Source organism: Podarcis tiliguerta, assembly GCF_965153285.1.
Source record: "Podarcis tiliguerta genome assembly, chromosome: 2".
Classification (NCBI taxonomy): Eukaryota; Metazoa; Chordata; class Lepidosauria; order Squamata; family Lacertidae; genus Podarcis; species Podarcis tiliguerta.
Window position 1 is genome coordinate 50,788,641 of NC_139535.1, and position 121,896 is coordinate 50,910,536.

The 121,896-nt window shown below is 45.4% G+C and overlaps 5 protein-coding genes and 1 long non-coding RNA gene across 10 annotated transcripts; 3 read left to right on the plus strand and 3 right to left on the minus strand.

Moving 5' to 3' along the window:
- Positions 1-13,998: 13,998 nt before the first annotated feature.
- On the minus strand, positions 13,999-42,485 carry ACY1 (aminoacylase 1). 2 transcript variants are annotated; one of them, XM_083429489.1, is made up of 15 exons: positions 42,222-42,485; positions 39,046-39,196; positions 32,548-32,612; positions 27,667-27,771; positions 26,111-26,205; positions 24,305-24,381; positions 22,745-22,834; positions 22,328-22,384; positions 20,355-20,428; positions 20,051-20,100; positions 19,173-19,317; positions 18,084-18,152; positions 17,673-17,752; positions 17,216-17,276; positions 13,999-17,111 (listed from the first exon to the last, which is right to left on the minus strand). In XM_083429489.1, exons 2-15 carry the CDS (start codon positions 39,161-39,163, stop codon positions 16,947-16,949), a joined length of 1,251 nt encoding a protein of 416 aa, XP_083285615.1. In that variant the 5' UTR covers positions 39,164-39,196; positions 42,222-42,485; the 3' UTR covers positions 13,999-16,946. The 2 variants fall into 2 exon arrangements, with proteins under 2 accessions (XP_083285615.1, XP_083285614.1); XM_083429488.1 differs by lacking the exon at positions 42,222-42,485 and adding an exon at positions 41,864-42,174.
- Positions 29,876-32,242, plus strand: LOC310672868 (uncharacterized protein; the record flags this gene model as incomplete). The annotated part of the gene is made up of 3 exons (XM_083430521.1): positions 29,876-30,272; positions 30,655-31,522; positions 32,232-32,242. Exons 1-3 carry the CDS (start codon positions 30,252-30,254, stop codon positions 32,240-32,242), a joined length of 900 nt encoding a protein of 299 aa, XP_083286647.1. The 5' UTR covers positions 29,876-30,251.
- Positions 42,486-50,202: 7,717 nt separating the features above from the next.
- LOC310672353 (uncharacterized protein) lies at positions 50,203-63,369 on the minus strand. The gene is made up of 5 exons (XM_083429447.1): positions 61,186-63,369; positions 58,204-58,480; positions 56,640-56,755; positions 53,910-54,145; positions 50,203-51,424 (listed from the first exon to the last, which is right to left on the minus strand). The coding sequence occupies exons 1-5, from the start codon at positions 62,000-62,002 to the stop codon at positions 51,242-51,244; spliced, it is 1,629 nt and encodes a 542-aa protein (XP_083285573.1). The 5' UTR covers positions 62,003-63,369; the 3' UTR covers positions 50,203-51,241.
- Positions 63,370-67,006: 3,637 nt separating this feature from the next.
- Positions 67,007-75,423, plus strand: ABHD14B (abhydrolase domain containing 14B). Of its 2 annotated transcripts, XM_083429562.1 has the most exons (5): positions 67,007-67,209; positions 67,864-68,023; positions 70,032-70,273; positions 71,379-71,620; positions 73,695-75,423. In XM_083429562.1, exons 3-5 carry the CDS (start codon positions 70,060-70,062, stop codon positions 73,875-73,877), a joined length of 639 nt encoding a protein of 212 aa, XP_083285688.1. In that variant the 5' UTR covers positions 67,007-67,209; positions 67,864-68,023; positions 70,032-70,059; the 3' UTR covers positions 73,878-75,423. The 2 variants fall into 2 exon arrangements, with proteins under 2 accessions (XP_083285688.1, XP_083285689.1); XM_083429563.1 differs by lacking the exon at positions 67,007-67,209 and having other exon boundaries at positions 67,860-68,023.
- A 5,344-nt stretch (positions 75,424-80,767) lies between these two features.
- Positions 80,768-120,319, plus strand: PCBP4 (poly(rC) binding protein 4). Of its 2 annotated transcripts, none has more exons than XM_083429491.1 (13): positions 80,768-81,397; positions 100,274-100,442; positions 101,142-101,165; positions 101,264-101,296; positions 102,187-102,303; positions 103,212-103,343; positions 105,165-105,293; positions 107,884-107,958; positions 110,220-110,264; positions 111,685-111,760; positions 112,945-112,997; positions 115,332-115,501; positions 117,003-120,319. In XM_083429491.1, exons 2-13 carry the CDS (start codon positions 100,332-100,334, stop codon positions 117,301-117,303), a joined length of 1,266 nt encoding a protein of 421 aa, XP_083285617.1. In that variant the 5' UTR covers positions 80,768-81,397; positions 100,274-100,331; the 3' UTR covers positions 117,304-120,319. The 2 variants fall into 2 exon arrangements, with proteins under 2 accessions (XP_083285617.1, XP_083285616.1); XM_083429490.1 differs by lacking the exon at positions 80,768-81,397 and adding an exon at positions 81,425-81,734.
- LOC310672414 lies at positions 88,958-105,965 on the minus strand. Of its 2 annotated transcripts, none has more exons than XR_014508549.1 (4): positions 105,504-105,965; positions 102,168-102,377; positions 99,931-99,974; positions 88,958-89,046 (listed from the first exon to the last, which is right to left on the minus strand). It is a non-coding gene; the product is annotated as an uncharacterized lncRNA (long non-coding RNA). The 2 variants fall into 2 exon arrangements; XR_014508550.1 differs by lacking the exon at positions 88,958-89,046 and adding an exon at positions 93,153-93,314.
- Positions 120,320-121,896: the final 1,577 nt, after the last annotated feature.

Consider the following 121,896-nt stretch of genomic DNA (forward strand, 5'->3'; position numbering starts at 1 on the left):
ATTCAAGTTTGAGGTAGTTGGGCTGGAGGTGTTCAAAGGAGGGAAACAGTTGCCCCTGACTTTTCTGGGGCTTTTAAAGGAGCCTGCATTCCATTAAGAGAACCATGGAACTAGAAAATCAAAAATCTTTCAGAGATTTACTGATACCTTAGGAATGGAGTTGTATGCTTGGCTAATAGCCATGAATGAAGCTATCCTCTACATATTTATTCAATAATTTGGAGATCTTGGTTAACCTAACAGGCATCACATAACTCTTTGAAGTTTCTCAGATCTGTTGGATGATGTATGAAAAAGCACTTCTCCAGTTGCAAACCTGTTTCCCGTTAATTTCATTACATGTCCCTTACCTCGTTTATAACAAGGACACGTGATTTATCCTTATTCGTTTCGTCCACAACACTCCTGACATCATCTTTCTCCATCAAACTATCCTGCAGGCAGCAATACCTAAAATATCTCTGTAAATCTAGAGGGGGGGAAATGGACCAGATTCCTAACCAACACTGGTATAACCTTTGATCGAGAAACTTAGCCCAGGGCTCACTGTCTGGGGCGCCAAAAGGGAAACTCCAAACAGAGGCAGCTTGAGTGAAGCTTTTGGGCATATATTGAGTATACATGCACACAGGCAGTCCTATTGAAAACCTAGCTGGGTCTGTAAAGTCCTCTGGGTTAGTAGAATTCTTATACGTGTCCTTTTGGGCATACATGCGATGGCTTCCAGCCTATAAAAGGGATACAGAAAAAGGTTCCATATTGATTACATCAGAGCTTTCCAAACTCTGTGTTGCGACACGTTAGTGTGTCAGCTGCAGTGTGTAGGTGTGTCACAAGAAAGCTCCCTGAGCTCCTCCCGGGGCTGAAAAGGGGTCAGCTTAACCTCCGTTTGGCTAGTAAAACTGAATTACTGTGCCGCAAAATGATGCATGTCTTAAGAGTGTGTCACCAACATGAAAAGTGTGGAACGCTGTGCATTACATCATACCCCCTCAACTGCCCCGATTAAATCAGGGCATCCGGGGGGGGGGGGCTGTGCTCTCTGCTCTCTGCCTCACTCCGTCTAATGGTAGGACAGCCCCACTAGTGACATCATAAACAAGTAGGAAAAGGCACTTTCTGGTATGCTAAGATGACTGGCTTCTAAGTCTGCTGTTGCCTATGCTCTCTGCAGAACAGACACCAAGTACAGCACAATCCTATGGGTGTTAGTTTGGACAGACAGCCATGCTCACTCTGTTAGGAGTGGACCTACTGCCATTTTGGCTTTTCCTCTTGCAGAACTGTCTCCTCATCTGTACGCTATAAGTTCAGTTATCAAGCTTTAAGGCTGCACACCTATTTTGCCTTCATTCCCCTTCACTCCCCATTCCCTTTTCATTTTACATTATGCATGTTCAATTGCATGCCAGCAGGCGGGATTATCTGTACAGTACTTACAAAAAATTAGGTGTTTTATGAATGAAGAATAAAAATCCCATTGATGCCAATGAAGCCTGCTCCCAAAGTAAGCATGCATAGGGTTGAAGCCTAAATGTTGCACAGAGCTAAATTTATCCCATGCAATGACCCTGACTGGGATGTCACCTTGGGATGCAGGAAGAGTGTGAATGAAGACATTACCCCTCCTAATGAGAACATTTCTGACGATTAAATAAGAGGGAGACCTCTAGCTTCAGAAAACTAATATTTTGACAGAGATTAATGGGTCTGGAAGCAATTGGATTTGCTGGTAACCTAAGAGAAAACATGTGTTCTGATTTATGTGGGGATAGCATGGGGGAAACAGACAAGAGGCTAGGAAGGAGGATTCCTAGGTGGTTGCCTAACTCTAGTTTGTAATACAACAAGATCCACTCCTTAGCAACACAAAACCTGGAGCATCTCCTAATTGCAAGTTAAGAAGCTCAAACCTATTGCAGCCAGTCCCTCTATAATATTGTGCAAGATGGTGACACACCCCATCTACCTTCTTTTACAAAGGCAGTCCTTTTCTCATCCTAGTTGTCTAGCATCCTCTACAAGATATTGTTTTCTCCTCCATTTGAGAGTAAGAAGAGGGTTCAAAGGTTATCACAGTAATAGCAAGTACTGCCTGGAAATCCTAACGTTACCTGGATTTATATTTTATACTGAAGTACTGCCTGACATGCTCTGGTCCATGGGGTCATGAAGAGTCGGACACGACTAAACAACTAAACAACTACTACTTACTCTGGTCTGTAGTCTAAGAATTTGCTTTTAAAGCCAGACACTGAAAGGATAAGAAATCTTTTGGGGAAACACATCTCTTCTCTGCCACCCACATGACCCCTATGCCTGGGGGGGGGCGGGGAATAGTGTCACGTGTCAATCCAGTGCTGTGCCAGACATGGATGAAGCCGGCACATACCATACTTGGATTATTTGAGGCAGCAGTTCCAGTCCAAGAAAAAGATCCTAATTTTGCCTACCCCAGGGGTTGTCAATGCGGTGCATCCCATAAGTTGTTGCTATCATCCCTGACTGTTAGCTATGCTGGTTCAGGTCAATGGAAGTTGGAGTTCAACAATATCTGGAAAGCACCACATTGGCTAGCCCCAGCCGAGACCCTACAATTCAGAACGTCCTCCGTGTCAGCTTTGTCTGTAGGACAAACAACACATTAATTTAAAATAAAATGGGTTATTACAATGAAAGTTCTTGGTTTAGTTAATTTCAAGGGGTTGTTTTCAATAAGCAAAAATATGTTTTCGGGGCAAATCTGAAAAGTTATTGGCAGCAGCTGCTAACACTTTTCCAATTATTGAATGCTTTTGGAAGAGAGTAGGCCGTCTCAGAAAAGTGCAAGTAAGATGCCCCTTGACTGTCTAGTGCACTAGAAGGTGGTCACACAGGCCAAATGCTTTGGCACTTCTTATGACTTTGGGCATGGGGCAAGGGTAAAAGAGTCAGATGTGCCTAGTGCATCAGGAACAACTGCAGTTCATAATCATAATCCCTGCAGCAGCATAAAGTCCCAAATCTGATGAGACTTTGAAGTGGGGTTCTTAGGAAGGCCCTTTGGTCTTTCCCCTGGTTTGTATCCCTTTGAGCTGGGATCACAGGAGCCTACCAAAAGATAAGCACACAGGAGGAAACCATCAAGCGCAGCAGGTCTTGCTTTTGGAGATATGGTTCCCCTCAAGGTATTTATGAAGAGTGCGATAAGACCCTATAAGTGCAGCGGGGGCAGAAGACTAGAGTGTAAAATGTCTGGACATGACCCAGAGCCAGGCCTTCTGAGTGCTGCTATAGATAAGCAAAGCATGACTATCTCAACCTGAAACGATTCATTTTTTAGACTTGAGATTGGGCAACAGTTTACTTGGCAACAGACCGATCCCAAGGGGACAAGTGGATTAGGCCTGGAGGAATAATCAGTACAGGTCACCCCACACCAGCAAGGAAATAACAACAACAATTTAATTTCCTACTTCTTAAATCATGGGTAGCCAAAGTGGTTCCCTCCAGATGTTTTGGGATACAACTCCCAATGTCTCTGTTGGCCATGCTGAGGGGAACTGATGAGGTTATCATACAAAACATCTGGAGGGCACCTGTTAAGTTCTTATTTAAGGCAAGATTACTCACTTTGTAGTAGTAGATAACAATAGGCATAGGGACATAAAGCAACTAAAAGAATCAGCTATCATGTAGAATCTTAGCTCTAACCCATAATAACAGGAGACAGAATTTCTCGTTTGCTATACTACAGCTCCACTTTGGCTACCTGTCTTAGATCTCAGAAAGACAGTTACTGCAGCAGAGCATTTCTAGCTAGAAGCCATTCTAGCAACAAAAAAACCCCACAGCAAACATTACATGAATAGTACAAGTTGGGCTCTACCATTAGGCAGAAGGAGGCAGTTGCCTTAGGCAGCTGATTTGGGGTGTCAGGAAAATGCAGCAAACTGCTAGTTACTTAATTAATTATGATGACTTTTTTTACAGCCCGCAATCAAGATGCTTATGGAATTTTCTGCCTCAGGTGCCAAAATAACTTGGGTCCAAAGCTCCTTTGACTTGGGAAGGAGCACCATTTGATGCTCTGCCTCAGGCAGCAAAATATCATGAAAGGCAAAGAGAAGATGAGCTGGTGATTTGTACTTCCTCTTTATGCTTCTAATGTAACATCTGAGTTACATTCATATATTTATGTAGTTTATATTATGAGGAGTTATATGGGGTTGTACTCAACGTTACCAGTAAGTGGCACTTTGCTGAGGTCAGGCTCAGGGGAAAGGGGAGAGGAGAAAGACCCATAGTGCAAAATAAAGTCACTCCACTCACACTTTTTTTTTTAGTTGAATACCGCCTGTTGGAAGAAAGTGAGACACCAGTTAAAGCCAGGAGAGTCTTGGCCTGCCTTCTGCTTTTGTGCATACAGAGTACAAAGTGCTAACTGATCATGAGCACATTACCAGGCATAAAGATAAGTAACTATATATGTTGTAAGTCTATATGCAGCATGAAACAAACCAGACTTTCACATTTCTTTGTTTTAGAAGCTGAACTTCAAATGTGCAGGCCTTATCCTTTTCCTGTGCAAAACTCATGCACCAGCCACCCATACTTTCCCAAGACTCTTGTCCCCAGCACCTAAGGATGGGCATCATGTGTGCTCCATCACCTACCCTGGGACTTATTCCCAGAGACCCTACGGAGTGGCAATGCATCTTGGGAGATGACTTCATTAAGTTCTTCTGGGGATAACTGTAGCCAACTCATTGCCGGCTAATTAAACACACATTATAGTCAGATAAAAGGCTGCTGGAGTTTGCAAGGAGTCATGCCAGCTTCACTCTCACTTCCTCAATTAAGCAGAAATGCAAATCCAAGGGAGCTGTAATTGGAGTCAGATGCTTTCATTAAGCAGCACACATTGGCTCTATTGTCTGAGCGCATATCTCCTCTGCGGGAGCACCATGGTCCCTACTGTTAGATTTAATGGGATGCGCTCTGCAGGGGCAAGGAGTCAGTCAAACGGCAGAGATGCTATTTGTTACAGTACAGACCAAGGATGCTGTCACCCAGGACCCTAAAGATGGGTGCCACTGTGCCAGGGCCACGCTGTGCAAAAGTATGGTGGCAGCTTCCAACCCCCTGCTGAAAAAAACATAAAACGGAAGGGTTGTTGTCACTCCCTAGTGATGCTTGACTGGTGCTTTGGCATAGAAGTGGTCCGTTCAGCCTCATGGCTATTAGAGGTAGTGAAAACTCTGCACTCTCCTTATACCCAAGGGTAGAAGAGCAATACTGCAAATAAAGTGTTGTGGAATTCTAAACTCTGACCAGCTTCTGTGCAACCAAATCCAGCCAAAGGTAGCCATGTACCTTGTTGTTGGGAGACGACACACAGTGATGCTTAGGTTCCACCATTATCATCTTCCTTATGCTGCTGCTTGGCTATTCTTAATAAGATTCTCTTCAGCAGTGTGTGCATGATTCTATTTCTGGTAGGTCTTTGAGGTGCATATTGCAAAGAGCACAATGCCTGTGCAAAGAGCACTGTGAACAATGTTCCACTTAATGCATTGTAAGAAAGTACAACTGTTATCTCTCAGGGTGCAAAATGAAATTTTAAACTCCGACTAGTCTTGCTCACTTTTAAAATGTCCTAATATCCATCAAGAACCTGAGCCTCAAGTTCATACCTATAGCCCTAGATACCATCTATGAATCCTACAGGACTGAATATGAAAAATCTCACCGCCTTAAAATGGCAAAGGAATTATGAGCTTATACATACCAGCCACATCTATTGACAGAGCAAGTTACTTTGAGGCAGATAAAGGGCAGCTTTGCACCTGCACGGATATCTCTTGTTATTTCGTGACTTGTGACTTGCAACTGAACATGTGACCTGCCTCAGCTGAGAAGTGTTGGGCTTGGATTCAGGTCACCCAAGTGATACGAAAGCTCTGTCTGTGGCATTTTAAAGTGTGATGTCTGTTTCACAAATCCAAGTCTTCACTTCTTGTGGGAGGAATATATATGTGTGTGTAAACTCTCAGGATGTGCAAACCCTCAGGATATATATGTAAACTCTTGGGGTCCACATGTGTTAACAAATCTGTCATCATTGCACAAACTATTAAGAAAAGAGTGAGACGAGCAAGAGCCAGTTACACAGCAAGAAAGGCCACATCCTGAAGACACTACAGATTGGACAAGCCAGCAGATGAGAGAGCAGGGGCAGCAGTTGCTGATCATAACTGAAAGGCCCCAGAAAAGTTGTGTAGATTAGAAAGGAGGGAGGGAGGGAATTGCAGTTTTAAGTCTGTACTGTGTTGGCAGAATGGTGTGGCAAGCAGTCACACCTCAGCACTGAACTGGGGGAGAAAGGGAGGTCACAGCTATGAAAGCAAAGCTTTGTTTGTCAAGGGGGTGCCTCGTTTCCTCTCACTGTCTGAAGGCACAAGCAAAGAAAGGGTCAGTTTCTGGTTACAATGAGAGAGCTTCAGCTCTTTGGAGGAGGGAAGGCGACTGACCATGTGCAGAGGCTCCCGCCCTTTCCATTAACATTCCTCACCCGCCAACGAAGCCTAAAATTGCCACTCAGTGATCCAGAGACAGCCCACCCCAATCCAAGCAATACTACCAATGGCCTTATTGTTCCAGGCACGTTGAGCTTGCCCAAAATGCCTTTGCCGCCACACACGCCTCAGGTCAGATCTCCCTCACCCACATCCACTCGCTCCCCATTCAGTGGCTTCCTTCGAGAAAGGAGATGAAAGTGGGAAGCAGATGCCAGGGCAGAATTTTCTGCTCCACTAAGAACCAGTGACCAAGGTTCGAGCTGAGGCTTTTAAAGGGAAAGGGGTTTTGGAGTTAGGCATCAGTCAGAGAGGACTGGTGTAGTTTAGTGATAGGAATGTCACTGAATCAAAAGCTGAAGTTTGCCAGGGAATAATAAAAACCCACTATTCGCAAGTCAGGCTTTGTTATTATACAGGGAGCTAAATTATTTTTGTTTGTTTCTGACTGGAATCTAGCCTAGGATGGTTGCAGCCAGATTAACTCTACATAGCTGGTGGTTCAAAAGTGTCATGCTCGCCCGAGATAACCTTCATTTCCTCACTTCTCCCCACCGCCCCTGGCTCTTGACCTTTCCCCCATTATCTAAGGATGAAGGAACTGAATGCTACTGAGCATTTCTCCAGAATAAAGTTGGGATATTTGTGTGGAGATCAGGAAACTTGCTCCTCAGATACCACTGCTCGGTCTCTTTCTGAGTAGCTGTAGAATTTCATTCCACAGATCTGTCAGCAAAAAAATCTAGTCCTGAGGGAAGGTACTATCTTCTCTTTCATGCCAAGCCATTGGTTTTTAACTCTTAATCCATCAAGCTGTCTTACTAGATGTCCACTATAGTAGCCCACCTAAAGGCAGTTTACCTCAGAATACCAGATGATGCAGAAGGCCATTGTGATAATGCCTTACTTGTGAACTCCCAGAAGCTGTTGACTATCTCAAAAGCAGAATGCTGGATGGACAAGATACATTTCACTCTGATCCATTCTTAAGTTCAATAAAAGGCAGCTTCCCTCTTGGAATTGAAAGCTGTCATTTTCAGTCATTCTTCCACAGTATCCCAGGATTAGTCAACTCTTCCCCAAGTACTCTTTATGTAACCTCTATGGCAATGCCTTATATTTCTTGGAAGTTCAAGACATGGGAGTTGTAAGCCTGCGGTACTTAAGATAGATGCTTCCATTCTGTGCCAAGAAGCAAAGGTCAACACAAAGACTCTCCTTAGCATCAAAGGCCTTGTTCCATACTCTCTGATCCCATTAAGCTCTGGGTTTTACTGAAACGCAGACTGGTTGGTGTTTTGCTTGGAACAGGCCTGACTAACATGGCAACTTAACATAGTATTTACAAAGCTCTTTAGGTAGGGGACGCTGACACAAAAGGTCTTTGTTTCTTCATTAGAACATCATGCTTTAAAGAGTAGTGAATGTTATGGTCACAAAGTGGATAATCTACCATCCCCACTTGAAGCAAGCTATGGGGACTATCACTATGTTAGGTTTCACACTTAACACTGCCTGTTTGACCCCATTTTTTAAAAGCTGCTCTTTCATCTACTCTATCTTTGGAAATTCCTTTCCCATTTGTTTTCACCTCAAGTTTTGCACTGATAGATTTGCAGGCAACTTTAAGGTCAGCTATGTTGTAGTCTAGATCTTAACATGCAACAGAATGAGGTGCTAAAATCCTGAAGTGGTAGAGTGGACTTTACCACTTCAGACTGCAAGGAGGGGGATTAGTTTCTGAATGCTCTCTTGTGTACAGAAATTAAATGCAAGTAGAAAACTAGCACAGTAATGAAAAAAGCTTTAGCTCAACCTTCTCCCTGCTGAGCTAATTTTCTACTTGAAGGTATTCCCATCCCTTCATATGTAGGGGATCATCTACTGCATATCTCCCACTTGCAGGTTAAAGTGGTACAATCCATTGTGGAACCTCATGTGTCTATTCACCCTGAGTCCCTACTACTAAAGATCAACTGAAGATGTCAAAGAACTGGACTTGGAATCTCTCCATGTAAAGCATGGGAGATTCTAATAGGCTATAATCTCTGTACAGTACTTCCAGAACAACCACTTACCTTTCAGCGTTTCAACACTCTCATCAGTCAGTCAGTCTCCTCATTCAAATCCAGTAGCCAGATCAGTCAGAACTCAGGTGGTGGAAAGGAGCAGCAATGTACTGCAGTGGGACATGGAGCAAGTAGGAAGGGTATGGCCTCTTGCAGGCCAGCCCACCCATGAGGCCAAGTAAGGCAACTGCCTCAGGGGGCAGGATCCACAGGGGCAGCACATCCCAATGTAGATCTTTATTCCCCAGTCCTTGTTTCTGATGTAGATCTTAACTCAACCCGTATTCACTTGCGGGGGGGGGGGCACACCATTTGGTGGTTCACCTCAGGTGCCAAAATGTATTGGGCCGGCCCTGGCCTCTTGAACCAGCTAGATGGTACTGTTGGAGAGCAGTCAGTGGTACCTCGGGTTACATACGCTTCAGGTTACAGACTTCACTAACCCAGAAATATTAACTTGGGTTAAGAACTTTGCTTCAGGATGAGAACAGAAATTGTGTTCCGGCGGCGCAGCAGCAGCAGGAGGCCCCATTAGCTAAAGTGGTGCTTCAGGTTAAGAACAGTTTCAGGTTAAGAACGGACCTCCGGAACAAATTAGGTACTTAACCTGAGGTACCACTGTAACTGGGATGTTAACGCCTCGGACAGAGGTTGCTTAAATTTCTTACTACATCTTTGTGAATTGTGTGTACTTTTTCCACATTAGGCATCATCGTTTACAAATGGCACAATAGCTTATCTTCCATGTATAGAGAGAGCAAACTCATTCAGTTCACAGAGATGAGCTACAGTTGCTTAACTACACACAACCATTATCTACATGCTTAATCTAGTTGCCACCTTCACAGCATGGAATCCCTCACGGTTAGTTTTAGCTAGGAGAGGTTAGCTTCCCAGTTGGTAAATTGTTATTCTTGGTGAATGCCCTTTTCACTGCTCAACAACTCTTTCTCAATGCTAGGCCTAGCTAATCACCAATGCTCTAAGCCAGCTGGTTCCTACCCCCAACTTTCTTCAGGTTTCTCTTCCCTGCTGAATCAATGAAATATTTCAAAATGTTTCCTGCTCCCAATCATCAGCCTTATACTCAGCTGTGATCCAAAAACAAGCTAATATGCAAAATATATACCAAAGAGATGGCTAAGCCACACTAGAAGCTCTTGCATTCAGAATTATTGCCTAGAGGCCTTATTTCAATAGGCTGAAGAAATAAGGTCTGAACTGGTCAATCAGTGAGGCTTATATTCACTACAGGGAAGCTTAAACAGAGCAGTCTGTGGTTAAGTACGGTGAAGGAACAGGGATGAGTCGTAACACTATAATGAGGCAAGAGAGCACAGAACAGCAGTATAAACAAACAAATCCTCATATGCAACAATGAGGCATTTAGTATTAAATGTAATGTGAGATGACCTTCCATTTTCACACACACTTCTGGAAGCGAGGCGGGGATGAAAAAGGGCTCAGCAATCACCGCTAGGTAGACCAGATGAAAAGGGTCCTTGTACTTTTAATCACTGCATAGAAGAGGGAATTTTATCAGGCAAGGGGTGGGGGAAGAAAGACTGCACCAGCTGAAATTTCCACTTTTACAAACTATTAAAGGTGTAAGGGCCTGACTTCCTTAGCATCCACGCAGTCACCATAAATTACATGGAATTAATGTACTTGCTGCAGTTCAAAAAGTTGTTTATTATTGGTCACCAAATGAAACAGGAGAAGCTAGAGGCATTGTAGTTAATGCTGTATTTTCAAAAACTTCTCTGGCTTTTTATGGCTAAAAAAACCTCACTAATTTCAGGGCAAGTGGGATAATGTCTGCCCCCTACCCACAGGGCTTGAATACTGCCCTGTTCCCTTGAAAAACAGACACATTTGCGTTTTTCTCTGGGCTCCTTAGGAGTCAGCTAGCCAGTCATGCTTGGAGAAGAGCCAACAACTAGTTGAGAAGCAGGATTGCAATTGAAGCTTGTAAGCCGCCACTCTATGCATGCCGTGCAGCTATTTTCAGCTGGTCACACCCACCTCTCACTTACCTGACATGATCTGACTAATCAGGTTCAGGAGAGGTAAAGCTGCATCTGCCAAGGAACCACTGTGACTGCACAGGTGCATTGATTGTTCCTTTGGCAACGAGGCTTCATTTGGTGCTACTTAAATCCAACTCCAACTGCAAATCCTACTGGGATCAGCTCCAGCTGGAGGCTCCCAAGCCAAGTTCACCAGTGGAGTCAATCCCTCTTGAAAGCGGAGCTTGTATTTGGTGCTAAATCAATCAATCAATAAATGCAAGCCCAACGTTCAGCAGGAATCTTCGCAGACGCAGCTTGGATTCAAACCAGGGTTGCAGAGGTATCACCTGACCTCGTATGACACCAGGTGATAGACAGGTAGGCAGCCTCACTCACATGTCAAAAGTGGGCTGTAGAGACTGAGCTGGATTCAGTCCCCACTCCCATGCATGCTTCCATAAGTACATCTGGTACCCTCCTTCTGCCATGCCTGGAACTAATACAGTATATGTAACAAATATAAATGAACATCTTTAATCTGAGAAAGACAAAATGGTGGTGTTTTAAGCTGGTAAACTGACTTGCTTTTAACTAATCATATGCAATATGATCCCATGGTTGTTTGCACAAAAGTCAGTGCCAAAGTGTTGGTGCAGCTTATTCCTTAGTAAATATGGTTGTATCCAGTTTTATTTATCCAGTTCCCAGTAACTCCAGACGCAGGTGCCATTTTTAAACTGCTGAATGAAAATAATTTCCTTTGTCAGTAATACAGATAAATAATTTCTTTTTGTGAAACCAACTTCAGCACATTGCCTGGATTAAGAAATGTTAATAGATGCTTTGTAATGAAATAAACCCCTCTATTCACTGGATACCACAATGTCACAAAATATAAATCTATTAATCAAATTAATGGTTGCTTTTGTCCCTGAGAATTGCACCACTGGCTCAACTTCAAATTATAGCATTCTTCTATATTGATATTCCATAACAGATTTGCCAATGTGAAAAAAGGAAGCTGAAACACTAAACTTTTCAGCTAGGATAGGCTTCTTTTGAGACAGGACTAATCCAGAATCCTCATCTCCAGTGCTATTTTTCGGGGGAAAGAGGTACCGGAACTCACCATGAATGCCTCCTTCTTTTAGAATGGCAATGGCTCCCACCTGAAAGGTGCCTGAATTGAGTTCTGGCGAATTCCCCTTGGAAATCTCTCATTTTGCCTCCTAAGACCCAGCAATAAGCAGGCAATGGGATTAGTTATTGGCCAACTGCATCTTTGGCATAGGAAGAAACAGACTGGAGATAGACCCTGTGCCATCTCCTTAAGGGGTTAAGATCTTGACTTCAAGAAACTGAACTATTGAGACCTGCCCCACTGCTAATCCATCTCACCCCATTGTGCCTGTCATCGCAATTGCTCACTCATCATTTTCTATCAGGTTGAGCAGGTTTGGGGCCCCCAAGAGAGAGCCCCTGCCTTGGGAGACGTGGATCTCATTTGTGAGGAGAGGGAAAGTTCAGACCCAAAGCATAATATTTTTGCATTTCATCTGATTTCAATTTTGACGGCTGCCTTTAAGTTATTCCGCTTGCTGTTGTGTTTTGAGTGGAGAGGAGACAGCAGGGCGGCAGAGTAAGGGGGCTTCGGCAAATATTTGCACGCAACCTCAACAGGCTGTTGTGGAAACAACTTTCCCTCCAAAGAGGGAAACCATGCTGTTCCCATGTGATGCCCTTCCCCAAACATCTCATTGCACCATGTGGATGTTTGCACTGTGGCGTAAGGAGCGCAAGTCAGAATTATGCCACTCCACACCTGGATTGATTTATCCGGCGGGAGAAAATGTCCAGCGTGACATACAAGCTTTGGGGCCCAACTTGATCCAGGTCAAATCCCAGATGTGACTGGGCTGTGTCTATTCCAGGAGGCTTTGATCACACCTGTGTTTCATATTCTTTGAACAACATCCCCCACCAGATATTATTGGGTTCTGAGCATGCCCTGTCTACCTGTACAGTGTATGGAGAAGCAGATTCAAATGAATATACAAGAACACCATTACCGAGTCAAACCAGCCGTCTCCCTAAGACACAGTTGTTTCTTTAGCCAGTACCAGATGCGTAGATCAGAGGAATTGTAACACAGCGCAGAGCAACAGCACAAGAGTACTGTGGTTTTCCACCAAGCCCTCCCTAGTGGTCTCCCAACATTTGGTTTTGCTTTTTTGACAGCTGCAGCAAATTGAGTGGATGTTTCCCACAAGCTGACCACAGTTATTCCAGGATCTTTCCCCCTTCCTCCAAGTGTTTTCAACTAATTCAGGTCTCAAGAATATTGTACGTGTATAGCGAGAAGTATTCCACCCCCTTGATATAATCGTAGTTGGAGTCTCTCCACTGCTACCAAAGTGACCAATGTGAAACGTCCACTGCCTGCTTCTTTCAGCCTTGCGAAGTTCTTTCCAGTTTGCTTTAGAGGGACCAGTGCTTAATGCTTCTGCCAACCTTCACATCCCTTTCCAGGTTCTTAATACAGATGCGGCAGAACATAGGGCATACTCTGCTGTGTACATTTCACACTGAAACCAGCCACTGGCAGCTTTTTTATTTTTTTGGAACCAATTTTTGTTACCAATTCAGCACACTCTTTTACGTCACGACTATCTCACAATGTGAACATTTCAGATGAAAGGTATTTCCTCTCTGCCCCCCCCATCCATTTGTCGGCCACTGATGTCCATTCAAGGACACACTGTTAGGGTTTTCTGCTTGTTTGTTTTGCAAACACGGGAATAATCAAACCAATCCTCTAGTCCAGCAGGCTGCATAGTCCCTGCATGGGCTTCTCAGCAGAAAAGTGGGAAGCGTAACAGATCATCCTCTGGCCTTCCCCCACACCCCTTACATATTTGCAGCACAGAGAAGGGCTTTATAACTGCCATGGGTGCATCCCTTTCTTCCTCAACCTCCTCCTTAATTAGTAAGCACACTACTAATCAGTTCAGTCATTTCATATTCATTCAAAATTGCTGGATAAATGCTATCTGTGCTTTGAAACTTGTGACATACTCTGAAAACTCTCTTCTTTGAGCATATTTGCCAACGTGATTCCTGAAACCAAAAAGTAATGGATAAAACAGCAGCAGCCAGCAGCCAAGTACTTAGGGATTTGCATTGCCCCTTTCTGCACCAAACTGCAGCAAACACTACAATGCAGATAGTGCCCTGTAAAGCGGGAATCAGCCTTTGCCAGAGGATAGTCAGGTGTAGGGCGCCATCTGGTGGAAAACAAATAAATTATGGTCTCACATCTTCCTCAAGGAACATTTTATCACATCAACAAAACTGAACACATTTTGAGTTTTTGAAATCTGAATATATTTTAATACCTTCGTCCTATTTTTGTTTTAAAATCATGTTTGTATATTTCTGGTCTTTTGACATGGAATACTGTAAGCAAATTTGAAGTTTTCTAACGTTTCTAAATCGGAACAAGCTTGTTATTATTTTCATTTAGCCAGCAAGCAGATTAGATAATTTAAGACTACAGAGGGCCAGGTGTCAAATCCTCAAAACCCCAAACAAATAAGCCCTTAGACATAATCCACAGGGGAATGTAGAACTCTCAGCATTCAATGATCATTTTAATTATCTCCATATTCATACCTTACACACCTTTACAATTTTTTGTTGGCCTGCAGTACTTAATCTTCTCAATGTGAATAAAAATATATATATGCCGAGATATGCATCTTATGGTGGAAGCTATGCACATTTAGGGTTTCTACCTGTGCGAAGGTGTGCTTACGAAGTGATAGGGAGATGTAGACACAATCAGCACAAACCACCAGGAAGTTTAATGGCACTTGCAGAGGAGAACTTACTGGTTGATTGCGCACTTTCAAGTTAAGCATTATTCAATGTGACATACTATATATGCTGTACTGCCAGGTTCCATATACCTTACTTGCTAACCTAAGAGAGGGAGGAGTGCAGGGACGGTCCATCTTGCAAGCAGCGCCTCCCTTTCCCCACCAGAGGAAGCAGCTTGTGCAATGCAGGGAGATCCATGCTCCCTGCACTTTTCTCAAATGAGAGCAAAAACATTGCAGGTGTGGAAGGCTCCTCCTCCTGTGCAATGCAGGCATTGCTGACTATGCAGTCTGTGCCACTATTAAGGCTTTTCGCTCTACAAGGAAGCCACGCTTAAAATTGTCAAATAAATTTACATGGGATGGGATGTGGCACCTTGAATCCCAGAGGCAACACCCCTTTGGGATTCAAACAACCACCTGCCGTTTTTTGCTTCTTCTTCACTAAACTTATTTGAGAGGAGGGGCAATATACCTCCATAAAGAGGTGATGTTATGGGGATGAAGATCAAGGCAGCTCTATAAACATAGGTTTACTGATGCAAATGTACACATAGTTCCCACTTGCCAAGAGGAGGATCGTATCACAATATTTACATTATGTATCCCTCTCCCTTGTAGTCATTCATTAACTTCTCATATTGCCATTCATAAAGGTAGCCATTCAACTCTTTGTCCAAGGCAGCAGTCTTGTGAACACGTACCAAAGAGTAAGCCTCACTGAAAACAGTGGGAGTTATTGCCAAACGTGCTTAGGATTGGGTTGTAAAACAAGCATCTTGCGGGTTTTTTGCTTTAGGGTTTGTAAAAGTATCCTGGTTTATAGGCCTACTCTGGCATCGGGGAATTTTGGGATATGAAACTTAAAGTGAAGCCCATTTTCTTCCTCATTATACTCCAGTGGATGATATTATACTGATACTAGCAAGGACATATGTCAGATTAAAGCATCATGCCGTTATCCAATCTATTGCTCAAGCCGCATGCTGGTAACAGGGAGATGAAGGGGCAGGTATTCCTCATTACTTAAGTACATGTTGATCTACAATGTCAGCGACTGTGAGAATAGTTTCTAGGGAATTTGCTGGCAATTCCAGATGATGTTATCAAATATCATGTAAACCTGAGGATGCGGAATTATATTGTAGCATAATGTGAAAAACGATCTTTCCAAGCAAGGGCAAGTTTTGCTAAAAGCATCATAAAGTAGTGTTGCTCCCTTGGAGCGTTCTGGGGCGGGGAGGAGATGGCTGTCCTTTATGGCTGAATCTTGTTCACCCAGCCCTTACCTGCATGGGAATGGCAAGTGTCAGCAGTAACTTGTTACAGTTCAGCAGAAAATTAAGGCACCATGCTGCAGCCAGCACCTCTGCTGTTAAGTCCCAAAGAGTGGATATCCAGAGAGACACCCATCCCCACGTCAATCCTCCTTTGGTGTGTGGGGAAGGCAGGTTCCAAGTAAGGCAATATTAATTACTCTCTCCCTCAGCAAACCTGCCTTTTCCTTCATCTTCACCAAGTTCTGTAGGAAGATCTCATGTGGCAAAGTGCCCGTGGCAACATTTCACGCCCTGCTACGAGTGAGGGGCACAGAGTGTGTAGATTTGCCCAACACCATACAGCATATAATGGTGGTAAAACAGAGGCTTTTCCATGGTGCCTGGACTCCCACTGAAAATATGAGATTGCTGGATCTTTGAGAACTAGGCATGCCTTGTAGCAGAGAAAACCAACTAGGTGTCAAGAGCATCAACCCGCAAAAGGAAAGAAGGAACCGGGGGGGGGGGGAGCTCGATTAATCCTGCAGCTTAGGACTTACCCTGCTTTTCCAGTTGCTTTGGCCTTGGGTTTGGTATGTGGAGAAGGGAATCACATGGCAGAAGGGTGCAGCATTGGTGTTAAGGGGAGAAGGCGGTGAAAGGAGCCAGTGACAAGGCAATAACGTTCTGCCACAAAACCCAAGGAACCTCAGTGGTGAGAACCTCAGTCCTACAAACCTGGTGCGTGAGGATTATCCTTTAAAACGCAACATGGGCAGCTGGTGATGATAAAGAGCTGGAGCTCTGGGACCTGATGCAGGAGCTGTGCAAACAAGGGTCTTGACTGTAAGTGCTTTGGTAAGGAGCAGAGAAACAGTTGCCGACGCCTACAGAGCCCCACTTTATATGTACTGGTGTAAGTGTACATTTCTGCTTCCAACATGCTTTGCCCCCCTTGTGTACCACTCAGGGATGCTGGAATGCAACAGTCTGCTTTGGGTGTGATCTCAGCAAGCCCTAGCCCTCAATCAAAACATCTAAGGCCTACGTCCCCTCTAGCAGGGTCCCGTCTCAAAATAGGAAGCAATGCAGGTTTTCAGCTTCTCTCTCTCTCTCGTTCTTTGGTTTCTCTCTCCCTTGGACTGCTGCCTTCTGCTCTGCCTGCCCCTATTCAGGCCTCTGCTTGCAGAGGAAGGACACTGGCCAGTGCAGAGATGAGATGGGCGTAGATCTCAATCCCACGAAGGAAGACCTGCTCATTCAGGAACTCGTTGTGGTCATGCAACAGCACAGGGGTGCGGTTCATTGGGGAGAAGCCGATAGCCGGGTGTCCTGCCTGCAACACAGTGGGGGGAGGAGGAGACAGGAGAAGCTCAACCAAAGTACTGGAAGAAATCAACTGACAAGATAAATGCACACAGGATATGCACTTGCACTCACCGCTCTGATATAGCGGCTGTCTGTGGCAGCAGGGAAGATCTCGCATTGCAGCTTCATGTTCCTGACAAAGACAGAGATACTATGACAGGGGAGCTCCCATTGCTAAGCTAGGCTTTTCTTTCTCCTGCCATGGAGGCTCCAAGCTGTCTGAAGGCGGGATTCAGATGGTGAGAATTTTTAAAAATGGAGCACAGGGGACCTCGGATGAACAGAATGGGAGACGTTGGGAAGGGTGAGGATAACTGGGCCACTCTCCTGTTCTCCATACTGATCCCTAGGGGAGTCTTTTTCTGAATGCCTTGAATGTTAGGTTTCCCCCCTCACACATCCCTCCCTCCAAAATGATGTCGTGTTTACAGTTCCTTCTGCATCCGGCAGGTGAAAACAGCCACCAGCCTCCGCAGGAGTCTTCAGAAGAGTGAGTGTGAGAATGGGGGGAATGAGGCGTCTTACTCACATGTCCCTGCAGGTGCCACTGAACGCCTTCCACCAGGGGTCAGATTCCTCTGTGGAGGTCACCGACTGATCCGTGTATTTCTAGCCCAAAGAAAAGGGTAGAGGGTGAAGCTTGGAGGAGGCAACAGGGCACCTACAGTGCAGGAGACTTGTGGCAAGGGCTCGGCAGAAGCGGCAGCAGGAGTGCGAGAGGTTGAGGGAGACAAGGCAGAACAGAAGGGCAGCCATATTGAGAGAGGAGAGGCCCAAGAGGGAGATGGAGGAGAGAGGGAGAGAGAGAGAGAGAGAGGTGGCAGCAGCAGCCGCAGCAGCACAGGCGGCCATGTAGCCATAAGCCAGGAACTGAGCTATGCGTCTAGATCTAAGGGGGTGGCAACAGGCTGCTGGAATATTCCCTCGTCTCCACAGTTACCTGGTGGAACTCATAGCTAACACCTTCCCCAGCCGCCCGGCACCAGGCTGTGAGCTGCTCCTCAAATGCCTGCAGAGCAGAAACAAAGCAACATGGTTATTTATTTCATCCAGGAATTGCTTCCTGTGAAACATCTTGAATCTGTTTAACAATAAAAACATCATCAGCAAAAACATATAAAAGTCATTTCAGATGTAATAACAGATAACAGACCGGATTTTTTTTTTTTTTTTTTTAAACCCAACTTATAAGGCTTGTTTAAGAAAGCACAGTCTTCAATAGGTGCTGGAAAAATAGAATCTCTCTGATCTGTACGTAGCAGAAAGGAGGCCAAGGGGTAAATACTGCCGCACTAAAGGCAATGTACATTGTACAGAAAGGACCTCCTGATGAAGCAGTATCTGGAGAGGGTTCTCTCCCGCAGAGTGATCAGCTGGGTGTAAAAGGGGTTGGTTGATCTCAGAATGATTATGATTTCAATTTATCCCACAGTCCTCCTAACTCATCCCAGAATCCTCTGCACTCCTTCCTGCCATTCTTACCCCCACAAATATAAAAAATCAAATGCTCCTTAAGCTTAACCACTGATCCAAGGATCCATGCTGGCTTAGAACCATGCCAGACCTCAGAGGCTTTCCTCAACTGCTTCCCCAACTGGCTCCTTCCTCTCTTGCAGCCTCTGAAGGCGGGTCCTGCAACTGGAGATGATCCTTCAGGGCAAGGAGGGAAAGTGGAATGGGAGAGTCAGCAGGGCTCTTGGATGTACCTTACAGACAAAGAAATCAGCCCCTTCAAATCCCCTAATCATAACCAGAAAGGGTTGCAAGGTGCTTTCATGTGATCAATGATAACCAATGCAAGACAAAAAAATTTATAACATTTCGTAATATTTTATAGGATGTCTCAAACAATTTTAATGTAAGAAGCTTAGGAACGGGAGCTCTAGGTGACACAGTCCAATGCAGGAAGACTAAACATACACTCCCCAGCCATTTCCCAGTAAGCATATTCCAGGCAACACCCCACAGCCTGAAAATTAGTCACCATTCCCCTACCTCTTTCCTTTCTGTCAGTAGCCAGATACTGTACCTTTAAATCTACTGTGGGAGGGATGCGGATGTCAAAGGCAGCAGACATCTCAGAAGGGACCACATTGAAGGAGATGCCCCCATTAAGCATGGTCAGGTTGAGGGAAGTGACGTCACCCAAGGTAAGGTGCTTCTCTGATTTCAACCTGCAATAAACAAGGGAGAAAGACTTTCACCCCACATCTTTGAAACTCTGCACTTAATTGCTCCCTAAGTCCCAAGGGTGAAGAAACAGGAGGCTAAAATCACTGTTCCAAGTATTGGCAGGAACAGTGGGCATTTTCAATCGTCAGAGCAGCTAACATTCCTGCCCAGAAGAAGCGGAGTCCAAATGACAGGTGACTCATACAGCAGCTTACAAGTGGTCTTGGAAACATAGACATGTTCCACTGCAAACCTCTTGTCTCAGGAACAATGAGTGCCACTAATGCTGGGATAGGGGACCAGAGCTCTTCCAGATGTAGTTGGCCTACAACTCCCATCATCCCTCACCACTGGCTATGCTGGCTGGAGCTGGTGGAAGTTGTAGTCCAACAACATCTGGAGGGCCATGGGTCAGTCCCCTCCCTGCAATAAAGCTTCTCTGCCTTTGCCCAGCAGGGCTGTTGCTCATGGGCTCTATTACAACCTGAATGTTGCTCAACCCACGCAGATGGCAACGAGTCACACATCAGTGTGGCCCAATCAATAATGCTAGCATCAGTCCAAAGGGAGGGTTCTATCTCAGTTACGAGGACAAACTTAAGGACTGAAAGGCCTTTGCACATTAGAAATGGTCGCCAAATAAATAGCAAACAAAAGTGAGCCATAGAGAAGGTCAGGAGAAGTCCCCTTCCCAACGCAGTCAGGCTTCCCATAGGGGCTCCTTTTTCTCCTCACCTTTGTTTCTCACGCTCTCTAAACTCCAGGAAGGAAGTAATCACTCTGTGCTATGGGCAAGAAAGCAGAAAAGTCAATTCAGCAATATGGAAACATAGATACATATTCTAATGAGCAAATGTTTTTCAAGGTGGCCCAGCAGCTGGATGGCACCAGGCTTGTGTAAAGAAAGGTCTATGAAAACAGACCTCAGCTCGGATGGCTGAAGGCATTGCTTTTAGATCTAAGCAAACAATTCTGTCCCCTGCCAAACAAAAGCAGCCTCACCTCCCATGCCACTTCGCCCCTATTCCTAATCTCTTACCATCTTTTCAGCAGCTGTGTTCTCAATGAATCTGGATCCATGCCCTGGGTTCCCTTCTACCTTCACTTTAATCCCTGCAAAGTATTCAGAGGAAGCACAAAACGTGAATGATAAGCAAGGTAGTCAAAGCAACACCTTGATGCCCAACTCCTACAGTAAGTGAGAACCACATTCAACAAATCTTTTAGAGGAAGCGTGCCATGATCCAAAGGATCAACATGCACAAAGAAGAGAGAATAGTATTGGAGTGTTGTACAGACCCCCATGGCTGACGAGCAAAACAGCTTCTGCAGTTGACTAGTGGGCAGGAATTGTTGCTGCAAAAGCCGCTGCAACCTAGCTGCACACATCATTTGCATCCATATTGCATACACTGTTTCTCAACTTATATGGGGAAATGGCATAATTTATACTTTAAGAGCCCCATTTTTAAAACGTAGCATGCCCAAACAAACGAAAACAAAACTGCATGCAAACTGTAGTGCAACGTTTTGCATTACAGTGAATTTTCAAAGAACAAACAGAAAGGTTCCATGGGTAGGCAAACAAAGGCCTGGGGGCCAGATCCGGCCCAATCACCTTCTCAATCCAGCCTGCGGATGGTCCGGGAATCAGCGTGTTTTTACATAAGTAGAATGTGCCCTTTTATTTAAAATGCATCTCTGGATTATTTGTGGGGCATGGGAATTCATTCATTATTTTTTTTCCAAAATATAGTCCGGCCCCCCACAATGTCTGAGGGACAGTGGACCGGCCCCCTGCTGAAAAAGTTTGCTGACCCCTGGTATTCCTACAAATGGAGTAGGAAGGGTGGGATTCATACATCTGTCCTAGTTTCCATATAACCTGAATCCATGTCAAAAGTAGGTACAAGAAAAAAAGTGTTTCCAAGTTGTAAAAAGCCCCTCAGTATTCAGAAATGCTCTGTTGCGTAATACTGAGTGGATATGCTTGGTGGTGGGAAAGTAGGATTTTTTTTACTATCGTGGAGTAGACCCTATAAGATTTTCTTCCATTATCTCTCTAGCAGTTGTCCACATCAATGGGTGAACAATAAAACTCTTTCCATTTGTGGGCATCATACTATGAGGGCAACAGGGATGGGCTAGAGCACCATAGGAATAAATTGAGGAAGAGCAAAGGAGATGGCAGTAAGACAGCAGATGAGACATTGGACTGTGGCAGTATCCCAAAGAGAGGGAGCCCGAAAGCAAGCATGGGTGACGGGGAGAAAATGTGAGGCAAAGCCATCTAGGAAGGGGAATAAAAGCAGCAAACTATAGTAAATCAGCTTTATGGCAATGTTACCATTCGTATATCCAACAAATGGCGGATATACTGTTACCTTGCTATGAATCCCCACTCCCTTTTACAGATATAAGGCAGGGAATGCTGGCAATCACACTTATACGATCTGTTAACACTCACATGTGAATGCCGACTTTCAGACATTCACTGCAAAATTATCCAAATTCACAAGTTACAAGCCCTTACTGAAAATCCCAAGGTTTAAAAAACCACTCAAGGAAGGAGGGAGGCTTAAAATTCCAAGTTGATTCCAGTGATGTTAACTGTGACTAAAAATCCACAGATTCGAATCTACTGTGAAAGTGAAAAACAGCTGTGGCTAAGAATTATGAAGTCCCAAACCAATTTCAACAGGATGCTGGTCTCATTATCTGCTCTGGCTCCTCCATAAAGCCCTGAAAGCTCTAGGAAGGTTTTACATGTGTGACTATTTTACGGTGAAGACATGGGTATGGCAAAACTCCAGAAACTACTCAGAAGAATTCGTGACTTCCCCGTGAAAGAGGCTCAACAATTCTTTCTTTCAAAAGACATTATCTCTCCCAAGATCTGTATTGAAAATGCAAGCAAACATCATGTAAGACCAGAAGTAGCCATGAGGGAACCACAAACAGAGACAAAAATCCAAACACACAAACATAGAAGGAATCCCGGATTGTACTCACACCACGGACATTTTTCGCCATAGAATACAGTGAATGTGTCTGTCGGGTTTGCCAGGCCTGGGGGAAGAGAGAGAAAGGAATTAGGAAACAACACATTTAGCTAGAAAACACAGTAGGCTTTCTGAAGCGCCTTTTGACCAGGAAACAGACTGTCAGCAAAGTGGCTGAGAATTCATAAATCTCATGCAAGTGAGTTCATCATTAGCCTTGCACCAGTAAAACAAAATCTTCACCACTGTATGCCCCTTTTTGACAGTAAGCCTGTGACCTAACAGAATCTCATTCTCTCTCTCCCTCTCTCTGGCAATGAGAGAGGAAGTATGCCCAGGTTAAACTGAAGCAAGGGTAAAGCAAAATGTATGGGCTGGTTCCCTCATACACTCAAGTCCAAAATAGCTTCCCTGACGGGAGCCTCACCTTCATCCAAGGCAAAGCCAACATTAAGCGTTGCAAACTCAGGACGCTTCACAAACATTTCCATCCCCTTGTGGCCCCCGATCTCTTCATCTGCAGGGGAGGGAAAAGAGACTAGGTAAGTGAATCACCAATCGCCACATAAACACCTTTGCTTTCATTCTCCAGAGACCAACCACATCTCTCTCTGCACTTGAGAGTCAAAACGGGCCCAAGAGCTTATGGCAACTCACAGTTCCCTATGGGAACCTGGAGATATTTCACTTGTGGCGATTCAGCTCACAGTGATGATCCACCTTAGCAATGACACAGAGATTTGTGATGTTCAAATTGTTTCCTGCTGTGTAGCAGGAGCCAGTCAGTCTGCTCAGGAGAGCCAGGAAACTGCAGACTGTACTAATACTGAAAAGACTGCAGAAATAGCAGGTATCAGTATCTGGTTACCTGGGCTGCAACAGAGGGCCAGAAGAAACATGCCATTGGAGAACGGTGCTTGGATCTCCTCTGATGTATTTTTATTGAATTAAACCTATGTGGTTATATGTTGCAGAGAAGGGAGGTGGACATGAACCTATACTGCAGTTAATAGCAGCAGTTTGTGGGGATGTGGGGAGTGATTAAGTCATGGAAGTAGTGTGAAGTGAAAGGGTTAAACACCCACCCCTCCAGTGGCATGGTCTCAACCCAAATTGGGAGGCACCATGATTGCTTTTAACCACAAAAAGGGCATAAGGAGAGAACACAGATTTTCCATTTACATCCAGTCAGGCCCAAAATCCTCGGTTGTGGTACATGCATCCTCTGCAGGTGCCCTCTAGTGTTCCAAGGATGGAACAAGAATGGCTGTCAATTAAAGGATCTAGAAGCAAAAACCTTGTTTGGGACAGCTACAAAGACCACATAAAGAAAAGCCCAGCTGGACTACAGGACTACTTAGTCCAACAGCCTATCCCCACAATGGCCAACCAGATGCCTCTGGGAAGTCTGCAAGCAAGACTTGAGTGCAACAGCGCTCTCCCCACTTGTGATCCCCAGCAACTGCTATTCAGAGGCATCCAGTCTCCAGCAGCGGAGGAGGAACAGCCGCCGCCAGTAAAGGTAAAGGGACCCCTGACCATTAGGTCCAGTCATGACAGTCTCTGGGGTTGCGGCGCTCATCTCGCTTTATTGGCCGAGGGAGCCGGCGTACAGCTTCCAGGTCATGTGGCCAGCGTGACTAAGCCGCTTCTGGTGAACCAGAGCAGCGCATGGAAACGCCGTTTACCTTCCCGCCAGAGAGGGATTGAGAGGGGATTGAGGGCAGTCAATACAGTGAAGGTTTGTATGGCAGGGATTAAAAGGTTGGGTTGACTTGCCTGGTGTAATTTGCAAGCTGAGAAGGGAGGGGAGGGACACAAACTTCTACTACTTCAACTGTCTTTTGGGAGGGAAGTCTAAGGAAAGAGGAGGGCTGGCCCTTTTAAAGCTCATTCAAAGGGGTTGAGGGAAATATGGAAGGAGGAGAAACTATTAGGGGCAAGAAATACAAGTAAATGGGAAAGAATAAGCCCATGGTCAACTCACCTGGGACGAAACTCATATGAACAGTACGTGGGAACTGTCTCCCTTCGGCTTTCAGTTTCCGGATGGCCTCTATGTACCTGGAAGGAAAGGAGCCTTATTTAGTGGCTGATGATACCCCTGGGACAACCAAGAGATGCTTGGCCTACACCCAGTCAGGATCATGCACAGGTGCAGGAATGATAAAGGAGGGTGGGTTTTGGGGGGGGGGTGACTGGAAGCTAGCTGAAGCCTGGATCAGAATCCATTGACTTCTAAGATATACCATACAGGGCAGAGCAAGACAAGTAATTTGTATTAACCACACATTAATAAGAATTTGGGGGTGCTCCTGGTTCTGCCTTTATTGCTAGAGGCTCAGGTAGCCTTGGTAGCTATGAATGCTTTTTACCAGCTACAGCTAGTCCGCTAAATATGGCCATTCTCATAGTTTGGCCCCAGTAATTCATGCATTGGTAATATGCTCTACATGGGGTTACTCTTGAGCCTGGTCTGGAAGTTCCAGCTAGTGCAAAATGCTGCAGCTAGAGTGTTGATGCAAACGGACTATCACCCAACACACAACTCCAATGCTCAAAAGCTTGCACTGACTGGCTATATGCTGTTCAAGGTTCTTATATTAATTTACAAGGCTTTTACAACTTGGATCCAGGATACCTCAAGGACTGCCTGGTTCCATAGATTCGTGTCCGACCACCGATGTCTTTGAGGGAGCCACCATCAGGGATCCCCCATGGCTCGGATGCACAGTTTGTAGCTACCAGAAGCTGTGAATTCAGTACATGGGCGTAGCCAAGGAGGGGGCAGGGGGGCAGCTTCTCCCCCCCACACACAATCAAGTAAAACAATAGAAATACTTAACTAACTGACCAATCATGTCAGTCCTGCCCCCTCCCCCCGCAGCAAATATCCTGGCTATGCCCATGCGTCAGTCCTGTCAGCTTCATTTTATGGAACTTCCTTCCAGTTGAGATCAGACGGGGTTCCCCTCCCTGTTGGACTTCCGATGACTACTGAAGACTTTTTTTAATTCAAGCAGGTATTTTAACTCAATTCTGATTTTATGGTTTTAGATTATTTTTATTTTTATCGTGTTGAGATACTTGTATACTGCTTACTATGTAATTAAGCAGCACATAATGTAATAAAATAAAAACAAAATGGCTACAAAAGTTATACAAAACTTTGCTACTTGCAGGATTTAACCACCCACATACTATTCAGGCAGCATTTGTGTGTATTAGCAGTCTATCTATTCCTGTTTACCTTTGGGGCACTGAACCCATTAACATTTAACCCAAGGCACACTGGCCAATCAGGATTAAGTTTTCCACTGACTTCTGGATCCTCTAAAGTGCACTAACTGAAATGATCACTCTATACAAACTACGATAAAGGTAAAGGTAAAGGGATCCCTGACCATTAGGTCCAGTCGTGACCGACTCTGGGGTTGCAGCGCTCATCTCGCTCTATAGGCCATGGGAGCCGATGTTTGTTCACAGACAGCTTCCGGGTCATGTGGCCAGCATGATTAAGCCGCTTCTGGAGAACCAGAGCAGCACACGGAAACACCATTTACCTTCCCGCCGGAGCGGTACCTATTTATCTACTTGCACTTTGATGTGCTTTCAAACTGCTAGGTTGGCAGAAGCTGGGACTAAGCAACGGGAGCTCACCCCATTGCGGGGATTCGAACCGCTGACCTTCTGATCAGCAAGTCCTAGGCTCTGTGGTTTAACCCACAGCGCCACCTAGGATGAGATAATCTTCTCAGTCATGTGTCTTCTCCCCCACCATGGATGGACTTACTGGATAGAAACACATTTCATATCTTGGGCTCCACGTGCATAGATGTTCCCCTCAGAATCCTTGAAGGCTGAAAACGGATCATAGCGCCAATATTCCTGTGGGAAGGAAAACAGCACAGAGCACCTCAGGAAGATGGGAGTGATGGGAGGACATGAGGCACTGAAAATGTGACATCCTGGCTATTACAGCACAGGGGAAATCCTATGTATTTTGAATATTAGGAGCAAATATATGAGATCTTTGATTCCTCAACTCCTTTCTGGACAGACTCTAAAATATTATGTCAGACACTGAAGTACTATCTTTCGATCAAATCACTTCCATATAACAAAGGCAAACAGGAGTATTTCCCCACTGTGATAGCTTGAGTTGTGATAGCAAACTGATACCTGTAATGTTGCCATTGGCGGACGAAGGTGGGGGCGGGGGGGAGCGGTCCACCCCGGGTGCCATCTCTAGTGGGTGACAAAATCCCCCTGTGTGGGTCTTCGCAGTGGCGCTCCTCCCATGCTAGGCATCTCGTGTACCCCGGCAGGTTGTGCTGGCACCCTCAATGGGCATTGCTCGCACCCACTGATCCCCCTTTCTTCCTCTCCTCTCCCCCCTCCATTATTTACTTGCCTGCCTCCTTCCCATCTTCTCCCCTGCCTGCCTGCAAGCGTCCTGGTGGTGCGCCGCTGGCGGCAAGCCTCCCAGGACGCGCAAAGGCAGACGGGCAGCGCTTTCACAAATGGGGCCTCCTGCTACTGACGTGCCACAGATGTGCAATTTCTGTTCTCATCCTGGGGCAAAGTTCGCAACCCGAGGTACTACGTCCGGTTTAGTGGAGTTTGTAACCCGAAGTGTTTGTAACCCAAAGCGTTTGTAACTTGAGGTACCACTGTATTTTATAGTACAGTACATTGTTTATTGCTTTCCTTTTATGGATCAATGGTCTCGTAAGGTAGTAAAATTCATGTTAAATTTCTGTTTTAGGGGTTGTTTTTAAAAGTCTGGAACGGATTAATCTGTTTTGCATTACTTTCTATGGGAATGCGCACCTTGGTTTTGGAACGCTTTCGTTTTGGAACAGACTTCTGGAACAGATTAAGTTTGAGAACCAAGGTACCACTCTATTAAATAAACCATCTAGATGCCTACAGCTCTTTATTTCTCCCTGTAGGTGGCACTCTGCTGGTATAAAGCTGGGGACTAGAATAACGAAGAGGGCAGAGTTTCCTTGAGTTTAAATTATAGGGCTTACTCAAAGGTATCTTGCATCTCATCCCTCAACTGTTGTCATCCTAGAAAGTGTGAACTCTACGGTATGTATTACTAATCCCTCAGGATGACACAGGTGTTGATGTGAATGAAAATGCATCACACCAATATGAGCACCGTAACCTGTGTCCTCTAGATATTCTATATTCTTCTATATACAAGAAGCAAGCAAGGATTATCACGCTTCCCTGGGTCTTTCAAAGCATTCTGAAGGAGGGGGCACATTTGTACCACCAACACCCTTTCTGAACAGCAACATCACATGCAAGATGCAGAGACCTGAATCCCCTTCTAACCTCAAACACCGGCACGACGTCTGTATGGGAATTCAGCAGTATGGAGCGGAGATGCGGGTTTGTGCCTTTCCAGGTCAGGATGGTGATCACACGGCCAGGGCAGACCTGCAACAGAACACCAAGTCAAGTTGTGGGTTGCTCGTCCTGTCACTAGATCAGTATGAACAAAAAGCTCCGCAGATGGTTCCCAAGTACTTGGAAATTGTTTTTCTAAAGGTAGTAACCTCTCTGTGTGCAATCCAGAGAGGCAGCAAGAGGGGCTGATGGATGATGATGATGGGAGAGAAGCAGCCCTGTTCTGGCTCACACTCTTCTACCTTATTGTGGCTTGGACTTTATGGAGTTTCCATAGGGTCTTATTTTCTTCTCTGCAAATTGTTCCATTAAATTAAGGGAGAATACAACGGACAACAAGCGCACTGGAGCCTTAAGGTGGCTTTGTCTCAATTCAGGTTTCTGCAGCAGCCACTTGTGAGATGACAAGGCAGGAAAAACGTTTTAAAACTGCCACTTGTGGGGCAAATGGGTAGCGAGGGAAGCATTATAGGTGAGTAGTTTCTGTAGACTTGTTTGCAAGGCAGAGCACAGTGTGGGTTGTATTCCAACCAAGTTCTACGCAGAGTAGACCTACTGGAATTAATAAATCCGAGTCACTCGGGTCCATTAACGTCAATGGATCTACTCTAAGTAGGACCGGCATTGGATACAACCCTGTTCATTGTGAGTTAAAGAAACAGATGTGAGATACAGTTCCACAGGCTGAATCAAAATGAGCCTTGGAATACAGGCAAACAGAGTGTCTCCTTATGGCAAAATCATGCAGCCCCAATCTGCTTCTGCAGATCCAGGTCCATACCTGCAGTCCTCCAATGGCATAATAAAATGCAGTACTTTCCAACACAGAGAAGTTCCAGAGATCACTGGACGGAGTCCAGAACAGATACAGGACTCTGGGAAATTCATATAGGCTTATGGTTGCTAGTCCTTTTAAAGTACCCTTGACTATCATGATAAAGACTGGGGTAGAGGCAAACGCCAATATTTGAAACTGACCCATTTAAATTTTAACATTTTGGGGGATAATTAGCCTTTAACTATACATAGGAATAGAGAAAAGAACGCAAATCACTCCTTTTTTTAAAAAAAAAAAAAAGTTTTCGTTTTTGCATGGCATTAATTTGTAACAATAATCAGTCTAAATGCAGGCCCTAATGCAGGAAAGGTCAGGCTGGATCTGTTCAAGAATAGCCTGAGAACATGGTAATAAGAGATTAATGGGATAGCCAGCTCATGAAGAGATTATAGGCTGCACGAGGGCTGCAACAAATTATAAAACAGCCAATATGAGCACCAGCATTATCAGAATGCTTCCCGCAGCGTGGCTTAATCAGAAGGTTGCCTGAGAATAAATCTGAAGACCTTCCTCACCACCACTACCTTGAACCACACAAATCAAGGGGGCATAATTAATCAAAACTTGTTCAAGACTGCCTATGAAACCATTTATTTATTATGCTTCTATTCCACCCTTCAAGTCAGGCCAAGACATGTGGTCCTGAAGAGCTCTATATCAGGAATTCCTCCCTCTTCCCCGCCAAAAAACCCATTTGGCTCCACCCCAAGTCCTCCCTTGATCCTCAATTCTTCTTCCCCATGGCCTCCTTGTCTAGCATCTAGTCTAGCATCCTGCTCTCACAGTGGCCAACCAGATGCCTGTGAGAAACCTGCAAGCAGGACCCAAGCACAAAAGCTTCCTATGGTTTCCAGCAACTGATATTCAGAAGCATTAGTGCCTCTGACTCCGGATAGGAGGGGACACTCTGGATTTCTCTTTGTACAACAGAATGTTTTTTCCTATGCACACCCCCTAAATCTGTTCTAGGGGTTCCTCCAACCCTTTGGAAAAGATTCAGGGCACACACAAGGAAGGAAAGGGGGGGAGTCACATTGTGCAAGTGGAAATTCTTGCATTGGCAGGACTCATTAGGAGAATATGGCCCTCAGTCTCTTTGGAACCTCTGCTAGGCACTATTTTGGGTTATTAATTTGTGGCTCTCACTCCAGCCTCCGCACTAGGTGCTGGTATTGGACACCAGTATTGTAATAGAACCGGTGATCATTTGTGTAAAACATTATCACCAGCAGCAGAGAGGATTTACACGATTAACAAATAAGGAATGCCAACATTATTTCACCACTAGGATTGACTGATTACACTGGTCAACAACAAATTTGTTGTCTGCGTTTTTTCAGCTGATTTAGGATGAATCTGATGCGCTGAATCCAAAAATCACATTGATTTTGCTCAATCAGGTCAAGTTTTTGAGCTATGGCCACATGTCTTTTTTACGTTTTTGTTCACATGTACGCTTGTGTGGAGCATTTTAGAAGAAGTTGGTGGGGGTAAAATGCCTTGTCAAATAATTGTTTTGATTGGAAATGATTATTTTAATGACAAGAAGTATTCAGGTCCGATAGTTCTGGGTGATTATGTCGAAAAGGGATAAGTTTGAAGTCATAAAACCTCAAAATCTTCCATAAATTGGTCCAGCAAAGCATAAAGTTGGGGGATCAAAACTAAGTTAATGGGGCAGCCGCCTCACGAAGTATCCTGATCTTCAATCAGCACGTCGTCCTGTAGCTCATTGTGATGAAATTCCAGTGCCTATCTTCGGAGAACTTCCTGACATTAGTGACGAAGATGCCTCCAGTGTTGAAGGACATGAAGAAGTGGTTCTTGAAGATGATGCTCCACATCCATTTTCCCAAAAGGAGTTGAATGATCTAGTTCACGACCTCAGCTTGTCAAAGGACTCTGCCGAACTGTTGGCATCCAGATTGAAGGAAAAAAACCTCCTCTCCGACAGTGCTCACATCAGCTTCTTGCGCAACAGGCATCAAGAGTACCTCCGTTTTTTCTCGGAAGAGAAGGACTTGGTGTACTGTGCAGATATTGCGCAGCTTCTGCTGAAGCTTGGAGTGCCACAGTACGAACCCAAAGATTGGAGACTGTTCATTGACAGCAGCAAGCGATCACTGAAATGTGTTCTGCTACACAATGGCAACCAGTTTGCCTCTATACCCCTGGCTCACTCGAGTACACTGAAGGAGAACTATGAAGCGGTGAAGTATGTGCTGGAGAAAATTGGTTATGATCAGCATAAGTGGTTTATTTGTGTTGACCTGAAGATGGTGAACTTTTTGTTGGGACAACAGTCTGGCTTCACCAAGTACCCATGTTTTCTGTGCATGTGGGATAGTAGGGACCGTGCTCAGCATTACACGAAGAAGGACTGGCCTGTGCGGGAGGAACTGGTGCCTTGCAAAGAAAGGAACATCATCAACGACCCTCTGGTGGACAGAGACAGAATACTCTTCCCACCACTGCACATCAAGCTCAGCTTAATCAAGCAGTTCACCAAGGCTCTGGACAAGGATGGTGACTGCTTCATTTGCTTGTGCCAGGCTTTTCCAGGATTGACCATGGAGAAGTTGAAAGCTGGCATCTTTGACGGTCCTCAGATCCGTCAGCTCATCAGAGATCCAGAGTTCAGAAACTCAATGAACGAAGTGGAACTGGAAGCGTGGAAGGCATTTGTTCTGGTAGTGAAGAACTTTCTTGGCAACAATAAGGCCAGAAACTACGCAGAACTTGAGAACAACATGCTGACTGCTTTCAGAAACCTGAGCTGCAACATGAGCGTCAAGATGCACTACCTATTTTCACATATGGACCGGTTTCCTGAGAACCTGGGTTCAATGAGTGACGAGCAGGGGGAGAGATTCCATCAGGACATGAAAGAGATGGAGACCAGGTATCAGGGTCGCTGGGACGCAGTCATGATCGCTGACTACTGTTGGACTCTGAAGAGAGACCTCTGTGCTGCTGAGCATTCCAGGGGTTCCAAGAAACGGAAGTTCAAGCCCTGAAGTTTGAAAAATGGTGAAGCAACATGCAATTTACGTGTACTTACCTTTATCAATGCCCACCATTCAGTTTACAGAAAACCTGACCTGATGGAGAGAAACGGATGCCATTTCCTGATTCAGCACTGCAAAAATACCCTAAATCAGTTGTAGAAATCTAGACAACATTCAAAAAGTAAAAAATTGTTGCCCGGTGTTATCTGTATCTCAGGCCCAAACTGTCAATAATAAGTCTTCTCTGGAGAAGTGTTAAAGAGCACATTTCTGTGGCCACAAGGAAATAATAAGGGGTTGTAAACTTAATGCAGTGATTCCAACTACGGAATCTAAAATTGTGGTCTACATTTCACCCATGACTAACAGGAGCTTTGTGGACACTTTGCTCATGTGAATCCAACGCCATCTTCTTATTCCTGGTACTTAAAACAGATGGAAGTTTGACAGTGACAACAATCCAAGAATGTTAAGAAATCTCCCTCTTGCAGAGGTTAAGAGAATAAGCAGATGAGAAGGAATTTAAAAGACATGTACCGTTGGGATATCAAATTTGAGTCTGTGGTGGTGGAACTAGAGCTCCGCGTTATAATTCTTTAGGCAGTATAGTTTTACAGTTTTATTTATGCCTCTCATTTTGCTAGCTCGTTATTAATACTGATGTTTTGTTGTTTTTGCATCTGGTATGAATAGTTTTATTCATGCTCATTGTACCAAGCTCTGAAATGTGTCTTGGTCAAGGGAGGCCTAGAAGTACTTTAAATGAACAAACAGAACAATGTTCTTGAGAGCCAGTAACCATTTACTTTAGCCCAAAGCTTCCTGTAGGACAGGAGATTAATGGCACCTCCTTTCCCAAGTCATAAGCTTTGAGAGACTATGTAAATTGAGTAAATTGGAGATGGGTGATCAGACATCCTGACAGAACTGAGATGGGGCAATGGCCATCTCATTAATTACCTCCACTTTCTGACACTGTAGGCCAAGTTCGGAGCCTATTCTCTCCAGGAATTTCACTGCTGTGTCTGGAAGGAAAGAGGAGAAGCAGCTGTAAAAACCACATATCAATGAAATACATCGCTTTAATCTCCTTTCAGTCAATGACATTTATTTTACTTATGCATTTACTAAAAGCATTTATGGATTGGCCTTAAGAGACAGCCAGTGTGGTGTAGTGGTTAGAGTATTGGACCGAGATTGGGAGAGCAGGGTTCAAATCCTCACTTAGCCATGAAGCTCACTGGGTGACCTGGCACCAATCACTCACTCTCAGCCTGGTCTACCTCACAGGGTTGCTGTAAGGATAAAATGGGGAGGAAGAGGAAACATGCACACCACCTCAAGCTCCTTGGAGGAAAGACAACATAGAAATGCAATAATAAATACATAAAACCATAAATTACCAAGGCAGCATACAACATGAAGCAAATCAATAAAACTTACTCAAATTATCAGTGTAGCCTCTACAAAAAGCTGCATGTCCATTGTGCCCAATGCAGTATGAGCAGTAGAGCTTTCCCCCAGAGGTGGACAGCATATGGAGTTGAAGCATCGGATAAGGTTTTAAAATATTTTTGGGAATACATCTTGTTTGCATACCCTGGCTCTTACATGTTTCTTTGCAGAATGTCACAAAGGCCTCTTGTTTGAGCCCTCTGTTTCATATTAGCTAAAGCAGTTCTTTGTCTTAAGTATTTTCCACTGAACGTTTTGAATGATAGCAAGCATTACTGTATTATATTCTTATTTATTACTTGCTCTTCACCCCAAGGTGGGTTACAACATTAAAACACAGCATAGCACAATATTAAAACTTATAATTACAGACATAAGGGTGGTCCTAAAAACATACACCTCATGTCAAAAGGCAGGGTAAAGAGATGTAGAAAGAGGTATTCGGACACACAGTCAAAAGCATAAAATCATCTGGTAAATATGGTGCCATACTGGTTCTCTGAAGTCCACCCAGCACTCTGCCAGCTGAATCATAGTTATTCTCCTTTTTCTTGTCCAGAATTGTGAACCCCTGTTTTGCCTTTGGATAAAAACGCTGGAATGCTCTCCCATCACTGGGAAGGGGTGTCTTTAATATTTCTATGTGCAAGGAATATTTCCCAAAAAAGTGTAGAATTTTTGGGTGTCATTCCAGCATTTGCTTATATGGAAGGCTCTCTTGTATTGCAGTGGCAATAATGCAACCCTGAAATTGGCAGAAGCTGAGGCTTAAGGACAGAGGCTGATCTCTCACTCCACACTGGTTTTTGCAGATGGACACAGTTGGTTGGGCAAGGGGGAAGCAACAAGAGCAACCTGCACCTTTTCAAAAAAAAATTCTGAAGCCCAGTGTGTCAAGTAAAGAAAAGGCCTGTCTTGCCCTCCCCTTCCGCTATTCTTCTGCCTGACTATTGCTCTGAGGATTATTTTGACATATTTTGTCATTTAATCAGGAAAGGTTCTCAAGTCTTGTCAGTGCTGCTAATTTCCAATGCTTCCCATTGCACACTTTATATCCATCCATTCTCCCTGCCCCCCCCCCAAATTGACTAGCCAGTTTGACCAGCCAAGGCATGATAAGAAGTTAAAGCTTTCTAAAGATGGTAGGCCTGCATGGAGCAGCGTTGCCTTATTTTCCTTGTAGATTAAATCAAAAGTACAATTTCTGCAAGGACTACAGGGTCAACTGCATACTACTGACTGTGTCCAGAGAGCGTTAAGTGTTGTTTTTTTTGCAAAGCTAGCCCTCTCCTTCTGGCAGCCCCTCTCTATTTCAGAACCTTCTATGTGGGCCTCCTTGACCCAGTAGGGCAAAACAAACGGAGGGGGGTAAAAATCTTTTGCTTTCATTCTGTGGTTCCTCTCAGGAGTTTACTTGGCCAAGCAAACAGGAAACAGACCTTATTAAGTCCCCTTTGATGGATTCTTCTCCCTGCAGGGCCCCTCCAGCAAAACAGGGGAGCGGGGGGGGGGGATTTCAACAACAAATCTTTTCTCCCTGCAAACGCTTTGTGCTGGAGTTTTCTGGCGCAGTCCTCCTATTGCCCTTCTCTCCTTGGACACAGGAAACAATTCATACAGTTTCATTCTGCCTAGCTCAAAAGTGTGCAACAATGATAGTCCAGTAAGAACCTAATGGTTTCATCAGGTGATGCCCTCTTCATGGACCCAAGCCAAGATTTTCTCCACTGAGACTTTTTCACAAGCAACACTTAAATGGGCTTCTCCTGCTTCTGTAAGTGAAAAACGCACAACAGCTAATTATGGCTCTCTTGCACTTTTCTTTCTCCCACTAACTTTCACAAAGTGGGATGTATCCCAGGCTGCATATCCTATACAGCTAAATAGGATTGTGACATTTTACCTAAAGTATTTTTCAGTATATTCTTTGCCCGAAAAAGGCTCCTAGACCAGCTTACAACAGCCTGTAATAAGATGGACCCTACCCTCAGGTTTATAAATTAAAATACACAAAATGGAAGGAAAATGAATTGCTAAGGAGGAGGGAAAAGGCAAACTTGCAAGAGCAATCCTAACCCCAGCCAGGCAGCAGCAGAAGTCTAATGCCACCAAGTGATGGCAGTGGGTGGGTGGGTAGCTCAGGATCTAGTGCAGGCATAGGCAAACTCCGGCCCTCCAGATGTTTGGGACTACAATTCCCATCTTCCCTAGCTAACAGGACCGGTGGTCAGGGATGATGGGAATTGTAGTCCCAAACATCTGGAGGGCCGGAGTTTGCCTATGCTTGATCAAGTGGATCCCAGGCCAGGCTAAAGGCCAAAGGAGCTGTTTTGAACAATGATCTATTCAACCCCCCCACCCCGCCCCCGCCATCACCGCATGCAACAGATGGGGGGGGTGGATTGCATGCTAAGACAATAATTCTTAGTTACAAAAGTTCTTATAAGTGTTCTTTCTGGCAAAGCGGTGGAGCAGTAAGCTATTGCTTTGCTTGAACTGACGCAAGTTGACATAAGTAAAATGCAAATAGTAATCCACTGCAGATTTGTAATAATAAAATAATTTTTTTGGTTTTGTTTTTTCCCAAAATGACTTGGCCAGTTTTCTTTAGACTATTCACAGAACCAGCCAGACACACAGTTGGTGACAGTGTGAACAAAAGACTGAATGAGGTTGCCCATAGCAATCCTGTCATGTGTACCCTCTGCCATGCCTGGGATTTGATTTTCAGTGTGCATTACACAAGAGCCATTTCTCTCTCTGGTATATCCAGCACACGCTACAAGCATGTGGCAGGTACATAAGGCCAGCTCTTGGGTGGCAAGGGGGCTACCACACAGAGGCTTTCTTTTCAACAACTTTCCAATGGCCGCCATGCAATAGGTGGACATGCAAAGGTGCCCCCCTTACAATGTATTTTCAATTCAAATACACAATCTCACTTCTCATATGAATTTTGACCCTAGCTCAAAAAGGCCAATATAATGCAATTCATATGCACCAGGCAGGCTAGGACTGCAGCCTTTAAGCCACTCATTCCAGAGTACAGTAGTTCCTCGGGTTACAAACACCTTGGGTTACAAACACTTCGGGTTACAGACTCCGCTAACCCAGAAGTAGTACCTCAGGTTAAGAACTTTACCTCAGGATGAGAACAGAAATTGTGCAGCGGCGGCACGGCAGGCCCCATTAGCTAAAGTGGTACCTCAGGTTAAGAACGGTTTCAGGTTAAGAACGGACCTCCGGAACGAATTAAGTTCGTAACCAGAGGTACCACTGTAGTCCTGCTGGCTTCAGTGGCCTTACTTCAAACTATGCGATATGGGAACAGGAGCCTAAGTTACAAGGTGACTTAGAAAGGCTAACTTTGCCAACTTTAGGCTGAGTACACTGAGAACAAGGGTTCACATGACTGCAACTCAATGTCTGCCTGAACGAAGTGGATGAGAGCCAATGTATACGACAGACAAAAAATTCTCTTCCAGCTTAACTCACTTGAGTGCTCAGTGCATACAGATTTACTCCTGTTGCCATGAAAACAAGGCTTAAATCCTCTCACTTTGTGACTCATTAATACTTCAGGATAACAGAGGGGCAATACTTGTCTGAAGTAAGCTCTGGAATGTGGACTTCACTCAGCACCAAAGTTCGAAAAGCAGCAAAGTGTTTCTTAGATAAGCTATTAACATCTGCTGTTTCACACTTCTGAGTAGCTTTGGGTGCAAAATATCACCATTAAACCCCTCCAAATTACTTTCTGATCTGACAGCCTATGGAACACATTATTTCTTTCAAATGGCAACTCAAAAAGCCGTATGTAGGGATTTGTCCACCAGGCACGAGTGGGGGTGGAGGAAGAGAAAGGGACATCACATCCCTATCTGACACATCCTGAAACTGGAGCTTCCATGTGACTTGTATTTTATGAAACATTCCATTCTGGTCTAGCAAGTTTCTTCTGCTCCTCTGCCTACTGAGGACCACTGGGGTTTTTGATGTGCATTTCTCCAGTAGTAGCTTTCAAAAGTTCCAGCCAAGTATTTCCAAAACTTAAGAAAGTGTCAAAAGTTGTTTGTGTTACAGTATGGTGATTTGCTGTTCAAAGGGGGAAAGGGCACAAGTCCGACTGGGTGCATTCAAGACCTTGTGTTCTTCTAAAATTGTTCTCTGGATTTTGGCAGAAGGCTATAATCCAACAAAGAGAGACTCATGCATAAACCTGTTAAGCGGTTCATAGTTCAATCCTATGTGCACCCTTCCACTCTGACACAGGCTCCATTGGGCTCAGTGGGACTTACTCTCACAGAAGTGAGTACAGGGCTGACTGTCGCCTTATTTAACTGTGTTGAATTATGTTTTCATCGGCCTACTCCATATCAGTTGTGGCTTCCCTATTTTCCTAATGTTGAGAATGTCTCCAACCAAGTTATGCTGGTTCTTCAGAGTAGTAAGGAATTTTGTGCATATAGTCCTCAGGAAATTTTACTGGCCTAGTTCAGAAATAGTAAGTTTGTGTCTGGTCTGAATCACTCAGACTGAAGATGGTGGCAGGCTAACATGGCTGAACATTTCAGCATATAAAAATGTTGCTCGCACATATAAAACTTTTTGTCAGTGGAAAGGGTTCTAGCATAACCACTTTCTTTACATTCTAGTCTTCTATGGGCAGCAAACCAAACCACAGGAAAACGTCATGGGACATGTTACCATTATTGCAAGATACCCTGTCTGAAAGTATTTTTATGTTATGATTTGATTGAGTTGGAAAAGGAGGCTAGAGAAATGTTCTGACTCTGAAGTAGAAAATGCAATGATGCATTGAAAAGATGGCAAATGTACTGGACTGTATTATAACGGTTAATTTTGTTGTCAATTTTACATATCTTATCTGGATATTTTAATTAATAATTTAATAAAAATTGTCCCAAAAATATCCTTGGTCACAAGTGGGGGGGGGGGGGATAAGGCTAAAATGTTGTTCTGAGCTTCCCAGAGAAACAGTGGCATAGAAGCAGACCAATCAGGTCCTGGCAAACTCTGACAGGATGTTGTTTTAAAAAAGAAAACAATGAAATGCATGTTATAAAGTGAGAGGAAAGATATTTTCCCTCACTCTTTATAGCACAGTTTAAGTGCAGAGGGGCAATGGCTTATCCATGTGATTATAAAGGCTAAATATTGAAAATAATACATATGAAACATGGGGTGGTGGTGATAGATAGATACTTACAAGCTGTACTCAGAATAATTCATATGGACCGAATGATCACAGCACAGATAATCATAAGGTAAAGGTAAAGGTACCCCTGCCCGTACGGGCCAGTCTTGCCAGACTCTAGGGTTGTGCGCTCATCTCACTCTATAGGCCGGGAGCCAGCGCTGTCCGCAGACACTTCCGGGTCACGTGGCCAGCGTGACAAGCTGCATCTGGCGAGCCAGCGCAGCACACGGAACGCCGTTTACCTTCCCGCTAGTAAGCGGTCCCTATTTATCTACTTGCACCCGAGGGTGCTTTCGAACTGCTAGGTTGGCAGGCGCTGGGACCGAACGACGGGAGCGCACCCCGCCGCGGGGATTCGAACCGCCGACCTTTCAATCGGCAAGCCCTAGGCGCTGAGGCTTTAACCCACAGCGCCACCCACGTCCCTTCAGATAATCATAGGTCTATGTAAATATATCCAGGGATGCATAATTCCAACTAGATGGTTTTTCCTGTTTAAATTATGCTGTATGTTGCAAATGCATTCAGTGCATCTTAGCCAGAACAGGTGAGATAAAACCATTTCAAATGAACTCTAGAAATCAATTTGTTTTGTTCACTCTGGCAAATGATGCAGGAACATTACCTCCAGCTGCTAAAGTAACCAGCCTCCGAATGGACTCCCATTGGTTGCTGATTATGTAATGTTTCTGCAAAGCTCCAGCAGTGACACCAGTCAAGTAGACAGCAGCAGAACTTCGCCTTTTTAAAATGAAGGAGGAAAAAGAAAACACCCTCCGTACCATAATCAGGCTCTGGCTGGACAGTCTTGATTCTCAGATATTCCCGGAAGAGGGTGACTGATGGATCTTCTTGGGGGTCTTTCTCCCCTTGCCTTTTAGGGTCTTTCTCTGGCAGCATGTTAGCCTTCTGGACACAAGATATTAGAGTCCTCTGTGAAATTAAGAAGTGAATACATAGGAAATGCAGAGAGCAACAGCAAGAATATCATTCTCCCTTATTTACTGTTCAGAGTGGAATTGCGCTGCTACAGGTACTAACTTGTATAACCACATTTAATTCCTGCTGTGCCTTCTCTCGCTTTCCTGAGGCTGCAGCAACAGGAGGAAATTGCCAGATGGCACCAATAATTGACTGGTGATTAAAAAAACTTCCCCGAAATGGATTCGCTCCCAAAATTGTAATGGTTCAAAAAACACACATCCAAAGATATGAAAGCTGAGCTCAGCACTTGAGGGAAATCATCATTTCACCCAAGGGGGAGAAAAAATCCCAATCAAGGCCTTCTTTCAACTCAATTACACCTACTACTATGAAGGTCACAAGGTTTAATCTGAAAATGAGTATGGCCATGCGCACTTTCTACAACAGCTTCTTCTGGGTATTGTGTCTAGTATAGAACTCTTGGGCTAGAGCCCAAGGCAACTTTTGCTGGAAACGAGAAATGACTGTACAGTAATGGCAAGAGTAACGGGTGATGTGTTCTCTTAACACCTACGTGGAAGCATTCAAACAGGCAGCTTAGCAAAAGGTGCTGGAAACACAGAATGCTGCAAAACTGACCTACAAGTTGGGAGTAGCGTTGCCACCTCCACACACACCCTGCTGACTGTGTCCTGCATTCACCACTGAAACTCCACAGGTATAGATAGCCATGCCCTACAGGTGTGAAGAAAGCTGCATCCATTGAATTACTGCCAGTCAGACAGCTGTAAATAGGTACAACTTGCATTATCAATGTGTAGCTGCTCCTACACATTAATGCTTTTGAATTATGGTGCTGGAGGAGACTCTTGAGAGTCCCATGGACTGCAAGAAGATCAAACCGATCCATATTTAAGGAAATCAGCCCTGAGTACTCACTGGAAGGACAGATCGTGAAGCTGAGGCTCCAGTACTTTGGCTACCTCATGAGAAGAGAAGACTACCTGGAAAAGACCCTGATGTGGGGAAAGATTGAGGGCACAAGGAGAAGGGGATGACAGAGGACGAGATGGTTGGACAGTGTTCTCGAAGCTACCAACATGAGTTTGACTAAACTGCGGGAGGCAGTGGAAGACAGGCGTGCCTGGCGTGCTCTGGTCCATGGGGTCACGAAGAGTCGGACACAACTAAACGACTAAACAACAACAAGCTGCTCCTAACAGATGGGTTCAAAAAGTGATTTTTCTGGGAGGACGTGGGGGTATGCATACCCCAAAACATTTTGTGAATCTAAGTTTGGCCTCATTGAGGGGCAGTATTTCAACACGAGTAGGAAAATGAGAGTACCACTAAACATTTTTTAAAGAAAAAAAGCACTGGGTTCAAGACTCGTATTGAGGGAACTCTATGATATAAAGATCCACAGTTTGTGCTCTCCTTTTAGTAAGACAATAATGCTGTAGGATATTGAAGATTCAATATTGGGGGTTTTTAGACATCATGGTAGTGACTAGAATAGAAGGGAGGCTGGTAAAATTAATAGCACAGGAGAAATTTCTGGCGATTAGGTGTTAAGGAAATTGGTGAGGATAGAATTGGGAAAGGGAGCATTAAGTGGGCAAGAGCAAGTATGGGAAGAAGGGTTTTTTGGGGGTGTTTGTTTTGTTTTGAAAGAAGAGGTATGGGAAGAAAGACTGCAGACACTTCTGCCCAGCAGAATTTATTGTGAAGAAGGTGCTGCTCAAGCATGGAAATATTTCATAACATCCACACATCATAGTTGATTAGTCAGGAAAATAACATGGGGTGGCAGTTTCATGTGGACAGCATTGATGCTATCCATTTTTTAAAAAAAAAACACCAAAAAAACCTGAATGTATGAGCAGCACTGAGTCCACAATACACTGCTGTGTGGCAATACCTGTGTGGCAAGAAGGAAGGCTTGTAGAGTCGCTTATCTACCACAGTCAGTGCAACCAGGCGCTGCAAATAGGCAGGCATAGGCAGGTACAGTAGGCGAGCAAAAAAGTTCGCGAGAGGTTGTAACTTCGGTGGACTTGCTTTGCAAAGCTAAATTCGTGTTAAACAAGCACAGGGCGTTGGGGGACAGCAAGTTATTAAGGCACCGGGCATCGAGAGGAAAACTTTTAGAAAACGAGCAGAGGCAGATTTGGCCAAGGGAAGTTTGGGGCATGACAGTGTATGAGTGCTGGGAAATGCTGCGGCTTTCGTTTCTCGTTTCTTTTTTAAATGAAGCATTTGAGGGCAGGGGAGAAGAGAACGCGTTTGTGGAAGCAAGGCTGCAGTTGACAGGGGGAAAGGCCGGTCACACAACGCAGGCAGCGGGACTGGGAAGCCGCAGTCGATTCCGAAGAGGGGGGTCGTCCTATAGCAGAGCTGAACGTGGAGAAGAGCAAGGCGCGTTTATGGGGATAGCGGTCAGGAGCGGGGGCGTCCGAGGGGCGCCGAGCCAGCTCGCCCCTCCCCAGCCCCCTCAGGACGCGCCTGCCCGCCCCGGCTGCTAAGTAAACAAGTAGTTCCGCAGGAACCTCTCTCCCTCCTCCCTGCAGGCACAAGGGCCGGCGGTGCCAGGCGCTGCCGCTGCCTCGCCCGGGCCGCCCAAAGGGGACCTTCTCGGGCAGCCTCCCCGGGTCCCGCCCTGCCCCGCTCACCCACCTCTCCGGTCGCCGCAGAAGCCACTGCCTGCCTCCAGCCCTCCTCCTGCTGCCGGGCTCTGCTGCACTCGCGGCAGCAGCGGCGGCGGAGGAAGGCTGGGCGCGGGGACAGTCCTGCCTCCAGCCCGCCCGCCGGCCTCAGGCGGGGCCAATCCCACGGGGGGCAGCCGGGCCGCCTTGCCTCCGTCCCAAGCCGGGCGAGTGGGAGGAGGGGGCTCTGGCGCACGTGGCCGAGCGGGGGGGGGGGGGCTTTCGGGAAGAGGCAGAAGACGCCTCTGGTTCAGGACTTCCTGGGAGGGAGGGAGCTGGTTAGGGTTACTGCGGAGGGAGGGAGGAGAGAGCCGAGCGCGCCAATGCACCTTTGCAGCGGGGTCCCGCCTGTCCTCTCGCCTTCAGGGCTGGCCTTGGCGCCAAGTTCCGGGGTTTAACACCCCTTTCCCGTCGCCCGGGCCCGAGTGAATTAATCCTGGTTGCCAACCAGAGAGAGAGAGAGAGCGCGCGCGCAAAGGCCAGGTTTTAAACGGCAGGCTTGGGCACGTCCAGGGTCCTTCTACAGGGAGCACTTCCTGCTCCCCAGCGCCGGCTCTTCTCTTGAGCAGGCTGCTTAGAGGGTGACAGCACGAGCCGCGAGCGGAAACTCGCAGCCCGGCTAAGAAACTCCAAACTCTTAAGTCGCCCCAGCCCCTTTTTGAGAGCGCCTTCAAACGCTCCACATACATCGCCTTGCGACTTTTTGCCACAGCCCTGTGAGGTAGGTGAGTGTATTCATCGGCATAATGGGTGGGTGCCCTGGTAGAAGATATTGGGGCAGGGGAAAGTAAGTTAACTTCCACCGAGAGTTTTGGCAAAGGTGCCAACTTGAATACAGTATTGGAGGGGAGGGGCAGGTAAGCCCCGCCCCGCAGAATCGATCAAATGACGCGGTTCACACACACTATTTGAAAGGTTTTGCCCATTAACTTTGGGGACCCTAGTCCCCTCATTTTATTTGGCTCCTATGAATCTTTGGGAGCCCATCAATCTATTGTCCTTTTCAGAACATTTCCTACAATCTGAGGGCTCCTAAAATGCGCCCCTGGTGCAGAAGAAAGGATATTGGATTACTCCCACCAGACATTTGGATAGCTTTTGCTGAGAAAAGTTCTAGCTCGTGACTAAGGGCGCAAGTCCTTTGGGGGAAGTAAGTTCTGTTAAAAGCCAGCGGGACTTACTTCTGCATAAATATTTGGAAGTTTCAGTTACCGGTAATCACTTTCTTTATGCTGTATTTAACTCCTGCCCCTTCCAAAAAGAAAAGGGGCAGGGTTCAAGTTTAGGCTTAACCAGGAGGCAGAATACTAACACAGCAGCATATTTTTATACTCACTTCACCTGCCATAGCTCTCAGCCTGTTTACTGAATATCCTATATTGAGTTTTTAATATGCAGTTTGATTAGTAATATGTAGAAATATGGAGTTTAAAATTAAGGCTCAGAAACACAGGGTCAGACGAGTGGTGTAGTGATAATGAAATTAAGCCATTATCCTTAAATTAACGCTTATCATGTTGTCTAGTACTTCAGAGCATTCAAAGTGCTTCACACGTTACCTTTGTTGTAAAACCTTACAGATGCCTATAAATTAGTATTGTTTGGCACCAAGTGGCAAGTAGTTCCAAGGGCAGCACTCACCTGAACCTGGATTTCTTTGGAAGGAGAAATCACTGGAAACCTACAGCATTTTTGTCACATGTGAGTTCATTAGCAAGCTAAAGATGGGTGAAGGCAGATAGCATAATAGTCTTACTAAACAACAATAATAATTTTATTATTTATAACCTGCCTATCCAGCTGGGTTGCCCCAGCCAGCCATGCTCTTACATCACTACCCAAAGAGCATCCCCAAATGGTACCTACCAGAGCTCTAAACTACAACTCTCCTTTCTGTCTCAATCCCAGCTACATGTGACATATGTTTAAATAAACACAATTAGTTATGCTGAGGTAGCAGGAGCCCCAGGCTCATGGTTTTCTCCTGAAAAGCATCCACTTCTATTTGCCCCTGGCGGTGTTGTTTGCAATAAACAGAACTTTTGGAGGTAAGCAGCCAGGAAGTAGCAGTTTTCAGCACACACACAAAAACTGATACAAAACTCCAATCCAGAAGTGGGCCCGTACTGCTTTTTCTACTGAATAGTTTTTGTTAAGGGTGCTGTAAACTATAGCTCTGTGAGGGATAAACTACAGTTCCCATGATTTTTTTTGGGGGGGGGGTTAAATCGTGTGGAGTCAGTAGGCATGCTTGTTTAAATACATGACTACGTGTCCTATGTATTAGGCTCTCAGTCAGATTCAAACTGGGTTCTTTGTTGCTTTACACACAGAGACCTAGATAACATCATCCTTGCTGGGACAGAGGATGGTGGCTTAAAAATAAACCATCATAGCTTTTCCAAACGTTTTACCTGTAATTTCCCCTTTAAAAAGGTGTGGGTGGTCACTGATCATTAAGGGACTTTAAGCACTGGTCCCCTTAAACCTCTTTGTCCAAATCCTCCTCCTTCAGAGCATACTTTGCCTGATTGCAAATGAAGGTTGAGGGGCTATTAACTGGCTTGCCAAATGTAATAAAATCTAGCCAACTCATGGTTGATGCTACATTTTGATGCTACATTTTAATTGAGAACTTCCTGGCTCACAGCCCACATTTTTAGCCACTACATCAACTACCTTCTCATCTGTGTATAGCCAATTTTACAGTAGTAACACTTCAGAAAAAGGAAAGTATTGCTGCATATATTTCCAGATGCAATTTTTATATCCCTGGAAGGCAGGTTGAAAGCCTTCTTTTCCTTATTGAGTACAACAACCCACAATAAACTCCTACTGCATATATTTAATGCATAATGGTTTTCACAGTACATAACCCTTTGAGATGTAATTCCTTGTGACACTTCAACACTCTCTCCTAAATTATTTATAAATTGAACTTTACGAAGCAGAGATTGGTGCACTTAAAATGGCCAAAATGTCTGCACTAGACACATCTTCCTTTCAGTTACCCCAGTCAATCTGCAAGCCCTCCTGTACTCCTTGTTCTTTCAACCATTGCCTGTACCATAGAGATAATCAGCAGGAAGGGAATATTGGTGCCTAGACTCTGGGCTCATCCATACTGTTGTTTAACATGGATAGTTAAGATTCCTGTACCTTCATTAATTATGGGTTGTCCATATAATGTTTTTCTCTAAAACACTTCCTTTCCGCACTTTCCTCTCCCTCAGTCTGGATTTTCTCATGTTCTCGTGTTTCTCATATGGCTGCAGCTGGTGAACCAGATGAAACTGGCAAAGTGTACTCCTAGCCACAGAGGTCACTTGAATGTATCTATGAGTACCTCCAAGATATACACCTGCTCCTTTGGGGTGGGATGCAACCCCATCCACAACAGGCAGCTGGCCTATCTTCTGGACATAGGAACTACCTCCCCATATGTCTTTTCAGGGCCCTCATCCAGTCCACCACTGCATTAAGACACTAGTCCAGGGCTTGCACAGGCTCTCCTGATTCAGATGTTATGGACAAATAGAGCTGCATGTCATCAGCATCCCTATGGCACTGTGCTCCAAAATTGTTAATGACCACTCCAAACAGCTTCAAATAAATGTTAAGCAGTCGTGGGGACAACACAGTGCCTTGTGGAATACCATAGCACAGGTGTCAAGGAGCTGAAGAGCACTCTCCAAATGGTACTGTCTGCACTTGACTGTGCAGGCAGGAATAGAACCACTGTAGAACAGTGCCTCCGATACGCATCCCACAATCAGAGGATACCATTGTCAATGGTATCGAAAGCTACTGAGAAGGTTGTACTTCTTGTCCGCCTCCTAATACAAATCATCTATTGGGGTGATCAAGGCCTACGCAGTCCCGAAACCAGATCTAAACTCAGATTGAAGTTGATCTAGATAACCAGTGTCATCCAGCAACACTTGTGGTTGTTCTGCCACCACCTTCCTCTCAAAAAGGTTTTTGGCACCTGGCTAGTAGTCATCACATATCACTGGCTCCAGGATGACTTTTAAAGCAGTGGCTGTAACACTGCCTCTTTAAGTGTGCTTGGCCCCACCACATCCTTCAATGATGCATTTGTAACACCCTGGACCTGACTTTCCACACCATGGTTTTAATCAGCCAGGAAGGGCAGAGGTCCTTGCAGATCTTCAGTAGATCTTCAAATGAATGTTGCACAGCCGAAGTCCTTTGATGGCACTATAGCTATGACAGTGCATATCCTATTACCCTAAGTTCTCAGGCAGCTTCCCAAATTCATTATGGTTGCATGTTGTGTTTCCCAGAACCTCTTGAGGTCACTGTCCTCACTCAGTACTGCAGCACTTGCTGTGCCATGCTCTGAATTTTAAGTGTCATCCCATACTCGCTGTGTGCAAGACTGAGTGTTTGTTCTAAAGAGTCATGTTCACACAGCGCCCAACTTCCAGTTCCATTGGGTGGGTGGGTCTGCGCAGGCCTCTTAAAAGTTCTATTTCTCTGGAAGGGTACAGCTACTTGCAATTCTCACTCATTTCATGTTGTTCAGGGTGCGTGAAACACCAGGTAGAACAAAGAATATGTAGCAAATCCAATCTGACAAATATCGCATATCCACAGAGCATAAGATTTTTAGTGCTGGGTGCAGCAGGCATAGCAAGAACAAAAATAGTATTTTATCTGTTGATAAAGAAATGCATTCTAACCCATCCTATGTAGCACATCTATGCTGGCATTGCAAGCTACTGGTGTAGAAAAGGCAGGTGTTTCCCACTGATTGCAAGCATATACACTTCTTTCAGAAGCCTGAATAAAAATGGTGATCCCACTTAACTAGCTCTTAACTAGCCATTTACAGATTCAATAGCCAGGTTATATGCAATGTGACACTATGTTTTTCATTCCTCTGAGGGTCAATGTGCTTCTTTTATGTGTAGTATTATCTTCTATCAGATTTCCATTGAGAACAGTAACACCTCAAATGTTAAAAACCTTACTCAAGGCTTATTGTCATTCAGATTCAAATACACCATTATCTTCCCTGCTCAGGGTCAAAGCTCCCTTGAGCAATTACTCCTACTTCATTTTTACACATTGCACTATTGTAAGCCACTGAATAAGTTTATCTTCAGCAGCTCCTCTTTGTTACATGCTGAACTAGTTAAGAGCAATGCCTTGAAGAGAAGGAAGTAGCAATGGAAAGAAGAGGACTATAACAAGTATAAAATAGTTTTAGGCAGGGCCATCTCTTTCCAGTTTTTGTTGGTTGCCAAAATAACAGAGATGTTTGTTTGGTATGTTAATCACAAAGAGAATATGGGCTCATGTCCCATTTGCAGGCATTGAAGTCTCTGCATATTATTGAACCTGATGTAGGCAGGATGGCAAAAGTTAAGTAACACTAAGCTTCTATCCCAATTTATGAAAGCAGTTGTTAAAAGTTAAGAGTTTCAGTTGGTTCCTTACGTGGCTGACTAAAATCAATGTTAGTATATGCAAACCATCTGCATAGTGAAGATACTTGATCTATCAATGTGATGACTGTTCCAGTCGAGTCAGTAAACTATAATAGTACATATCCCCAGCTCCTAACAGGAGTGTGCTCCTATTTAGGGTTCCTGAGAGCCAGGGGCAGGAATCTTGTAACACTGTTTGAGACTCTCAGGACTAGCCACCCTCTTCCTCCAGCAAGGCTTTGCTGCTGCCTTTTGTAGGTGTACAGTTCACTTAGGATACTTACTCAGAAGATCCAGGGGGCAGAAGGGGGCAGCCTGAAGCATTTTCCATCTAGGTGAACGATGAAGAGCTGCAGCAGCAGACTGGCTGAGGACTCAAGGAGCATGTTGGAGCCTTCTCTACCAACAACCCCACTTCTGAGTGAGAATCCTTCCCTGGAAATATCATCTGGATTTTAGCTCATATATTACTCCTGGCCAACAACTCAAAGAAGGAGGAATGGCTTAAAGCTTGAGAGTAGAAGAGAATTACTCTGAAAACCAGTTTGGATGCTAATAACTTTTAGGACTATTCTTGAAATGTATTTGTTGGTTTTATAACAGTGAACTGTTATGGCTTCTCCTAAAGAATCCTAGGAACATCATTTATTACAGGAATCTCCCCATTTATGCAAGGGTTGTGTTCTAAATTTCTAAAAAAATTAAGTTATAAAATGAAGCTTAAAAGGGAGGTAGGGAAGGGGTACATTTACACCTCTTGTATACTCTTGGGCTATTTATACTTTTTCTGTTACATACTAAAAGGGCCATGTTTTTAAGGACCAATTCATATTTTTGTAGCAGATACACAGATTTGCACGTGTGCAGGAGATACACAATTGGCCAGTGGAGCTGGTCGGCATGTGTATTCATACTGCATATCCACTGGGATGTGCTTCCAGCTCCAGATTTTACTGTGCCTGCAGCAATAAACACCGAAAAGCATGAAGTAAACATATGTCATGGCAATGAGCTGTAACTGGCTACAGTTTGCATTCATTGTATGTTGTCAAATACACACCATCATGTAAAAGCACTGATTTTATACAGCAAACATATTGTCATGTAATATCCAAAGCAGGCACTCTATCCATTATTTTGCTCCTAGCATTCCATGTTCCTAACTGGAATCTGGCTTGGTAAAATAGTGATCAAATGTGCAGGAAAGAAAATGAAGTGTTGGACTTTGTATCCTGTGCACTGTTGCCTAACTAGCATTTTAATAATTATCTTGAGCATCTGGTGCCATTTAACCCTGCCCCCCTCCGTGCTCCTTTGAATCTTGGCATTCTTTCCAGTTCTAGGCTGGCTCTATGAGTAAGAGCCAAAGTACAGAAGACAATTCCCATCCATGTCATTTTGCAAATAAGAAGTCCTAGAGCCATTAAGTAACAGTCCATTTTACTCACAGTAAATTATAATTTCACCATCCCTCAACGAGCACACCACTTCCAGTGAGGCTGTGAGGCAGATCCAATCCTAATGTGCAGCACATTCACTCCATCAGTATCTCTTTTCAAGTATGAGTACTTGTACCACAACCAGAAATAGTCACCCATAAAAGGCGAGTAGGAGTCAGCTGGAAACGCATGAAGGTGCTAGATGAATGAGAGACCCAAAGACAGGCCATTGGCTCTTAAAGAACTAGGATAGGATAGACACCATGCTAAACTAACACCAGTACTTAGACCTGAAAGTTAGCAAGAACTATCTCTGTAGTGTCCCTTCTTCGCAGGGGCTCAGCAATGGAATTTAGTTTTCAAAGCAGAAACTCGCCAGACAGATCTATCCTTTGCTCTATAAAGAACAGCTACCTACTACTTTGTACTGTTAGCTTTCAAACCACTCACAGTCTGCACCGTGACACGTCATCCACAAAACTCTTAGACCCCACTGAGGATATTCTACTCACAGATGTCTGAACATACGTTTGCTGTGTCTTAGTAGGCAACTAAATTGCTTTAATCTCAAAGGAGAACCTTTTATTTCATTCGTCTCAGTAGTTAAAATAAATGCAACCTGAACAGCTCGGTGTGCAAAGGAATTAGGATGGCAATCACCTGAACATATTTTGAGGGGAATTTATTAATGTTTAGTGCAAGTTTACAATACTTGAGGTGGGATGTTGCTTTAAAAAGGCATGTGAAGTCTTCTTAGAGTGGGGGCCGGGCATGCTTAGTAGTTGTGTTGTAGTAGTATCACAAATATGCCCAAGAGCTTTTATCAGGCTTTTAATTTGTGAGGCATCATAAAGCCAAAGGCAGTGGCTCCTTTGTAGTAGGTGCTTTGAAGACTTTGGCAACAGCGAGGCCTCTTAGTCTTAATTTGGAAAAGTCTTCAGAGGTTGAGCATCCTCTGAGTTGGAGGGGGAGGGATCCTGTTATCAGCTAAGAATAGATCAAGCTACATTTGCTCACATGAATGAGCAGAGAGTAAGCTGACCCCAACACACAGAAATTTATAGGGGAAATTTCCATCTTCTATGAGAACTAGCAAATAACCATGTACAGCTGTTCCTTGGGTTGCAAACGCTGCAGGTTGCGCGTTTTCAGGTTGCGGACCGTGCCAAACCCAGAAGTACCAGAACGGGTTACTTCCGGGTTTTGGCGCTCGCGCATGCGCAGAAACACAAAATGACGTCATGTGCATGCACAGAAGTGCCGAATCGCGTCACACACGCTGCGGGTTGTGAACATGCCTCCTGCACGGATCACGTTCACAACCCAAGGTATGACTGTATGCTACTTCAAGGCAAGGCTTTCCTGCTCCACCCAGTCTCTTCCTAGCATGTGTGTGTACACATACACCCAACAAGATCTGTACAAATTATTTATTGACCCTTAGCAGTTGTGCAACACTAAAAAAAAGTATCCCTAAACAGCTTATGACACCAAATAGAAGCAATCAGCCACAACCCTGACATATGGGCTACATTCCCCCTCTATCCCGCACCTCCTCTTTCTTGGGTGATCATCTATGTAACACTAACAAAACAAAATCACCCACAACCAGCCAACTTGTTACAGCTGGGTTCCCAAGGCATCACAATTATCACCAAAGGTTAAATGGAACAGACATTTAAACATAGTGCTTTTCCAAAGAAAAGAAAAGAAGGAGAAAAAGAAAAAAAAGAAAGAAAAAGAATTCCCCCAAGTCCCTCAAAGGCCTCCTGGCCAATTTCATATATATTAGTGTTTGCTGTGGTTTGTTCCTGTTCAGATCTTCCAAACAAGGACACACACTCTCTTCATCTTATTGGGGTGCCACAATTCAGCACGGCAGCCCACTTAGTTGCCTTCCACCGATGGGCAAGTTTGAGGAGATCCCTTCCAAGAAAGAGGAGAGCAGTAAAACAACATACACGTAGAAAACACTCAATCCTTAAAACAGGAGTGTACACACCAGTTGAAGTAGTCAGCTGATGATGGAGAAGTGCGGCCTCGATGTAACATGGGCTGCTTGTGCTCCTGAAAGAAGAAACTGGTGCTGAAGTTGCATCATTGTCCAGAGGGATCAGTTCTTAAAAATGGGGCGAGAGGCTGACAGCGATGTGCAGATCAAGTTCTCCAGGCATAGTCACAACAAATAGCTTGAAAACGGTGTCACTCTGCTCCATGTAGCCTTGTTCCAGTATTTCTGCAGGATTCAGACAGTCAAGTCTGGAGCAGTCGTAACAAAAGCAGCCTCAAGAGCAAGCAGGGAGAAGCAATTCCCTGTCAACAGTCAGCAAGTCCTAAAGCCCTTTTAAATATGGAGAAACAGATTCAAACACACAGCACCCCAGCGACATGGCAAAGGTTCAGTCTTAATTCTTTCCCAGGAAGAGATCGGCAGGGCAGGGCAGATATACAGAATCACTTCAGCTCACCGAGGAAGTTCAGGAGTGCTTTGTGGAACTCCTGAGGCTTATCAAGGTAACAGGCATGGCCAGCTCCAAGGAGCATGACAACTCTGGATTTGGGAATCTGTTGAAGGCTCTGAAGAGACTGAGTGCCCAAGCCAGTATCACGCTCTCCATAGATAATCAACGTTGGAATCTAGAAAGATCAAAACATTAACACGTCAGTAATGTTCCAAAGGGCCTGGTGGAAGTGAGCATGGGAAGTACAATCCCTGGAGCACTGCGGATGAGGAAATGCCATACTTTTATGTATGGGCACTTGTGGGTGCTTCTTTGAAAGCTCTGCTGGGAATGTATTTGTAACATTTCTGGGCTTCCTTTCCAGCCAAAGCAAGCGCTCAAGATGACATACAAAAGCACACATAAATCAGAACATTAAGGAGCAACAGATTGAAAACTACTATAAGACTATGCACCCTTATAATATACATTTTAGCTGACAGTGAAAAGGTTATAGGGGCCGATCATCATCTTGGTAGGAAGTTTGAGATTGGGATTTACAATTACAGATGTACTCTTCCCCCTTGATTCTTACCTTACAACAACAACAACAACAACAACAACAACAACAACAACAACAATAGCCCGTCCACCTGACTGGGTTTCCATAAAGCAGCACCTCATACAATATTCAGATATAGAAAGCCATATATATATATATATATATATATATATATATATATATATGAGTTAGGGACGCGGGTGGCGCTGTGGGTAAAACCTCAGTGCCTAGGACTTGCCGATCATATGGTCGGCGGTTCGAATCCCTGCGGCAGGGTGAGTTCCCGTCTTTCGGTCCCAGCTCCTGCCCACCTAGCAGTTCGAAAGCACCCTTAAGTGCAAGTAGATAAATAGGGACCGCTTTATAGTGGGAAGGTAAACGGCGTTTCTGTGTGCTGCGCTGGTGCTGGCTTGCCAGAGCAACTTCGTCACGCTGGCCACGTGACCTGGAAGTGTCTGCGGACAGCGCTGGCTCCTGGCCTCTTAAGTGAGATGAGCGCACAACCCTAGAGTCGGACATGACTGGCCCGTACGGGCAGGGGTACCTTTTATATATGAGTTAATTGAGATAGGACAGCCAGTGTTTGGTGCACTACTGTCCTATATGGTCAGCTAAATACCATGGGGTACACATCATCTGGACTAACACAATGGCCAAGCGACTGGCCACAGGGCTTATTTCCACCAGCTTCTTTCTTTTGTGATTCATCACTTCACTTTTGCAAAGCTCCACATCTCCTTCCTAATTATGCATTTCAATGTACACCAAATAAATCTGATTCAACAAGTGTGCCTGTTGCCAAGATGCAAAGAAGAAAGTCTACCTAGAGACCTTCAGGCAGAAGAGGATGTTGGGAACCAAGTATCTCCCGAAGGAATACATTATTACAAACTTACATGACTGCACGCTCATGTGAGGAGCGACTTGTTTTGTAAAAGGCTTTATTTGTAACTGACTAAAGGGACTAAATGTACAAAACGTGTTGGCACAGAAGAAAGATGTACAAGAGTAGCAAATGAGATGCCCTTCAGATGCTGTGGACAACATCTCCCATAAGCCCCAGTCAGCACGGCCAGTGGTCAGGAATGTTGTCTGCAACACCTGATGGGAACCACAGTGGCTGCCTCTTGCTGTAAGGAGTAGGTAGGCCAGTGCAACTGAGAGAAGAGCCCTGTTCTCATTGTAATCTGGGTGGAGTCCTGTGCACCTTCTGCTCTGCAAAAGCGTTGCACCCAGAATCAGGTGGATGAAACAAGAGAGCATACATTTCCATACCTAGAGAAACTGTTTCCATATACAGTGGTACCTCAGGTTATGTACACTTCAGGTTACATACGCTTCAGCTTACAGACTCCGCTAACCCAGAAATAGTACCTCGGGTTAAGAACTTTGCTTCAGGATGAGAACAGAAATCATGCCCCGGTGGTGCGGCAGCAGCAGGAGGCCCCATTAGCTAAAGTGGTGCTTCAGGTTAAGAACGGACCTCCGGAACAAACTAAGTTCTTAACCCGAGGTACCACTCTACGGAAGAGTTAATACTGAGGCAGCAAAAAGCAGAGACAGAATGGAATGGTGGGAAAGATGACTAACCAGGAACAGAGACAAGAGGCTGTATTAAACTAACTTTTACTCAGAGAAGAACCTTTAAAAATAATAGTTAGTCATAAGCATTGGTTTCAATGGATCTACTCTGAGTAAAAATGGTTAACTAAAACCCAAGGAGGGAGAAAAGCCTGGAAGCTGTTCAAAGTTACTGAACTCTGTTATTTTCCTGAAATTTCTTACCCTTAATCCAGTATGTATTCCCTGCCCCCCCCCCCCCCGCAAAAAAAGTCAAGCAGGCCTAAAGCTTCCTTCTAAACAATGAAGGTCAACTTCTCTGGGATGCCAGATGTTATGCCAAATTCTCTACCTGCTGTGTGTACACATTATTGGTTTTACACAGGTTCCCTTCAAAGCATGAGAGATGAACTTGTGAACGAAGACTAGGCTGACGTTCACGTTTTCCGCTCCACCGCTAGAATCGTGTGCTAAGACTTGCCCCCATGATATCCTTATCAAATGAGCTCCAGGCCACAACATTAGAAGGGACACCATGACACAGCTCCCTCTCTCTTACCTTGACCTGCTGATACTGCTGAGAAGTGAAGTCCTTGGTGCCTACAGGTGCAATGGGCACAAAGCCCTTCAGCTGCTCCCCACTAGCCAGAAGGAACGGAATAGAATAGCGACCACTCATGGAAGAGCTTATCAAAACAGGCTGCTGGAGTCCCAACTCCTTGAAGACTTGCTGCAGGAAAGCAACACGGCCTTGTGCTGTCTCAACAGTGCTGGAGCTTGGGGACTCCCCATAGCCTGTTGAGAAACAGAAGGAACTGGGGTAATTAGACAGCCAGGACACACAAGGGCAACAATCAACATGCACTGGTGGAAAAACATGAGACTTGATTCCAGCTACTAACTTTACCAACCGATCCCCATTGCCCAAAGTGAAGAAAACTATGCCTTGCACAAGCTCAGGCCACTGTCGTCACTTTGTTAAGCGCACAGATCTAGGTTCTTTCCTCAATAGGATGGTTTTCCTCTGTCCAATCCTGTGGACAATCAGGGTCTCAGGAAGGTTGAAAACAGAGTTAATTGATCTTTGCCAGTGGTGTTTTCTTTAGTTACTTAGTGGTTAAGAGGGTGAGCCATGAGCCAAGCGCCTCCCATTTCAAATCAACCAAGTAATCTATAAGGTGGTGTCCTGCAAGTCACAGCCTCACAGTATTATGGGAGCAATATTATTGAATTACCTTACAGTGCTATTGTAGGAATTACCAACATATTTGATTCCTTCTCTCAAAAATGCAGTGATTATGAATGCTAAGCATCATTGTCATTTAAAGAACCTGAACCAGCATTAAGTGTGTGGGGTGGGGGTGGGGAGAGAAATCACTCCACTAGCACTGAGGTTTGATGCAAAATGCAGAGCTGAGTTTCGCTCCTATGAAATGAAGACTCAAGGAAGCTGAACATTCAAGGAGAGATAACTATATGGCTTTGCTGCTAAACCAACTAATTTTCAACCTGAACTTACTAGCAATTACTTCTGGCTTCCTTTGGAGAAGGTGCAGCGATCTAAAATTTACACCACTAAGTAAAAAGCACCTTCAACTCATAGGTCACTGCTTACTGCTAATTAGCAGTCACCTTGTGCTCTAATGCAAGCCAAACTTATCTAGGCTAGTTCTGTCACATCTCCAAGGCAATGAGTAACTATGACAAAGAATCCCAGAGCAGGGACCTAGCATTGCCCTCTAGTGAACAGTGTTGCCTGAAAGAGGAATATATCCAAGAAAGATGGGCAGTGCTGTTTTCCCTTGTCTCACTCGTCACAGACCTTACAGCGCCCTGAAATGATGGGAGCTGTAGTCCAACAGCATCTAGGGTCCTAAGATCAAAGAACACTGAAAGCATCAATGGAATCTGGTGGCCTCATGGAAGATCTCCTAGATGGTCATTTGCCAGCCAGCAGTATAACTGGCTTATTCATGGCCATTGGGCTAAGCTGTCTGGGAATGATGTGAGTTATAGTCTAATAGCTGGGGAACTCAAGAAAACTGCCTGACTTTGTACAGTACTCTTCAGTCACTTTTCCCCCAATGTGATTGATGGGACAGGGATTTTGGCAGGTCCTTTATTTCTGTGGCATTCATGTTGTGAAGGAGTTAAGGATCCCTTTACAACACTGGTGGCCAAACTTGGCCCGCCAGCTGTTTTGGGACTACAATTCCCATCATCCCAGGCCACTGGTCCTGTTAGCTAGGGATGATGGGAGTTGTAGTCCCAAGTTTGGCCACCACTGCTTTACCAGTTGTTGTTGTTGTTGTTGGCATCCATTTGCCTTGAGAGACAATGAAGTGTGCCTCTGGGGTGAAGTCAAACCACTGCATTAGCAGCACCAAAGTAACCTCCCCAGGGTGCAAACCTGGGAAGTGTGTGTGAAGGTCTTGGGCTGCCCAGACAACAAGACCCTCCTCTCGGCCTCGCTGACGTGGTCCAAAGGACAGCACAGCACTACATTTGGCACCAGCCTGGCTGCAGGAGTTGCCGGAATGAGGCGCACAAGACACCATTAGGGATTTACTCCTCAGCCTTTTCTTCTCCAGAAGATATCCCACAAAACAGAAAAGGTTTAGGACCATAGTTTTCCTTGTCCAAGAAGGGCTACCTTCCCAGACTGACTAGCCCAGTCTGCCCCTCACTTCCTCTACATCATGAGCAGAAACTGCCTTCTTGACTGTTGGACCCACTATTGGTTTCATCTGCTCAATCTGCCAAAGCTTGTCTTTGTATGGAGGGAAAGTCCCAAACTCACTGAGGGTTTGAGACCCATCAGCTACCCTCACCTGGTTAGATGGCCAATCAAAGCTGCTCCTGGGCTGCGGCTGCTGTTGCATGCTGACAGCTTCTAGGAGCCTCAGCTGAGAGCTGAGTAGGGGGTGGGGACCAAAGAAAGACAAACTACCCCAAGAGAAGCACGTCACGTCCCCCCCATGAGGTACAGCGATACCTCGTGTTACAAACTTAATTCATTCTGGAGGTCCGTTCTTAACCTGAAACTGTTCTTAACATGAGGCGTTCTTTTGCTAATGAGGCCTCTCGTTGGTGGCGCGCAATTTCCATTCTCATCCTGGGGCAAAGTTTGCAACCCGAGGTACTACTTTCAGGTTAGCGGAGTTTGTAATCTGAAGCATTTGTAACCCGAGATACCTCTCCCCTAACACCCATACACGCCAAACCTTTACCCCTGCCCCAGTTATGTGGGAGTAGTTCAGTGAACACAGTAAGTGCAGCTTATTCTCACCAGGCAAATCAATGGCTATTGCACGATATCCATTCTCAGAAAGTAAAGCTAGTGTCCCCAATTCTTCCCATTTTTTGGAATTGAAGGACTGACCATGCAGGAAGATCACTGCCAACCTGGGAAAGAAAACACAGTGTATAGTCTATTTGCAAATGAAGAAACAAACCACAAATACAGAAGTAATGATAGCCGGGATGGGGGTGGGAAAGCAGTACAGATTTTCTGAAGGGGAGGGCATATACACACTCCAGTGCTTGTGAGCTGCACACAGCCTAGAATTAAATGTAAATGAGGAAGAGAGTAACACAGGACTGCAGCAAAGGCTATACACATATTTAAGATACAGTGGCATAGTAAACAGTACTCGGGTTCTCCAACACAGAAAAATGAAAGTAAAATATTTTATAGGTGTGATTACTGGGAATGAGGATTGCAGATCATTACCATAGATGTCACCAGCACTCACCAATAAGAACTCATGTCAAAGAAAGTGAGAAATTATTACATTATATGACTAACAGCAAGGATTTTGTTAGTGAAATATTGGAAAGAGAAAGAATTTCCTCATCTGAGGCAATAGTTTACAAAACTTTGGGAACTGGCAGCTTTACATAAAATTATCTAGTTGCTTTGGGTCTGACAAGGGCGGCGGCGGCAGCGGGACCAGTGGCGAGAAAGGGCTCCTTTTGGGCCGCTCATCCCTCCGCCACTGCTACCCGCCTCACTCGAGTATAAGCCATGGGGGGCTTTTTCAGCATAAAAAATGTGCTGGAAAAGTTGGCTTATACTCAAGTATATACAGTATCTATCTATCATCTATCTATCTATCTATCTATCTATCTATCTATCTTATCTATCATCTCTTTAGTGCCGAAATATTGTGCTTGACAGCTGGGAAAATGAGATTCTTTACAACAAATGTGCTAGCTGAGGAAAAAGGTGTTTGGATCTTCTGCAATAACATAGTAGGACTTGCACAATAAAGCTACCGCCTGAAAAGTCCAATAGGTTAGCACAACAAACATAGGAGGAAAATTTCAGCTCCAGCAAGACTCAGCAGGCTATTGCTATGTTGAACATTTCTGCACTTTGCTGGAAAGAACAAAAAGATCTGTGAAACAGCTGATCCAGAGGTAAAGTCTAGATCTGGATACTTCACCATCGTAACAGTCATCTTTTGGCACCTCTGAGTGGAAAAGTAACTGAAAAGCCAAAATGTATTCTCCCAAGTGCTGAAGGATCATTTTTAGCAGCAAAAGTACAGCTACCAGGATAGTTTTAATTCAAAGATGCTTTGGATAACAACCATCTTGGTTTAGTCAACAAGCACTTGCGTATCTGCAGAGGCACAGAATGCACTGCTGGATCAAAGGAAGAACAATTTGTCAAAATTTGTTTTGTCTCTAGTAGTCTGATTATTGCATGAGGACAAACTACTAGAATCATAACCTAAGCTGATGCAGTTGCAAACTGTTAGTATGGACAGGTTGCCATGGAACTTATTATTTAAGGCGACAGGGGCCATTTTATCTCATTACAGTCAGAGTTTGGGGGGGGGGCTTACCTTTCAGTGAAGGGTGGCCCATCTTTCTGTACCTGCACAGCTTCTCTAAAGAAAACAGAGGGATTTTGCAGGACTGTCCCTGTCAAGATGGTGATGTTGCCCATGCCTTGACCCTTATTCATTTCTTCCTCCATAGCCCGTGGCTTGGGGATGTCTACTGAGGATGTGAATCTCTCATGCTGGATTGCCGGCAGCAACAGGTAGAGGACGAAGGTGACAAGGACTCCTAAGACCAGCAGCCCCAGCCTGTTGCGGATCAAAGCCATAGTCATCTTTTCTGAAAGAGTTTGAGACAGAAAGGAAGGAAGAGAACCACTAGGATCAGAGAATTTGAACACGGGCAAGGAAACAGGTGAACTCTATACAGCAACTCAAATTGCAGGAGTACAATGGGGAAAGGCTCAGGAAAAATTAAGGAGGCTGTATCCAGAGTAGCCTCTCTTTGGGCATGTGGCCTTCTCTGCAACAGCATGCATACTCCAAATAAGTAAATAATAAAATGATCCCACTGGGTAGTGGGAACCGTATATCCCCAAAACCTCTTCTGATTTTGTACCACAGAAACCTAGTCCTTTTGCTGAGAGGTTCAGAGAACCCAAGATGTCCCAACTCATCTTGCTCAACATTAGCTACTTCAAGTTTGTCCCTGCATCAGTGGTATTCTCCAAGTCTTTACGATACCTGCTGGAGCTGGGTAGGCTGAGGCCAAAAGTTGCCATTGCCCAAGCAGCTTAGGAACAATTAAGTTCTACTAATGCTTCAGCCTGCTTCTACACATTTTCAGTACATCCTCCAGGAAGAGCTCTGCTGGGTCCCATTTGCTGCAGTGGCCAACTAGATGCCACTGGTAAGCCCACAACCTGGGCATGAGCACAATGGCACTCCCTCACTGTTTGCCCTGGCACTCAGAAGGGCTGCCCTGCTGATTTTACACCAGGCAAAGAAAAAAGGTGGGCTGGCATGGGCCACAAGGGCCACACTTTTAATGGGCCCCAACCAAGAGCTCTGCACTCGTGCTCCTCACCTACACAGGGCAGGGTAAACCACTGCCTGCTTGTTCACGCCATGGCAGATGAGCACACAGTAACAATGGAAAGAAGTACAGGAGCAGCTTGAAACAATGAGAAGGTTGGGCCCGTACTAAGAGGCAGGGGACTAATGATAACTTGACTGAGAGCTCTCCAACACCTGCAACTGACACCGACAACCTGCCATTAATAAAAAGAATGTATATTGCACCATGCCTCTTCCCCAGCACAGTGGTCAGGGTCTGTCTAGAAGGCTGGCCTATCGTGTTTTTATCAGCCACACAACTGGCAAAAATTCAGAAATGTGTTTCACTCCCCAGTTTACTGGATTTCTATGCTAATGAATGCAGAAATTCAGCAGCGACTCAACAGTTATTAATGCACAGGAGATCTGTTAGTGAAAAGGTGACAACTGAATCCTCTTTTCTCTCTCCCCATTTGCAACCCACCATTCTCATACCCCGTCCAGAGGGAGCCTGCTAGGTGTCCCTCTGTTTCCTCTTCCCAATACCTTTTCCAAATCCCCCCAGGTTTTTTCAAAATTTATTTTGCTAACTCACGACACACATGTTCAACAAGCATAATGCAATATACCTAATGTAACAAATAATACAAACTTCTCAGCCAAATGGAATAGCTGGTATCTCTAAATGGACTCTCATTCGTTGGCTTGTTTATCACTAGGCTGTTATTCCCATAGGAAACATGTTCCCATAGGAAACGAAGTTATCCTTATGCTTCTCCTTAGAGTGCCTAAGGCTGTACATCATCCTAAACTCTTAGCATTCCAGTAGACATTGAAAAGGCTCATTTTTTCAATAAACGCATTGCCTCTTAAATCTCCCTTTCCTTAATTCTAACGATAATAGCTAATTCAACCATAAACTATATCCTACACTCTTAGGAGCCTTTTCTCCAGGGAAGGCAGACTGATATTTGTTCTATTTAGTAGTTACAGCTAATATTGCAGCTGTCAGTGAGTGAACTGTCATATCAATATTCCCTGGTAAAATAGCATTTTAATCATATCATTACATGCTATTACCAATGGGCAATGAAATAGGCGCAAAAATCTAACGTTTGGTGGGCCCTCAGTTCCCCAGCCCTGGTCAAGAGGTCCTGTGCAGCTCACTCAACAGTGGGCAGGGAAGTGGGGGATTCCTGTTCCCATGAGCCCCAACCAGAATGACCAACAGTCAGGGATGACGAAAATTGCAGCAACATTTTGTGAGACAGAACACACCTTGATAAGGGGGAGGCAAAAGAGGGAAGGGACCCCAGATTCCGAAGATGTTTCAAAACATGCTGCTGATTTTCAGCAACTGGTATTCAGAAGCAGTACGGCCTCAAACTGTGGAGGCACAGCACAGTCACCATAGAAAGTAGCCACTGCTAGACTTCTCCACAAATTTGTCTAATCCTCTTTCAAAGCCTTCCGAGTTGGTACCCATCACCACTTCTGTAGTTTAACTATGCACTGCATGAAGAAGTGCTTTCTTTTATCTGTCCTGAATCTTTCAACATCCAGCTTCACTGGATCTCCACAAATTCTAGTGTTATGAAAAAGGGAGGAAAACTTTTCCCTATTGGCTTTTTCCATGCTATGCATACTTCTATAATGCCACCTCCTACTCGCCTTTTCTCTACACTAAAGAGTCCCAAAAGCTGCAACCTTTCTTCACAGGAATAAACAACTTTCACAGAAGCTATCCCAAGATATTGCATACCTCACAAGGCTTGCGGGGATGGTAAATCTTAGGTAGTTTTCATTCCTTTGTATCGGTTACTAACTACTTTTTACTCAAAATAAAGAAGGGACAGAGATAGCCAAAACAAAGCTGCACACTAGTGTGAAATTCACAATCATAAGAAAGAAGGGCCATAGCTTCCTGGCTCAGATTTCAATTTATCCTTCAAGACTTATCCTTATTCACCATAACCTTTCACCAGCTACCTTGTTGGATTTTATCCAGCAGCTGGGCTGCAGATTTGCTGTCCTTGAAGATGTAGGTTTTCCCCTGGTGCACCACCTTTAACTTTGCAGGGCTCAAGACGTAAGCCCGAGCTCCTGCCTTCAGGAACTGTTGCTTGAGTGCAACGAAATGCTTCCGCCTGGCGTACGTGGCAGGGCTGAGGTCAGGAAAGAAGGATACCTTGTGTCCGCTGAACTTTGTTGTCTGGGAAGCCCACGGTGCGTTCAGTATCCTCTCCCGATGGCGTACATCTGAGAGAGTTATTAGCACTGTACTGCCACTACCCTCGTGGGCATGCTTTGCTGGGAGACGGTATGCACTTTCAATGCAGATGGGAACCTCTTTCCCATTTAAATCCAAGGCGGCTGGCATCAGATTTTCTAGGTACGGAATGAGGTTGACATCTCCAACAGCTGCTGGGACACCAGTGACCCTTAAGTTCCGAGCTCGCACTCTGTTCTCTAGGCTCTCCAGCCTGCGGTCGGCCACCAGGCGCCCTACCGCCAGTTCCCTCATCAGAGTGGAGTGTTTGACAACACAGCTTTGTGTGGACACCACCTTTGTTTCCAGAGCTTCTACCCGACGGTCCGTCTCTTCCAAGTGTTTCTCCAGTCTGGTCAGTCCAGCTGAGAGAGAAGCCAAGGCTTGACCTAAAGCATCCCGCTCAGATATTATCTGCTCCAACAGCTCTTGTATCGAATTTGCCACAGACGAAGAGAGGTGCACCCGGCGGATTCTTCCACCGTCTTTCAGGAGCATAGCGCTACTATCTCTTGGGTGCCTCTGAGCCCCAGCCATCCACCTCAGCAAAGAGGAAACATTAACAACCTCAAGAAGAAGCAGAGACCATTCCTGCCGGGACAAGCACACAGCTTCCCACTGCTCCTGCCTGGTTAAGTATAGCAAGACACACCCTTGTTTACAAGCCTTTTTTTTTTTTAACCTCCCACTTGCACACACACCTTCCCTTTTTCCCCTCCTCCAATTCCTTCAGTGACACAAACAGGGGCATAAAGCAGGCACATCCGATGAGGAAACCCTAACTGGACACTTGCTGAACACAGATGCAAAACTGAGTTGTCAGTTGTTATGGCAATTGTATTATTGTATACATGCCAACATCCACATCCCAGAACCCCCAGATGTTCTACTCAGCAAACTAGTCTCCCATGTAGTTGCAGCCACAGGTGCTCATAGATTTAAAAAGGAAGAAGGAAGCAAAACCAGGGAGCCCCAAAATGTCACCTGCTCCATCCCTCTTTTGGAAAACTCCCTCAGAGATAACAAATAGGTATACATTTTCAATGGTCTTGGGGGCCTGGTCAAAATCCCAATAAACTAAATACAGTATAGCAGAATTGGGGAAGAAGGGAGGGCGTTCTTTGCCATGGAGGAGTGTGCTTTTTGCCGTTTAAGGTGAAGCCGCTGCAGAGTTAAAACGAAAAGGAATAAAAATTCCTGAAGTAAACAAAGAAGGGTTTGCGCGGCGCTTAGCAACAACCAAGCTAGGCTTCTCGCCTCCTTCGATGCAAAACCTTGCAGAGAGGAGGCGGGAGAGTCTCTTAGCCAACTCTGACCCCCACTTCTCTCTCTCCCACCCTCTCCTGGCGGGTCTGGCCGGCTGGTCTCCCCCACGTCCGAGCTCCCCAACCCCTACAGGGAGCGCGCCCCCCCCCAGCCAACGGAGCCGCGCGCATCTCCAGTCCCTGCGCGCGACGGCGGCGGAGGCTTCTCCTCTGCCAGCCACGAGCTTTGCAGGCAGCCAGCGAGCGAGCCCGGCAAGCGCTGCGCTCCCCCGCCCAGAGGACAGCCCGGCCGGCCCGTGACGGTACCTTCACTTAGCAGCCTCGGCGGCAGCTGCGTCCTGCCTCCTCCCCCGCCCCCTGCGACACACTTCGACCCGGCTGGCTCGGAGCGAATGGCGCCACGGCGAAGCCTCCCCGCCCCGCTTCCACGGGGCCTAGCAGAAGAAGAAGCCGTCGGCCTGCGTGCCTTGCCCTTCTCCTCCAGGCGGAAGGCTACACCTAGCGGCCGGAGGAGGGACTACGCGGCGTCTCGGGCAGGACCGACGCAGGAGGCGTGGTCGGGGCCTGGTCAGCTGCGGAGGGCGGGAGATCCCCTGCTTGCCTTATGCATATTCATATGCATGGCTGCTCATGAATACACGATGATCGCAGATCGCGATGGCAAATTAGGAACTCTGTGTGTGTCTGTGTACGTGTGTACCCCACAGTAGCTTTGGGCTGTGCCAAGTCATGCATCCAAACCTCCAAGTGAGTGCCCCCCCCAGCCCAAATCTGCCTTGGGTGCAAAGACACTGTCAAATGTGACTTATTATTAATTGCACTTATTCGTTAGTACTTTTTGCAAAAAGTAAAAGCGACTTACAACCTGAGGTCCAGTTGTGATGGTGGGGTTCAAGATCTGCTATTATTTCTGCAGCAGGGTGCCTGCATCCAGCATCAGCAAGCCACCCAATGAGCAAGAAAGGGGTGCTTTTTAGCAATTGAGACGCTCATCAGGGTTAAAGGAGGTGAATTGGCCACTGAGGATTGGCTCCTAAGGTCATTCTGAAGAAGGTGTGCAGGAAGAACACCAAGGAGGGGCAGTTCTGTGTGCTCCAAAGCTCAGCATTTAAGAACCCTGGAATTATAAGATGCTTCAGTTTCTGGAAAATGGTGTGCAAGCTCTGTTAACTTGCAATGGGACGTCAAGAAAAAACAGCTTAAGTCACCCAGAAAGAAGACACTGGAGCACTCAAAATCACTTGCCCATGAATTGTTAAATTGTTATTGTATAATTATAGAGTAAGATTATACACTGATTTTAGAAGGTTGTATAATCTTAAGTGTTCCCAGGATTCTTTGGTGGGAAGTAATATGCCAACCTAGCGGTTCGAAAGCATGTCAAAGTGCAAGTAGATAAATAGGTACCGCTCCGGCGGGAAGGTAAACTGCGTTTCCGTGCGCTGCTCTGGTTCGCCAGAAGCGGCTTAGTCATGCTGGCCACATGACCCGGAAGTTGTACTCTGCCAATAAAGCGAGATGAGCGCCGCAACCCCAGAGTCGGTCACGACTGGACCTAATCGTCAGGGGTCCCTTTACCTTTACCAATATGCTTTAAATATACAATGCTCTTTTGCCTTTGTGTAAAATAATCTGCTCCCACCCACCCCCAAAACATCATAATTATCTAGCCATTAAGATAAGCTCCAGAAAACCTACTCTAAGATTTGCTGCTTCCAGATCATATCTCAGGAAGGAGAAAGAGAACCAGACCTTCCCTCCCAAATGCTGTTGGTGTGCAAATCCCAAAGCTCAACTCTGGATGTCTCTTTTCCGTTGACTCAAACTGCACTCTGTGGTTCTCCATCCACAGTCAGGTTGCCTGGTCTCCCTGGCAAGGGGTGGGTGTCAATAGGGATGAATCATCTCCAAACCCCCACTCTGGTCTCAGGTCATCTACCTGTAGTTTCACTAAAAAAGGATGTGTTTCACAACATGGCCTGCTGAAAAGAAGAAACATTTGCACTCATTTAGGCTCTCTCCTTTCTAACCCCTCCCAAACTTACAATGCTATCTCTGAAGTCTGATCCCCTGGCCTGGTTATCAAAAACAAACAAACAAACCAGCTTTTCTTATACAATACATGAATGAACACATTAATAGGCATTAAAAGTGTACACGACTCATTCAATCAAAGCACAAAAATACATTTCTCCTTTACTGGAATGATTCTCTTCCTTTGCAGTGACTATCAGACTCCAATTTCCTAGAATAGAATCATAGAATCATAGAGTTGGAAGAGACCACAAGGGCCATCGAGTCCAACCCCCTGCCAAGCAGGAAACACCATCAGAGCACTCCTGACATATGGTTGTCAAGCCTCTGCTTAAAGACCTCCAAAGAAGGAGACTCCACCACACTCCTTGGCAGCAAATTCCACTGTCAAACAGCTCTTACTGTCAGGAAGTTCTTCCTAATGTTTAGGTGGAATCTTCTTTCTTGTAGTTTGGATCCATTGCTCCGTGTCCGCTTCTCTGGAGCAGCAGAAAACAACCTTTCTCCTCTATGTGACATCCTTTTATATATTTGAACATGGCTATCATATCACCCCTTAACCTCCTCTTCTCCAGGCTAAACATGCCCAGCTCCCTTAGCCGTTCCTCATAAGGCATCGTTTCCAGGCCTTTGTCCATTTTGGTTGCCCTCCTCTGGACACGTTCCAGTTTGTCAGTGTCCTTCTTGAACTGTGGTGCCCAGAACTGGACACAGTACTCCAGGTGAGGTCTGACCAGAGCAGAATACAGTGGCACTATTACTTCCCTTGATCTAGATGCTATACTCCTATTGATGCAGCCCAGAATTGCATTGGAATTGCAGAATTCCAACTTGTGATTGGAATGCCAGGTTCATTGACAACAGAAGCAGTGCAGGTTTGCATTTGTTGAATTTCCACCTGTGGTCTAGCTGTGAAAGGTAGAAAAAAACTTGCCAGGGGGAAAAACAAACTAGAAAGGGAGAAAAATCTCAATTATATAATACTTCCATCACTTTGAGGAGATAGAAGCATAATGAGAAAACCTTTAGCATTTAAAGTTCATGTAACATGTTGAATGCAGTTTTACAGAACTCTATAATTATGTAAACGTTCACCAACCGTGATGTATGATGTGTATTTTTCATGAATTCACTCATACGTATGATACAATAGCATTCTAATTTACAAGCAGAAGATACTAGACAAGCCACCAACCTTTTCAGTCCTTCCTCTGCCCATGCTGTTCCCGTATTTCAACTTAAATATTGCAGAGCCACCATTTCTGCCTTCCCCTTCAAACATTCTGATGTGTGTTCCGAAATCTGCCAAGCTTTCCATGGATCCAGTTACAAATTACACTCGCATGAAAAAGTGTATTGTTTTCTCACAGTATTGTATTTCTCACATTTCAAGCCTTTTGCAGCAAATCACATGCATACATGCACGGTGTGTGATGTTATTATACAATACAAACTGGTTTGTATTGGAAACCCATGTGAGAACAACCAAGTTCCTAGTCTCTGTGGTTTCAGAGAAAAGCTTGGAAATGATGCTGAAGCATATTGTGTAAGATAAGAAAAACACGGGGGCCTAAATTGAATGGTAGAAGTTTCTCTCATCATGTTATTTTGTTAGTTTTCTTTATTATTAAAACTTAGTTTACATTTATGTGAGCCGCTCATTTTTATCATAGAAAAAGAAACTCTGCTGAAGAATGGTGGAATATCCTAAACTTGGGTGAATGAGGGGATATTCCCAGTTTGCCAGGAGGGTTGATTTTGTTAATCATCCCCCCCTCACCTCCACAACATATTGTACCTGTTGATTGTTTTTTCAAAAAAAAAAAAGGAGGGGGGATTGATTTCAGTTTAGCACTTCAAATCTTTAATTGTTTCAAACCACAGGTGGGCGACTTCATTTATGTGGCAATTTACACTTCCTGAACTTACACTTCCCATGAGAGCTTCCTTCTCCCTCTTAATTTCCCTTTTATTGTACCTGGCTTTTTAATTAGAGTGTTCCCCCTCCCTTAGGTAGTTACAGAACAACCGGAAAGGGCTGTAAAAATGAATGGATGTCTTTATTATGGGTTAGGTAATCCGGAGCATTTGTCTCTGGCACCACTCAGTGTCAGCTTTTCCCACCACTGGCATATGCTCCCTGCACAGTCATGTTTTAAACCAACAAGTTTGTCTGGGCTTGTGCTTTTTAAAAACAAATCCCAAAGTACTTCAAATTATCTTCTTGTCTCCTCAGTCCTGAACGCAGCCTAGCCATCTTGTTTCCACCAGCCCAAGGAAAAAGATGCAGTGCACCTACTTCTACAGGTTGCTGCCAAAGGCACACTCCCAGTATTGTAAAAACAGCAGCAACAACTGTCTCATGTAGAACAGCGTTTGTTCAAAATAGCTGCATTGCAAGCAAAAACAAAGCCCTTGCAGGTAAAAGGAGAAAGGAAGAAAAAGGTAAGATCTCAGCCGCCTGCGCCTGCTTGGCTGTTCCTTGCACTGGCAATGGCTCACTCACTCTCTATGTAGTGGCCGTGCATGACATACACATGCATGTGTTTTAAATTTTGAAACTACTCTTGCACTTTTATTTATTTCTTTTTTTAAAATTGGCCGTTTTGCCTACTTGGAGCATGCTTGAAATGTTGGCTTTGGTGGGATTTTGTTGTTGCGCTGTTCCAGATAAATTATAAGGAAGAAGAAGTGTCCCCGTGCAGGAAAACACCTGCATGCATGCCCTTAATGGCCCTCAGGTATCCAGTACTGTACTAACTGTGAGAAGAGGACATCACACACGGCCAATATAACCCATCAAGCACGGCCGCCAAAAGTGGGTGGGAAACACTGAGACAAATTTAAACGGAAAGCACGCATATGTGGACGAAAGTGCGCGAGAGGGACAAAATTGGATCTGAGCAGTGCAGCCTACGTGCGCATGGACGCCCAGGTGTGTTGCGTACCTCCCGGTGTTTAGGCTGCTCGTCTAAGATCGCTTGTTGTGCCATTACTTGTCAAGATGAGTTCGCTGGTGTCCATTAGGTGTCGCTAGTGTTCGCGCGAACCTTTGCTTAGAAATGCTGTATATTTCCACATTTTGTCCCTCCCCTCCAGCCTCCGCCCCCGTTGCTCTCTTTCGTCGGGTTTCCGACGGTACCTTTGGATCCGGAAGTCGAGGGGAGCGCATCAACTCTTTCGGCGATCGGACACGACGGACAGTGGCGCATTCCTGAAGCTTCCAGTGTCTTTGTTTCGGAAAGGGAGCAACTTGAGGGTAAGGTGCTGGGTTCGCTTTTCTGCCTGCCTGTCCCCTCGCCGTCTCAAAGAGCTGTTCCTCCGTTCTGAGCTGGTAACTTGGCCATTCCACTGTAGCTGCCAGGAAACGGGACAAAGTTCAGAAGTTGTCTCTCCCCGCCCCGCCATGCACTCATAAGAAGGTGCAGGAAAGACCCAGGCAGGGCGAGTTTAAGGAGCAGAGCACCTTGCTTCTTGCTGGGTTCCCAAGCGGCTTGCAAGTCATATAGAATGTTGTTGCATAAAATGAATCCTGGCCGCTTGAATTCTCCCCCACCCTATAGACTTGTTCAAAAGTTACCTCTCTGTGGAACCAAGTGTGCACTTCTTGAGTTATACAGCTCAACTATCTGTCTTTGTGGGCGATGGGAGTGTACACTCTTTGAATTTACCATGTGAATGCCCTTTGTGTAAATAATCACACATGAGTTAATAACATCTGGTAAAGGTAAAGGGACCCCTGACCATTAGGTCCAGTCGCAGACTACTCTGGGGTTGCGGCGCTCATCTCGCTTTATTGGCCGAGGGAGCCGGCGTACAGCTTCCCCATCATGTGGCCAGCATGACTAAGCCGCTTCTGGCAAACCAGAGCAGCGCACGGAAACGCCGTTTACCTTCCCGCCGGAGCGGTACCTATTTATCTACTTGCACTTTGATGTGCTTTTGAACTGCTAGGTTGGCAGGAAATAACATTTGGCAAAACGCTAAAATCAGTGTGTGAAACTAAGGCTGCTTGGAAGCTACGCCCACTTCCCTAATCCCAGGTAAGGAACATCATCTACAGATACTCAAAGGTGTTTGTGCTCTTTCTCACTATTTAAAATGTCCCCTGGATAAATACTGATGGTGAAAATGGGCTGCATAGTTTAGTCCTGCCAGTGCCTCAAATCACTTTGGTGTCCCGGCCTCTTGCATTATTTTACAATTATATATGACAGCAGATTACACCCCAGTTCTCACAGTATTTGCACTGCAGAAAGATAAGTGCTGGTGGTTCAAACAGGATAGCACGATGCACATCACTTGATTTCTCTAATATTATTCCTGTGTGCTTGATTATATCCATACACACACACCACCTTTCTACCCCCTTGAGCTCAGGATACTTTGAACCCCTAGAGGAAGTGGGCTGGACTAGGTGAGGTGGTGAAAGCATTGTTTGCTTTCTGAGTTTGTAAGGAGATGAAATGGCAGCACTGGCTCATAAAAGGGCGCTGTTGGCATTCCTCTGAATTCACACAACTGTCAGGTCTTGAGCTAGGAGATTATTAACTGGATTGCAGAGCACACTAGAATAGGCCCAGATTTGAAGGGAGAAGAACTGTACAAATGAGGTCTTGTGAGCAGGCTTCTGCAAACCTTGCTCAGGTTAATCTGAAGGTTCTTCCACTCCATCTACACACAATGCTTTTCAATGGTGTCACAGTACACATACAGCTGTCACCTTTCTGCACATGCGGCTCAACATGCCCCCCAATTGCAAACCTGTGGCCAGTTTGAGGAAAGAAGCATCAAGAATGTGGTTTTTAACCAGAAAAGGCTTAGCAGCGAGAGGAGGCAAAGCCCCACCAGCATTTCCTCCTGCAGTTCCTACAATACTAATGAACGATCCTTTGCCTCAGGTGTCAAAAGCCAAGATAAGCACTCACCTCTCTGTGAGAGGGAGTTCTACAACTTAGGGGCCACCACAAAGAATGCCCTCTCCTTGGCTGCTGCCACCCTGAGCTTTTATGGGCAGTGGAACAACCAAGAGGGCTCCCTCCACCAATTTTAGCACCCGAGGAACTTGCAAAGAAGGAGGCAGCCTTTCAGATATTTGTGGCCTGGGTCATTTAGGGCTTTAAACACTTTAAATGTTAGCACTTCTGCACACACCATTTTGTGCCAGCTTTGTCAGTCAGAAAATAAAGTAGTGTCATCTCTCTCATAAAAAACCCATGATTTATTTGTTCCAATTTCTTCTTTTTATTTGGTGCTCTCATTTTCAGGCTTCCCAGAATACCCTCTTCGGCAGTGATGGCTGCTACCACCACGCAACTGACCGAGAGCACCATCACAGTGGGCGGGCAAACGCTATTCTACCGGCAGGTCCAGCCTGCTCAGCAGAGCCCCCGGTTCTCTGTCTTGCTGCTTCATGGCATCCGTTTCTCATCAGAGACGTGGCTAAACCTGCAGACTCTGTCTAAGTTGGGAGAAGCCGGATACCGCGCTGTGGCTGTTGACCTGCCAGGTATGTCTGGATCTCGACAGGTGAAGGGATCACTTCCACACCTGTGGGCGACTCCAGTGCAGTTATAATCTGAAATGTAAGAACCTGGCCCTTCCTCAAGGTCAAAAAACTGATGCTGACATCCAGGCCCTCGTTCTTGTTTTGCTTTTTTATCAATGTGGTAAGTCTCACTCATTGTTTGGAAGTACATGTGCAAAAATTGTGATGCAGGTGTGTGCGCCTTTGGGTTCTGATCATACACATTTGGCTCAGTTCAGATATCTTGCCAAGCCATGGATGTCATAACCAAAGATAAATATCCTCAACTATGCTTGGGCTTAGTTGGGTATAACAGACAAACCAAGGTTTAGGGCTGCTCACTTGCTTTTGTTTTTCAATGGTGAGCTTCATCTCCCTACTGCAGCAACATCCTCTCCAGTCCTCTGAAGTCTCAGCAATGGCCATAACTGTGATTTATCAGCATTGCCTGAACTCAGACATAACAGCTGGATCCAGGATGAGCATGTATTTACTTTCAAAATCCAGCAACCCCATCCCTGTCCTAATTCCCATGCCCCACTATAACTGAGCCTGTGGCTAAGCCTAAACACGTATAACTGAAACAACCAGCTATTGGCTTCCCTGTTCACCCCCTGCTTTCTCTCCCTCTGTTTCCCCAATTTCAGATTTTAAATTGAAAGCTCTTTGGGTCAGACACCTGACCTCTTGGACTCTATAAAGCGCCATGCACACTAGTGATGAAAAATAAATAAATGGCAGCAGTAGCAAATCACAGTTAGTTACAATTGTGGTTTCAAAACCAGCCTCAAAGCGTGCTTTGAGACCAGGGTTTGGCAGTCCCCCTCAAATCACAATTTGTAAGCTGGTGTTATTCCAGGCCTAATGTGAAACAGAGCATAATGGGAGCTTCCAGGTGCATGTTCATTGTTGGCTTGGTGCTGCTTGTGCATGCAAGGGTGCGTCCCGTCCCCCCCGGCCCAGCATCCACATTGCTTTGTTAGCACTGAAATGCCACCCTGTACTCATTCCTCCACCCAATTTAATCAGGATTCATCCTTCCCACAGAACATGTGTGACGTGCGGTGTCTTGTTTCTTGCGGTCCAGGATTAGGTCGTTCCAAAGAGGCTACTGCTCCAGCTCCTGTCGGAGAGCCAGCACCAGCCAATTTCTTGAAGTCTGTCTTCGAGGCCCTGAAGCTAGACCAGGCAGTGGTGATCAGCCCATCTCTCAGCGGGATGTATTCGCTTCCGTTCCTCTTCCAGCACAGTGAGATGCTTAAAGCCTATATCCCGGTGGCACCCATCTGCACAGAGAAGTTCTCAGCCACACAATATGCCGGTGTCAAAGTATGTCTGCCTGGCGGCTAGGCATGCAGAGGGGAGGGGATTCTGAGGTTAAAACTGGGGCAGGTCTTGTTTCAGACAATGACACTTAACAGTGTCAGGTGCAGATGTTGTGGGGGGGGGGGTGCCTAGGCCGTAATTACCTGGGTGGGCCCATCTCCTGGCTACTGTCACTACTACATATTCAGAGCCCTCTCTGTCCATGCCCAATTGGCACTGCTGACCAGAAGAAGAAGAGTTTGGGTTTGGTATCCCGCTTTATCACTACCCGAAGGAGTCTTAAAGCGGCTAACATTCTCCTTTCCCTTCCTCCCCCACAACAAACACTTTGTGAGGTGAGTGAGGCTGAGAGACTTCAGAGAAGTGTGTCTAGCCCAAGGTCACCCAGCAGCTGCATGTGGAGGAGCGGGGAAGTGAACCCGGTTCACCAGATTAAGAGTCCACCGCACTTAACCACTACACCACACTGCAGCTCCTCTTCCTTAGTCTTGCCGCTGCTGATACTCCTGGAGAGGGCAAATGACTATGTAGGGCTATGGGCCTCAGCCAGTGCCATGCAGTGCAGACTTCTGACACCAGCCCTGCAAATTAAAAGGCTTTGAAAAATAACTGAGGGGAATACAGAGAACATCAGTACAGTCATACCTTGGAATTCGAACAGCTTAGTTGCTGACCGTTTTGGCTCCTGATCGAAAACCGGAAGTGATTGTTCCGGTTTTCGAACCTTCTTATGGAAGCAGAACGTCCGATGTGGCTTCCGCAGCTTCTGACTGGCTGCAGGAGCTTCCTGCAGCCAATTGGAAGCTGCGCCTTGGAAGTTGAACATTTTGAAAGTCGAATGGACTTCCGGAGCGGATTCCGTTCGACTTCCAAGGTTTGTGTGTATCAGCGATTGCATACAACAGGGAAAGGGTTCCTGAGCTAATCACTAGAGGGCAGTGCCTACTGCTTCGTTCTCAGGCACAAAACCGCTTTCAGAGATGCAAAGCAGGCCTATAATCAGGCCTACAAACACAAACAGGGAAGCTTGTTCATTTTTTCTATCTGCAATGACTGCCTATCATCTCATAAGAACTGCTCCAGGGATAGTGTGATGCAGGGATCATTTCACCATTATGAGAAAAAGAACTGCTGTGATAGCCTTCTCCCCATTAGTGGGTTGATGGAGTAAGTGTGATCTTTTACATGAGCAAGGAAAATAAGTCTGCTTCTGCACTCAGAAGAGAAAATGCATCATTAGAAGCAAGAGGGATTAGATTGTAACTGCTGTAAATCTCTGATCATTCCTTAACCTCTAAGTGTAGATTTGTAATGTCTCTTGCAAACGCAGAGCACTTGATCTGACTGTTATCCAAATACCTCACTTTTTAATATTATAAGCTGCTCCTCCTATTAATCTCTGGGGTGTGCCTTTGCCCAGGCAAATGTGGCTGGCAAATGCAAAATCTCCCCTTGCAAATGTGACCTTTTTTTAGCCCTGGTAACCCTGTAAGACAATAGCTTTGACAGCAGTGGGAATTCTCTGTACTTCTGTGAATCCTGAACATCTCTACCACAGAGATTCTGAGCTATTTAAAATGTGGGAGAGGTTTGTTTTCCTTGCTAGGAGAAGGTACTGCAACCAGGAAAGGATAATTCTACTGGCAGTAATACCATTAATAAAGGTTTAAACACTGAATAACACAGAGATCAAAGAGACAGCAAGCACATATTAGCTTCCTGAACTTTTTGTTTGGCACAGATCAAGCCAATTACAGTGAAGCACGCAGACACAATGTGCACATTTGCACATTTAGTATAGGTAAATTGGACATCTAGGTGGAGCGGGGTGGGGGGGAGAGGATTGGGGTGGTAAGCTCTGCCACCAACACATGCACAAAAGTGACCCTACATGGTACGATTGAGGACTGTGCTTTTTGCAGAGTTCCTGAGCTTGTGCACGATACAGTATGTGCATAGAGTTATTTTCAACTCGAACCTGTGTTTCACTTGAGATATTTGTTGAAAGCACCCAAGAAGGGGGAAGTTCCTTGTTTGTTGACTTGACCACACTTGACTTCTCTTCTTCCATACTTAGACACCAGCGCTCATCGTATATGGGGACCAGGATGCCCAGCTGGGGGAAGTGAGCCTGAACCACCTGAAGAACTTACCTAATCACAAGGTGATGCTGATGAAAGGGGCAGGCCATGCCTGTTACCTTGACAAGCCAGATGAGTGGCACCATGGGCTCCTAGACTTCCTGAAGAGCATAGAGTGAAGAGCAAACTGGCCTGGCCTGCTCCCAACCCACCCACAATGATCAGTGGCTTCCACAAATGTCTGGTGTTTGCTTCCTGGGTACTGGGTTCTCTTTCTGCAATTCAGTCGGCAAATCGAACAGGAGCCAAGTCCTTTGGGGACTACACAATAATTATAGAACTAAAATACTTAGCAGATGGATCATGCTGCATCCAAAACATGCTCATTGCTTAATACAATCATAGAATTGCATTCAGTTAATTGCATATCCAGAGTGACCCCCCCCCATTTCCCCTCCCTTGGCCATGGGATTCATTGGGTCACCCTAATATATAAATATGGATCTGTTACACAGGCATGTTGGCACCTCAGTGTAAATTTGCCATTTCACGATCTGGTGTGAAATCCACCTCTTCCTCATCACTCACCCATGACTGTGAAATGTCCCCTTTTTGAACACAAAAGGCAACAAGCCAGCATGCTGAGTTAGCTGAAACAGATGTCGCGAAGGTGGGGCAATGTTCATTTCCCCAACCAAACAGTCTTTTTAAGAGACTGCCCGCCTTGCTCTGTGTAACTTTTAGCTATCTTTGCCCTTGACATCTTTGCCAGGGGACATCTCTCTTTATTTCAGAACCTTTTGCTCTGTCACTGCTGTGGTGTACACACCGTCTCTTTGTCAGAATCTGCTTCTTCCTGCTTTGGGTTGGCAAGACTATGTATTCTTGACGTGCATGGTGGCAGCCATGTGGTGAGCAATTATTATAGGGCAGGGCTAAGGCTGACTCAGTGATTTTAGGGAGGATCATTTTGTATGACAAAACCTTTAGCATCTCCAGGGCTTCCCCTTTCTAACAGTGCAATGTGGTACCCATGTCTGCTCAGAAGTCCCATTAAGTTACCCCCAGGGAAATCTGCACAGGACTGCAGTTCATCAACAATGTGCACATGTTAAATACTGTCACCTCTTCTGCCTGAGCCCAGCAAGAACATGTGGCTACCTATTTTGAAACATCCTTGTGCTCTACGGTTATCACTCTCTCTCACCGATGATTAAATTACTAGATGGTTCTGGGAGTCTTCTTAGAAGCTTAACATATGGGATATGTCAGAGTGTTGTTTGTCTAAGGTTGCAATAGTAGAAGGAAGAAATGCAATGGCACTGAACACTATTGTTGGGGAACTTGTGGCTCTCCTTGTGTTGGGACTACAACTCCCATCATCCTTCTCTACTTGCCATGCTTGCAGGGGGTGATGGAAGTTGGATTCCAACTACCTCTGAAGAGCCACATGTTCCTCATCTCTGCTATGCACCTTGGAAGAGTTGGGGTGCTATGAGGGAGGAAGCATCACTCACCGCTGCTACTCTATACCTGAACAATTTTATCTTGCTTGGAATCAAAGGGACTGTCAAGTTAGCAAAGAGTGCAGACTTCCAATAATAAAAGTTGGATAAAGAAAATGAATTAAATCAGCTGTTCAGGCCCTACCTGGTTTTCTGGTGAGTGTCTGCTGAATGATACATTTTGTCAAAACTATTTTTTTAATCAATTAAAACATTGATTATCTGCTTATTTTGTTGATGCATTGTTTTTTAATGTAGCTCAACTACACATTTGTGAATCATCCTATCTCCACAATTATATTTGACACTGTAGTTTGGAGTAGGTTTTTGGAGAATGTGGGAATGTTGGGGAGAATGTTTGCTATTAGTTGAACCAGTCTTCATGTTGGCTTATAGACATGGGGAGCACATTGTGATTGTAATCCAGAAAGCTCAGTCTGCCATTTAGAACACAAAAGCTGGGTTTTGAACCTAACACTGGAAAATAGCACTGTCTTGGGAGTTGTGTCAAGATCAAGTTATGATGAATCTAGCTGTTAGAAAAAGACAAAATCTGAACTAATAATGTTTTTTAAAATTTCCTTTAGGGCTATTGAAAGATTACTAGTTTTAGTAAATGTGCACTTACTCAGATTTCATGATGCACGGCTATAGCATAAACAATATTGGTCTTGGGTCCTCCAACCTTAAAGGTAAAGGTAAAGGTACCCCTGCCCGTACGGGCCAGTCTTGACAGACTCTAGGGTTGTGCGCCCATCTCAGTCAAGAGGCCGAGGGCCAGCGCTGTCCGGAGACACTTCCGGGTCACGTGGCCAGCGTGACATCGCTGCTCTGGCGAGCCAGAGCTGCACACAGAAACGCCGTTTACCTTCCTGCTAGTAAGCGGTCCCTATTTATCTACTTGCACCCGGGAGTGCTTTTGAACTGCTAGGTTGGCAGGCGCTGGGACCGAACGACGGGAGCGCACCCCGCCGCGGGGATTCGAACCGCCGACCTTTCGATCGGCAAGCCCTAGGCGCTGAGGCTTTTACCCACAGCGCCACCCGCGTCCCTGTTCCTCCAACCTTAGCAGTCTTCAAAATTATGTGTAGCCTTGGGTAATAGGGATTTGAAATGATAGACATACTAATCGGCCTAGCTAGGCATGCCCATGCACAGGCATAATTAACAATGTAAGGGAAGGAGAGATTCATAGGAAATATAATTAGGCAAATCATGGGAGGTGCTGGAATGCCTTGCTAGCAGAACTGGTGCAGAACACAGAGGAAGCCATTATCAATCTAGACTCACACAGTCCGTTCTGGCTGGCCAGCGCACAACATGTGCTCTACTACTGAGCTATGGCCCCTTTGCTTGCCACCTTTCCTGTATCATCAGTGTACTGTCTCTTCCCATTATCCACATGAGATGGAATTAGATGCTTTAGCTTTCTACAGCTTAAGAGAAAATGCTTGCCAGCCCCTGGAGTAACAGCACAAATGGATTCCTTTAAATGCCCAGGGGATTACCAAACTAATGGCCAAGGTGAACAGATGGGAGACAGGTTAAATTCAGCCGCACGGCTATTCCAGAGCCACCTGGCCTTGTTCCTTTGTGCTCATTTTCCACAGATGGAGACCAGACAGATGGAGCCAGCAGTAAGAAGTAGGGAGGTGGACTCTAATCGTCACATGGCACCCTGACTGGCTGAAGGCTGTGATGGCTGTCAAAAACCAAACTTTATCCTATTAGGCAGAGGATTTGCTGGCAGGAGGCTGGCAAGTCCGGGAGTCTGATTCCCACACAGTCAGCAACTTCCATCTATAGCTAGGATCTAAAGCACTGGGATTGACTGCACCTCAAAGGAAGGGAGAGTGCTCTGCTCTGGCATGTCAGTGAAGTTGGGTCCCTCGCTACTGAAATTTTGTGGCACGAAAACACATCAAAGTAAATGGAATGTGGAGTGGAGCCATATGTGGAATACCATCGGTGTGAAATAAGTATCTCTTATGGGGTGATATCCAAATCTCAAGGATCAGCAACAGCTATATTGGCCAAGAATATAATCTGCCAAGGTGACATGACCTTCAATGCGTTTTCAGGCCAATAGATGCCAGCTGGGTGTCTTATTTCTAGAAAAAAATCCATTTTCTCTAGCTATTCATGCTGGCATTCAACAAGACTAAAATGTCTGAAGAGAAGCTGGTCCAGTCTGGATTGTCCATGGAACTTTGAAAATGAATATGAGCAGAACAGAAGCTCAATTAATTCTTGCTATTCTACTTCAAAACACAAGTCCTTCCTGTAAATCGCAGTTCACACAGCCTTGGTAGCCATTCATCTAGGTGTGACCACCTTAGTGTCAGGCCTGGAGCCTAGCTAGCTACAACTGCAATCCAGTTTGAACAAAGGGGCCTGCCTGAGGCCATAACTCAGTGGTAGAGCATCTGTGTATGGGGAAGGCCCCAGGCTCAATCCATGGCATCTTCAGATAGGGTTGGGAATGTCCCAGTCTGAGACCCTGGATAGCCACTATCAGGCAGTATGGACGGTACTGAGCTAAATGGAAGAAATGGGCTGATTAATTATAAGGCAGCTTCCTGTGCTGAGGCTGAAGAAGTCATTGACTGGCTGAAGGCCAAATATCAGAGTAGAGGAGGAGCAGGCAAGCCTGGTGTCAGTTTGAGTGGGCTGTGGGCAAAGATCCCTCTGGGGAAAGGCCCCCCCCCCCCCACTTCCTAGTGGCACCCCTTTCCAACAAACTACAACTGAAATACCTTCTTCTACTCCACTATTAAAGGAGCTGGAGCCCTGTCCTCTTACTCATCTGCCCCCCCCCCAATGTAGTTTTTGCTCCCCCCCCCCCCCCCGCTTTCCATTTGAGATCACTGGTGCACCACAAGAGCCCAGTACTGTGCAGCCTCTCTGTTTAAGCTTCAGGTGAGCTGTTAAGACCTTTTAATTTTGCTGAGCTTTTAGCATGGGTTAAAATCCTGTCTCGTTTTTATGCTGAATCTGTTTTATTATACAAAATGTATTTAGTCATGTGGATTTTTCCCTCAGGGCTTTATGTATTTTAGTAGCTTTGGGGGGCAGGTAAGCTGCTTTTGAGCTTATTTCATAAGGAAACATGGAGTATGCATAAGTAAAGAAATAAGTTTGGAGAGGCAGTTACATACCTTTGGTAGACCTGATTTTCAAGGCGGCTAGAAACTGAGAAGGGAAAAGTCAACTTTGCAGTAGCTTTAGAAAGGGGAAAGCTCTGTGGCGGAGTAGCCTCTTACTGTTTTTCACTGACACTGGTAGCTGCATTGCTTTGAAGCTGAGGTGAGAACCATCAGGATGTCCACACATGATCGTAAAATCAATAGAACTAGAAATAAAAGCCACCTAACAAGTATCTATTGTGCAAAAAAAGAGTGCCATTTCCTTTCATTTTCTCATAGCAGCTAATACTTCCTTTCTTTAGGAAGAGACCTATGCTCAGGAATTTTGAAGCCCCGTGAATGACAACCATCTAGGTGCCAATCGAGGGACTGGCAAACCACCTCCCCACATTTGCACAGCCATAGAGTTGCCCCAGAAGTAGTCACATTGACCACGCCATTAACGGACTGCTAGAGAGAATGTTAATAAATCTGCCTCTCCTAGTCATGGCCCTAGGCCCACACTTTCTCCCTTCCCTTCTCAGCTTCCAAGAAGCTCCTGTTACTTACCCATCCATCTATGCCCTGTCCACAAGCACGGGGTGTTTCTGTGCAACGCTGACTTGGCTCCATCATCAACACAAGGCATTGCTTCCGCAATCCGCAGTCCTACCTTACAGTAGGTTCAGGGCTGGCACATTTCTGCTCCAGACAGATAGATGCTTGGCACTAAGCCTTAAATGTAGTCATGGGGTGTACTGACAACAATGGCAGGCTCACTCTCCCCACTCCACCATCTCCGAAGCAGTTGTGGTGAAGTGCACACACAACCTGTTGTGTGGTTAGTTGCACCCAACTCCTCTCTTTGGGTAGCCAGCAGCAGCAGATCACATTACTGTGCAGCTTTTCTCTCTCATCCCACCCGAGTGTCACATTCCTCTGCCAAGGCTGTGCTGGCAATTGTTAGATGATAGAAATGGCATTCTTCATCCCATGCTTCAGTTTCTATTCTGTTGTGGACAAATAGGGCCAGGGAGGGGTTTTCTCCTCCCCTTTTGCATTTGTAGCAGTTCTCTTCCACCCAACTACTTCAGTTATCAAGTATTTCCATAAGATGAAAATTCAAGTGCATTGGGTGGCATCATAGAGATATAGCCTAACACAGCTTCCTTTCCTTTCTTTCTACACATATACACCCTCTTTCTGCCTCCAGTATATGGGGTGAGAAAGAATTTTTGTCCAAGTCAGACTGGGAACTGACCCTCTTGAGTATTCTCTCCCCCCCCCCCGAAAGATGTGCTTCAGTAAGTAAACCTAGGTGCTCTGAAAATCCCTTTCTGCAATGTACCTTCTCTTTTCTTATAGGACAATGTAGTATAGATTGCAAAGGTTCAGTATGGGTGGCGCTGTGTTCTAAAGCACTGAGCCTCTTGGGCTTGCCAGTCATAAGGTCGGTGGTTTGAATCTGCACAACAGGGTAAGCTCCCATTGTTCTGTCCCATCTTCTGCTAACCTAGCAGTTCAAAAGCGTACCAGTGCAAGTAGATAAATAGGTACCACTGTGGCGGGAAGGTAAATGGCGTTTCCGTGCGCTCTGGCTTCCGTCACAGTGTCCTGTTGCACCAGTAGTGGTTTAGTCATGCTGGCCACATGACCCGGAAAGCTGTCTGTGTACAAACAGTGGCTCCCTCAGCCTGAAGCGAGATGAACGCAGCATCCCATGGTCACCTTTGGCTGGACTTAACCATCCAGGGGTCCTTTATCTTTTACCTTAGTGCCTGTGTGTGTGTGTGTGTGCATGCATGCACACATTCACAGATTTATTTGCATGAGTAAATGGGAGCCACACATATTAACACCAACAACTTGCCTTGTTTAGGGCTTGGGACTGATGATTGACATGCTTGTGGTGCTTGGAAGACCATGATGGTTCATTCACACATGGATGTCATCATGATGATACTGCAGCCACCAGGTGATTAACCTGCACATGCGAATCAACTCTACAGTATATGCCTTTATTTTTCTCACACCAACAACTCTATATTTCCATTGTAAATTCTCAGTCCTCTCCTATTCTCTGTTGCAAACAGGTAGTTGAATTACAAGACCCACTGCTGGCTGGACAATGACAAATTTAGCTAAGAAAGGGTCCCTGTTACTCTAATAATCAAGTACCGGTACCTCAAATCCTCCTGAACCATGATGGGGGAAGTGCATGGAACACAGATATCAAGAGTAGCCAAATAATAATGTTGTTGGCATCTGTCTGTCTCAGGAGAAGATGGAGGGATGTGCCTTTGGGGGTGAGGTCAAGCTGTTGGAAGGTTGCAGTGTCTGCTGCGGCTGTAGAGACCAATGTGGGAGATGTGTCTTAGTGCACTTGGGGCAAATTAAGGTGTCCAGTTGTGCTGCTGCAGATGCCCCATGGCGTTTCTCCTCTCTGCTGACATTAATGACAAGTTACTGTGCTCAACTTGAATGAAGTTGATGCAACGGATCTGGGGAAAGGAGAGGCTCATTGCAATAACCCGAATCCCTGGGGGAAATATAGGGTTTTCTTTGCAAATTATTTCAGTCTCCGCCAGCCTCAGAACTGTGCACTCAATCAGTGAGGAAATCCAATGAATGAACTACGTAAGTTTAAAAGCACTGAGAGTGACCCGTGGATAATCAGGGGCTCTTTCACTTTCCAACAATTGGCCTCCTCTTGAGTTAAAAGAATTGCGCGGCGCCCACAATTAATTCGCAGCAAGCGCCCAGTGACCTGGGAGAGAGCCCACAGAGTGGGGCAGCAGGGGCAAGATCTCTGAACCACCCAAAGTGCACGATCAAAAGAAATCAGGCAGGCTTCTGGGCAGACAACAAGCAGGCAAAGGCGGCCACCTGGATTTCGAGTAAACAAATCAAGGGAGGGCGAGCGCTAAGCAGCGTGAAACGAGGCAGTGCAAGTCCTGCAGCCCGAACGGAGGAGGCCAGCCTCCCAGCTCCACCCTGCCCTCGATGGCGGGACCCCAGGCGGCCCGGGCCCGCGGCGGGTCGCTTTCCGGGAAATGAATACAAAAGAGGGTGAGCGATCTGCGTTGCCGGAGGGGGGGGGGGCGTGGAATGTCCCTGTCCTTGGCAGATGGTCTTACCCAGTGTGCATTGTTCCTTTAGTGTCTCCTTTATCCGCTGTAATTGGATCCTGGAGGGAGCCGGCGAGCAAAGGAGGGGCCGAGGGCGGCTGGGCGGGATTGCAGGGGGAGGCAAAAGAGTCCCGAGGCTTCGGCCTCCCTCGCCTGTCAAGCCTTTGATTTCATTGTTCCGGGCTGATGTCACTCCCAGTTGTCACAGACGCTTCTCCGGGTGACAATGTGGGACTAAGAGGAGGCACGGCAAGGACCCCCCTGGACAGACCCCGAAGGTAAGTAAAAAGGGGGGATCGAGGCGTGTGAACGCGCGCGCGGGTCTGGCCCAGTACCCAACTTTGGGGGAGTTGCGCGGGGACGGTCGCTGAAGGACTCCCGGCCACGGGGAGGGGGTCGGGGACTCCATAGAGCACCTTCCCACCCGCCCCAAATTTCCTACAAGCCGAGAGCAACTTTGCAGCAAGATGCGCCGCTAGGCTGGCAAATGGGGGGGGGGGAGCGCGCCGCTCCGTCAGCGGCGGGAATCCCGGGCAAGGGAGCGGGGCGAAGTTTTGCCCGCCGTCTATTTGGACCGTGCGCCTCCGCGAAAGCGACTCGCCGAAGGAGCGACGAGCAAGGGATGCTGCTGCGGAGCGCAGAGCAGGCGCGCCGAGGAGAAAGCGCTGGCACTGCCTCCTCGGAGACTGCGCGCCGCCTCGGGATGCCTCGCCAGCCCCGCGCACTCCAAGCCCCGCGTGGCCAAAAAGCCAAAGCCTCCTCTGGGCCGGGGAGAGTTCATTTCTTCCCGGAACCGCGAAGATTTGTAAACCCACCCGGCGGGCATGATCTGACACCCGAGGCCTCTCCTGAACTTCGGCGCTCGTTTTCTGCGGCTGAGAGCGATCCTGCGGTAGCCTCTCGCGGTTGAAGACAAGTTATTGAGGGGACAGCGGAGGAAGGGGGATATATTGCAACTCCCGAGGATAGAAGAAGCGGCGTGTCCTTGCTGACGATAAAGAGGAGATCGGGCACGCTTGTCCCCCCGCCACCTAAACTTCGTTCCCAGCTCCTGACCCTACGAACGTCCTCAAGCACTTACTGGGTACCCCTGCCCCCCGCGATCCTCCTCATGCCGCTTTCTTCTCAACTCTCTTGTGACCTTCAGCACCTGCCTCGTGCCATTTGTTTCTCCTGTATGCGTTCCTTTGAAAATTCAGGTGTTTGTTAGTTCCAAACCTTCTGATCTTATGCGCCTCCCCTGCACCCCCACACCGCACCCTTCTAGTAGCGAATCTAAGCGCGCCCTCAAGCCAACTTAACGCGCCTTTCCCCACTTTCGGCTCTCCACACTTCTGCGTCTCTCTGTCTGCTCGCCCGCCGCCCTCTGTTCCTATTGTACCCCATTCATCCCCCCACCCCCTTGCATCTCCAAACTGGCATGGCCTACTTCTGAGCTCAGCTTACTATTGTGGTAAGATCCCTGGGGACGTGTTGGGTGATGAATCTCTGCCCAGCTCATTCCATTTGTGACACAGCCTCCATTTCCAGCACCTGCCCGCCCCCCAGACCGCCCCTGAGTTTGGCAGCAGATTGCATTCGTTCTTTACAATGCACATCCTTTTGTTCCCAACCTCTACCGAATGCCAGTCCCCTCCCAGTCATTTCTGGCCACTTTATACAGACCAGAACCTCACGTAGGTACAATATTCAAAAACAATGACAAAAGATGGCCCCGGGGCAGTCAAGGGCGAGGGATGTTGTCTCAGCCGTCCAAAAATTACTCATTCCATCTCTGGCTATGCAGAACGCTTTTTCTTACTTGGTGGAATGGTCTGCACATGACTGCTGTGGCAGTACTGAGCTCTATTGGGGCAAGTTTTGCGGTGCAATACTGTAATTGCTCCATGTGTATGTGGGGGAATGTATGTGGCTGCCACAGAAGAATTTTAAGGATATTCAGTCTGCGTACAGGGCTTACTTCCAAGTAAACATGTTAAGAATCATTGTGTAAGTCATCCTAACCTAGATACGTTTTAAGGTGCAAGAGAAGCTAATAGAGCTGTGGGGCCAAAATGGCCTGCTGTTTTTGCCTTTGTCCAGCTGAAGGACCCTAAAAAGCAGGGCCAGAAGGAGGTGATGGAGGTAAAATACTATTCCTGGCTGTTCAGAAGGAATAGATTTATCATAACCCTGTCACTTTATGCTGGAATGGACCTTCTCCAGGCATCAGAAAAAGCATATAATGATGCCTCCATCAACTCCACCACCATGTTGCAAAGTTAAACCTTCCTAACAGGAATGATTTCCCCCAAAGGCGTATCCTTAATTTAAAAGCAGAATTGCCCAGCAGATCTTCTACAGCAGTTGATGAACTGCTGAAATGTTATTTTTAATTAGGATCCCTGCCTTTCGGGAAGAGAGCAGCCTCCTTCATTCTGCCTCCTCATTCAGGAGAAAACTTTCCAGGCAGCCCTCTTCGTCACGTGACCAACAGCCTCTTCCATATGGGCTTCTCTTAGGGAAGGCCGCAGGGCATTCTCTACAGTAACAGCCCTGTTCCAAGGAAGTAATCCTCCTGCTATGGTGCTTTTACAACTCCATCTGAATTATCCAAATTCCCCGTTTGTCCTCAAACATTTGCCCCTTTGTCCTTTTAAGTCCACACATCCTCCAACTCTGCCCTGCTCATTCAGTTTGGGAGCTACGCATCAATATTCAGAGCAGCTATGAGGTCATCTTTCTAAGGGCTTCCACTCTCCTCCTCTTCACCATTCAGGGAACACACCAGGAATTGTTCTTATGCTCCAGTAAGAGATCCCTCTCATGCGAAAGCCGGGGGTGAGTTGAGGGAGGATTAATGAGAAAGCTACCCACGCAAGCAAGCTTCCACTGGAGGCTTATTAAAACTATGTTATTCTTTGTGCACTCTGGATGCGATTGTAAGAGATGGAAGGAGAGATCTTAGAGTGGCTTTGTACAAAGCTAAGATACAATCCGTAACATAGACACCTCAAGGGGGGGCGGGGGGAACCATCCATGCATTATTGAGGAGATGACATAAGGCACCAAGTGCTTTGAGATTTATTGTCTTTTTATCCCATGGTGGGAATAAAACTAAATCCAAAGATCTATAGCCGCCACTACCATGTGATAAAAGAAAAGTTAAAAAGTCGAGCTGCTGATATCTATTTTCAGAGTGGTAAGCTACTGCAGCCCTAAAGAGTTCTATTTTTAATTCCTTCGAATGGGTGACTGGATTCATGTTTGAGTCCCCCTTTAGGGCTGAAAGCTTTTGTAAGACTGCAATCCTATAACCTCACTCACTGAAAGCAGAGGGACTTCTTTCTCAGCGCACATGCACAGGATTTTGCTGCAAAATGTCTTAAAATAGCAAAGGATTGGCTGGGGGTAACATGCTGCTAAATGTTAATCATGGTTCTGCCGCCATGATAATAGACCACCCAACGGTTTCACCTCTGTGTTTCAGTTTCTCCTCTACAATGGAGAAGAAAGTCCTTACAGTTAGCTGAATGTGTGGTGGCACTTTGAAGATATACGCATTAGCGTTTGTTACTGGCATCCATCTGTCTCGAGAGACAATGGATTGTTCTTCCGGGGGCAAAGCCAAACCACTGCGTTAGCAGCACCAAAGTGACCTACCCATGGCACAGCCGGGGAAGTATGTGTGAAGGTCCTGGGCTGTCCAGACAACAAGGCCACCTCCACCCCCCACTCGGCCTCACTGATGTGGCCCAAAGGAAAGGAAAGCAATACGTTCCATCCAACTGTCTTAGGGATATGTGTACGGTTTACTCCTTAGCCTTTACTTCTCCTGAAGATATCCCGCAAGGCAGCAGAGTTTTCCTTCTCCTAGATGGGCCACCTTCCCAGGTGGACAAGCCCCCCCTGCCCCTCACTTCCCTCTACCGCATATGCAGATACCACCTTCTTGACTGTTGGACCCACTATTAGTCTTGTCCACTTCATCTTCTGGAGCCTGTATTCACATTCAGAGAAAGCCCCTAACTCACTGAGGGTTTGAGACCTGTCAGATACCCTTCACTGGTTTAGCCAGTCAGTCGGAGCCATTCCCAGGGTGTGGCCACTTTCGCATGCTGACAGCTTCCAGGGGTCACAGGTGAGAGCTGAGTGCAGGGTGTGGGGACCAAAGGTGGACAAACTGCCCCAGAAGGAGCACAACGTGTCCCCCACTGTAATACCCCTCCCCTAACACCCCATGCACCCCTAGTCAAAGGTGGATGATGCAGTGAAACTGGGAGTTGTTTTCTCAGGATTGCAGAATGAAATAACAAATGAAGTTGCAGTATACCAAGATCAGGTCTAGCCGTGCTGCAGACTCCTCTTTACCACAAAACCACATGAATGAACCACTTGCTTCAGATATCAGATTACAAAGGGGGCTTCGTTTTCTTCCTCCAGGATCCATTTAGAAGGGAGCACCAGGACAAGAGAGAGCTGGTATCCTTTCGACTTTCAGCATTAGTTACAAAAGCCAACATTTATAACTCTTACAAAACGCTCAGTGTGAGCTTTTGAGAAGACAGCTGTTTTATTCAGAGGTTTCTCTTACTTGAAGGATTATGGATAGAAAGTGTTGGGCTCAGCATTTTCAGCCCAAGGCCTTAATAGGGCTTAGAGGTAGAATTGGCTGAGAAGCTGTATTTTTAAATGATCTTTTGCTGCCTTATTATGTTTCAGGAAGGGCAAAAAACCCCCCAAAACTTGAAGTTGATAATTTTATAGGGTAATACACTGGGGGTCTTGCTCTAGACATGATAGAGTAACCCTGTATAGATCACTGTAATGTGCATTACATGGGGCCACCCTGGAAGATGACCCCGAAGCTGCACCCTGTCCAGAATGCTGCTTCCTGATTGCTGTTTGGAGCAGTGAGAGAGATTCATATCACTCTGATCCTCAAAGCACTGCGCTTGTTGTCTATGAGCTACCTGTCCCAACTCAAGTGGTCAGAACATGTGTACAAAGTTCTAAGTGATCTGGGAACTAAGTTCTTTAAGAAACACCCTTTTCAACGCCTGCCAGCTACATGCTATGATCAGGAGGTCCCGTTGGCTAAGGGGGCAGAGAGCAGTGACACCGGCTCCTATTTTAAACCTGGCTGTGAAAGTTGCAGTTTTAAAATATTTTAAGTTTTACCCCTCTTTGTTTTACTTTCATGCTTTAAGCCTCCCTGAGAAAGAGTGGGGTGTAAATTTAATTTCGTAAATTTGCCTGTCTTGTAGAAGAGTGACAAAGAGGTCTTTTTAAAAGCCTGATTGGTATAACCTGCAACTACATTCTCCAAGGCAAACCCCTGCATGTACAGTGTGGAGATCTTGAAAGAAGAGTCCCACTGGACCAAGGTTGTAAAATTTGTACGTGCGTTCAGCGTGAAGCAAGCGATGGAAATAGGCATGCCTGTGTTGTTTGGGATTCTGGAAACAAAATGCCCAGCTTGTGCCTTAGATGAGGATGAAGCAGAGTAGAGGTGTGAGATGGAGATGCAAATATCAATGCGCATGCGTGACAAAAACTACCCGCCCCCGAAATGCGCTATTAAGTTTCTACATCAGCAGTGGCAATGGGTATAGAATAGGCTCTTTTTACTTACTGAAAATACACATCAAATGTTTAAAAAGTACAGGGTGGCATTTTGATGATGATGATGATGATGATGGAGTTGTGCGGATGCTGTGAAAAACATCTGCATCAGCAGCACCCTAATCTGAAAGCAACTAGAGGTTGAGAAATAAAAGGGATACTGCCTCTGCCTCTCCCCTCCTTGAACCTCACTCACTTTTCTCTCACAGGGCAGAGGTACATTCAGGGCAGGACTTTGGAGTAGAAGCTGCCTTGTACCAAGCCCGGCCATTGCTCCATTTAGTTCAGTATTGTCCACACTGACTGGCAGGCTTTTAGACTGAGTTGTCTCCCAACCCTATCTAGCAGGTATTGGGTAGAGACTTGTATGGTTTTCGTATAGCTCCATGAAGGAAGAGGGCTCGATATATTGGATTTCGGGGCTAGGATTAATATGGCATGTGTGCATCCATCTCCTGTAGGCCTCAATGTGTCTAGTCCTGCAGTGTTTGGCCTCAAAAGAAGGGTCCATATGGTGGTGGTGATCTGAAAGGGTATTGCTCCCGTCAACATATAGGAATCTGCACCCTATCCCTTTGTGATTCAGTGCTTATGGATTCTTCCTGTGAATGTAACACAAATGGTACTATGTCATGGCATACTGCTACTATCTGAACAGTAATTACCCTAATATCTGGTGATACTGCATCAATTTCTTGGATCCTAGTCCATCGCTCCTTTGGGGATATTCTAGTCACTCTAGCTTTATATCAGCTCATAGGAATATCTAAGGACTGCTCCATACTTTATGGAGTAAATGTGAGTGTGCATTGCATTGCAATTTCTTTATGGTATATATATGATGGATGATCACATTGTTCTTCCATGACTGCTTTTTTTTTTTTTGGTAAGCATTCGCCCTGATTTGTTTGCACAGTCTGTGGGGAGATTGTACCGTGTCAGCTATTTACTGAGCATTCATTCTGATTTATTTGCCAGGGACATAATATAATGTTGCATGAAGCAATTCTTATCCCATATTTCCCGGTGCATTTCCCCCCATCACGTTCCCTATCACAAAAGACCAATGTTTTGGGTGGGGTGCAAGGAACACGTGTGTTGCGCAAGAGCACCAAATCAGTTCTAATTGTGCAACCTGAATTTGCGCGACGGAATCCCATCCGAAAATAGCAACAGTCTGGAAGTGACCCCTGTGCCTGCAAACACTCAACCAGTAATGTGTGAAGCAGAAAAACATTGAGTAGAAGAGTTTAGTGTCTTTATGATGGTAAACAAGAGCTGTTCCTTGTGGCATCTGGCCTAAGGCTTCAGCATGCTCAATGGGGGCTTTGGGGGAAGGGTACACAGTATGTCCTGCTTGTTTCTTCAGCTGGATAAAATATAGCCCTCTCCTCATGCTTCCTAGCCTCTGCCAAGTAATCTGGGTGCTTTGATGGAGAGCTGCGCTGAGCCCTGGGAGCCGAAGTGCTGTCAATGGATCAGGCACTAATAAGAGGCGTGGGCTGCTGATCCCTTCCATTGGCAGATATTGTCACTCATGCCATCTGCTCCCTTTTCAAGCTGCCAGTTGCTCATACGATCCGTATCATCTTTGCTCTCCTCGTCCTCTGAGAACCCAGCAACAGCCAGAGCTGGGATTTCCCATCTAGCTTGCTGCGCTTACCATCCTTTGCCCTAATTTTCAAGGGGTGGGAGAAGTCGTTCAAAAGGGCAACTAAGCATCAAAATGAAAGCCAAATCAGGCCACTTTTTCATTTGTGCAGCACAATCCTAAGCATGCTTACCCAGAAGTAGATCTCAGTGGGCTCAATCGGATTTACTCCTTAGTCAGTAAGTATGTTTAGGATTGTTGCCTTAGGCTTGGGATTTTGGATGGAGTCAGATAACTCGCAGGTGATTTCGGTTGAGGATTTTTTATTTGTGATATTTACAGAGGCATGGACTGTGAACTTCATAGGGTGGAGGTCTTGGGGTTGCCATGTATCCCTTAAAAAAGAGAGAGAGACTGTTTATTTATTACCATTCCCCCAAAATTCAATAGCAGTGCTTTCATAGTTTTCTCTAATGTCCTTTTTGAAATTTTATCCAACCTGCATCCCTCGAGAGATAAGGCAGGACTCCTCAGGTTCCTTCTCCTCCTGTGAAACACCCATCCTTTTCACCTCAAAAATTCAGTCCTACTGCTTTATAGCAGAAATGTGAAAGGGGCTGTAAAATGCCTACAGTAATCTACAGAGCGGACTTTGCCATAACAGGATTCACTGGCAGGGCAAAAATAACTACCAGGATTGTATGAGCAATAGATCTAGATTCCAAATGGACTCCCACTGCTGTTACACCATTGACTTCACTGTAGAAACTTCCAAACTAAGCCAGTTCTGAACGAGTCCCTGTGGTCACTAACAAAGGATCAGGGTATAAGTGGGATTAAATGCTTAAGGAGGTTGTGTTTCAATCACATGCAGGGGGTTATATTGATCACCTGCTCTGGAAAAATTAAGGGAGGAATTTTCTCCTCAAAACATGTTGCTGTGGTAGATCAGGTGAGAGGCCATGGCTGTGGCGGCATGCCAGTGTGTGACATAGGTAGTAGCTGATTTGTTGTTCCCAGGGAATAAGAAATATATATTTCAATCCTGATTTATTTGTACAGTCCTCGTTCCACAGTAATTACTATAAATGCTTGCTTCAGGTCAAGGACTGAAACCTCTCTACCAGGAGAATGCTAATGCTGGCAGAATTTATTTATTTTTAGTAATATTTGGTTAGGACAAAAGGGGGAGACAATGTTATTTGGCAGCAATTGCTTATGGCACCATTTTGGCAATGGGTGTGCCCCACTGCCCATTGGCTTGTAGGTAAAAAAAAAAAAAGGATTGAAAACAGTCTATTAATGAATGTATTAGAAAACCAGTCTCAGTGGAAGAATTAGCAAAATGGAACTAATTTGTGAACTTAGGGGCGAGGAAATAAGGGTAGAAAAATAAGTTTTGAAATCTAGGTTGGTTGTTCAAGGAGCGCTTAGATTTGAAAGGGGCATGTGCATGAAATGCAGGGAGAGGCAAACCACCAAGGATGAATGTCCAAATCTTGTAGGGAGAGGTGTGTCAGAAGGGCTAAAGCTCAGAATGAGTGTAGGCTTGAAAGATGTTGAAAATAACAAAGGGGATGATTATTATTTCTATGTTAGGAGCAAGAGGAAGAAGAGGGAAATGGTAGATCTACTGCATGGAGAAGATGGAGATATGTTAGTGGGTAACAAAGGAGAATGAACTGATTAACTCTTACTTTGCCCCAGCCCTCTCTTCTCCCACAAGCGATACTCTGCTCAACCTTGCAAAGATAGACCAAATGAGAGAGAGAGGGAAGTTGCAGCCCAAGATAAGTAAAGAGGCAATATAGCCCTCTAAACGAATTCAAATCTTCAGCACCAGATTAATTGCTTCCTAATGTTTATTTGTTTTCATTTTAGTTAAAATCAGTTAGACATGGCCTTCCATTAGAATGATCACACAAGACAGGTTATTTTTTTAAAAAACAAAACATTAGAGCAACAGGTGGGGTACCCCAGGGTTCTGTCACGGGTCCAGTGTTGTTAAACATCTTTACAAATAACATGGACAAAGGATTAGAGGGAATACACATCCATTTTGTAGATGACATGAAGCTAGGAGCGGTAGCTAATCCCTTAGAAATAAAAACAGGATTCAGGTTGACTGGGTCAAAACAAGATGAATTTCAACAGAGATAAATGTAACATTCTGCATTCCAGTTGGAAAAACCAAATGCACATAGAATGGGTGGCACGTGACTTGTTTGTTGAATTTATATCACACCCTTCCTTGCTAAGGAGGCCAGGGCAGCAAATAGATACACAATTTTAAAACAAAAACAAAGCAAAAACTTTCTGAAACAGATTAAAACACTCTAAAAACAATTAGAATTAAAACATCTAGAAGCAGTTGCAGTTGAAAACATTTTAAAAGCAATTACAGTTTAAAAGCATACTTCCATCCAACGATCTTGATGTAGCCAGAACTAGACAGAAGCACGTGTAAAAAAAGATGATTGTAGGGGTTTTAGTTGGCCACAAGTCAAAACAGGAGTTGGCAGTGCAATGTAGCCACTAAAAAGCTAATGCAATTCTATCAACAGAAATGTAGTGTTTGGCTCCACAAGAAGTAATGGCGCCATTACTTTTTGCTTTGGTCAGCTTTGATGTGAGATAGTGTTCTGGGCTGCACAGCATATTGACAAAATGGAATGTGTTCAGAGACAATGGCAACAAAGATGGTGAGGATCTGGAGACCAAGTCCTATGGGGAAAGGCTGAAGGCACTGGGTATGTTTAGCCTGAAGATAAAAACATTTATCATAGCTGTCTTCAAATACTTGAAAGGCTGTTGCACGGATGATGGAGCAAATTTGTTTTCTGTTACTCCAGACAGTAGGATGTGAACTAAGAGGTACAAGTGATCAGAAAAGAGGTTTTGCCTTAAAAAGAGGAATTACTTCCTGATGCTAAGAGCTGTTTGACAATGGCAGAAATTATACTGGAAGGTGGTGAAGTTTCTTTCTTTAGAGGTTTCTAAGCTGATTGGGTGGCCACATATGAAGGATGCTCCAGCAGTAGATTTCTGCATTGTCAGGGAATAGGCTAGATGACATCTGAGGCACCACCCAATTTTATTATTCTTGGAGAACCATAGCATATATGCACCATTTCTTATTTTAATCCAGGAGCTTTCCAATCTCACTATTCATTCTGCTCTGAAATGTAATTTTCAGGTAACAAAAGTGCCATGCAGTATACAGCTTGCTATTTGTCATGAGATGTAAGAATAACCCAGGTCAAATTGAGTTAAATCTTAAATCATTTTTATTTTAGGGAAAACAGCAGAACATAATTTCAGATATAGAAAGCTACCTTTGCAAAATTCCTGAATAAAGCCCAACACTACGCATGTGCATTCAGAAGTAAGTCCCATTAAATTCAATGGTACTTATGCCCAGTTTGCAACTTTAGCTGAAGACAGCACATGTTAGAAATCAAGGCCAAAATGCTGAAAGTTATGAGAAATCTTAACATGCTTCCAGTATGTTTGCAGATACATTTGCTCTTTTCAATCAGAGCACAAAACAAGAATGATTTCTATCCATATCTCTGCTTCCTACCATATTGCTGCCCTTCAGCAACCATAGATTTGAATATATCTATCTCATTCAGTCTCAATGAGCCTGAAGCTTGGTCTGAAGCTCAACATCAAAAAAATAAGATCATGGCCACTGGGCCCATCACCTCCTGGCAAATAGAAGGGGAAGGAATGGAGGCAGTGAGAGATTTTACTTTCTTGGGCTCCATGATCACTGCAGATGGTGACAGCAGTCATGAAATTAAAAGACACCTGCTTCTTGGGAGAAAAGCAATGACAAACCTAGACAGCATCTTAAAAAGCAGAGACATCACCTTGCCGACAGAGGTCCGTATAGTTAAAGCTATGGTTTTCCCAGTAGTGATGTATGGAACTGAGAGCTGGACCACAAAGAAGGCTGATTGCCAAATAATTGATGTTTTTGAATTATGGTGCCGGAGGGGACTCTTGAGAGTTCCATGGACTGCAAGAAGATCAAACCTATCCTTTCTTAAGGAAGTCAGCCCTGAGTGCTCACTGGAAGGATAGATCCTGAAGCTGAGGCTCCAATACTTTGGCCACCTCATGAGAAGAGAAGACTTCCTGGAAAAGACCCTAATGTTGGGAAAGATTGAAGGCACAAGGAGAAGGGGACGACAGAGGATGAGATGATTGGACAGTGTTCTCGAAGCTACTAAAATGTGTTTAACCAAATTACGGGAGGCAGTGGAAGACAGGAGTGCTTGGTGTGCTCTGGTCCATGGGGTCACGAAGAGTCGGACACGACTAAATGACTAAACAACAAATAATCTCATCTAGAATTCTGGTTCAGGTTCAGGAAGTGTCATCAAAAATTAGATGTTTGTGAGCCAATAATAAATATTTTGATGATAATAATTGAAATTATAATCAAAATGCTTTTGATTAGCTCAAAACTGACAATTTTTTAATGATAGTATCTATACGAAAAACAAATCTCTCTTCCTGTATATAAAACAACAGCAGTGATGCAATGATGACATCATTTCACATAAATATCTGTTCCTAGCTTGGAGACAGGAAGTAGGTTTGGGAATGGAGGAAGACACAGGTTTCTCATAATATTCACTTGACCTGAAAATACCTGAAAAGTATAATGATTAAAAGGGTGGGTTTGAATTATTCCTGAACACATCAGAGTGTCATATTTGTCTCACTTGACCTTTAGCACTAGGAGGCCTGACTTTTTAAAAAGTTATCAATTGACCAAATGTCCTGAATAAACAGGACAACGTATTTTTTTCCTTTCCTTTCCTTTTTTTTTAAAATGAATGCTTATTTCAGTACTAATGAGGCAACGATGTATATGCTATGCGTGTAAACTGGAGTTTGTGGCAAAATGTAATGGCTTTTGCTATTGCATGAGCGCCTATGGTTTTGTTTCTTTATTTTTATGTATGATTTCCAAGGAATAGCTGAGGTTCAGAATAAAAGTCCTTTCATAAATATCGGTTTGCAATATTTGGGACTTACCCACTTTTTGCTTTGTATTAAAGCGGCAAAGCCAAGCCAAGCCCTGTGTGTCTAGGACCAATCTTAGGCTGTGTATGTAGTCCTGTTTACTCTGCATCCAGTGCGCCCCCACAGCTGGTTTGCAAAGAGGTATGCACACAGTGTTAGCCACAAAATCCATGTGCATCCTGGCATTTTTTAAATTGAATACAGTGTTTTGATATGTTTTCCCCTGGTAATGTATTTGTTGTGCACACAGCCTAATACCCACAACCAATAATTACTACATAATTGAAGTCTGTGGTTCTCTCTCTCTCTCTCTCTCTCTCTCTCACACACACACACACACACACACACACACACGGTCTTCTGTTCTCTGCCTCAGAGGGGTCTTTTTCTGGAGCCTTTGTCTGACAGGAAAGAGGAGCCCTCCAAGCCCAGCAAATGAAAGCAGAGGCCTGATGGCTTCTCTTCTGTTGTCTCGCCTGCCATAACTTGTTGTTGTCCCAAACAAAGCCCCAGGTTTTCCTGGCACTCAGTCTCTCAGGCAAGAATAAAGGCGCTGGAGTCTAAATAAGCCCCCCTGAGGACTCTTTGATAGGGACAGTTGCCGCCTGGGACAGCTGAGAAAGATCAGAAAGGGGGGTGGGTGTCCAGTGTCTGCATTTACACAGCTGTCGCCTTCTCGCCTCATCACTGGGTTAACTAGCATTTTCAGCCTGTTTTCCTTATGGATTTTCAGAAGGGACCTAAGACCATTTTGGCTCGGGTTAATTGAAGAAACAAAAGGGGAGGGGGGCAGCCCATGCCCTCCGCTGCTGCTGCTGCTTCTGTGTCTCCTCGTTTCCCTCAGAAGAGGGTGATTAGGGACTCTGGTTGGGGGAGGGGAAGCACATGGGCTGGCACATCACTGTGTGGGTTTGCATTCCACAGATGCCTCCGATGATGCGCCTGACGCAGAGAGCCACACACATTATTAGCAGGAAGGTTGGGTTTGAGGCAGCATGGTGGAGGTTGCGCAGAGGGCAACACTAGATCAAACATAGATCCAACAGGCAAATCAACACAGGCATAGCACGGAAAGGAGTCTCTTGGAAAGGTCTTGTTTCCAAGATGAGGAAAGAAGCAGAAAGCTCAGGTTGATTAATCTTAAGCAACGTGAATTATTATTGTTTTTGAGGACTGCCAAGGATGGGGCAGATCTGCTCTTAGGAATCATAGAACTGCAGTCAGAGAAAAGCGAGGAGCAATGGCCTGAGGGGAAGTAAGGCACAGAGGCAAACGAAGTTCATCAGCACCGCTTACCTATGTTCTCATTTTTCTGCTCAACTAAGACCAACCCTTTTTGTATATGGCGATGGGGTGGACACACAAAAAGAAGCTTGGTCTCGTTTGGCCCTTAACTACAAGGTTTTTAAAGTATGTTGGTTCCGTCAAATTCTGGTACCCCCAGAACTTAGACTTCCTTGCTGAAGAGTTTTGGAAACTTTGAGATTTTGTGGTGGGACGTATCTCACATGGGAGCATTGCTGTTTCCAGTGCATGTGGCAGCAGGCACCCTCACATGCCTCCTCTTGAATATACATTGCATCATCAGATGGTTTGACGGCAATCAAATGCAAAGAACATATATCTGTTCACTTCAAAATTCATTTGAAAGCACGTTCTGTGAGACGTGGATAGATGTTCCCTATCCTTCCTAGTGCTTATAAAGACTAGAATGATTCTTTGATCTGGATTGTACTCCAGGAACATGAGAGCCCTGATGTCTTCACTGAAACAGTCAATCAATACTGGCTGCTCCCTGGGTATTGAGCATTAACTTGTTATTGTTGCCAGTGTGATGGAGGTGAGAGTGTCTTGCCTGCTGAACTTCCTAGCTTGTAATAATGGCTCCAGAGGACGTTTCTGTCCAACAGTTTTAATACTGAGTAAGTGGGCTTGGAATGCTTCCCCCTTTCCTACGTTTGAAGGATAGACACGGCTCCATTGCTGGGGCTGCAGTTTGTTCTCCTATCTCTGAATCCACTTGACAGCCTGAATGAGGCTGCTCCATAAAGAAAGGGAGCGAAGGCCTTTGACAGCTGCTGTGCTCACTTCTGCTCCACCAGAAGCAAAAGGGTAAAAGGTGACGTCTGTACAAAGGTTTGCTGTGCGACCACTGAGCAAAGTGACAGATTCATGGCACAAAAAGCAGATGTGGGAAACCTGTCATCAATACACTGGACACATCCAAACTGGCAGTTTTTCACACAACTGCTGAAAATTGTATGAGCTTGTACAGTGTACATCCCGTTCCTTTTTCCTGCATGCTACTTCTTGAGTCTCCCCCCCCCCAGCACCCGCCACCCCTGCCACAGAAATGCTTATTAAAGGAACATAATTTTCAGTGTGTTTTTTATTGAGTGTGGAGCAACTCTGCTCCTCATCTTCTTACCTCATCAAAGCGTTTTTTAAAATATCTTAAATGACAGCGAATGTACATTATTGTACTCATGCACCTACTGAATTATGTGTGTTAAGCTCTTTTAGCCAAAACCAAATCTACTTAGAAGCAACTTCATGATCCGTTCTCAATCTTCCTTGTCGCAAAAACTTAATTTTCCAGCAAGCTGCAATAACTTTTTATTGTATGCACACTTATTTATAATTCAGCAATTTCTTATTAAGTAAAAATAAAACAAAAATGATATCCAAACCCACTCTGGCATTTTAAGTGCACCTCTTAAGCGTTGGCTCTTTCCTCACCACATGCTCTGGCCATCATTTGGGCTCTGATGCAGATTCCTTATCTTCACGAGGCGTGGCTGATTGCAATCTGGGCTATGGCCTTCTGTGTGGTGGTGCCCATTCTGCCAAGTAGTTTGGCAGGAAAAGTGCACCAGGCCCCTTCACTTCTTGGTTTCAGGCAAGGGGTAAGGATGTTGCTGTTTAAAAAAGTCCTTCAGCGGATTATTTTTCTGCCTGGTGCTTGGCTGTGTCCGAATTAGTACTATGACTTTTGTGATGTTAATGGCTGGGTTCAGAAAAAGTGATTGTTTTATATTTGATATATTGTTTTTGGTATTTGGATTTGTTAGCTGCCTTGAATTCCTTCGAAAGTAGGTGGAATGCAAGTTTTTAAAATAAAAATGAAACAAAAAAGTTATTGTCTAGCTTCCTCAAATATGAAAAGGCCCAAACCAAAATAGAATCAATAGGGTGTAGTTACAGTAGGGCCTGTCCAGACTTTTTTTGGGGGGGTACATTTGTGATAATTTGTGTTCATGATGCTTTTGGCGCAGTGACACATGACCCTGCTTTCAATACAGTGGAAAAAGCTTCATTTCCAGTCAGTGCATATCCTGCAATCTTCTGCTGATATCCTGAAACTTTTATTTAATGCCTGGTTTATTTTTAAATGCTCTGGTTTATTTTCGTCCTGCATTTGTTGCGCTATAGCCTCTCAGGCCAGCAATAATGTGGTAACATTGGGGAAGCATTGCAGAACAAACGATAGTCATACCTCATGTTACGTTTGCTTCAGGTTGAGCATTTTCAGGTTGCGTCCTGAGGCGACCCAGAATTACCGGAAATGGTTACTTCTGGGTTTCACCACTCACGCATGCGCAGACGTGCAAAATGATGTCATGTGCAGAAGCGGCGAATCGTGACCTGCGCACGCGCAGACGCGGGTTGCGTTCCTTTCAGGTTGCGAACGGGCCTCCGGAACGGATCCCCTTCACAACAGAGGTACCAGTGTAAAGCAGAATAAATCCACCCACTAATGCACTGTTATTGTCTCAATAACATGTTGCAGAAGACACACGCAATAAAACACTGATCTGCAGGGGCCCATAGCACAGTGGAGAGAATGTTGGACTAGGAGCAAGGAGAGAGACCTGGGAAAAACACTAGGACTGGTTGGTTGGTTGTGGCAGATTGAGTTTTGCTGTGCCCTAAAGGAAAAAGTGAAAGGAACTGTGACAAGAGTGATGGTCTGGCTGTACCTTTAATAGCAGGTGAGGTATAGAATCAGAAGCTTTGATGAATATTTCAGACTTTGCCTGATACTTGCCCTGTATAGTAGTATCTGAATTCCAAATTGTGCTTTCATCCAGCATGTGCCATGTCTCTAAATGCCTGCGCTGGATCATTTGAGTGTCCTCCTTTACATTCCTCACCTTGGCAGTGAGGATGTGTGTGCAGATTTTGGTTTATATTTATTGCCTAGCCCAGAATGATTAGTTAGGATTACAGTAAATTGCTGGCAGTAGATTGTTCTGATAAAAAGAGCTGTGCATCTACAGAAGGCCTCGCATTCTGTAATGAACGTGTTGACCTTAATTTTAAAGTATTATCTTTCTTGAATAAAGTATTATCTTCCTTTTGAGATGCTTCGTGAACGAGCCAGCTGAACATGTAAAATGTGTTAACTGTGTCGTAATTCCCCTTCTGTGTCAGTTGCGATTTCCAACCCTCTCAAGTGAACTGAAGTTACCTTGCAAGCCGAAGTGGGCCTGAGTCCACGAAAGCTTATGACATAATACAGCTGCCTTCAAGGTGCCGTAAGACTAATTGCATTTTTTGCTGCAACAGGCTAACATGGCTTCCACTCTGTGTTGCAAGACAAAACACAGGAGGAGGAACACCTCTGGTCCACATGGTTTGCAGAAAGTTAATAATCTTGCTCCTATTTTATAGCTGTAGTTCATGGATTCACAAAAAAGCCTATAATGGAGCAACTAGTCTAAACATTGAGAGGGGACTCTGCAGAAAACCCAGGAATTAAAACCAGATGATCCAAAGAATCTCTGAGGCAATTGCATTAATTCAAAGATTCTCCCTTTACAAAGAAATAGATATCAAAATAGGGTTCGGGGTGTTGCTAGATCCTTAAAATTCCATGGTGCAAATTTGCATATGCTAATTTATAGATATAGTTGAGCATTTAGGCATTTTTTTAGAGGGAGAGCCACCCTGTAAGCAAAGTAAATAAAACCAAACTTTTAAAAAGTTAATTTCCCTGGAAAAGACCCTGATGTTGGGAAAGATGGAGGGCGCAAGGAGAAGGGGACGACAGAGGACGAGATGGTTGGACGGTATTCTCAAAGCTACCAGCATGAGTTTGACCAAACTGCGGGAGGCAGTGGAAGACAGAAGTGTCTGGCGTGCTCTGGTCCATGGGGTCACGAAGAGTCGGACACGACTAAACAAAACAACAACAGGGGAAGGGGTTGAAGATTCTCAGCCCAGTCCAAAAGTCTTGAGGGTTGCCACGAGTGATGGTGGAAGAGAGGTTGAGAGTATTTGGGTAAAAATTGTAGGAGAGGGAAACAACAGCAACTTTTCTGTATGAGTCTTCTATAGACCACAAAGCCATACTGAAGACATGGCTGATGCCTTTCTAGAACAGATTAACAAACATTCAGAAAAGAGAGATACAGTAGGGAAATTGCAGTCAAACATAACTACGCATAAGTGCTAGTTACTGCACAAAGGGTTAAGAAAATAGAGCTGGATTCCTAGACTTGTTCCCACTCGTTCCACTCCATGTAACTGACAAAGGAAAATGTTTCTAAGCAAGCTCTAAGCTTAGAGCACATGTTTGAAGTTATATTTCTGTGTTTTCTACCCAAAAGTATTCTGCCTATGTTCTCCTTGCTGCTGCTTGGATAAATGCATGAATCTGACCTTTGGAATGTTTTGTAAGTAAAGTGTTTTAAACTTACTTAACAGGGTGTGGTCTGTTCATTGTAAGAAGGGTAGAAAGAGAGCAGCACTGTTTGCAAGTGGACTAGATGCCATAAAAGGGTCTAACAACCTATATTCCTAGGACTATACTACTGCTTGACTTTTGTGTAAGTTCTACTACTGGGGACTCTCTCTTGCTGGCGGGTGAGTTTAGCCCTGTGTTTTGAATCCAGGCACCCAGCCTATTATTTTGCTATTTACCCCACACATGTGGGTCACAGGGATTCATATTCCACCGCTCACCCCCCCCCCCCAATATATATGGCATCTATGATATTCAAGAATTTTGCTCACTTGAACAGCAGCCAGCCATGCAATACACTGGAGGTGAGGGAGGGATTACACAGCTGGTCATTTCCATCACATATCTGAACAAAATGGAGATCAAGTGTCCAGCAGGGCATGGTACTGTGGCTCTGACCCAGGGATCCCCACTTCATACCATCCAAGATCTCTGCAAATAGACTATCAAAATAAACTTGTCGAGAGGCAGGATATTCTGAAATGTCACCTACCTTTTTACCCAGATTGCATATGTATATCGTCGTTGCATGTTCTCCTTTTGGAGGGAGTATGGGATATAAATCTGATTAATAAATCATAATGTTTGACTGAGTTTCTCTGAAGGGTTTTCAGTGAATTGCATCTGGAAAGGCTGCTCTGTTTCCTTATGTGATGCTTCTCTTCATCGTTGTAATCATTATCCTCCAGGGCTCCCTGACTCTGAGACAAGAAGCATCAAAGGACGTTGCATGAAACTCAACCACTGCTTCCTCATCACTGCAGCCCTGCCAACTCGCTGGGCTGATTTACAAGCAAGGTTCCTTCTGAGGCTCTTTTCTCTCTCTGCGTCTACAGATTTGGCGCCTTCCGCTCCTGCTAGACCCTGGGTGTTGGTTTCCTTAGGAGCAGACCCATGCATTCCTACATCATGGCATCACCAGATAGGATGAGTGGCTCAGATAATGGACTAGACGAAGCAGAACTCAGCATCACTCTCACCCTTCGAATGCTTATGCATGGGAAGGTAAGTAAACAGAGACTCCCGTATTAGGTTGTGATCCTGATTTCGTTAGGGTCCATAGCAGACCTCTCATTGGATCAGATTTGCTGTTTGCCTTGGCAGGGAACATTGGCTATGATGCAAACCTAAGTCCCCAAACTCGGTGAGCCACTACCCTGCTTCTAAATCAGGAGGGTGTCTTGAAATACTAGTCACATACACACCATATATTTAATGTACACAATTCTCCCTCCAACTTAGTTAAGGGTGCTGGGAGTTGTAGTTCTTTTATAGGTAAACTACAGTTCCCAGGATTCTTTGGGGGAAGCCATGTGCTTTAAATGTGTCGTGTGGATGTGATTCTTTCCTACACACAATACCTTTTCTGTGTGGGGAATCTCGAGCTGGAATTGCAAAATAGACTCAGCAGAAGACATTGCCAAGGTGTCTGGATTAACATGTAAATTCACCATAACATTTTTTTATTTTTTATTTGTAAAGGCTCCAGTAAGGAAGGTCGTGAGATTGCCAATGTTTGGGAAGAGGGATATCCCTCTCATTTAAGCTGTCAAATCCTGAAAGACCCATGTTTTCTGTTGGGGGGTGTGGGGGGGGAGTGCTGCCTTCTCATTTTGTGGCAGAAAGTATACAGACATTGCCAAACTTCTGCTGATTAGTAAATCTCCCTTAATTCAACTTCTCATGTCTTTTGTGTTTCTGCAGGAAGTTGGCAGTATCATAGGCAAGGTAAGATTGATGTAGGCTCTTGTGTGTGGCGGCTGTTTCTTTATTGCATCTGTGAAGCTGCGGAAGTCTGACGAACTTTGTTGTCCTTAATCCAACAGAAAGGAGAGACTGTGAAGAGGATACGGGAACAAGTAAGTGTGGAAGTAATTCCATTCTAGTTTGGAATTGGCTGCCGGTCAAACATGGAATGGTGTAGAATGCCTATACGATTCTGGACATTTTATCTGGTAAAAGGTTTTTTTGTGAGGAAAGTGGGTATCCTGAATGAGAATTGAGAAGAGTATGCAGAGAAATGTGAAGAGGCACAAGGCAGGGGAGCAGCCTGCACAAGCCTTGTTTGTCAGCATTTCTTTAAAATCCAGATGAAGTTTAAAGTTACATGATTATTCTACTGAGGGGAAATACCATAGCTCAGTGGTAGATAACATTTTGTGGATGCAGAAAACTCCAGGTTCAGTCCCTGGGGTTCTCCAGGGAGGACTGTGATTTGGGAAAGGCTTTTTTCCTCTGAAACCCTGGAGAGGGAGCCACTGTGAACTATTGTCAACAATAGAGTTAGAGAGATCTGTTATCTGACAAAGGTGAGATGCAAATCAGTGACTTGAGATGCAGGGAGATTCCACCCAGTCCCTCACTGCTTTTCAAGACACATTTTTACATTGCTGTACACACCAGAGAGGGGGCAGGGATGTCTTTGCCCGGTGCAAATTCCCTGATTTGTTTCTCTGTGCTTTTAATCCCCTGAACACCTATTCAGTGAAGTGTCTGTGCATGTGCAAGAGCTATCTCAATGGTCATGTGTGCACAGCCTCAGTGTGAGGCAGCTTCCTGTGTTCCTTAGAGAGGCAAGCGTCTCTCTCTCTCTCTCTCTCTCTCTCTCTCTCTCTCTCTCTCTCTCTTAGCTGCATGTCTGTAATATGGAACCCATCTTACAGGATTCTTATATCAACAAAGCATTCTAAGCACTTGGTAGCAATGTTAAATTATTATTAATGACATTACTCGTGGTTTGCTTTCTTAGAGTACAGCCAGGATCACAATTTCAGAGGGATCCTGTCCAGAACGGATCACCACTATCACAGGATCCACTGATGCAGTTTTTAGAGCTGTTTCCATGATTGCTTTCAAGCTGGAGGAGGTAAGGTGGTCACTCAGTTCTACCTCCACATGGCGGTGTCTCCTCCTCAGTTTCAGTGCCTTGTACAGATGAAACTGGAGGATGTGGTACCAAAAGAAATAATCAATCAATCTTTATTATGGTCCAGAGACCCAACAAATCATTACAAAGCAATGCACAATTCAGACAGCCTACCTCCAGGTTAAACAAGCATTTTGTTCAGACTTAAAGATAGGGATCATTGGTTCTTGCAACCACCGATAAAAACTTTGCCACTGCTGTTCTAGCGTTTGTCTGGTCTTCCAGTAGGAACCTGACATAGTGAGCCTCTGATTTCCGCAGGAAAGGTACCAGCAAGGATAACATCAGTTCAGCCCTGGCTTGCTTGTATTTACACAGTGCAGCAAAATATGTTTTATAGAATCGATGCCTTGAGCACATGAGCAAAGTCTGTCCTGGTAGGGAACTCCTCTCAACCTGCCATCCAACACTGCAGAAGGAAAAAAATTTAGTCTGGCTTTGGTGAATAACCTTCGATAATTTGGTACTGTCAGGTTTTTAATGTAAGGTGTTAACTTAAAGACATGCCCATATTGTACTCCTACTGCCAACGGAATATAGACTGTGTGTGATCGAGATCACAAGTCACTGTGTGTATTATCCCATAATCTTTGCTTTAACGTCTTTAGGGCACCTTCATAACCCAGGTAATAAAGTTGGGGGGGGGGTGACAGACCAATAGAGGTGGCTTTTCTAGCCATGGTTTTCTGCCATTTGCTGACAAACTCCTCATTGGTCAGGTGTTGGTATCAGACCATCTGAGTGTCACAACAGCAGTGGTGTATCCGGAATGGTCCTATGCACACTACTACCAAAAAGGTGATTCTGAAGGAACCCACTGAATCTTGAACCTCGTGGTTTTGTTTCAGGATCTGGGAACAGGAGCTGCCAATGGAGGAACTGTCTCCAGGCCACCTGTCACACTGAGGCTGGTCATTCCAGCCAGTCAATGTGGCTCGCTCATTGGCAAAGCAGGAGCCAAAATCAAGGAGATCCGAGAGGTAAAAACTTTGGAAATCAGTTATCTGAGGTCTTCTCCTATTGCTTCATTCCTTTCCATTCCATGGACAAGAACACCTGTTTCTTCTACGTTTGTTTTCTGTACCTGAACTTTTTATAAGTTTATAAGTTTATAAAACTAGGGTCTGCCATTCCCCTGCATTAACTCCCCAGAACTTCCTCTTCTCACCCCATGCAGGTACTAAGCTCACTTTTCACCTTCCCAACCCCATTTCTAGGCTTCTCTCATCTGTTCTGCAGCTCCACTTCACACCTGTTTGCATCTCCACCCCCATGTCCACGCCTCCCCCTCCTTTTGTTCAACCCCCCCCTTGTACACAAACCACCCCCAAGGGAACCTCCACCCACACATTGCAAATATGAAGCACCCTTTTTACCTTCTGTCCAGTTATGAAGCCACCATCTCCGCCTATTCTGCAGTCTTGCATGCTCATGCTTTCCTCTTCAACCCCATTTCTTTGCCTCCTTCTCACCTTTACTCCTTTCCCCCCTCCACCTGCCTCCTTACTTTTCTCAATTCTTTCTTGCACATAGATCACACACCCCCCCCCGCATTTCCATGCCTTATGCCAGGGGCCCTGCAACACGCCTGTCACGATGCCCATGGTGTGGCCCAGACCCGCTGCCGGCTAGCTGGCCCCTCTGTCCATGGCTGTGCCAGGTTTAACCTCAGCCGCGGGTGGCAAGACTTCAGATTGGCCGCAGGAACTTCCTACAGCCAATCGGAAGCTGCACTAGCGTTGCCGCTTGCCCAGAAGCCGTGCCAGCGTCGTGGAAGTCAGTCCCCGTGTGGCGAGGCATCCGCAGCGCGCAGGGACTGACTGAGCGGGCAGCAGGGTCTGCAGGCTGGATTTATGAGCCTGGGGAGGCGCATCCGGCCCCCGGGCTGTAGTTTGCCAGCCCCTGCCTTATGCGCTCTCCTATTGTGCAGCTGCTTTTGTGCACACACAACATTATCACCTTTGTCCCCTGTTTCCTACTTATAAATCTCCCTTCCCCACAGACCTCCCACATTTTCATGCCTTTTCCTCTCTCCTGTTCTGCAGTCTCCTATCAGCATGGGGTGTGTATGCAAAGCTGATATATGTTACTGCATCTTTAAGAGCAAAGCTGTCATTTGGCTTGCTCAGCGAGAATTAAATGGATGGGTGGTGTGTGTGTGTGTGTGTGTGTGTGTGTGTGTGTGTGTGTTTGTGGTTGGTTGTTAATAACATATTGTCAGGGACTCTTAATGAGTGTGTGGTGGAGGGTTGGAGACTGACCCAGGGGAGACTGATTAATGGGGTTTGGTGCCCCTCGTGAGGCACGAATGAAAGAGGAAAAAATCTGAAACTGCCATTCCCCCCCCCCCTTTCACTGTCTGTCCTTTCTCACTGTACTTAAACAGTGGCAGAAATTTGAGTAAAGCAGAGATGGAGGGTCACAGAAATGAAAACTGGTTTTAAACAACAGCAGAGGTTTGAGGAAAGCAGGGATAGACATTGAGGAGTTGTTTATTTTTTAAAAAAAAACAGTTTTAGAGAAACAGAAGAGGTGGTATACAAATTTAATAAATAAGAAATAATAGGAATAAACAAAATTTTGAGCTAAACTACAAACATTTCTTTGAGAGGGTCTCTCGAATTCTTTTAATTGCATGTAGATTAATCTCTGCTTAGGAAATCATGCCATTAGAAGAAGACTCTGAAATACTTCCCTTCTAGTGATCCATGTGCTGTTTCTGACCTGGCTGTTCTCTGGGTGGGCAGGGTTCATCAGAATGCCCAGAAAGACTGAGAATTTGCTTTTGGCCCCTAACACAGACCACAGGAGCACAAGTCCAAGTGGCTGGAGACCTCCTCCCCAACTCTACCGAGAGGGCTGTGACAGTCTCTGGAGTACCAGATGCCATCATCCAGTGCGTGCGACAGATCTGCGCTGTCATCTTGGAGGTATGGGTCATTGGGTCCACCTCATTAGGCGAGGACAACATTCTGCAAATTGTGGAGAAGTGGTACCACAAGGCAGGGTATCTACATCTCCAAATTAGACTGTCCTACATTTCCTTCCAAACATGCATGGAGAATTGTTGGAAAATGCCACCCCACTGGTGATAATACTTATAAGCTGGCTGCACCCCTTCCCAGCTGGTTTTGCTGTACCTTTCTTTCCACGGATCTGATGCTTCTGTATCTTGGGTCCCTGCTTCCTTTTCCTTTTCCTGCACTTCTCTTTCAGCTGGAGCCCATCACTGTGGCTTTGTTCAGAGACCAGGGTTGTCAGCCATATCTAGCGTAAGGAACAGTACTGCCTTTGTGACATCGGCTGCCATTGCACCAATCAGCACTCTCAACTATCATTGCCCCCTTTGTTAGGACACAGATGAGAATGGGGATTGGTGCTATGGGTGCTGATGTCACAAACATAAGTCACATTGGCTTTCCCCCCCTTAAAGCAGAAGAAATCAGTGATATTCCCCTTTGATTTTTTCAACCCTCCAAAGCAGATTTGGGGAGGGGGTGCATATGGTGTGGGGGGGGGGGGAGTTCCGTTTTGCTAGTGTAAATCCTTAACAGCTGGATATTGCCCAATATAATTCATTTATATCATTGTAAATCTGACCAAAGAAGGGGTGTATACCTGCAAGCACCCATATCCTCCTACCTATCTGCCTTTCTACTCTAAGGGGGAAATGTACCGGATCCCTGTAACTTTTCCCCTGTAAGGAGAAGAAGAACAGTTGGGTGGGTGTTTTGATTACAAAAAAAGTGTCCATGGGGAAAGGGTTAAACATACTTTCCCTACTATGCTACTGTTGAATCAGAAAGAAAGAAAGAAAGAAAGAAAGAAAGAAAGAGGGGGAGAGGAAGGAAGGAAGGAAGGAAGGAAGGAAGGAAGGAAGGAAGTGGGACATAGGAAGCTACAGTGGTGCCCCGCAAGACGAATGCCTCGCAAGACGGAAAATCCGCAAGACGAAAGGGTTTTCTGTCTGCAGAGGCGCTTCGCAAGACTAATTTCCCTATGGGCTTGCTTTGCAAGACGAAAATTGACGAAAATTCTTGCGATTTTTTTTCGCTCCAAAACCCCTTTTTCTGAATTGCTAAGCTGCTAAAAGCATTTTAGCAGCAAAACCGCTAATCCCTTTAGCCTTAAAAAGCCGTTTTTAGCCCTTAAAGTGCCAATAGCGCTAATAGCGCTAATCCGTCAATGGGCTTGCTTCCAAGACGAAAAAACCGCAAGACGAAAAGACTCGCGGAACGGATTCTTTTCGTCTTGCGAGGCACCACTGTACCTTGCACCAAGTCTGAACTTTGCTCCATCTATCTCTGTTGTCTTCACTGGCTGCCAGCAGCTCTCCAGCACTTCAGATTGGGATCTTTCCTGGCCCTGCCTAGAGATGCCTGGAGAATCAAACTTGGGACCTTCTACATGCAGAACAGATGCTCTGCCACTTACCTACACTCCTTTCCTTCAGTGGCTGATCACATGTCAGATCTAGTTTGGCCCATAGTGAACACTGTTTGCAGAGCTGAAGATGAATTCTGCCCTAGATGTCTCATGGTAGCTTCAGTCTGCATGAATGTCACCTGCAGTAAATCTGACAGCCCTGTCAAAAGTTGGTTCCATCAGTGGAATATATATCACCCTTTCCTTGCTGCCAGTGTCAAGAAGTCACACATTCCTCCTTAACACAATGCATGTGAAATCACAGAATCAGATAATATCCTCTGAAAATCTCCAGCAAAGGGAGGGTGCACCATCCCTCGAGGTCACTGGTTCCAGGGCAGAATTGCTGTTATCAGGGCCAGATTTTGGTAATATGGTGTCCTGAGCAAGGACAAAATTTGGCACTCCCCCAATATTTCCCATTTTCACAATTATTCATTTTGGTACAGTTGCTTTTTAATAGATCTTCTTAGTAGGTACCTGTATAAATATAGGTAGTAGTAGTAGTAGTAGTAGTAGTATTTTGTTCCCCCTTGGCTCAGCGCCCTCTGCGGGAGAGCCACCCACACCATCTTAAATCTGGTGCTTCTCCATCTGAAATTTCCCCTCCTGAAACTGAAAGTTATTAGATCTAGTACCGCTCTCTGGAGGAACTGAGAACCAAATTTTGCCTTCTTCTGTGGTGGCAGCCCTTCCAAGAATTTGAGGAGTGCCATCATGTCCCCCCTCTCAGTCTTATCTCCTCCAAAATAAACATACCAGCTCATGAGGAAAGACTGAAAGAACATACCTAGTCCCTTCAACCTTTTCCTCATGGGACTGTTTTTTAAAAAAAACTGCAGGCCATCTTTATTGTTCTCCTCTGAACCAGGCATCCCTAGGCACTACTCATATCATATCATACCAAACAGGAGTTAGTTAAAGATAATCCCAGCCAGTGCCTATTTTGCAACTCAAAGAAATCCATCGGAATGTACAGGAAGTAACAAGGGTACCACGGCCATTAGGATGTCATGGGTGGGGGGATACTGATGGGATGGGATGGAAGTGGTATTGTGTATATGGTACAGTGATTCCTCCTTTGGTTTCCTTCAGTCTCCACCAAAAGGCGCCACTATTCCCTACCACCCCAGCCTGTCCTTGGGATCAGTTCTTCTTTCAGCCAATCAGGTAAGGGACTCATAAATTCACAGGAGACCATTTTTCGGTTGAGGTTAAAAAGAGAGAGAACCGTTAGGCTTTGGTTCTCTTGTTACTCTGTAATCAAAGGGTGGGTAAGACTGCGGCCTGCCAGATGTTGTTGTGCAATGACAACTCCTTTCTTCACTGCCCATTGGCCATGCTGGCTGGGGCTGATGAGAGTTGGAGTTCAACAACATCTGGAGAGCCACTGGTTTCCCCCACGCCTACATTCACCACCACATCAAATATCAAGCCAGATTAGAAAGTATCAGAATGACTTAATGGGTATTGATTTTACCTTTCCACCTTGACTTCTGGCTTCTTCTGTGTCATGTGACCAAGCACTTACTGTCAGATCCCTCAGAGACCATATATACAAGGACCATCTTGGCTGTGAGTCCTAGGAAACTTGCTCCCTGCCTTGCAGGCTTTTTCCCATCTGGCCTGGGAGGGCGGGGCCCTGACTGACTCCAGCTGCAAAAGCTGAGGCTGCTGAACAGACTCTTGGTATTGATAGGGGGTTTTGTGGGCTGGGGGCGGGGAGGTGTTGCTGTTAATTTTTTGTATGCTTAAACCAGCAATAGCGCAATGGAATCTTTTAAAGTTTACAGAGAAAAAGGAGAATCTATGTTACGGTGAACCAGTTTATAGGACGTGGGGATTTAACATGGATATTTTGCTATATGCCTAAAATAACATCTGCTATTTTGTTAAAAGTTGTTTATCCTTGCAACATTCTGCCCTGCTGCGATGCACACAGTCAGGTTTAACAAATGTTGCCACTCAAGCACATCTGAGTATTGACAGCCAGTAAAAAGCAGAACTTACTTACCAGATGACCAAAAATCGAGGCTGAAAAGTGTTGATTGGCTGAATAAAATAAAATTACAACTGTATAAGAATAATTTATCTCAGTGAGATGGTGACCTAGTTCCCACACAATGGTGCTAGACAATAAGCCTAAAGCTTATCGGTATCAGCAAACAGATTATATTAGGTGTAAATCTGTAATGTGCTGCCCCATTTCAAATCTACTTTAAGCTTTCATTTACTATGAAATGATGCATAACTGATTTGAATTTTATATTAGGAGGAACAATTACTCATTTGCATTCCAGCCAGATGAAATCATCATAATTTGGGGTCAATAGAATAAACTATTCTGAATTTAAGTGAAATAGAAGACCTAACACACTGAGTTTGGAAATACCACATATATTAAAGATAAGAGGGAGAATTGCACAGATACATCTGACTTCATTATTTACTAGTGTCCTCCTAGTGGTGCAGCTATAAAACTGCTTGCACATTTGCATAGCTAAGCAGGGTCCAGAATGGTTTCAAATTAGATGGGGAATTGTGGGTTGAGATTCCTGCATCACAGGGGGTTGGGCCAGATGACCCTCGGGACCCCAACTCTACAAGTCTATGATTATAATTATCATCTATGTTTTAGTCTACAATCACTCCTCCCCTATTGCTTATTCATTTGTTTCTGGGTAGGATGATGAAACTGCTTATGGAATTTCTACAGCCTCTTTCTGGCTGGTCCTAGTCCTTTCCACATCTTAAAACCTGACATTTCAGTAACAACAGTAGTCACCAGGAAGTCTACCTTCTTGCAAGCTTCTCTCCCCACCTCCCCAATTTCTTATTTAAGTCCTTTGAGATTTACCATCAACAAAATACAAATGACAAGTAAGCCCATCCATTCTTATTCTCAGTTCTGGCGCCAGCACCCAGTGTAGGTAGGCATTTGCCAAGGATAATTTACACCAGCAAGGCTCCCTGAGGCTGATGCCTTGCCTTGGCTCCCTGAGCTCTTGCTGGCCCTTAAGCACCAGTGTCCCTGCAACCCCACTCTCTTGCTTGCTAACTTGTGAGCTGACTTATCCTGTGCTGTAATGAGCCAGGAGCCACATGGCTGCTCTGCTTCCGGTTCATGTCAGCAACAGCACTGTGAGGGTAAGCCCACTCTCATGGGCAAGCACAAGGGGGGATCTGGAAGCTGCCTAGTGCTCACAAACATGCGTGCTTACCTGCCAGCAAGGCCTCATGAGCCTGCACAACGGGGAGTGGGAGGCTGGTGGCTACTAACAGTGCTACCTTTACCAGAGGGTCAGAGTGGTGGCAAGCACTGGCAGGCAGCAAGGGTAGTTTCCCCAGCCCCCTTCCAAAATCTGGAACTGGGCCTATTCATTCTCTTACACTGTTGATAGCGCTGTTCTCCTTTGTCATCCTTTTTTCAGGGATTCTCCATGCAAGGACAGTACAGTGGTATGTCTCAAGCAGAGGTAAGTCAAGCTTTACAAACTAAAAGGAGGCTCCATTTTGAATTCACACTTCCAAGTAGTTCAGTGTGTGGCTAGGACCAGCTTCTTCAAGCCTTCACCTTCCATTGTTCCCCATGTCTTGTTGTGCTGCTTGCCTGTTCCGGACTTGCCATTCTGCCTCCCCATTCTGTCCCTCCTGGCATCCAGATGGCAAATCCTGGTGCCTCCAGACATCTTTCTTTGGCGATCACTCATAGCCAAGTAAGATTGTCTTCAATGAACACAGTCTTAACAGTGAGTCTGTAAGTGACTGTGGAGGCCAATTCTGGATCAACACGTCCTTCCACAGTGGGGGACATAGGTTTCCTGGCGGGAGTTGATCACGGTGAGGGTTTGCCAAGCGTGCCTTCCTCTTAGCACGCTCCTGAGTTTGAGCATCTTCAAAGCTCATGACACCTTTGGTAAAGGCTGGTCTCCCATTGGAGCGCTCACAGGCCAGTGTTTCCCAATTGTCACTGTTTATACTACATTTTTTGGATTTGCCTTAAGAGAGTCTTTGAAACTCTTTTGTTGACCAGCAGCATTACGCTTACCATTTTAAAGTGCGGAATAGAGTAGTTCCTTTAGAAGACGATAATCAGACATCCACACAATACGACCTGTCCAACGAAATTGATGTTGAAGAATCATTGCTTCGACACTGGTGATCTTTGCTTCCAGACATAGCTGGGCTCCAACTCCCATCAGCCCCAACAGGCATGGCCAGTGGCTAGGCTATGGATGATGGGAGCTGTAATCCAGCAATGTTTGGAGAGTACCTTGTTGGATAAGGCTATACAATAATTTATGACAGCAGGCAGCACCGCTGGTAACTTTCACTTTACATGTACTCCATTTCATATACTGTATTTTTCCATGTATAAAATGATGCCTTTTGCTAAAAAAAGAAAAAGGCAAAAATTGGGTGTCATCTTACACATGTATAGTCAATGCAGAGGGGGGACGTGCGATTAATGGCAGCAGCAAGCAGGAGATTGGCAGCAGCGACTGGGCGGGTGATTGATGGCTGTGGCAAGTGGACGGGTGGGCTGTTGGTGGCGGCGAGCGGGCAGACAAATTGGCGGCCGTGGTGAGGTGTGTGATCAGCAGTGGCGGGCAGGCGGGTGAGCGATTAGTGGAAGTGACCTCTCCCCCCCCCCCCCAAAGCTAAACTTAATTTCTTATTTTTGGGTTAAAAAAAATAGGGGCGTCTTACATGGGGGCGTCTTATACATGGAAATATATGGTAATTAAATTTCACATGCTCAGTTAGTACTATACCTCAGGAGTAGCCAACGCTTGTATTCTAGGTGTACGGCTGACCCATCTACTTCCTAATGTGAGCAGGTAGATGGGAACACAGGTCTTGCTGTCACTCCACTGACTTCTTCCTCTCATCTAGGTGTCAAAGTTGCAGCAGCTTTCTGGGCAGCCTGTCTCATTCGCTTCCTTGGGACAATCTCCGTCAATAGTAGCAGGTGAGGAACCCTGAAGAGCTATGAAGCCACTTAAACTCCCACAATCCTCTGCGGCAGCCTATGGCCATAGGGGCTTACTCAGATGAACAGTGAGCCTGTGCTCCAGCTGCATTTAGGCAATAGGTCTCCACGGAAAGAACATGGTGCACAAATAATTGGCCCTAGAAATGGGGAAGGCAGGACCTTCAAAGAACTAAATAAATTAGCAAATTGCTCATGAAATGATGGAGAATTGCTAGGTAAGGGAGGGGGTTAGCTTTGTTGGAACCTGCCACTTGGTCTTTTTTCAAAGGCTGGATCAGCACTCTTATGCTAGAGTGGGATACCAGAAGGAGGACTGGAGCATTTATCTTCTGACTCAGGAAAAGCTGTGGCCCTCCAGATATTGCTGGACTACAAAGCCCATCGTCCCTGACCACTAGCCACACTCTTTGGGGATAATGCGCATGTCAGTCCAACGGTATCTGGAAGCTCACATGTTCTGCATCCCTGCTCTGTATTTTTTTAAAGCACAACACTGGATAAATACAAGACTAAAAATGGGAGTGCACTCTCTGGCATGTGCACACACATAAATAAGGGAGGTGGGTATGATTTTTTTCCTGAGAATCTCGAACTCTTGGTTACAAAAACAACAAAAGAATCTGAAGGCAAGTGTACTTTTTCGTATAAGGGAATGTGGATTCACGCATATGTACTTACGATTGCCAGGGGAAAGATGTAGACATACCCCCCCTCTCTCTCACCCCACCATACTTGTCAACAGGATTTTTTTTTTAATTCATTATGAAAAGTAATCCAAGGATTTTCCACCTAGGATTTTTTTCTTATTACGTTAAAAGAACAGCATTAACCAATGGGAGTCTGCATCAGACAGGAGGAGGGCAGCACAGTCTCCCTTAGTCTAAAATTAGTCCGGTGTAATGTGACCCAAGCAAAGTGGCATAAAACAAAAGCCTCTTCTTGGAGCTTCTGATGGCTTTGCAGTAGCTGGGAAACGGTCCAGTCCTGTTTACGTGCCTCCTGCTCTTTGCACCGTGCAGTGCCTGGAAAGGATTCTTTGGGTTTCCCTTCTTCTGTAGCCTTGTGATGTGGTCATCCTAGCGCTCCTCCTTTTAGGAAGGCAAGAAAGAGCCAGGACAGAACAGCCCCAGTAACGTTGTGCTTCTTTTCTCCCTTTTCAGCACTGGATACGAACGCTCAAAATAGCTCTCAGGAGTTCCTGGTTCCTAACGATGTAAGTTTGCCTCTACAAACTACAGTTCCCAAATATATTTTGGGGGCAGTCATGTGCTTTAAATGTATGGTGTACATTTAGTAAGCTCACACACGTGTCCACAGAGGTCTTCCTTGGTGCTCATAGGGTCCTCCCCATCCCACTTGGTGCTTGAAAGAAGCTTTGTATCACAGCCAAAGGGAATAGGTTGTGGTGTGTGTTGAGTTGTGTGCGTTGTGCCCATTGTAGTTCCCCCAGTTTGCAAATGTGTGCATGGGCCCCAAAAGGTTATAATCAGAGCCAAACCCATTCCACTCTTCATGGAGATCTTCAAAGACTGATTCCGTTCAAACAAAAGTAGAAGAGCCCTAAATATTTTGCTGCAGAGTCCTTTGGCTTCTTTCTCAGTCAAAACTAGGTTGGAAAAGGGAACACGGCTCTTGCAGCTTCAACTGTTGTGTAGAAGAGGAAATTCCACCAGGTGTAGCTTGTCATGCAAACTACAGTGGTACCTCGGGTTGCAGATGCTTCAAGTTACAGACTCTGCTAACCCAGAAATATTACCTCAGGTTAAGAACTTTGCTTCAGGATGGGAACAGAAATCACGCAGTGGTGGCAGTGGGAGGCCCCATTAGCTAAAGTGGTGCTTCAGGTTAAGAACAGTTTCAGGTTAAGAATGGACCTCCAGAACAAATTAAGTTCTTAACCCGAGGTACCACTGTACAACTCTTGACTTTTGCATCAGGGCACCCTCCATGAAGCTCCCTCATTTGGTGAGAGACCGTTTAGGAACACTCTTGGAGTACAGTTTCCTAGCAAGCCAGTACTGTTACCTAGCTTGCAAAAGTTCAGTGTTTCATCAAAGCATGTGATCTGCTGCTCAGCCATGGTCCTTGAAAGGAAGATAAGTTCAGCAAAGTCCCAGGTTGTTTTATCTATCCTCACTCTCACACAAACTCCAGAATCAAGGGCTACTGTCTCAAACCCATCCCTCACAAGCCTTCTCTCCTCCACACAAATGCCATTGTACCTTCAAAACACATTAAAGGAAAAGTCTTCCCCAAGAGAATCCTGGGAACTATCAGAGCTACGATTCCCAAGTACAGTTCCCAAGATTATTAGTATGTACACAGACATGTTTATGCTCCAGTGCTTTAACAGCAGCCTGGCATGGACAGACATTAAGCAGGTGAAGCTTATCATGGCCCAGAGATAAATGGTGGGAAAAGAAGGGGCAGCGATAAACAGTCCTCTGAGAGAGAGGAGCATCAGCCGTGGGAAAGGTTAACTTCCTCTGACTTCTTCGCCATCACTCCCAAGTGAGCTGTCCTTCGCTCTCTCTGTGTGTTTCTGTGGAAGCTGAAGCCCAGAAGGGGTGAATATGATAAGAGAGGAATGTGCCAGCATTTCTTGTGCCCACCCACTTGCCAGCCCGGCTGCCAGTGTACCAGGCCTGCTCTGCAGATGTCAGCATGTGTTGCTGGGCACACCACACAGCAGGCCGTTGTAGCATCTCAGAAGGCAGGAAACGAGTGGGCAGGAGGGCAAAGCTGACCTTTACTTCTGCCCCCCGACCCTGCGTGGGGAAAAGTAGCTCTTTCTGAAGTTTTTGTTTATGGAACAAGCCTCATGAAACTATCTGGCCTGTTTTATTTTTTGAAATAGGCCAATTCCTGCCACAGTGTGGTAGGTACCCTGAACTACATGGCTCAGTTCATGTTTTCCACTCCCTTGAGAGTGAATAAAAATGGCTAAATCTCAGGCTTGGAAAGGTAAAGTGTAGATAAGCCTGAAGCCTTGATGGGTTCTGCCTCAGACTCATCCAATACTGAACAACAATAAATCAAGCAGACCATTGTGTACTATGTTGTTGTCGTTTAGTCGTGTCCGGCTCTTCGTGACCCCATGGACCAGAGCACGCCAGGCACTTCTGTCTTCCACTGCCTCCCGCAGTTTGGTCAAACTCATGCTGGTAGCTTTGAGAACACTATCCAACCGTCTCATCCTCTGTCGTCCCCTTCTCCTTGTGCCCCCCATCTTTCCCAACATCAGGGTCTTTTCCAGGGAGTCTTCTCTTCTCATGAGGTGGCCAAAGTATTGGAGCCTCAGCTTCACGATCTGTCCTTCCAGTGAGCACTCAGGGCTGATTTCCTTCAGAATGGATAGGTTTGATCTTCTTGCAGTCCATGGGACTCTCAATCGTGTACTATAGGTCAGGCTCATTCTCTCACTCAAGAGTTGCCTAAAATGAGTAAACGCTTTCTGTTCGCTTTGTCCAGTTCTGTCCAGTTCTTAGGCGATGAGGTTTCCAGCGCGGTTCCACCCCAAAGACTGATCCTTCCTTTCCCCTCCTAGCTCATTGGCTGCATCATTGGCCGCCAGGGCAGCAAGATCAGCGAGATCCGGCAGATGTCCGGAGCACACATCAAGATTGGGAACCAGACCGAGGGCTCTGCTGAGCGTCACGTGACCATCACCGGCACCCCAGTCAGCATCACTTTGGCTCAGTACCTCATCACAGCCTGGTAAGAGCCATTAGGACTGCTGGGCAGGTCAAGTGGGGAGTAACGCAGCACTTGTGCAGCCGTCTCGTTGCAGCTTCTTCCTGCTGTGCCCAAGCCTGTGGCCTCTTAGATGGACAGCTTTGCGGAGAGCAAGTGACAGTGCCTTGCTGTCATGGCTGAATTTGCCGGTTTGCAAACACTTGGCCCTCTGCTCAAGAGACAGGAGTGCTAAGCATAGCACCACGAAGTGTCCTCATTGCTTTGTTGTCTGTCTTTCACACTAATGCCTGCCTGTCTCTGACACACATGAGAGTAACCAGGCCTTGAGTTTCTCAGGAGCCACCGTGATTTCTAATATCCTTGCCTACAATATGTTGGGCATCAATGTTCCCTTTGCAGCTGCAAAGCACTGTTATACTACTTTAAGCATCATGGCTTCCCCCAAAGAATCCTGGGAACAGTGGTATGTTAAGAGTCTCCTAACAACTCCTGGCACCCTTAACAAACTACAGTTCCCAGAATTCTTCGGGGGAAGCCATGATGCTTAAAGGTAACATAAGAGTGCTTTAAATGTCAAGTGTGGATGTGACCTTAGTTCAGTGCAGGAAGAACTGCTGTGTCACAGCAGGGAATTCTCCCGTCCTGTCCAAAAGATAACCTCACTTAAACAGAGCAACATTTGTCATTGGTCGCTGTTGTGACCTGGCACTTGGGATGCTTCAAGATTTAGAGCAGGAAATAGCCATTCACAGTTCAGGGATCACCACCACTACAGGGTGCAAGTTTTCAAGGCGTGGAGCCCATCATTGACGGATGCATGTAAGCGTTTTCGTAATCAGTTTTCCCTGTGGTGATGACCCCAGAACTCATTTCAACTTTTGTTGCATTTGTGTGTTGAAGGAGAATTAACAGCCCATTCTTTTCCTCCTGGGAGAAGTTAATAAACAGTGCCGTGCATCTCACGTGGAAGAGGTTCTCATTTCCCCAGAAAAACACAGTGGTCTGTCAATGACCTGAAAAAGCCAAGAAGGATATGTGGCTGGAATGCTTTGCAATTCCATGATTGTTTAAATAGGGACATGACAAGGTATAACATCCTTAACATAGCCACTTCTGAGTTCCAAACAAGCCCTGTGTGTCATGCTGGAGGTTCTCCACATGAATGTAGTCCCAGAGGGAGAGGACTCTGGAGAAGACATTATCTGGAAGCAAAAGCGATGTAGAGTACCTTGTTCACTAGCTCCATTCTTTGTGTGTACCTATTCCTTTGCACATGTCAGCTCAAACACTTGCCTGTGTGTGTGTGTGTGTGTGTGCGCGCACGCATATTCATACTTGTATGTACGTATTATACAAACTGCACATATCCGCCCACACCTATGCATATTTTTCCATGTGCAAGCTTGTACATGCATATAACAGCACATATACATCCAAGTATATGTCCGCACACGCTGCATTTGTATGTGTAAATTGTGCATGCAGGCACGAGTCTCATTCTTTCTCCCTTCTTGTTCTTCAGTTTAGAGACGGCCAAATCTACCTCCCAGACGCCCCCCGTTGACCTCGGCATGACTTTCTCCCAGCCCCTCACCCCTTCGCCAGCCCCAACGCTGACAGCAGTGGCCGCGCCTCCCCCAGCCTTGCTTGGTGCCCCCTATGCCATCTCCCTCTCCAACTTCATTGGCCTGAAACCCGTCCCCTTCTTGACGCTGCCTTCCTCAGCCACGGGGCACAATGGCAGCCTTGCCACCTACACGACCAAGATCTCGACAGCCAATGCCAGCAAGAAGGCTGAGCGGCAGAAGTTCTCCCCATACTGAAACAGGGAGGTGGGGCAGGGAGGGGAAACCTTAGGAGAACCCTCACACGCTTTGTTAGATGGCATCAGCGTCGGGCCGCTCCAAAGCGAGACTACCTGGGGAAAGAGGTGAGGGGGGGAGCCAAATCTGCAGGGAAGGAAGTGCTTGTGGGAGAGGATAACCGAGACAGCTCTTGAAAGCAGTGCTGGCCATGAGACAGTCAGGGAAGTGGTGCTTCTGCAGAGCTCCCACCTGATCCTGGCTAAAGATATGTCTATCATGGGTAAGAGCAATCAAGTCTCATAGTTTTGCTTCCGTGGAACAAATCTCTGCCCCACGCTACAAAGTGTTATTATCCTTTACCTTCCATAAACCTTCCTGATTGCTTTCAGCAATGAAGATGAAGAGGTTCTCTCTCCATCTGGTTTCTTGACATGTTTTCTTTTTTAAGGAAAACATGCTGCTTAAAGACAATTGGAACCCCACTCAAATTCTTTGTACTGTATTGATAGAGCTGGAGGTCTTGGGAAAGGTCCCATCTCGACTGTGGCACTGGCCAGAGCTTGTTAGACCTTTGGTGATCCTAACAGAGAACATGCTATGCTACTATCTCTCATGGGTTGCATTTCCAAGAGCAGAACTGGAAAAGGGTTCTGATTTCTATAGAACTGGAAGCTGTGCATGTCCTAGAAATCACAGAATACCAAAAAGTGGTTTTTTGTTGTTTTTGTTTTTGCCTAGCACTTCTCTCCTAATATATGAAGCTGGCTGTGAGTTCCATTTTAGCTGGATTAGAATACAAGATACATGACTGTTCAGCTTAGCCCCTGACCTCCTACAAGTGGTTGAAGGGAATTAGTTTTCACCAGACATCCCTCTAATATTTAGCATGAACTGGCACAGCGTATGCAAGAATTTGCTGGATCAGACCAGAGCCCCATCCACCCCAACATTATGTTCACCCATTGGCCAACTCAGATGCCCATGGGAAGACCAGAGGCATATAGTTGTCTTTCCTCGCTGAGAAACAGAGCAGTTCTTTATAAATATTCCCTATCTGTTACAAGGTAAGAGCTTCCAGCACTGGCAATCCCAGCTGGTCACCTAATCCTATGTGGGCGACATCTCCCCTCATTTAACTTTATGGCAGAAATCCGTCCTCATATATATCTGGCAGGATGTGCAGTATCTTGCCATGCCACTCATCTTTGGGTTTATCTCTTGCTGTCATGGGATGACATCTCCAATAAGTGCTTTCTAATTTTGCTCTCATCTCTTGCAGTGCAATCCTAAGCATGTTTGCTCCAGAAGTAATCCCCTACCCCTTCCGTCACTCATTAGTGGTTCTAGGACTGCAGCCTTAGTAAATTCTGCCACATTTTGTTCTCTTGTCAGCCTTTCTCTCTTTGTATCAGTATTGTAAGGGCACTTGTCTAGTCAAAACATGCCCATGAGAGTCAAGAGGTGGCGCCCTGAGACCTCAGGTTGAAGCAGATGCCCATCTTGGTGATTTCTGGTGAAGTTACCAACATGTATGTCTAGCACTTACACTTGCGTCCTAAACAGACGGCCATCACAACAGCATATAATTCATCCAAACCGCACCCCCAAAAATTATCCCCATGGATTAAATGTACCATATAGCCAAGGATTCCATGGCTAATTTCTTAGTTGGTTTGCAAATTGGCGTGGCTTCATCAAAGTGGATCGGATTGTTGGCTAATTGACAGGTTGTCAAAAGACTGCACAATTCACTGTCAACACTTTATAAGGCATTAAGCGGAAGGTGATTGTTGAACAGACCTGGAGAAGACGGATGAAAAGAACACAGCAAAAACTCAACTTGGCTCTGGCCCTGCTTGGAGCCATGAACTAGTTGGCTCATGATAAGCAAAGGTTAGTAGTCACAAGCCTGTGTGGAGTAAATGCATACCAAAAACGAAACATTGAAATTCTGCATGCGGTCGATGCAAATCCTGGAAAGCTCTTTTCTATGGCCAGCATAAATCATACAAATGTGCATATACTTCTCCTATTTGTGTATAATATTGTTTGCTATTTGGCAATAAAATAAATCCTCCTTTGGGAGGAAGGGCAGGGTATAAATGGTATGAATGAGTAAATAAATAATACTGGATTTGCTAAACATGGCAGGGGCAAAAGCACGGAAGCCTCACCCAAACCCCACTGCCTGGGAATCTTGTGCAGGGGGCTCATCTCAGTCACTGAGAAGCACATCTTTGCAGCATAGCCAATGCTTTCTCTGTGCTCCTTCAGGAATCACAGGCTGCACTCAGCCCTGATTATGTTGGGACTGGTTTACTGAACCAAAGCTGTCAGGGAAAAAAGAAGAAGAAGCCAAACAGGCTGCAAAAAGGAGACAATTGAGGTTGATTTGGTGTAGTAGTACCTTTACAATCTCAAGAAGCAACAGCATCTCAGATTTGCCCTCAGTTACACATTGATTTGGTAGCATAGAGTAGTCTACCTACGCCTGTTTAGGCACTGGTCACTTCTGATTAAATAGTTTCAGCAGATTCATGTATTTATTTTAGCCTTTCCTCAAGCTGGTGCCCTCCGGGTTCTTTGAACTACAGTTCCCATCATGGCTGGGACTGACAGGAGTTCTGGCCAGAGGCAACCAAGCTGGGGAATGCTCATCGAATGCGTCAAATACTCAGGTGGTGTAATTCAGCACTGAGGCATCCCAATATTTGGATTCCACAAAAACACAGGGGAATGGAGCCAAAATTTCCTATTCCTTCAAACCAATCTAACCAGTTGTCCATTTCGCCTTGATCCCTGGCTGGTCCCAATCTCTCTCACTTCCCTGCATCACTCGCTGGCAAAAAAAAAAGCTACCATCTCTTTTTAACCCTTTTTATTTTTTATTTTTGGCTGCTCCAAGGAATGTCCCACCTCCTATCCCATGATCCTCTTTGGCTTGTCTTTGAAAATGCTGTACATATAATTCTATATTTTTTCCTCCTTTGTAACTTATGATTGATTTAATAAAAATGCAAACTTTGTCAACTCAGAGGGTAATGTCATTAGGATTTTGTATACATTTGAATTACGCAAAGCAAATGCACACGCACCCCTCTGGCTATTTACATGACTGAATAAAAAGGGAAAGAAAAGGCTTATTCAGTGTTTTGCCTAAGAAGCAGCGGCAGCTAGATTCTTGCCCACCCATCCCACCTGGTGGCTGGGCACCTGGCCTTTCAACCAGATGCAAGACAGCGAGGGGAAAAAGGGCAGGTGAAACTTGTTCTGCTCTTAACACTGAATGCTGAAGAAAACTTCACTTACTGAATTTCTGTTTGTTGTGGAGGAGTCAGAATCCTTATTTGGGGAAGGGGGGAAGCAACTGTGGAGTATGATTCAGATTCCTACTTTTTAATTGATTCAGAATAATTACCACCCAGTGGACATGTCCCAACAATTTTCTGTGGATTGAAATTTGCAACGATTTAGCGGTGAATTGCGGGTTTTCCCAGGGAAAGCAGTGGGAGAAAAAGAATCCTGCTCAGCCCCGTGCCTGAAAGTCCCAAACATATGCCCAGAAATTGCAGCAGAAACAGAAATCTGAATGAGCCCATAGTCAGCCAATTCTCATTTTGTCCTCCTCCCTCCTGCTGGATTCTACAAGGGCAACGCTGAGACCTAATGCTGTGTGCACACCATACATTTAAAGTGTATGACTTCCCCCAAAGTATCCTGGGAACTGTAGCTGGTTGAGGGTGCTGGGGACTGTAGCTCTTGAGAGTGGCAAACCATGCTTCCTAGGATTCTTTTGGGGAAAGTCGTGTGCTTTACATGTGTGGTGTGTGCACAGCCTGGTTCTAAGAAGGCAGACAGCTGGGGCTGCTTGAAGGCAGGCTGATGTGTTGGTGGGGAGGTGCCCCATTCGCCCTAATGGACCAACCTCCACTGGCTCTCACCATTACGACTGTGAACAAATGGTGCTGAATCAAGCATAGCAGGATCATCCATGTATCAAGACTCTATAGACACAAACCCCAGTATGCCACGGTTAAAGAACAGGGCCTGGTTTATTCATATTACTATCACTCCCTGCCTCCCTCCCTCAAAGAACCTGGTGGGAGCATGCATGGAGGTTCCCGCATGTTATTCTCACTACAGTCCTCCATGTGTTCCCTTGGATGTGAGTCCCACTGTGTTCAATGGGATTTCTTCCCTTGTTTAGTAGGTTTAGGATCCACAGACTAAGTTAGGCAGTGGACTGCCCCAGAGTGACCCAGCGACATCAGCAGCTGAATGGGGATTTGAGCCTTGTCTTCTCAGTCTGACATTCTGTCCACAAAGCTGCACTGGCCCCTTGAAACAATTCTGTAGTAGTGCGGGAGCTGGGGCCACCACTTCCAAGGTTGCTGCCATGTTCCTAACGCTGCCTATGGAACCTCTGTCAACATACGCCAGTGCCACCTTCCTCTCATTTCAGCACCATGCCACCTGTCCTAGACCATCTCAATAACTTGCCCATGATGGATGTGCCAAAGGAAATGTGGGAGCAGGAGGAGAGGAGAGGTGGCAAAAGGGAGGAATGGCAGTTGCCTTATTGGGAGAGCATTTGGCATAGCAGGCCAGTGT

What these genes read in the sequence shown, in the direction of transcription:
- LOC310672353 (XM_083429447.1), bottom strand. Translation starts at nt 62,002, where the DNA reads ATGGCTGGGGCTCAGAGGCACCCAAGAGATAGTAGCGCTATGCTCCTG. An exon ending in GCTGGATAAAATCCAACAAG is followed by an intron (nt 58,481 to 61,185) that starts GTAGCTGGTGAA and finishes AAACTCTTTCAG; the next exon opens with AAAAGATGACTATGGCTTTG. An exon ending in GGGCCACCCTTCACTGAAAG is followed by an intron (nt 56,756 to 58,203) that starts GTAAGCCCCCCC and finishes TTTCTTTCCCAG; the next exon opens with GTTGGCAGTGATCTTCCTGC.
- ACY1 (XM_083429489.1), bottom strand. Translation starts at nt 39,163, where the DNA reads ATGCTGCCAGAGAAAGACCCTAAAAGGCAAGGGGAGAAAGACCCCCAA. An exon ending in ATGAAATGTGTTTCTATCCA is followed by an intron (nt 24,382 to 26,110) that starts GTAAGTCCATCC and finishes CTTTCCTTCCAG; the next exon opens with GTACATAGAGGCCATCCGGA. An exon ending in AGTGGCACCTGCAGGGACAT is followed by an intron (nt 17,277 to 17,672) that starts GTGAGTAAGACG and finishes TGTCTTTGTCAG; the next exon opens with GAACATGAAGCTGCAATGCG.
- PCBP4 (XM_083429491.1), top strand. Translation starts at nt 100,332, where the DNA reads ATGCATTCCTACATCATGGCATCACCAGATAGGATGAGTGGCTCAGAT. An exon ending in TTGCTTTCAAGCTGGAGGAG is followed by an intron (nt 102,304 to 103,211) that starts GTAAGGTGGTCA and finishes GTTTTGTTTCAG; the next exon opens with GATCTGGGAACAGGAGCTGC. An exon ending in CAGTACCTCATCACAGCCTG is followed by an intron (nt 115,502 to 117,002) that starts GTAAGAGCCATT and finishes CTTGTTCTTCAG; the next exon opens with TTTAGAGACGGCCAAATCTA.
- ABHD14B (XM_083429562.1), top strand. Translation starts at nt 70,060, where the DNA reads ATGGCTGCTACCACCACGCAACTGACCGAGAGCACCATCACAGTGGGC. An exon ending in TGTGGCTGTTGACCTGCCAG is followed by an intron (nt 70,274 to 71,378) that starts GTATGTCTGGAT and finishes CTTGCGGTCCAG; the next exon opens with GATTAGGTCGTTCCAAAGAG. An exon ending in CACAATATGCCGGTGTCAAA is followed by an intron (nt 71,621 to 73,694) that starts GTATGTCTGCCT and finishes TTCCATACTTAG; the next exon opens with ACACCAGCGCTCATCGTATA.